Source organism: Myotis yumanensis, unplaced genomic scaffold, assembly GCF_028538775.1.
Source record: "Myotis yumanensis isolate MYYU_CA2020_CCGP unplaced genomic scaffold, mMyoYum1.0.hap1 SCAF_7, whole genome shotgun sequence".
Taxonomy (NCBI): domain Eukaryota; kingdom Metazoa; phylum Chordata; class Mammalia; order Chiroptera; family Vespertilionidae; genus Myotis; species Myotis yumanensis.
This window is the reverse complement of record NW_027223758.1, coordinates 64,762,765-64,905,169: the sequence shown is the minus strand read 5'-3', so window position 1 is coordinate 64,905,169 and position 142,405 is coordinate 64,762,765. Positions and strand designations below refer to the sequence as shown.

General features: G+C 48.8%; 2 protein-coding genes across 4 annotated transcripts; both read left to right on the top strand.

Annotated features, from left to right (window-relative positions):
- The first annotated feature begins 46,851 nt into the window (after positions 1-46,851).
- ALDH1L1 (aldehyde dehydrogenase 1 family member L1) lies at positions 46,852-97,509 on the top strand. Of its 2 annotated transcripts, none has more exons than XM_070420726.1 (23): positions 46,852-46,928; positions 60,532-60,683; positions 62,449-62,683; positions 63,492-63,657; positions 65,922-66,023; positions 66,875-66,964; positions 67,812-67,949; positions 69,861-69,986; positions 70,774-70,865; positions 73,368-73,515; positions 75,236-75,355; positions 76,535-76,662; positions 79,147-79,297; positions 79,578-79,648; positions 82,025-82,130; positions 84,570-84,657; positions 86,755-86,848; positions 88,432-88,531; positions 89,894-89,992; positions 92,411-92,576; positions 93,902-94,007; positions 95,195-95,394; positions 97,206-97,509. In XM_070420726.1, exons 2-23 carry the CDS (start codon positions 60,557-60,559, stop codon positions 97,259-97,261), a joined length of 2,709 nt encoding a protein of 902 aa, XP_070276827.1. In that variant the 5' UTR covers positions 46,852-46,928; positions 60,532-60,556; the 3' UTR covers positions 97,262-97,509. The 2 variants fall into 2 exon arrangements, with proteins under 2 accessions (XP_070276827.1, XP_070276828.1); XM_070420727.1 differs by lacking the exon at positions 46,852-46,928 and adding an exon at positions 57,200-57,216.
- A 4,475-nt stretch (positions 97,510-101,984) lies between these two features.
- Positions 101,985-139,148, top strand: SLC41A3 (solute carrier family 41 member 3). Of its 2 annotated transcripts, XM_070421577.1 has the most exons (11): positions 101,985-102,108; positions 107,523-107,809; positions 117,705-117,812; positions 120,103-120,174; positions 123,628-123,772; positions 126,724-126,870; positions 128,788-128,932; positions 131,612-131,691; positions 134,006-134,140; positions 135,840-135,988; positions 138,248-139,148. In XM_070421577.1, the coding sequence occupies exons 2-11, from the start codon at positions 107,555-107,557 to the stop codon at positions 138,455-138,457; spliced, it is 1,446 nt and encodes a 481-aa protein (XP_070277678.1). In that variant the 5' UTR covers positions 101,985-102,108; positions 107,523-107,554; the 3' UTR covers positions 138,458-139,148. The 2 variants fall into 2 exon arrangements, with proteins under 2 accessions (XP_070277678.1, XP_070277679.1); XM_070421578.1 differs by lacking the exon at positions 117,705-117,812 and having other exon boundaries at positions 107,371-107,809.
- Positions 139,149-142,405: the final 3,257 nt, after the last annotated feature.

The window sequence follows — 142,405 nt, the reverse complement described above, 5'->3', positions numbered from 1 at the left end:
TTAAGTGAGCTATAGAAAAAGCTAAGCTGTTGTTATTGTCTTCTTTTATTGTTTGCGTCTAAAAAACAATAATCTGACATCTATAATCAGAACATGTATGTATGTATGTTTATGGATATGTGTATTCATTCATGTGTATGTATATTTATGTATGCATGTGTTTGTGTGGGTGCAAATACTTGAGTGTTTACAGATAGGGAGAGTCACTGGCTATATTCTTTTTTAATTTTTTTTAAATCTCACCCAAGGATATGTTTTTATTGATTTTAGAGAGGGAGGAAGGGAGAGAGAGAGAGAGAGAGACAAAGAGAGACAGAAACATCAATGTAAGAGGGAAAATCAATTCATTGCCTCCCATATGTGCCCCAACCAGGGAGGTTTCCTCACAGGGCAGGGTATGTTGGAGGTGAAAGAAGGCAGCAGGTACGGCTGTGTGGAGACGCTGCTGAAGCACACACAGGATCCGTGCTCAGCCTCAGAGGTCAGTCACAGCCCAAGTCGGGGTGGGGGGAGGCAATAAAAGGGTAGAAAGTGAGCAGGGAGAAGGGCTGAGTTAAAAAGTGTCTCGGACTACCCTTTGTCCTTGCAGGCTTTGCTCTTCCTCTTGTCCCAGGCTCTCTTGACTGGAGTGTGGCTTAATTATTGATGTTGAGAAGTGAGTTAACTTCTTCGTTATAGATAAATTCCAATTCATAAATGCAGGAGGGCACAGCCGGCGTGGCTCCATGGGGGAAAATATTCCATGCCAATGGAAACAAAACAAAAAAAGCTGGGGTAGCGATATTTATATCTGACAAAATAGACTTCAAAACATAGGCCATAAAAGAGGCAAAGATCGCCATATAGTACTAAAGGGATTGATCCAACAAGAGGATATAACTCTTGTAAATATATATATATATATATATATATATATATCTCCAATAGGCACACCTAAATATATATAGAAAATCTTGGTGGACAGATAGCAATACAGTCATAGTTGGGGATTTTAACAGTTCACTGTCATCAATGTATAGATCTTCCAGGCCAAAAAAATCAACAAGGCAACAGCGACCTTAAATGACACACTGCATCAGATGGATTTAACTGGTATTTACAGAACATTTAATCTCAAAGCAGCAGAATATACATTCTTCTCAAGTGCACATAAAACATTCTCAAAGGCAGACCGCGTGTTAGGACACAGGTTAAGTATTAACAAATTCAAGAAGATTGAACTCATATCAAGCATCTTCTCTGACCACAATGTTATAAAGCTAGGAATCAACTACAATAAAAAACTGAAAAACATTCAAACACATGAGGGCAAAATAGAATGTTATTAAACAACAAATGGGTTAACCATGTGCTCAAGGAAGAAATAAAAATTACCTGGAAACAACTGAAAATGAACAGACAACAACCTCAAATCTATGGGACACAGCGAGAGTAGTCCTGAGAGGGAAGTTCATAGCATTACAGGCCTACCTCAAGAAGCAACAAAAATCTCAAACAATCTAACCCTATACCTGAAAGAACTAGAAAAATAAAAATAAACAATGCCCAGAATAAGTACAAGGAAGGAAATAATAAAGATTAAAAGTCTGGAAAAAAAACCTCTGTATCTATGGTCACCTAATTTTTCCCCCCTTTTATTGAATTTATTGGGGTGACACTGGTTAACAAAATTATACAGGTTTCAGATACACAGTTGTACAACACATCATCTGTATACCATTATGTGGTCGCCACCCCAAGTCAAGTCTCTGTCCATCACCATTTATTCTCACTTTGTCCCTCCCTACCCCACCGCCACCCCCCAGCAATCACCACACTATTACCAGTGTCCATGAGTTTCTCTCTCTTTTTTTCCTTTTTTGCTCAATTCCTCCACCCTTTCCAATAGCTGTCGGCCTGCTCTCTGTGTGACCACCTAATTTTTAACAAAAGTGCCAAGTCTGTTCACTGGGGAAAGAACAATCTGTTCAACAAATGGTGCTGGGACAACTGGATAGCCTCATGCAAAACAATGCAGTGGGACCCTTACATCATGCCATATGAGTTAACTATAAATGGATCAAAGACCTCAATGTAAGTGCCCAAACTATAAAACCCTTAGAAGAAAACATAGAAGTAAATCTTCATGACCTTAGATTTGGCAATAGATTTTTAAATATAAAACCAACAGTAGAAAATAATAGCAACAAAAGAAAAAAATAGATAAATTTGGACTTCATTAAAATTAAAAATATTTGTGCTTCAAGGGACACTCTCAAGAAAGTGAAAACACAACCCACAGAATGGGACAAAATATTTGCAAATCATGTATCCGATAAAGGAATTGTATGTAGACTATATAAAAACACAACTCAATAACAAAGAGACAAATCACACAATTCAGAAATGGACAAAGAATCTGAGTAAATATTTCTCCACAGAAGATGTACAAATGGCCCAACAGCACATGAATAGATGTCCAACATCATTAGTTTTCAGGGAAATGAAAATCAATACCACAATGAGATACCACTTCACACTAGAAGAGCTCTAATCTAAAAGCCAGATAATAGCCATTGTTGGCAAAGATGTGGAGAAATTGGAACCCTCATATACTGCTGATGAGAATGTCAAATGGGGCAGCCACTTTGGAAAACAGTCTGGCAGTTTAACAAAAAGTTAAGTCAAAGGGTTAAACATCGACTTACCGTTTGACTCAGCAATTCCATTTTCAAGAGACTTGAAATATGTTCACATAAAAACTTCTACACAAACGCTCATGGCAGCATTATTCATAGTAGCCAAATGGTAAAAACAATTTACATGCCAACTGAACGATGGATGGACAAAGAAGATGTGGAATGGGATTTTATTTGACCATGAAAAAGAAGGAAGTACTGATGCATTCTATTACATGATTGAACTTTGAAAATATATCAAGTGAAAGAAGCTAATCACAAAAGACCATATATTATATGATTCTTTATATGAAATGTCCAAAATTGGTAAATATATAGAGAAAGAAAGTAGATTAGTTATTGCATAGGGGCTGGGGGATGATAGATGGGGAGGAGGGTAGGTAATAGCTAAAGGGTGCGGGGTTTCTTTTTGAGGAGTTGAAAATGTTCTGCAATTGAATGTGGTGAGTGGTGCACAACTTTGTGAATATACTAAAAAGTACTAAATTTTATACTTTAAATTAGTGAATTGTGTGATACATGACTTTAACCGTTTGAGTCCCAAGCAGCGCGATCGTGCTGCTTGGTATTTCTCGACATAAAATAAAACAAGCGCTATCACACTGTTTGGGTCTTTTCGTACTCATTTAGAGAAAGCGCGGTTGCGCTGTTTGGGATTCTTCGACAGTGTTTTTTCAATACCCCCTGGGACTCAAACGAATCATATGTTTTCTCGATTGCGCTGCTGAGATTTTATGTCGAGAAAACATACATGGGTCTTTGACACTTTATTTTTATGGGAACAGTTTCATTGAATTAACGGTTAATTCTTCAATGAAACTGTTCCCATAAAAATAAAGTGTCAAAGACCCATGTGAGGAAAACAATAATAACAAAAGTAAACTAAAGACATAAAAAAAGGCCTCAATAAGCAGTGCTTTTCCTGGAAAAGGAGAGAATATTTTGAAGATAGCAATTTCTCTTAAATCGATCTACAAATTCACTTCAACCACATTCAAAATTCTAATAGAATTTTTTAGAATTTAAAAAATTGATTCTAGGAGGGAATCGAAGATGGCGGCATAGGTAAACACCGGAGACTGCCGCCGTGGACAACCACTTCAAAAATACAACTAAAAGTCAGAGCGGACATCAACCAGAACCACGGGAAGGCTGGCTGAGGAGAGTCTCTTCAACTAGAAGCAAAAACAACAGCATTCGGACGCTCAGCGGAGGCGCAGTGTGGAAAATTTAAAGGTACGGCGGTGCGGTGGTGAGGGTGCGCGCGCAAAGCGGGCTGGCGGCTGAGGGCGCGATTGTCGTTTTCAATCAGGAGCGAGTCTCAGACTCTGGGCTACAGATCCGGGCGAGTCTCTAGGGACCCAGACTCAAACGGGAGAAGCGGGACTGTCTGGCTACAGCCCCTCCGAGGTTTGCAGCGATTGCTGGGACAGAGAGGCAGAGCCCCTGGGGACGGACTGAGAGCGGCCATAGCTGCTCCCTCCCCCCGCCCTGTTGAGCCCGCCCCGCCCAAACCCTGCGCACAGCCATTTGCCGATCGCCTCAGGCAAGGGCTGGACTAGCGCTTCCCCTGAGGACTGAAGTTTTCCCACAGCTGATTTCCACAGCCAGTCGGCCTGGTGGTCAAATCCCTCTAGTGTTAACTACAACAATTAAGGCTTGGCTAGAACAAGTCTGCGCACAGAGACCACAAGGGGGTGCACCAAGAAAGCATAAAAGATGCGGAGACAAAAAATCATGACAGAAATGGAGGATATGGAGCTAAGAATCGCAATTTTGAGGGCTTGCCATAAATTTGTGCAGAGCCTCACGAAAACTAATGAGACCCTCGATGCTACGATAAAGAAATTAGAAAGTAAGCATACACGGACTGAAATAAAGAATATTATACCCAATAGCAGACCAGAGGAGCACAAGAATCAAACCAAAGATTCGACAAAAAACACCCAATTGGAAAAGCAAAATGAAAAAAGAATCCGAAAGTGTGAAGATAGTGTAAGGAGCCTCTGGGACAGCTTTAAGCGGTCTAATATCAGAGTCATTGGAGTGCCAGAAGATGAGAGACAGCAAGATATTGAAAACCTATTTCAAGAAATAATGGCAGAAAACTTCCCCCACCTGGAGAAAGAAATGGACTTACAGGTCCAAGAAGCGCAGAGAACCCCAAACAAAAGGAATCCAAAGAGGACCACACCAAGACACATCATCATTAAAATGCCAAGAGCAAAAGACAAAGAGAAAATCTTAAAAGCAGCAAGAGAAAGAGGCTCAATTACCTACAAGGGAATACCCATACGACTGTCAGCTGATTTCTCAACAGAAACTTTGCAGGCCAGAAGGGAATGGCAAGAAATATTCAAAGTGCTGAATACCAAGAACCTACAACCAAGATTACTTTATCCAGCAAAGCTATCATTCAGAATTGAAGGTCAGATAAAGAGCTTCACAGATAAGGAAAAGCTAAAGGAGTTCATCACCGCCAAACCAGTATTATATGAAATGCTGAAAGGTATCCTTTAAGAAGAGGAAGAAGAAGAAAAAGGTAAAGATACAAACTATGAACAACAAACATGCATCTATCAACAAATGAATCTAAGAATCAAGTGAATAAATAACCTGATGTACAGAATGAACTGGTGACTATAATGAATCAGGGACATAGAAAGGGAATGGACTGACTATTCTTGGGGGAAAAGGGGTGTGGGAGATGCGGGAAGTGACTGGACAAAAATCATGCACCTATGGATGAACTCAGTGGGTGGGGAGTGAGGGGGGAGGGTGGGGTGGGAGCTGGAAGGAGGGGAGTTATGGGGGGAAAAAAGAGGAACAAATGTAATAATCTGAACAATAAAGATTTATAAAAAAAAAAAAATTGATTCTAAATGTGAACAAAAGGAATAAATGTTGGAAAAGGGCCTAGTCAGTGGTTCTCAACCTTCTGGCCCTTTAAATACCGTTCCTCCGGGACTGAGCGTGGCCATAACTGCTCCCTCCGCCCGCCCTGTTGATCCCGCCCCGCCCAAAGCCTGCGCACAGCCATTTGCCGATCGCCTCAGGCAAAGGCTGGATTAGCACCTCCCCAGAAGGCAGACGTTTTCCATACAGCTGATTCCTATAGCCAGTCGGCCTGGGGGTCAAATCCCTCTAGTGTTAACTACAACAATTAAGGCTTGGCTAGAACAAGACTGCGCACAGAGACCACAAGGGGGTGCACCAAGAAAGCATAAAAGATGCGGAGACAAAAAAACATGACAGAAATGGAGGATATGGAGCTAAGAATCGCAATTTTGAGGGCTTGCCATAAATTTGTGCAGAGCCTCACGAAAACTAATGAGACCCTCGATGCTACGATAAAGAAATTAGAAAGTAAGCATACACGGACTGAAATAAAGAATATTATACCCAATAGCAGACCAGAGGAGCACAAGAATCAAACCAAAGATTCGACAAAAAACACCCAATTGGAAAAGCAAAATGAAAAAAGAATCCGAAAGTGTGAAGATAGTGTAAGGAGCCTCTGGGACAGCTTTAAGCGGTCTAATATCAGAGTCATTGGAGTGCCAGAAGATGAGAGACAGCAAGATATTGAAAACCTATTTCAAGAAATAATGGCAGAAAACTTCCCCCACCTGGAGAAAGAAATGGACTTACAGGTCCAAGAAGCGCAGAGAACCCCAAACAAAAGGAATCCAAAGAGGACCACACCAAGACACATCATCATTAAAATGCCAAGAGCAAAAGACAAAGAGAAAATCTTAAAAGCAGCAAGAGAAAGAGGCTCAATTACCTACAAGGGAATACCCATACGACTGTCAGCTGATTTCTCAACAGAAACTTTGCAGGCCAGAAGGGAATGGCAAGAAATATTCAAAGTGCTGAATACCAAGAACCTACAACCAAGATTACTTTATCCAGCAAAGCTATCATTCAGAATTGAAGGTCAGATAAAGAGCTTCACAGATAAGGAAAAGCTAAAGGAGTTCATCACCGCCAAACCAGTATTATATGAAATGCTGAAAGGTATCCTTTAAGAAGAGGAAGAAGAAGAAAAAGGTAAAGATACAAACTATGAACAACAAACATGCATCTATCAACAAATGAATCTAAGAATCAAGTGAATAAATAACCTGATGTACAGAATGAACTGGTGATTATAATAGAATCAGGGACATAGAAAGGGAATAGACTGACTATTCTTGGGGGAAAAAGGGGTGTGGGAGATGCGGGAAGTGACTGGACAAAAATCATGCACCTATGGATGAACACAGTGGGTGGGGAGTGAGGGTGGAGGGTGGGGTGGGAGCTGGAAGGAGGGGAGTTATGGGGGGAAAAAAGAGGAACAAATGTAATAATCTGAACAATAAAGATTTAATTTAAAAAAATAAATAAATAAATAAATAAATACCGTTCCTCATGTTGTGACCCAACCATAAAATTATTTTCGTTGCTACTTTATAACTGTAATGTTGCTACTGTTATGAATCGTAATGTAAATATCTGATATGCAGGATGGTCTTAGGCGACCCCTGTGAAAGGGTCGTTCAACCGCCAAAGGTTGAGAACCGCTGGCTTAGATGTTTTTGAATAAAAAAGAGAAATGGGGATTGTTTGTCTTAACAGATATAATAATTTTTTGAAAGGTCCAGGTGCAGGAAAAGGCAAATAGAAAAAATAAATGAGAACACAGAAACAAGAACCAGCCTCATGCATTCCTGGACCTTTAGTATGATAAAAGTGTCATTTCAAATCAATGAAATGGATTATTTAGTCAACAATATTGAACTCAATGACCAAAATCCCAAAACTTATATTTCTTCCAAAAGAATTAAATATTAAGATGTACAAATAAAACCTTAAAGGAATTGGAGGAAAACATAGGAAACTAATCCTGCAAACTTGGCTTAGGGAAGGCTATTCTCAGCCAGCTGAAAAGCAAAAGTTGGATGGATTTGTCCACATAAAAACTAAAATTTCCACATGGCAAAGGGCCTTTTCAACCAAGTTAAATGTTGAAATGAAAATTAGTTTAATAATTTCAGCATTTGTGAATATTTTAAGATCTGGAATATATAAAGTGGTCTTAAATTCAATAGGAAAAAGATACCCTTCAAATATTATCTTTGCCATCATGAGATTTTTTTTTTTTTTAAAAGAGAGAATTTGGAAGATGTTCAGCAGGCATGTTCTGTTTACTTCGGTACAGAATGTGCAGCTATGGGGCCCATATCTGTGCTCATGACAAGGGAGTCAGTAGAGGAGAATCTCAGCCCTCCGAGGACAGGAGCATTCTTAGATATAACTCTTTCAGATTCTTTTATTTTTTATTTATTTTTTTCTTTTGTTTCTTTTTAAATAAAACATTTCATCTTTTTTTTACTTTCAAATGCAGCTGACATACATTATTTTTATTTATTTATTTTTTAAAATTCTTACATTATTATATTATTTTCAGGTGTACAGCCCAGTGGTTAGACATTACATAACTTAATAAGTGATCATCCCAATAAATCTCACACCCATCTGACACCATATAGTGTTATTATATTATTAATTATATTCTGCTCATAACTATTTGACAGAATACCCTCAACTGATCTGGACTTATGTAGTGGCTAACCTTGATGGAAACTGACTGAAGCCATTTATTTATCTTCATTTTTCCTACTTGGCATGAATATTCATGATTGCGACCAGAGGAATGTTAATGCGTTTGATTATGGGTGCCACCTCAAACCCTGGAAAGAGCTACACAAGATAGAGTATATGCCCCACCATACCTTCCAAAACAAGACATAATCTAAATGCAGAAACCATCCGGCCCCAGCAATCTCAATTCCATCTTCCCAAATGTTGCCAGCCCCTACTTTCCCATGTACTAATGATCTTGAGCAATCTTGCTCATTCTTTTGAGAGCAGCACATAAATCCAATGTCACATTTTACAGACTGTGGATTTTATAATTTAGAGAGAGAGATGAGGGGGAGAGAGAGAGAGGGAGAGAGAGAGAGAGAATGATAAACAAAATGTTAACATGTGGCAAAATGTTAACAATAGGTAACTCTGGGTAAAGAAAAATAAATGGGTATATTTTGGACTATTCTTATTCTTGCAATTTTTCTATGAGTTTGAAATTATTTCTACATAAATGTCCATTATTATATCTTATTATTTCTGCCTGCTCTCACATCTCCCATTTAATCTCAGCTATTGTCTTATTATCATTTATATCTTGTTCCATGGATTCCCAAGTTTTCTAGAATCTTATTGAGATTGCTTCGCAAATGCTTTCTGAAATTTACAGTTTGTTTTTTGCAGGTCATTTAAACAAATATGCTCTTTCCCTGTGAAGGTAGTTCTTTGACAACTTTCTTAATTTCTTCAGTCTACAGCCTCCTCTGATCTTTGCAGAGGCTTCTTCCACCCCCCCCCCCCCCCCCCCCCCGCACCCCCATTTATCACTTAAAGGAGGAGAGAGCTATCTGGGCATGGTGCTTATAGGCACACAGAGTGAACGAGCTCTCCTTCTTCTCTCGCTGCCTCTTCAGAGGAGGGGGACCTGAGCAAAACATTTCTTGCCAACTTCCTTGTGGCCTATAGACTTTACTTCCATTGGGTCTCTGATGTCCCGAGGGTGGGGTCTTCTGATCCTGTAGACTGGCTGTCTAAGGAGTGAGCGCATGCTTGCAGCTTTCAGCAATCTGTAGCACTTCTCTTGCCAGGACAACTATAATCCAAGACGCAAGGCCCCTGTGTCCTGGCTCCCGTGGGTGTATCATTTGCCACTTCTCAGAAGGCTCCTCCACTTGCTGGCTAATGCTGGCGTTGGAGCATGGGCAGAGGGGAGCAGAAAGGGGTGAAATCGCTGTCTGTGGCACAAGTGGCTCTCACACAGAGGCTAGGAGAGGTTCTGATGGGCCATTGAGCAACAGCTCTCATTTGCAACACTGGAAACTTTGCTGTGTTGCACAAGCATTGCCTCTGCAATGTTTGGGAGATTGTGTCATGACTTGCTGGTATTGCTATCAACACTTGCATTAAATTGTGGACTCCCCCCCCCCCCCCTTGCCCCCGCTCCAATACCTAGAAAAAAAGGAAGGAAGCAAGAAAGGAAGGAAGGGGGGGGGGGGCAGGAAGGGAGGGAGGAAAGAAAGGAAGGGAGGGAGAAAGAAAGGGAAGGAAACATGGAAGGAAGGAAGGAAGGAAGGAAGGAAGGAAGGAAGGAAGGAAGGAAGGAAGGAAGGATGGAAGGAAGGAAGGATAGGAGAAAGGGAGGGAGGGAAGGAGGGAGATAAGGAAGGAAAGAAAAGGAGTAGACAGGCTGCTTGGGAACTGAACGATTGGGTGACCAGGTTATGGATCTTTTTAAAAATACTATCTGTCACCAGATTCCTCTCTTTAGGGCCATCCTGCCTCTTCCTTGCTCAAACAGCTTCTGCATTTCCCATCACTTCCAGGGTTAACATGGTGTTCGAGTCTCTTTCTGGTCAGTGATGCAGATTCTAGTTTAATACAGTGGTGGGCAACATTGTAACCCGGCCATTGGAGGGTGGTGACCATCCCCTATAAGGTGGGTGGGAAGAGAAGTGGGCATTGGTCCCGTCCTTCCACTGCAGGAGTATCTTGAATCCTGGTGAAGGAACCATGGGAGTTTTAAAGGTGACCCCTTGGAGGCCAGCGGGTGAGAGAGGGGGCAGAATGAGTGGGCCAATGCGGAATAACCAACACAAGGTGTTTTGCACCCGTATTCATATGGAAGAACAGTCAGGACAGGAGCTGCGGAAAGAAGGAGAGTTGATGCCTATGGAGTGCTGACTCTGCCAGGCGTATGTGTGTGCTTCGCATCATAAATTCCCTCAATGCTTACACGCCCTGCAAATGAGGGCTCTGTGCGACTCTATTTCACAGGGGAGGAAGTTGACGTACAGTCAGTGCTTTGTGAGGTGAGCTCACACCTGAGCAAATGAAGGCACAGAGACATTCAGTGCCTTGCCTGGGGAGATCAGCGAGGACTTGAATCTTGCCTGCATCAGAGCCTGTGCTTCTAATTGCTGCCTTGTTCAGGCCCCACCAGAAGCCAGGGGATCCCCTCCAAACGTTTTTCCCATGGCTGAGATGCCCTCATTCTTACCCTCCACTTCCACTGCCTTGATTGCCCACATTCCTTCCAGATGGACCCCCTCTCACAGGATCCCCTCATCTCTCCGTGCTTCCTACTGGCAGTCCTGAACCGCAGCCCAGGAAACCTGCCACAGCTGCCCCTGGCCTACAGCAGCAAATCGCATTCGTTTTCCTTGTCAGGGTCATGAGTTTTGCCATGTACTTGAACGAGCTGTATGTCATTAGCCTTGTTCTTCAAATCAACCCCTTACTTAAATGTATTTATTTAAAAGGAAATATCATAGCTCTCCTGTAAATGGAAAACCAGTTCTTTTCAAACAGACCTTACAATACATAGAAAATCATTAAAATTTAAAAGACTCATCCAAGTATCACCTATAATCAAAAACTGTTCTTCCTAGCACCATTTGAAAGCACACAGTTATTTGCAACTCTTTATGCGCAAATCTAAAGAGAAGATTTGTTTGTGTTGACTGACACAGTGAAGTTTTGTTTTGTTTTCAGGTCAAATCCTTTTCCCTTTTCCCTTATTGTTTTAATCTTTGGTTTCACGCTTATTAACTTTTCCCTTACCACCAAGATTACATAAGTATTCACTGAAATAGGCTTTTACGGTTTCGTTTTTCATTTGAATCTTTAACCCATCTAGAATAAGAAATAGGAGTCTGGCTTTGTCTCATTTCAAGGGGTTGGCCATTTGCCCAAACTGTTTATGAGAAAACATGCTTTCCCCACTAATCTGAAAGGTCATCTTTTCACATATTAAATATTTATATAATTTCAGGTTCACATTTAGATTTTCTATTCTTTGCCATTCCGTGTTTGCATTAGGAATTCAATGTTTAAAAGATTTTACCTTTTCTATCTGATCATCTCATTTCCCCGCCCACCTGTTTTGCTTTTCCAATATTTCTTGCTGGAAAATGGACATTTTTGACACTATTATGTCTTTCTCTGCAGGGACATGTCGGATCTCTCCTTTGACTTCAGAATTTGTATTTCTCAGGTCAGAGTTGCAGCCTCCTGTCCTGTGTGTGTGTTTCCTTGCTTGGTTTATTCCTAACTTCTTATTGAATTGTGAATGAGATCTTTTTTTCCAATATATTTTGCTGTAGTTATTTTGGGGCCTTTGGCAAGCCACAAGGTTTTGTATATTTATTTTGTAACTGGCCACTACACTGAGTTTTCTTTTCAGTTGGAAGAGCGTTTTCACCCTGTGGCTTCCTTGGGATGTTTGGCCCGGTCCCCTCTGAAGCAGTCGCCCAGCAGCCCAGGCCGACTCCGTGGCTGTCGCAGGGGCTGGTTGGCCCTCAGCTCCGGCTTGAGGAAGAGGCACTTTCCCTGCAGGAACATCCAGGGGTCCATCTCCAAGCAAAATATTTTTCCCATGAAGGAGCTTCTTTTACGTCAGCTGGTATTTTGGTCAGGAATTACAGAATGTACTTCACAACAAATTCAAAACACACTTCTTAAAACCAGGCCTTTCCCAACAAGATCAGCAACAAATGTGTTACTTTTCTCACACCTTGGACATGTAGGAAAATGTGTACTCAGGGAGCTGGCTGGGCGCCGGCCTGGGGAAGGTGCCAGGCTGCATGAATGCTCCAGGGTAGGGGCCTGACTTGTTCTTGTTTGCTGGGCTCTGAATAGCTGCTAAGAGTCCCTCCCAACACCGCAGGGTGCTGGGTCCTCCAAGCGCAGGCCAGGCCGGGAGCGGCAGCCTCCTGCAGAGGAGCGGGAGGCGGCAGTACAGGGGGCGCCCGGGTTTACCACCTGGGTGCACGGCTGTGTTTGTCCCCAGCATTTCCCATCTGCCTCCCGGGATGAAGAAGAACTGGGGTTTCACATGTTTAAAGTAATTTGCTCCAGGTTCATAGTCATTCAGGACAGAGCCTGGGTTTGAGCCCAGTTTAAATCAGCGAGTCTCAAACATTTTGGCCTCAGGATCCCTTTACATTCTTAATCAATTCATTAAAAGTTATTGAGGACTTTGATGAGCTTTTATTTGAAACTAGAGACCCAAAGCACGAAATTCGTGCAAGAGCAGGACTTCCTTCCCCTGGCTGCTGGCACTGGCTTCCCTCGGGGACCCAGGACCCAGGCTTCCGGTCCACCTGCCGCAGCCTACGGGCCGGTAGCCTGGGCCTCCCTCTTCGGGGTGATCATGGTGTGATGGCCGGGCCCCTCGCCAATCGCATCACACCCGCCTTGGCTGGCCTGGCGCCAGTGGGTGTCATAGCGTGGTCCCAGATGGTCATCTAGATGGTCGTTCTGCTGTTTGGCCAATCAATCGATTTGCATATTACACTTTTATTACATAGGATTAGAGCTGACAGGCTTTTATAAAAAATTCTCACCCGAGGATATGTTTTTATTGTTTTGAAAGAGAGCAAGGGAGAGAGAGAAACATTGATTTGGTTGCCTCTCATATGTGCCCCGACGAAGGACTGAACCTGCAATATAGGTATGTGCTCTGACCAGGAATCAAACCCACAGCCTATTGGTGTACTGGGCGATGCTCCAACTGACTAAGCCACCTGGCCAGGGTATAGAACTGAGAGACTTTTAAAGCACAAGAATACCCAGCCCACATCTCCTGGGCTGTCAGAGCTACGATGCCATGACACATCGCTCCTGAAGATGCTCTGTACTCACATGAGAGGACACAACAGGGGAATAACCTCTTAGCATTATCATGAAAGTGATTTTCACCTTGCAAACCCCCTGGGAGGGTCTTGGGCCCCGGGGCTCTCTGGATTACACTTTGAGAACCATGACTCTAAACTGCTGAGAGCTAGGCCTTTGTGAGCACAAATCAAGGTGACTTGTTTCTGGCCTGGAAGAACGGGTCCAGATGAACTAATTGTGATATAGAAATGGGTGGAGGATGGAGAAGACGGTGGTGGGGACGACAGGAACTAATCCCCCTTTGCTGGGTGGCTCCTGTCAGCACCTCCAGCAACCCCATGACGGAGAATGAGCACATTAAGCTACAAGACCCACCAGCACCACCACGGCCCACGGAGGCTGAGCAGAACGAAGTGGCTTGCCTGAGGTCATGCAGAAAGTGAATGGGTTCAGGAGCAGAAAGACTGGCCAGACAGAGGGACCTGCTGAAATGACCGTCAATGACCTTCCCAGGCTTGCTGGCCCAGGGGAGGTCCTCACCTGATGTCTTGGCCTGATGCTTGGTTGACTGAGCAGGGACTATGGGACCCAGCTTGTTCCAGCACCTTCTTCCACTATCACTGCGCCTCTAAGTGCCTGCTCTGCATGATGCAGGCTAATCCAGGGGGCAGATGTGAACTGATGGTTGGACGGATATCCAGGCCCAGGCTGGGTGAAGTCCTGTACTAGCAGTGCAGACTCACTCTTTCCTCTGGCTTTTGAAGGCGGGCCTCTGCAAGCTCCCATCCAGTTTCCCCCATCGCAGCGCTTGCCCCTTCCACACACATGGCCTTTCTTCCTGCTGCTGCCTCAGCTAGAGTTGCCCTGCCAGCCCCTTCCTCAACTCCCCAGTTCCCCCAGCTCCTCAGAGACACACACAAACCTGCATGCTCTCTGGCCCCAGCCCTGGCCAGGGCCAGTGGGACCTGGAATTAACTTGTCTTCTCCATGTTGTCCCTACTCAGCTCTGGGCACGGCCACAGCTGTCCCTGCCCAGCACCTTGGCCCAGCCATGCTGGCTGGCTCCTTCAACCATACCCCTTTCTCTACCCCACCTGCTTCCCTGCCAACCCAGAGCCAAGTCAGGCTCTGCTCCTCCTCTCCTGTTCTCTCGCTGCTGCTTCACGTGGGGTCATGATTCACTGTCCCACAAGGCTGAATTTCCCACTGGCTAGACCAAGGGTGGGGAACGTCCCGCGAAATCATTTGGTCTGGCCCTGCCAAGGCATTAAGGGTGAGTTAATTAAATGTTTGACCACATATAACAGGCTAATTTTTAAGTTGATAATTTTGTATGGCTCTTGAATGATGTTATAAATATCCAAATGGTCCTTGGCAGAAAAAAGGTTCCCCAGCCCTGAGCTAGACTCCAGCCTTGCCCGCCCTCAACTCCCCCTGCCTACTGGCCAACACAGGTAAGGCATAGGCCCTGTCCTCGGGGAAGGCAGTTTAGCTGGGGAGGACAGATCCCCCAAGAGCAAATGGGACAGCACATGCAAGGCCAAGAGCATGGGCCGGGGGCACCAGGGAGGCTTTGGAGGGAGCCTGGATGTGGGTAATGGGGAGGAGGAGATACCACCACGGAGAATGAGCACATTAAGCTACTTCATTTCTTTGACCCTCAGCCTCACCATCTGTAAAATGGGAGTGATAAAACCTACCACACAAGGGACCTATGGGGTGCTTCTGTTGCCCAAAGACACCCTGGCTGTCTCTGGCTTTCACCGCCCCACGGCCCTTTGCCAGCCACAGCCGTAAAGGTCGCTTGTGAGAGGGAGCACCCCCGTCCTACGCAGACAGCCACCAGCTGCCTGGTGAACTGCTCACGTGCTTATGCATCTGGCGGCTGGAAGCTCACAGTCGCAGCTGCAAGCAGCCTCTTTCTTCTTAGCTTTCAGTCACTAACTCTCTGGCTTTGTCCTCCCTTCCCCCGCTGGCAGGAAAGTTATGAATGGAATGTACGAATTCCAGCCCACTTGCGCACTCAAGAATGCGGCCTCCCTGACCTTCCTCGGGGGCGGGGCGCTCCCCTCCGAGCCCTCAGCCCGCGGTTAGGTCTTGGCACCTGGCATCGCGGGCACCCAGAGCCACTCAGCCTGCCACCTGCAGCTGGAGAGTCAGAGGGCAGGCCTGGGAGGACAGCGGAGCGGCCAGGGCACAGGCACCCACCAGGAGAGCAGGAAGGCGCACAGGCACACACGGCGGGATGTGCATAGGCACTCACACACACAGAGCAGGGTGCACCCACACAGCCTGTGTACACTCCCACTGCACGGAGCCACTGCAGGTGGGATACCTACAAGGGTGCGCACACATCCATACCGTGCTCTTCACAAATACACGTAACCAGGGTCTGCACGCACAGAGACATTGACACACCAGATGCTTGCACACTTGTGCACGCCTCCCTGCACACACACATTGCAGTGCTGTGTGCATACATACAGCAGGTCTTGCACACACCTCAAAGGAGCATGGATGTCCATCGCATATGTGCACAGACACCCCCCTACATACACTTCGAGGGAAGACTTGGGTGAACAGCTTCATTCTCCTCAGTGGACAGGCGGAAGGCAGAGAACCATGAAGTCTTGGGCACCGGAAGCCACCCGCGGCCCCCGGGGCTGGCCGCCCCCCCCTGCCCTGTTGGCCTTTCTCTTGGAATGGAGGGCCTCCGGGGAAAAGCTGCACAAGGCGATGCTGGGGGTATAAGGTGCTCCTTTCTCAATGGCTTGTGCTAACTCAGGTCCTGGTGTTTGTGTTAAACCAGGCATGAGGGCTTAAGCCTGCTTGGTTCTCAACCTTCCTAATGCCCCGAACCTTTAATACAGTTCCTCACGTTTTGCTGACCCCCAATTTCATTGTTACTAATTGAACATAATTAAAGCATAGTGATTAATCACAAAAACAATATGTAATTGTATATGTGTTTTCTGATGGTCTTAGGCGACCCCTGTGAAAGGGTCGTTTGATCCCCAAAGGGTAGCGACCCACAGGTTGAGAACCGCTGGCTTAAGGAGTGGGAGCTGTTGGAGAACTGGAGGGTTAATAGGGGCCCCTAAGGCTGACCCTACCCCAGCTCCTTGCTGCTTTGTCTGCCAGCCAGCCCTTGTGTCCATGCCAGCTCCAGCACCTCCATGGGCGTGCTCCCACCGGACACTGGGTTCTCCCATGGGATACAGGGTAAACAAACCTCCCACCCCGTGGGAACCGGGCATCCTGCCAACCTCTCCTCCATCCACTTCTTGATTCATCCACCCAGGAATTATTGTGAATGTTAGTGACATGCCACACACCACAGGGACACCAGTCAGTCAGGACACCGCAGCCCCTGTCCCCACCCCATGCAAACTTCCAGCCTGCGGATACACGTTGTTTGACCTTGTTATGATTTTAAAACTTCTCATTTTCTGTAAAAATCTAGATTTCTGTCTTTTCTTAAAAATGGGAGCCTCTGATATCGCCTTTCCCAACTACGCCTCCTGACTGACCTGGGCATGCACCTTGCTGCTGCTCCTGCCTTTCTCTCTCCCTCCTGCTGTTGGGACATGGCCGGGCCCTTCCCAGGAGGCTTTTGTGTTCACCCCTCCCCCTCCCCCGGATGTTTGTGGCAGGTCCCACCTGCCACCTCCAGGGGGCTGCCCCCAGCCCAGGTAGGGATGGCAGGGACAGCCCTGGTAGAGCTGGAGGCACTGGATTAAGTCCCCTGATTCAGAGCTCTGGGCATATGTGTGTTTAAGTGGGAGGGAGGCAGGGTAAGGTCAGTTGGAATCAAGAGGTGCACAAACCTTGGGCTCTTCATAAAGGCACGTGGCTTTGAAACATGGCAGATGCTGACCTCAGGGGACCCCACTGTCCACTTTTATCCATCGTGCCCTCTGAGGAAGACACTGTGCGATTGAGAACTGCCCCACAGGCTTCACTACTACGTCTGTGTGTGAGTGGGGCGTGGCGGGGGTCCCTTTCCAGAGCGCTCAAACAGGACGGGATCCTGGGTCACCTCTCCGTTTTTAGACATGCCTTTGATTACACATTCCAGCATTTCTAACTGCATTTTTGCGTTGTCCTTTGTTTTCATAATGGCATCCAACCGCTGGTTGAGTCCAGAGCCCAAGTGAGTGGCCCCAGACATTCTTCCTCAGCCCCCCTAGCCATTGCTATCTCACTCGTTTCACTTGGTTTAGGAGAGATACACGCCTGCACCAGTGCCTGCACTTCTAGTCCTCTTGCCGCTCTTTAGTTCTCATGATAATGATAACAAAGTGCACCAAATGCAACTGCACAGCCGTTGTTCCCACTGCCAGGGTGAGGCTGCCGGATGGGTCTGCTAGCCCCCTGCGATGTGGCCACGGAAGACCCCGTCCTAGGATCCTGCTTTTCAGGGGGGGTTTGTCCTTTCTTCTCAACACGTGGAGTCTGGGATCTCAATACCCCAGGGTGACAGGCCACCCTTTGAGAGAGTACCTGCCAGTGAAGTGTGGCAGTCCTGGCCTCCACAGCTGCCTGTGCGTTCTCTCCCCTCCCCCTTCCCAAAGATGCTGGGTGGATGGTGCGCACCCACAGTCACCTGGACCTGCATCTGGTCTCCAAATGTCCTTGACCCTAGGGCAGGGGCCAGGAAGAATGTCCAGGCTCAAGCCAACTCCTTCTAAATACACGGAGATGGGCACAGACCCAGAAAAAGGCTGAGTCCTGAGCTGACTGGGATTTTGGTTATGTGAACATAGGAAGTGGAGAGAGATTCATTCGAGCAATGAATTCCATTTAAAACGACCTGCACACCAATAAATACATAGATAAATAAATAAGGGGGGAAAAGCTTCTGAAATTTGATTATTCAGTCATGAGGCTGAGCATAGTTAATAGACAATTGAGTAATTTCTACTTTTTACACATGTGTTTTTCCATCTCTGGCATTCTATAATAAAAGTTTGCAATAGTTAAAAGAAGCAAAATAAAAGAAATAAAGAAAATGACCTGTATAGTCTATAATTCATCCTGACGGCATGGAATTTAATCTCTAACTTTAAAATGTGATTATCTTTTAGCTGATTTATTTATTTATTTTGCTTTACTCTTATGTTTCACATCTAATTTTGACTTCAGTGCCACCCCCTAAGGAACCCATATTTGGGGGAGTTCAGCTTGGGGGGCGGGGAGGGTGAAGGGGTGGAGAGTCTGCCCTGCCCTAGAGGGACCATGGGCTCTGGTCTTCCCAGGCCCCTTCTCCTGGGCTGTGCCTGGAGCCACTCTCTGAGATTCTGGGGTGGAGTGGCCCAGGCTGGGCCAGGCAGGAGTGAGGGAGGAGGAGGTGGCCCCGTGTTCAATAGAGGCTGAAGGGAGAGCTCAGACATTTGGGGGCCTTGATCTTGGCAGGAAAGTCTCCATGGATCCCCTCGCCTGCCCTGTCAAAGGCCAGTTACTCAAGAGGCAGCAGAAAGTCCTGGATGTACTGAATTGTGTGCTGGCCTCTGGGCTCATGTAACCCCACTCTCCATTGTGCAATGGGATGAAAGGGCCACCAGGGAGGGAAGGCACACACAAGGGCTTTGCATCATCTATACGTGGAACTGGGTCAATCAATTATACACACTTGGCACGGAGAGGGAGAGAGACAGCAAAACTGGTTCTCACTGTGCAGGCGATGTGTGCCCTGGGAGCCCAGGAGAAGAGGAGTGAGGAGGATGCCGGGTGCCTGCTAAGAGCTGAAGTGCCCCGTAAATGCTCCGCTCTTATTAACAGCTCCGTAGCCAGCACAGAAACCTGGCAGCTCTCACCCCCGTACTTGGTCTCCGCAGTGGTACCTCTGTACCAGTGTGTAAAAATAGGCATGGCTCACACCAGGTCCTCACCACTGAGCGACATAACCAGCCATCTGACCCAGGCACAGAGGGACACTCAACTGTGTTGATTTAGCTAGGCTAGACGTTCCCAATGTATGGAACGTATTAAGATGTTTCCTGTGGGACTTCAGCCCAACTTGTGTTTGGCTCTGTCCTGGTCTTGAAACGTGACTCTGGGCCACTGCCATCCTGCCAGGGGTTTCCAGCAGAACCCGACCCGCGTTCCTCTGCTGCACTCCGCTGCCCCCCTCTGGTCAGGCTGCGAGGACACCGCAGGTTCTGAGCACTGGTTTGCAGACCAGGAGACAGGAGGTGTCAAGCAGCCCTGACCCCAGGAGTGCCCTAGGAGGAGACGTTTGATCTGTCTTGGAGACAAGCTCTTCCTCCCCCTAGGGCAGTGATGGCGAACCTTTTGAGCTGGGCGTGTCAGCAATTTGAAAAACCCTAACTTAACTCTGGTGCCGTGTCACATATAGAAATGTTTTTGATATTTGCAACCATAGTAAAACAAAGATTTATACTTTTGATTTTTTAATATATATTTAAATGCCATTTAACAAAGAAAAATCAACCAAAAAAATGAGTTCGCGTGTCATAGGTTCGCCATCACTGCCCTAGGGGATGGCGCTGGATATGTCATTTACCGAACCAACCATTGAAATTTCTATGCGATTCTTCAGGGGCCTTGCAGATGCTCATGGACATTATGTAGGAAGAGGGCACATACTTCCCTGACCTCTGGATGAGGTGGGGAGGGCCAGGCCAACCTTGGGCAAGCCTTTCACCTGCGGAGAAAGCACACAGCCTGCCCTCTTTTCTTTGGTCTCTTTCTGTCTTTCTTATTCACAAGAGTCAATAGATCTGGGTGCTGGTCCCTAGTTTGTCATGCACTGTGAGACCTCAGCCAGGAGGCATTCCTCCTACGGCCTCAGTTTCTCTCTCCATAAAATGGAGCTCTTGTTCTGGGAGGCCGTTATATTCCTCCAGCTCTGACATCGCTTCGGATGCTGAGATTCAGAACAAATAAAAACCTTCCTAGCCCCCAAGAAAAGATGCACTCATGGGCCCCTTTCCCTGTGTAAAGGCTGGGGCAAGATAACGGGGCAGGAGTGCTCCAGGCCTCCATTTCTTCTTGATACTTTTATATTTTAAAAAATGTAGGTATCCTAGTAGATTTTTCCAGTTATGAAAGTACTATGAACACATAAAACAACACTGCACTTTCCAGCAATCAAGGAACTGAAAATGTAAATGACCACATATGGCATTTCTCACTCACCAGAGTGGCAAAAATGCAGAAGTCTGTGAATGACTAGTGTTGCCGAGGGTGTAGGAAAAGAGGCAATTAGACATCCCGTGCCCTGTTCTGAGCAATTGCATGTCTACGAATCTGCCCTACAGAAGGACTTGCTCAAGGATGCTGGCATGTGGTCCAAAATGCCCACTGGGGCATTCTTTGTAAGAGCAGAAATGGGAAATGAGCTGGATTCTGTCCACAGAGGGGGAGCTGGCTCACGATGCAGAAGTAAGCAGATGACTCACGCCAGCTGTGTCCATGCTCCACTGCAATATGACTACAGCCCCGCACAGCACGAGCTGGGGCCTGTTTTTCACCCTTAAAGGCCGGCCTGTGACACACACAACATGTGGGAGTGGCCTTGTGCCAGACCCTCACAGCTTCTGCCGTCACGCTGAGCCTTACATGTTATAGCAAAGACTGGTCCAGCCTGCTAAGGGGGGTGGGGGTGGGGTCCCCATGGAGGGCACCTCGCCCTAGTGGACAACCAGCACTGCTGGATGTGAGCAAGGTCTTCCTGGGCCTCCCGGGCCTTAGATAAGCCATCTGATGACTATTGCCACATGCGTGATCATTGCTGAAACCAGCGGAAGGCGCACCCAGGCTGGCAGCCCTCAGCACCATGAGAAATAACAAATCTTTGTAGTTTTCAGTCTCTAAAGTTTTGGATGATATGATGTTAATTTATGTGTCAATTTGGCTACACTATGATACCCAGTTTGGGGTCAAATACCAGTCTAGATAGGTAGTTTTAGATGAGATTAACATGTAAATTGATAGACTTTGAATAAAGCAGATGACCCTCCATAATACGTGTGGGCCTCACCCATTCTGCTGAAGGCTTTCAGACACAAGACTCAGGAGAGGAAGGAATTCTGCTTCAGACTCTGCAAATCAACTCTTCCCTGGGCCTCTGCCCTGCCAGCAGGCCCTGAAAATTTCAGACTTGTCAGTCCCTACAATTGCATGAGCCAACACCTTGAGATAAATCTCTCCATATAGTTACACATCCTATTGGTTCTGTTTCTCTGGAGAACTCTGACTAATAGATAATTTGTTATATAGCCGAAAATAATTAATACAAATGTCATGCAGCCATTAAAAATCGAGGCAGACATGTATGTACTGCTATGGAAATAGTTTTGTGATAGATTAAGGGGAAAAACATAAAGACAGTTGTAGAATAATATGCATGTCTTAAAAGAACCTTGTATATGTTATTCTCATAAATGTGTATACAGCATGTAGGAAATGCGTTAAGTAACTTCACTATACCTTGCAGTGCGTCCTCTGCTGAGGTGGTAGTAACGAAGGGAAGCTTTCGGTTTTCCACGAACTGCTACACTCTCTGGATCTGTTAGGCTGAGTGTGGATTCAAATATGGCTTTCATGATAAGACCTCCGTTGGTTCAGGTCTGGGGACATCAGCTCAGTGTGGGGTATAGAGCACAGATATGTGGCAGGTTTGGGTTCATATACTGCTTGCCACCAACTGCTCTGGGACAAGGAGTGCTGAGCTCCAGTCTGGGCCTCAGTCTGTGCTTCTGAAGTGAGGCCAATGACACCCACCCCAGAGGACTGTGGTGAGGCTGTGTCCATGAAAGGCACTTGGCACGCACCCACCATAGGGCGTGACTTTCATTTTTTTCATGAATATTCTCCATCAAAACCCCAGTGCCAGGCAGTGAGAGCCACAGAGTGATGGGTCCAGAGTCTGTGAATTCAGGTCTAGCTTCTTCACTGACCACGTGGTGGCTCAGGCCAGCAAGTCCTTTCTCTGTCCCCGCCCTGTTCGTGTGGACAGGGGGTGAGGCTAAATGAGGAGGTTATAAGAGTGGAACATGCCAGAGAAGGCAACTCCATAGAGACGGACCAAATGCCTTGTAAAACCTGTCCCTTCCACCAGCAAGTTCTCCACCAGGAGGGAGATAGAACTTAAATTAATCAGCCTGACCTGGAAGACATCCAGACCTTCTGTGCTCTGGACCCCACTCCTTACTCCCTCTCCTCTGGTCTAGGCTTCCCCATCTCAGTGCCACCTCAGTCCCTGCCCACCTGGGGTGTTGCTATCTTTAATCTCAGCTGTCTCTGCTGTCTACTCAGGCTACTCCCCCAAGAGTGGCAAATCATAAGCATAACAAAACAATGTCCTTTCAGGATGCTGGTGGTGATGATGGAGCCCTGGCTATTGTGTCAGGATGGGGTGTGGTGAGCAGAGGGCATGTGCCATGTCTACAGAGTCAGCCACAGCTCAGCCCCTGCAGAATGTGGCCATGAGACAATGGGAGCCACCTGGGCCCCTCCAAGCCACAGGCTGCTCTCCACTTGATGAGCACCTTGGGGGTTGGGCCTTAGACCTGAGCAGTGTGTTGCTGTCGCTGTTCTTGTGTATAGTCCCATTCTGCTGATGTACCCCTGAGGTCTGCTGAGGTTGGAGCTGACCTAGGAGTGAGGTGCTTTCTGCACCCAACTGGCTGCCTTTGGCTCTGTGGTAGACAGTTGCAATAAAGGCGCCAATTAGTTAGCCCCTGTGGGGTCTCTGTCATTGCTCAGCCCCTCTCATGCTGACTGCAGCAGGCCATGAGACAGCAGCAAATGTGAGGCAAGCAGATGCCTGGAAAGTTCTGATATATTGATGTTCCCCTTGGAAACTGGAGAGCATTGCGCGTAGCCGAGCCTGACTGGCCTACGGGAGACTGAGAGAAACACTCATTCAAAATGAGAGGCCTGGTCACCCTCTCCCCTGTTACCCCAGCTGATGACCAGCCAAACCCCAGAAGCAGAGCCCCTGCAGACCTACTGCTGACCACAGGTGCACAAAGAAGCCTGGATGAGGCCAGAAGAACAATCCAGGTGAGCCACATCGTGCTGTCTGTGAGCAATACGAAACCACTAAGGTTTGGGAGTTTGTTATGTAGCCACAGAGAACTGATAACACCAAAAGATATTATCAAAGATACTCATTATCAATATTCAGACAAATCTTTCAAAATCTCTTTTTTATAAAACATATTCTCATCTACCCATCACCTATCATCTGTCCATTATCTATCATCCATACTCTATCTCAATATTTAACTAGAACAGGATCCAATTACACACATTTTAGTATCACCCTCCAGCAGCTGTGATTCACCTCGGGCCCTGTGATAACTTCAGCGACAATCAGCACAGCTGCTGGCAGTCGGCATACTTCATTTTTCCCTTTGCATCCAAGGAATTCCATGGGCAGCACATCTGTCCCAGACTCCACAGGAGACAGGTGGCGTGCTTACAGAGCTGAATGGAAGAGAATGAAATGACACGGATATTTGCCAGAACAGGGCAGGGTCAGCAGCCAGCCTGGGAGCCGTTAGGCCTTATTCTGCAGAAGCTGGCAGGGCTGGACCCATGAGGGCTGGAGCCTGTCAACATAAGAAATGCCCAAACCTGTCAAGAATTTTTATAAGAGTTTATTTGAGCCCAAATGACAAAGATTGCCAGGAAGCAAGATCTCAAGTGCGCCAGAGAATGACATTTTTGCAGATTCTTTTATGCAATTGGAATTAAGGAGGGACATAAGGAAGATTACATGAAGGTCGGAGAAAGCAGACCATGATTGGATTACAGGATAGCTAAGATTATGCGCTCTCTTGAGGGTGTTCTTGCTATTTCAAAGGTGTGTTAACCTAGACACACAGAAACAAGGGACAGGTCTTAGGCAAAGATAATCTTTTGCTAAAGAAGTTATATGTCTGGGGCAAGACTGCCCACCATGACCTGCCCAGTTAGGAATTCATGATTACATCACTCTGTGGGACAATTTTGATTAGACTGATCACAGTGCCCTGTTTTTGTCCCCCACAAGCCACACACGAATTTCCTAGCAAGGACAGTGGCCCCAAAGGAAGCAACCACTATCAGAACCACAGGGAGGGGAAGAGGAAATGGGGAGACTAACCACCCTGATCTCTCTCCCCACCCCCACTCTCCAGACACCTGCTCCCTTTGGCCCAACCCAAGTGGAAGCCAGAGGGGGAGAAGCTGCATGATGGGAACTGCGTCTGGCCGTCTGGAGCTGGAAACAGGACAGAGAAGGGCAGACTGCACAGGGAGGACAAAGTGAATAACCAGAACACAGGCCCATGCAATCTCTTTCTAACGCGCTCATTTTTTCACTGTGACTCACAGGGGGGTGCCAACCTCTATCCCAGTGCTAGGTCCTGTGCCTTCCGCCTTGGCCCTGTAGCCTCCAGGCCTCCATGAGGGGAGAGGACTAGATCAGACCAGCATAGCCCTGCATGCCTGCCCTGGGGGTTTCTCCCCTCTTCCCCTGAGCAACAAACTTGAAGAAACGTCCATAAACTTGGTTTGGCCTCAGCCACCTTGGCATATTATCTCTTGGGAGCAAATAAGACAACAGCCAAGGAAATACCTGTGAACAGAAAGGACATGTATTATCTCTCTTGAGAGGTTGAGAGGGGGCTTCAGGGTTGGCTCAACCGCTGGACCTTATTCCCACTGAGTGGTTTCTCCCTGCTTCTCCCTTCCCCAGCCCCTGGCAGCCACCAATGTGTGCTGTCTCTACAGACTCACCTATTGTGGTTATTTCATATAAAAAGAAACCTACACCGTGACCTTTTGTGTCTGGTGTCCTTCAGTTACCATAATGCTTTTGCGGTTCATCCCGTTTTAGTTTGTATCAGGATTTCATTCCTTTGCCCTGGCTGTGGGATATTAAACAATTTGTCTGGCCTTTGTCCCAGGGGATGAGCTTCTAAAGCGCTGGGGATCCTGCGTGAAGAATGTCTTTGTTATTTAAATGAGGCCTCTGAATCTCCTAGAAAACTTCAAGACCAAAAGGCGTTGTGGTGGGAGGGGCTGCTGTGTTTGTGACCACTGTCCTAAGCTTAGCAAAGCTTCAAATATTTATTGAAGACTGGGTGGAAAACCACCCAGCTCTTAATAAATCAACTCAATAAAAAAGAGGGTTGGAAGTCATATTTGAAGATTTTCCTCCATCTTTTATTTTTGGAAAAAAGAAACCACTGCATTCTCAAATTTGTTATTGGCATCTGTGAAAAACCCTGGAAAATAAATTTAAAATGGAAATCCTGCTCTATTCACACTGTTATGTAACTTGATTTTTCAGACATATGTGATGGCAAGCATATTATACATAATTATTTTCCCTTTCTCTATTTTTTAAAAATGATTTTGCTGGGCATCCTCTGCTCCTTACCCCCATCCTTATAGCAGCCTTCTGAGAATACATGATAAGAAGTTTCCAGGTGTACTTTTATATTTTTGCCCATGCTGAAATAAGAATAAACTGTCCTAGACATAGACATATACATATATATACATATATATACATATACACATATATATGCTCACATAATATGCATATATGCAATCTCCTTATCATTGCTTATCTTCCAAAATGAGATCATAGTATATGTATTTCTTGGCATCTTTACTTATATATTGTAATCATTTTTCTATTGGGTTTTCATTCTTTTTATTGCTAATGTGTAAGAACTTTTTACGCTTAAATACTATTAACTATTTGTATCAGTTTCCTGGGGTAACACAGAGCAGCTTAGAACAATAGGAAGCCATTGTCTTGGTTCTGGAGGCAGTGAGTCTGAAATCAAGGTGCGGGCAGGCATGCCACCCCTGCAACCTGTGGGGCATCCTTCCTTGCCTCTTCCTAGCTTCCGGGGTTCGCCAGCAATTATTGGCATTCCATGTCTTAAAGATGCATCACTTCAATCTGCACCTTCACATGACCTTCTTCCCCTTGTGTGTGTCTGTCTCTACTTCCAAATTCTCTTTTGATGTGGACACTGGGCACATGGGGTTGGGGCCACTCTAATGACCTTATTTTAATTTGACTGCCTTTGTCAAGACCCTATTTCTAAATAAGGTCAAATTCTGTGGTAACAGGGATTAAAACTTCAACCCCTTTTCTGGGGTACACAGTCCAGCCCATAACACTTTCCGATGGTCATTTCAGTTGTGCAAATTTTAAGCTAGTGATTTCTTCCTCCTTTAATATTTGTGGGGCTTTTAAGCATAGATTAAAAAGAATTTTTTCCCACATAGTTAAATCAGATAGGTTTTACCTCTCTCTGACTTCTGAGAAGCAAAACTTTCTCCTCCAAGTTTTTAGAATTATTACTCCATCTTATTGAAATGATTTTGTTGATGTTTTCATGTTTAAAATTTAATCCATCTGCATGGACAAAAGTATCTCTTGAGTTAAACACAAACTCGAATCTCTTAAAGGCAAACAGTTCTCACCACACTGAAGAAGAAAATGCCTCCTGGCTGCCCCTTAATTAGCGAAGAATAACCACCACTCCTCCACCGCCCCTCCACCCCTGCCGCCCACTTGCATGGAATCAGTAAATCACACCGCTATCCAGGGTGGTATTTAGTCTGTGCTCTTTTTTTGCTTCCCTTTCAGGCTTAGCTGGGCAAGAAAGCAGCCACAGACCGCCCACCCCCCTCCTTCAAAGGCTGCTCCCCTAGCAACACAATGAGAGCCTTAGAAATGAGCCGTACAGAAAAGACCGGATTAAATCATTAGCAAAGGACTGTAACTGTCCTTGGTCTCCATCTGGGAGGAAAAAAAAAAAGGATGCCTCCCATTCTTACATACACGCACAAACTTATACCCATGGTTACACACATATGTTATAGTCAGATATATGGGCAAATACTGAATTTTTAAAAGTACAACTCTATTATTGTTTTGAAAGGGACAATTAATATAATGGAAATGTTGTCTCTTCCCTTTTCAATGATTTTGCCTCATTTCTCTGTCTTTTGGCATTGTCTAGACTTTTATGGACCATGTTGATTGACAGCATAGATCGTCAGTACGACATATCTGCAATTCCTAAGTGCTAAAAGCCCTGAAATCTAAAAGTTCTTCACAGGTTTGTAGCAAACTTATTGGGAAACAAAACCTGACCGGAACTAATGTCAGCTCTTTGTACTCTTTATATGCAGAATTGGGGAAGCTTATTTGGCTGCTGAGATACTAATGAGCTTGATTATGTAGGGCTGGCCCCGCCCCCACTGGGGTTGTACCCAATATAGAGTATATACTAGTACATAATGTGGCCTTGAAAAACTGATCACAAGATTGAGCTGATCCCAAGGGTCTCAGTGAAGGGTTTCTGCATCCTTAGCTCACTGAGCATGTGTCTGTTGCCTGACATGAATAAAGGTGCGTCTAGCACTTATTAATTAAACTTGACTTTAGCTACTGGCTTGTGACAGATACTTTTAAAGTTTAAATTAAATTAACTTTTAAATTCAGTTAAAAGGGTTTTTCACGCCATCCTTTTGGTCATTTTGGTTTACCGCCTCTTGGTCATTTTCCTTTTCATAAAAAAAATTCAATTGTATTTAGACTTGAGTGTTTTTGTTACTGTAGGTAGCTAGATATTAATAAAGGAAGGGAGCAAAGGGAATCAGATGTTATCTATAATAAATAAAAGCATAATATGCTAATTTGACTGGACAGTTGAACGACCTTGCAGGCATCATTCCAGACGTCCTTCCAGGTGAAGCTGTGCTGGCATGGGCCAAGGCAGAGACAGTTAGAGGAGATCAGGCAGGCAGGTGAGCAGTTAGGGGCAATCAGGCAGGCAGAGTGGTTAGGGGAGATCAGGCAGGCAGGCAAGCAGTTAGGGGCACCAAGTAGGCAGGCAGAGGCAATTAGGGGCGATCAGGCAGGCAGGCAGGCAGAGTGGTTAGGGGCGATCAGGCAGACAGGCAGGTGAGCCTTTAGGAGTCAGTGGTCCTGGATCGCGAGAGGGATGTCCGACTGCAGGGATCGGGCCTAAACTGGTAGTTGGACATCCCTGGAAGGGTCCTGGATTGTGAGAGGGTGCAGGCCAGGCTGAGAGAGCCCCCCCCCCCCTTTCCCCATGCACGAATTTCGTGCACCAGGCCTCTAGTTAAGTATAATAAAGTAAGGAGTTGAATTGGACACTGAGCCTGATTCACTAGGAGATTGCAGCATTCATAGGCTCCCCAGGGAACCTAATCTCTGAAGCAGGCAGAAAGGATCAAAATGGATCAGAAAGGATTGTTACCAGTCATGACTAGGGGAGGAATGAAAACAGCAGGAGAAATTCCTGTGCTGGGCGCATGCCCAGCTAAAGCAAAGATGACACAGGGGGAGGGGCTTCCACATGAGGCAAGTGCAGTGGGAGCCAGGATGGGGACCATCAGGGGCAGAGCCTAGCCTGGAGAAAGAATCGGATTGGATAAGGGACACAGAACCCTGACAGATCTAGGAAATGGATTGGTTATAGGGGAAGGACCCAACACAAGTTGGGGAGGAACTGGGAAATTGGCTTGACCTGGGTGAAGGTTAGTGGGTATTTTTGTGTAAGATTTGTCAAGCTGTTCACTTAAGGGATATATGTTTTCTTTCTTTTTTTTGTTAATCCTCACTGAGGATATTTTTTTTTTCATTGATTTTTTAGAGAGAGTGGAAGAGAGGAGGAGAGACACAGAGAGAGAAACATTGATGTGAGAGAAACACATCAATTGGTTGCCTCCCACATGTGACCTGGCTGGGGCCAAGGATTGAGTCTGCAACTGAGGTACGTGCTTTTGACTGGAATCGAATCCAAGACCCTTCACTCCATGGGCCAGGGCGATGCTTTCTATATTCACATTGCACATCAAAAAGTGGGGGGGCAAAAGTTCTGGGTCTAAGGAGGCCATCAGGGTGGGGGGATGGTACTTGAAGATAAGAGTCCTGGCCTCCTTTATGCCCTCTAATTATGCAAGTGCTGGTGGGGTGCGGAGAGGGGGTGGAATCTTTCCAAGAACCACAAAGGCATTTCCCCGGCTCCTTTAGATGCTGGAGCTCCCCGGCAGGAAAGTCCACATCCTGGGAGACAGCCCTTTTGAGTTCTGGACAAAACACTTTTGGCTGCAGTCCCAGACGTGTCTCTGGAACCAACAGCCTGCATTGTCTCCAAGCAGACAGGGAGAGAGTAGAGAGGGAGGCATGGAGAAGAGGAAGCAGGCACAGAAGTGTGGTTGGTAAGATGGGGACAGGACTGTGACCGGGAGAGGATGGCCGTGCACGGGTCTCTCAGTCCCCATGGACTGATGGGAGAGTGGCCGGCCCTGGCCCTCCATAGCAATCTGGGCTCTGGCAGGCAGACCAAAGCAGCAGCCGGGGGCCCTGGCTGAGCCTCTCCCGGAGCCAACCCCAAGTTTCCGGGCCTCTGTGTCCCCATTTGCCGCAGGACAAAGCTCACTGTCCTCTCCTCTTCTGGGAGGGCAGCCACCGTGAGGATTGTAGCCAGGACGGCAGGACGCGCTTGCCACACAAATGAGCTGCTCTAAGGCGTTATGATCTCAGCCCCAAGTGTGACTCTAGCTGGAAAACTGGGGGTGGGGGTGTTCTTCGTGGGAGGAAAGCTGGGGTTGGGGGTGACAACGAGTGCTCCTGGCTTAAAAGTTTCCAGGTCTGTGACAATTGGCGACTCTGTGCATCCTCTGTCTACACGGTTCAAAATGATTTTAAAGACGTTTACTTCTAAAAAACGAACTCTTCCATCCCTGCCTAGCTTGCTCTTCTGCGCCCCCTGTAGACACTTTTATGAGTTCTCTCAGTATCTGTTACATGTTTTGCCAATAGGAGATGCAAGCAATAGAATATATAGTCTACTCCATGCCTTTCTTGTTGTTCTGTGCCCTGCTTTTTTGATTTAAACGTAACAATATGTCCTAGAGATCTCTCACTGCCCACGAGTGAAGAGCCTCTTTGTTCTTTTTGGCAGCTGAACTGTGCTCCTTGTCTTTTTAACGAGGACCCTATGGAAAGGCACTTGGCTTGTGTGTGTGTCATTTGCACCCGTGCAGGTGTATCAGTAGTAATCGCTCCTGTTTCTGTCACCCCACTAGCCTTTGAGGCCCTCAGTGGCCATGTACCAACCTCAGCTACCTGGAGAGTTGTCAGGGCTGTGTGTCCTGTGGTCCCGACTTCCTGGTTTTCCCACCCTCTGTCTCCGCCTGCAGGAGAGCCCAGCTCAGGGAAGATTGGACAGGGCCTGATCCTTCCAGGATGGCCTGTTAGATGGGACCCAGTGTCAGCCTTTGTTTCCAGAAGGCCAAGCCACAGAAGGCTCTTCCAGTCCTATTTACCACCTCGGGGGCCATGCGTGTTTTCAGAGAGCCTTGGGCAGTTAGGTCCCGGGATGTGGTGAGTCTCCAGCCCCATGTGTTGCCCCTGAGACCTCGGGGAGTTGGGCTGTGTGCTAGGGGCCCAGGCCTGTGTGGAGAGAGGCAGACTAAAGGGGCTCAGGATGTGGACCTACCACAGCGCCGGCGGGCCTGTGGCCTCTCTGGGCACGTAGGGGGAGTGAGGTATGGTGCCAGCCAGCCTCAGCAAGGACTGGAGGGGGGTTAAAATGATGTCTGATGCCCAGGTCAGATCTGAGAATGGAGGTGGGGACTTGGCCTTTCCCAATGGCTTCTGGAAGGTCCATGGCTCAAGGCACAACATCAGAGGAGCTCATAGCTCACCCAGGGACCTATCCCATGAGGCACCGGATGAAGCTAGGGGAACATTGCCAACAGGAAGTGGGTGACAGGAACCAGGAGGACACACAGAAAGCAGAACACCCACGACCTACTCTGTGCCTTCCTTTAGACCTGAGGCTGAGAAATTTGTCCCAGGTTTGTGGTGAGGCCAGGACCCCTAGTTCACATGCGGGGCCAAGACCTCAGCCCACATATGAAGCCAGGACTCCTTGTCCACATGTGAGAGGTTAATCCCGAGTATAAAGCCCATTTTCTAATTGCAAAGAAATCCAGGTCCTAGACCCATGGTTGAAGCTGTATTCATATGTCAACATTAAATAAGTATTTATTAAGCCCCGTGGTATATCGTGCTATTATTCTCCAGCAGTCCATGGGAGGGCTACACTTCCATGCCCTGTTGACAGTCTTAACCAGTGAGGTGTGAGCAGTAGCATAAGCTTAAGTGCCATCATGTAGGTACATTATTGCTCTTTTCCTCTTCCATCAGACTCACATGGCCTGGTAGGGGCCGTTGCTTCAGCCCTGACTCTGGATGAAGGTGACATGAAACTGACCCAGCTAAACTGAGAGAGACATAAACATGAGTGAGAAATAAACCTTTGCTGTTCTAAATCACTAGGATTTGGGGTCATTTGTTACTGCAGTATAACAGCTTCTTCGGCTGACTAATACAAGCGTCTACCTTGTGCTGGGCAATGTGTTCTTAGTGGGGAATACAGCAGTGAACAGGCCCATAGGAGCATGTGGACTTGAGGAATACGACTCCCACCCCACCCCTTATGGAAGATTGGGGAAAACTGGGTTTAGGACAAAGATGGAGAGTCCTATTTTCAGTATACTAAGATTGAGGTGTTTATAAGATATCCATCCGAATGGAATTGTCAAATCTATAGCTAGATGTAGGAACCCGCAGTTCAGAAGAGAGGTTTGGGATGTAAATTCGGGCCTTGTTGGAACCTAGATTGCCAGTTAGGAGATAGGCACTATTAAAAAGGTGGGTAGCTCACATAGTCTGGGAAAACATGAGCATTTTAGAAATCCACACGAATACTGGTAGAGGTACAGGGGAGAGGGAAGGGGGGGTTGCTATAACACATGGAATAAAGATGCAGGCTGTTTGTTTTTCAATTGAATAAAAGACAGACCTCTGATAATTGGAGGACTTGGGGAGGTCCCGACTGAAGACATTTGAGGTCCTATTCCACATACCTTAGAGCAATGTTTCCAAAACTGGGTCAGCATATCACTGGTGGTACACAGGCTGGTGTTAGAGGAGATTACATTATATATTAGTTATTCTATACTTGTGCTATTTTTTTAGATATACCTTCTACTTACAGCACTGATACTGGGTTTTCATTTGAGTTATAATATACATATATTTTCAAAAATATATTTAAACAAAGATATAATTTGACCAAAAATGAGTGAGTCAAGTGGAGAAACACGGCCTTAAAGATAAATCATGTGACAGATGAGAAAAAGGGGACTTGATGTAATTCAGTAACCTGGCTGAGATCTCCCAGCGAGGCAGTGGTGCAGCTGGGACGCAAGCCAAGTCTGGAATGATGGTCAACTCTATCTGAGCCAGGAGGGGAAGGACTGGGGGCTGCCACCCCCACCCCCCAGGCGCCAGCACTGCTCAGCCCTCACAGCTCTGTTGGCCCCACGTCCTGGAGAGTTGGGCAGGGCAGCCCTTAGAATCTGTCAAACAGTTCATTTTCCAATGTGGCCAGCAAGCACTTTGGCCTCTCTTGGAAATGCTTCCAGCCTAACTGACTTTAATTATGAACAAAGAGCCAACTTGTATACTTGAGTCCTCTGGGTGTGCTTAAAAATCAGACTTCCAAACGGGAAAGCATGTAATAAAAATGTTGAAACACAATTTGGGAAAGATTGCGATTAGAATGGAGAGAGATATGGAAATGAAACCATGGCCAAATTGCTCAAATTGTGTTTTGTTTTGTTTTTGTCAAAATGCTGAATGACAAAATTGTTTCAGGGGTAAGACCTGCTGGGATTTTATGAAAGCCGGATGCCTTCCAAGGCCTCTATACAGATTAGGTCCTGCACTGGGAGAAGCGGGGAGATAGGGAGGCCTGAACCAGTTGGTGAACAAACACCTGACTCCAGGTGGCTGGAGACCCGGCAAGCTCATGAGCACATGCTACAGGGTCTGGGGAAATCCATTGACACACCGTAGGACACAGAACCTAGATTACGGCTTTCTCTCTGTCATTCACTTGCAGTGACATTGATCAATCAATTTCTCATCTGCAAATTGGGGTAACAATGGCTACTTTATGTGGATTTTATGTAAAGACAGCGAGATATTTATTTATGGTCTGTGACCCAGAGCCTGGCACGTGTCACTCTCCATTTCCCCAGGAGCCTCACCTCTCTGCTCCATTGGCAGGTCTTTAATTGGAAGCAACAGAAACTGTCTGGTTGACTGGAACAAGAATCAAAGAGGGGGTTGGGTAGCTCACAGAATCAAAGAAGTGAAAAATCAGCTCTTCAGAACCAGAGTGAGGTCAGACCTGGCGAGTACTCTTCCCAGGGGGCACAGGGCAACCACACAGGAGTCAGATTCCTGGGGACCCAGAGTCTCACTGGCTTGTTTCATAGGCTGATTTTTCACCATGACTGCATGCAATAGAGACCTGCAGTTTTCCAAAGCAAAATCAAGAAGTGCTATCGGAAGTGGGATTAGGTACGGGGAGTGAAGAAAAATGGGGCAAGGGGAGGCCATAAGTTCCTGCCACTGAATGTGCTGCCTCTCAGCCCCACCTTCTCTTCCGAATGGGCCACTCCCGCTATTCTTTGCCTTCTAGTTCCAGCCACTCTTCTAGGACCATTAAGGTAATGCACCTACTAGATTGTCAAAATCTTGCTAACTTTCCACGTGAACACCCATCTATACATTCTCCAAAGTGCCCTGTGATCACAGTTTCTTCATATCCACTCTCTTCCTGGCTCTTCATGACATACCTTCCAGCTGCCAAGGCAGGGGGTCCCCGACTTTCAGAAGGTTCTGCGAGACTCAGACGAGAGAGAAGAGATAGGAAGAAGCTCATCCCACTCCATAAAGCTTGTGGGACTTTACTTACTAATTTTAATAGTTTGTCTGTTTACTCTCTTAGATTGTCTATGGATCAAAATCAACATGTCTGTAACTAGTAATACTTTATCTCTTCTAATAATTATATATTCTGATTTTTTTCATTGCACTGTCCCAAAATTGTACAATAAAAACAATAGCTCATTTTTTATGTTTCTTTCGTGAACTTAATGAGCATGCCTCTCATGTTCTGCAATGAAGCATGATGTTGACAGATATGAAAAGTGCTTAAAACAGTTGATTGATATGAAAAGTGCTTGGCACACAGTAAGTACTACATGAGTGCTCTAGAGTAACCAGAGGCCCAGGGTATGAAATTTGTGCACGGGTAGGGTCCCTAGTGGCTGCTGGCTGCTGGCTGGGGCCTCCCTTCCCCCGGCTGCCTGCCACCACCCACTCACCTTCTCCACCATCCTGCCATGGGGCCGGCAGCTCCTCCATTGCCACCAGCTGCCAGCACCCACCATGTTCCACGCTGCCCCCTGGTGGTCAGCGCACATCTAACTCCCAGTTGGTTGAACTCCCGCCCGTGGGGACAATTTGCACATTAGCCTTTTATTATATAGGATTCTTGTCCCTCTGTAGTTCTGTGCTCAAAGACCTCACAAGCACAGGATATGACTTAATGAATGTTTATTGGCTTAAAATGCATGCCTGAATGGATCAGTTGAAGGAGTTCCAGCAGCTCTTATCTGGAGCCTGCTGGCCTCATGGCTAAAGGGAAAGAGCTTGGCAGAACCATGCAATGGTACTTATAGTTGAGATAAAGATAACCATCATCAACCCCCCACCCCACATGCACCTACCCTCCTTCCCATGAGCATGGCTGACCCTCCAGGGCCCTCTCCCTCTCTAAGTGTCCAGCCCAGAACTGGCCCAATAACCTCCCAGGAAGAGGCATGCAGCCTTCAAAGCCGAGTTCCTGACACAAGGCTTGGCAAGTGCCTCTGAAGATCCCTTCCATTGGAAATATAGTCTTTAATAAACAGTTGCTTTCATAACTAACATGGAGTAAACACCCCAAGATTCTTAATTTTTGGAGGTAAGACTCTAAAGCTATGAATCCTCTCTCTGGGATGAAACCCCACTTGTGAGCAGAACAGACAAATTCCTGTGCAGTATTTCTAATGGTTACTGACTCTGTGAATCTTTCCTCAAGTCCCAAGTTGAGAAGAGCCTATATTTCAGAGGTTTACATGACAAAGGGGGGGAGGAGATGGGTGAGACAAAGGCGAAGGAGGGATTTTTAGCAACAATCAATGGAGGGTGGTAAGGTGGAGAAAGAGAGAGTAAGGATAAAGGAGGCCTCCTAGACGTTTGAGAGCCCAGGGAGCTGGGGAACCCCAGAGAGGTGAAAGACACCTCTCCTCTGAAACTAAAGGGAAGGCCAGGAAGAGGGAGCAGGTGGGCTTGCTGGGCCCAGGCACCACCAGCCTCCTGTACACATGACCCTCCCAGGTGCAGTTTCGGGGGAATGAGTGTCAGAGCATAGGGCATCATTCTTCCCACAAGCATTTACTGAGCCTCTACTGTGTGCCAGGCATTGTTGTAGACATGGTCCCGCTCTCAAGGAGTTGGAACAGGGCAAAGCAGTGAGTAAAACTGCATTAATAAACATGACAATTTCAGACGCTGCTCAGAGCTGGAAGGAACTATATTGGGGTTAGGAAAGGGGACAATGGGAAGCACTTCCAGTCGGCATCTAAATGAAGGACAGGAGTCAGCTAAGTACGAGACACCAGAGGGGAGACAATGAGTACATCAGCCCCGTGAGGGTCTCACTCCAGAGACCGCGGGCTCGCCTCACTGTGTAGCTCTTCACTGCCCACCAAGGGCCTTGGACAATGTTGGCAATGTCCCATGAACACAGAAAATAGTGTGGTGAAGGGCAAAGGAGAGGAGGCGGGGATAGGTGTGTTACAGGATAGCAAGAAGCTAGGAACATTCCAGGGCAGGAGGAATAGGGAAACTGAGACAAGAAAATTGAACAAGGCCGAGCAATTTGGACAGCTTGCAGCTGGCTAATAAATAACAAGCCATTATCTTCCCCAAACCAAGGACACTTGGGAGCAAATGGTTAAAAGCCTCCCTAATGAGGGGATGCAGGAAAAAGGGGGAAAAGGGATAAAGGCAGTTTTATTTCACTCCCTTAAACAGACAAGCCAGCAGTCTCAGGGCTTGGAAAGATAAAAGTGCCAGGAACGTCTCACAAATTCCTGGAAAGCCACAACAAAGTAAAAGGGGGACCTTGAAAATTAATTTGTACCAAGATACTCGGCGGAGGAATTTAAAAATCTCTAGGCAGAAAAGTATATAAGGCAGAAACCCCTCACCCCACTTGCCCCTCTGATTAGCGGAGAAAGCCCATCCAACACTTTGAAGTGAAAAGAGAGAGAGAGAGAGAGAGAGAGAGAGAGAGAGAGAGAGAGGAAATCCTTTATTTTAATTTTCTAGTCCCTATAGAAGAGAAAGGTAAGGGAGAAAGTGGGTAGGAATCAATGAGTCTCTGAAAGTTATTATGCTTGTTTTTATAAAAACAATACATGGACATAATTAAACATCCAAGCAGCACTAAAAGCCTCTGACAAAAATTCCAGCTCTCCACACCCCACCGTCCACTTCCGTTGGCTCTGCTTCCTGTGGGGTTCGTGTTCCCTCCTTCAGGTGTTGGTCCCCAGCGCCTGCAGCAGTGCCTGCCAGAAGTAGTATTTCACAACTACAGGTTAAATACTAACTGAGTTGATCACTGTATCTAAATAATGTGCTTATCCTATTGCTCAAGGAACACGTTTTGAAATGCCCTATTGAGAGTCTGTTATGGCAAATGAGGATTTAGTCCTTTACAGTGACCTTCCGCTTCTCTGTCATCTCTCCCTCCCCACTCCCACCTGCTCCCCCAGCCTCCCAATATGGGCATAGCAAAATTTTGGTAAAATTAGTAGTCTGTAATAAAATTAATAATCTGTTATGACTATGTGATACTATGCACTGGAGAGGCCACAGTAGGAATTTTTTCTTGTCCAATCTTGTTGTTGTTGTTATTCGTAGAGTTTTAAATTTGCTTCATTTTCGCTGTAACTGATTTTGGTTTCGAAGTTTTTCAGAATGCCCCATCACACCTGCAGGTGCATAGGGACACTCTCCTCGGGTGCTTCACCAAGTGGAGGTTCTGTCCCTGCCTGTCTGGGCACGTCTGGGCCCCTCTCCATGTGGACTCCTTGTTGTCTGGCCTGTCACCCTGAGACCAACCTCTGCCCATTTCTTGTCCTGGTCCCCTTGTTGTCTTGATCCAAACCTTGCTGTTTCTTGGTTTATTTTGTTGATTTTTCTGGATCCTGTACTCCAATGGCTTCTAAGTAAAAGTGTAGTATTTGTTTGTTTTAAAAAGTACTCCTTCCACTCTCAGTTTCACTTAGAGTTGGAAATAAAATATGTGATTGAAAGTAACTTCCCTCAGAATTTTGAGGGCTATTGGTTCTTGCCTTTGAGAACACGACTGTATCTGCACCCCCATTTCTTTGTAGATGACCTGTTTGGATTTTGGTTTTCAGTGTCGCCCCATCTGTACGGACACATGCTTTTTCCATTCAGTGCAATGGCAACAAGAGTCCCTTCCATCTGGTTGTTATGGTCCTGCAATTCCTACATAGAGCAGGCGAGCTTACCTTCTGTGGGTGAGGGGGGCTCATGAGGAAGAAGGTACACAGTACCACTACTTGAGACTGTCTCAAATCATTTATTTTTCACTAGACTCTTGTTTCAGAATGTAAGAGCCTTTCTTATTTCTTGGATGATATTAATTATGATTTGGAGCTTTCTTATGTCCTTTACAGGGTCTCTAACTTCCTCGGTATGTGTGTATGCACACTTTCACCTATCAAAAAGCAAAAGATACGAGGTAGGCAAAGAGTTTAAGTCTAATATACAAAAGGCTTCTATAAATTAACAAGAAACCCCCCCCCCCCCATAAAAAGGAAAATGCAAGAAAATTACAGGCAAATGCAGAGGAGGAATTCAGATCATCAGTAAACATCCTAAAAGATGATCATTTTCCCTGCTTTGTTGCAATCCTAAAGCAATAGTGCGATTCCAGTTTTGCGGGACTGATGGACAAAAATTAAAGTCAGATAACATCCAGTGTTGGTAAGTCACCTGCTCTCTTACACTGGGGTGTAAGGAGGGGATAAAAATGTTATAATATTTTTAAAAAGCAAATTTGATCATCTCTATTAAGATCAAAACAATCTATACCATTAATGCAGCAATTCAACTTTTGGGAAACTAGCCTACAGAATGAGTTCTAGCACATAAGGATATTTGCTACAGTATTGTGGTTTGGGGTGGAGGTACTGAAACCCCATGTGATGTACATCAGGATGCTGACCACACCATGGTATGCCCACCTGCGGTCATCATGTCCATCAGTTGTGAGCTTATTAGGAAATGATGGTGCATGCACTCAATGGAGTGCTCTGGAAATATAAAGAGGAGCACTAAAAAAATTCTTAAACTCTTTTCAGTCATCAAATAGTCAGAAGTGTCAGTACTGTTATTCCTACACTGTTGTCCGGTGGTGTGGGATAAAGGAAGTGGTGATTACTGCTGGTGTCCTTGGGATGGGAATCTTCTGCATGGGAGGAAAGTGAAACTGAGATGCATATTTTTAAAAAGTATATATATTTTTATTGATTTCAGAGGAAGAGAGAGGGAAAGAGAGATAGAAACATCAATGATGAGAGAGTCATTGCTCAGTTGCCTCCTGCACACCCCACACTGGGGATTGAGCCCAAAACCTGGGCTTGTGCCCTGACCAGGAATCAAACCGTGACCTCCTGGTTCATAGGTCAACACTCAACCACTGAGCCACACTGGTAGGTGTGTGATGCATTTTTTAATGAGAAAAGGCATTGCAGAGTAACAAGCACAGTAACAATGACTTCAATTTGGTAAAATAAACAGTAATTACATCAGTTATGCCAGGGAAGACCAAAGGGGGTGAATGTGTGTGGGGGATGGGGTGGGGAGGATTATTCTTTATCTACCTTTGGATTGGTTTACATTTTATACTGAGCATATACATATATTTTGTATTAGTTTATAGCCATTTAATAATTTCTATACACGTATCTTAAGTGTTCAGTTTAATGCGTTTTGAAAATTGCATAATGTGTTGTAGCCACCACCCACAAAGCTTTAGGAAGGTTTCCTGGTGACCCTTTCCTGTCAATCCCCTTGCACCCTGTCCCAGTTAACCGCTATCTGACTTTTACCCCATGGATTGGTTTTGTCTGACCTTAGCTATCCTATAGATGGATCATACAGTGTGCACCCTTTTGAGTCTGGCTTCTTTCACTTAACATAATGTTGCCACATCTATTTGCTCCTTTTCATTGATGCTAGTAAGCCATATACTACTGTATAATTATATCACACTTTGTTTATTCTTTCTCCTGTTGATGTGCAATTGGGTTGTGTCCAGGTCTTGGCTGTGATGAATAAAGCTGCTGTGCACACTCTATAAGTCTTTGTGTGGATGTATATTTTATTGGCTTGGTTAAAGTATCTAGGAGTGAAATGGTTGGATCATAGGGTAGGTAATTATCCTATATAATAAAAGGCTAATATGCAAATCAACTGAACGGCAGAATGACCGGTTGCTATGACATGCACTAACCACCAGGGGGGCAGACGCTCAATGCAGGAGCTGCCACCTGGTGGTCAGTGTGCTCCCACAGGGGAGCGCTACTCAGCCAGAAGCTGGGCTCACGGCTGGTGAGCGCAGCGGTGGTGGTGGGAGCCTCTCCCGCCTCCTCAGCAGTGCTAAGGATGTCTGACTGACGGCTTAGGTCTAAGCCATCAGTCAGACATTCCCCAAGGGGTCCCGGACTGTGAGAGGGCACAGGCTGGGCTGAGGGACCCCCTGAGTGCACGAATTTCGTGCACTGGGCCTCTAGTTTTTAATAAAGTAAATTGAAATATAAAGCATGAAAACTAAAGCAATTAAAAATGGTAGTTGCTGGTCCAAAAATAGAAAGACATCAATTACAGGGAATATAAAAATGTGTGCTTCTTCCTAGTGCTAGTCTCAAAAGGGCCCTTGCTGCCATAACCTTCTCATGACCCTATCTTACAACTGTGGTCACCTAGGCCCCCTCCACTTCCAGAGCCACTGATTTAGGCATCCCATTTTCTGCTCACATGTTCTCTCATTCAGCCTCTGGTTCAACTGTCCCAGCATGACCACTCATTGGCCTTCAGGAACCTCTATCTAGTTCATTGACCTCTATAATTTCCCTCACCAATCAGCAATTTCCTTGTCCAGCTTAGATACAGCAGTTCACTACTGCCCTTTGCTTTTCACTGAAATCATCTGGGAAAATTTCCAGCTGTGGATGAACACAAAGCTCTCTTTACTTTTCTGTAGTACCTCCTCTTTGAGTACCTGGTGCTGCTAGAAAAGGGTCTCAAAATAGTACAGATGGGTACTAATCATGACCACCAATATCAAATGAGCCTTCAACACTGCCTTGGCTTCTCAAACTTTCACAAACCAACCACCTTCCCCCCTCCTACCTCACAAGATGATCTCACCTGATGCTTAGAGAGCGAAGGAAAGCTATGAGGTGAGATCTATCACCTTGAACCAACATGAAACAGGCAAAGGAAATCCACCATTCATCTATCCACCCATCCATCTATTCATCTACCCATCTATTCATCACTCATTCCTATGTCTACATGTCCATCTATCCACCTACCCACACATCCATATCCCCTTTTTTCCTTCATTCTTTCCTTCCTTCTTTCCTTCCTTCTTTCTTTCCTTCCTTCCTTCCTTCCTTCCTTCCTTCCTTCCTTCCTTCCTTCCATCCATCTATACATCCATCCATCTACCCATCATCCATCCACATATCCATCTAACCATCCCACCCAATCCATCCTGCCTTGCTTCCCTCTGGTTAGTGTCATTGAAGAACACTCCGTGAATCTGTTCTTAAATGCCTTCCCTTCCCACCTGTTTAGGGACCACAGACACTACTAATTTTCCCCTTTCTTCCTTGTACATTCAGTTTTTCCTTCTCAACTGAATCCTTCCCATAGACTTTTTACACTAAGTTTCTCTCATTAAAAACTCTTTTCCTTGACTCCAGGTCTTTCTCCCATCTTGGCCTTTCTCATTATCTTCCTCTTCACAGCCAAAAATGCCACAAGTGCTTGCCTCCATGTTTTTATCATCACACACTTGTTTCTTACTCCCTCCAAGATGGCTATGCTCCTGTTACTCCAGACACAGTGTTCACTGACATCACCAATACCTTTCATGTTGCCAAATATAATACACAGACTATCTTCCCCATCTTGTCCTCTCTGTAGCAGTCAAAGCTCTTGTCCCGCTGTGTCAGTCATGTGCCTTGTTACTCACTCCTCTGTTTCTCCCTTGCCCCTCACCCTGTTCCATACTGCAGGTGCCTGGCCTCAGGGAACCACATTTCTCAACTGCTGTCAAGTGAGTGCCTTCCAGGGTGTTCAAGGCCTGGGAAGCTCTGGGAAGCCCTGGGGGAGATGGGAAAGAATGAGCATCATCTGTGCTTCAGGCTGCATTTCCAGGAGAGGCTTGATGCCCTTGATCTCAGCTCTCCCTGGGCCACCCTGTTGGTCCCAGTTCCTAGGTGGTTCTCTTTTATGTTTGTTTTTCTCCCCCTGCTGGATGACTCCAATTCAGAGCTTTGCAATACAGAGCAAATGAGGGCAAGTGTTTTGAACAACCAGGCCCATGATTGACACAGGGGACCAACAGTATTGACTTCTATGGAGAGGTCAAGATGGGGGGAAAAGTGTGTGCGTTGGGTTTGGCAATATGAATGGCACTAGTGACCTCATTTTCCCTTTGTCAGACCACCTGGCCTTAGGGGTTTCAGCTTCTTGTCTGCTGCTAAGCTCTGGGTTGCCTCATTATTTCTTGTCTGCACCCTTAGTTCTTCTAATGCTTCTGTAACTATGGCTTCATAGTAAGTTCCCTCCATTAAACTTGGGTGGGCTTTCTCCTAACTGGATGGTATCTGCTCATCCACTCCTCCTGTCATTGCTGCTTGCTGCTCGGGAGTCTGACCTGGAAGAACTGCTTCTACCAGCCTCTTTATCCGTGACTGCCAGTTACCCAAACATGAGAGAGTCCTGGAAGGAGATCTGAGGAGAGAGGGAAGAGAATGAGATGGGTTTTTATTCTCCTGGCTCTCCCTCGTAGTTGGCCGTGTCCTTGCCCAAGGTCACAACTCCTCTCAAACAGCCCTCTCTCCACACTGTCCTCCTTTGGATGTGGCAAATGCTCCATGCCCCCTATGGAGACCATATGGAGCTCATGTGAAGACACATGAGAAATCTGTGACTCAGAGGAGGGCTCTCACCCAACCATGCTGGTACCCTGATCTCGGACTTCCAGCCTCCAGGACTGTAAGAAATAAATTTCTGTTGTTTATAAGCTACCCAGTGTGTATTGTGTAATAGCAGCCAGAATGGACTAAAACAATATGTAAAATAGCATGTTGGCCTTGATATTCCAGGGGGATCATCAAGGAAAGCCATCCTGAATCCCAGGTTCCCACTGGGGGAAGGTTCTAAGGGATGGGACATCAGGTGGTACCATGAGTAATTCACAAGGCAAAGTGGAAGTATGGGGTGGTCTCACTTTGCATCTGAATAGGAGGCCACAGAAGTTGAGCAAAGGGGAACACTGGCCCCAGATTTGAAAAGAAAGTTCAGGTCATGTGTCCTGCCTGTTTTGATTTCCCAAAGGTCATAGACCTTGCCAAGTTAATGTTTCCTTTGCAGGGTACACATAGCGCCATCCAGTTACTAAGTTCCCAAAGGACAAGCTGAATCATCCTTACACAACAGAAAGCAAACCCACATCTCTAGCCACCTGGTCACCCACCCATGTGGCCCTGGGCAGACTCATCCTCTAAACTGCCCCTGGATTGGAACAGTCGCCCCATCCCCTTAACCAGAACATAGGACTGTGCAAGCACACACTATCCTCCCAGCCACCTAGGGACCCACAGAAAGTTCTGGCAGAGGCTCTCTCTGTTGAGCACATCCTCAATCCACACTCAGCCACTGGTGCCTTTGAGTCAGGTCCCATGCAGGGCTCTGGGCTCCACAGATGAAGTAGTCCCTGTCCTTGCCCTCAGGAGCCTTACAGTTGAGAGAGACAGACAAGCATTTGGAAAATTATATTAGAATGTGATCTGTACTATACATATGGGAATTTCCAAGGGAGAAGGCTGGGGAAAGCTTCCCAAAAGAGATAATACATAAGCCAATCCCTGAAGCATAAGCTTAGATAGATGAAGGGAAGGAGCATTCCTGGCACAGTGAACTGAACTGGCCGAGGGGTGTTCAGTATGACTCATTCAGAGGTTTTCATAGAGTTCTAGGATACAGAAGAGCTGTCTTCTGCCACTTCTGACCACAGGCCCAATTTCTCTATCTGGTCCATGGAATAATAGATTCAAAAGCCACACACTGTCACTTCTACGCTATTTCACTTGTTGGAAGCAAGTTACTGAGTCCAGTAAATGCTCAAGGGCTCAAGGAATTGTACTCCTCCTCTTGATGGAGAGAGTGTGAAAGAGTTTAAAAATTACTACAGTTCACGCAGTGGCCACAAATTATTTACTGTCCTCCCACTTGCAAAACACACACACCCTTCCCAATACCCACCCCTGCCAACAGTCCCATCCTACTGCAGAATCTTTGCATCCAAATCAGGTTCTGATGTGAAGGAGGCTCCTTGGGTGTATTTCATTTAGTGTACCTGCTAGTTGCTCTCAATTTATAGACCCATGAGTTCCAGAGACAAGTTGTCTGTACTCTTTGACACCCCCCCCCCCCCCCCCCCCCGCCGCAGCATACACTCCTACACCCCCCTCCCCAGCATACAATGGTGGGACAGGCATAGCATAACCACTCTAGATATTCCTGTGCAAAGGTGGGCCTCTCTGGTTCCACCTTTGGGATCTTTGTTCTGCTCTCTAGTCATGCCGTTTGTTTCCATGAAATGCAGCCCATGTTTGCTTCCATGTACTCTCTGGGATTGCTTATTGCCAGTAGAATCGGGGTGGGCAGCTCCAGAAGTCTTTTTATTTTGTACTATCTCTCATTCTTTTAGTCCAAGCTCCGAACAGGCACTATTTTACCAATACAATTCTCTGAAAAAACTGTGTGTGTTTTCCGTGAATCTTATTGAGGTTCACTCCTCTGAACAACTGGCATCTCTTTGAGATTAGTTCTTCTCTACCTTGGGCTTTGGCTAAATGACAATTTCAAGATTCTTGGAGGTCCTCCTGCTTAACTGAAAACTCTGAGGTGCCACTTTTGATGTTTTAAGAACTTAACAAAGGATTTCACAGCCACCCCTTGGCTTCATCTTTAAACCATCTTTTCCTGGCATGGCCCTGGACTGCATTGTTGCCTGGAAGTTGTTAGTTAATTTAAGCATCATTTGATATTTGGAAAAGCTGGGAATTTTTTAAACCAGCAAGTTTTGGTCCCTTTTATTTAACAGTCCTTTTGGCTTATCTCTCTTTTCTCGCTTTTTAATATAAGCAGCAAGAAGAAGCTAGGAAACAACTTCAAGAATCTGCCTGAAATGTCCTTACCAGATTACCCAGTTCATTTGGCACATTTCCTCTTTCCATGTTACTGCAGGTGGCAGCGTTGCTAAACTTTCTGCTTCAACTCCCCCACTTCCCTGCTCCTTATACCCTGTAAGATTATGGGTTCTTTTTTGATTTTCTAGCACCTTTTTAGGGTGTCCAGTCTCTTAGTCATCCTTTTGGTGGTTCCTGTTGCCACCTATTATTCTGCCTTCTCTATTCTAGCTTCAGTTCTGCTCACACTACTTTCCCATTCCAGGCCCCTGACATTCAGTGATTCATTCCACAAATTTCATTGAGCACCTTTGGAACACAAGCCATTACACTAAATGTTGGGGGAATTCCTGGGGACCAAGATAGTCTTTGCCTTCATATTCTAGAGGGGGAGGCATGTCAATCAAATAATCCCAAAAGCTGGGATAAAATTACAACCGAAGGGGGTGCATGAAGGGAAGTTAGAGGCCCCTCTGTAGTCATATAATCTGTCCCGGTGATGTGTGCTTAGGGAAAGCTGCCCTGAAGATGTGACATTTAAGTAGGAACCCCTGAAATGTGAATGAGATTCCCTTGGGGAAGAGGATGAATTAGTGCGTGGGAAGTTTATAAGGCAAGAAGGTTGGTGTGTGTGAGGGAGAGCCAGGAGTCCTGGAGGCTGGAGCAGGAAGATCAGGGGACAGCTCCCGAGAATGAGCTAGAAGGCTCCGTAGAGATGGGCCACCTCAGTGTTGGGTGTTCGTCCTGGCATGTGGGCATTAAGCCATTCAACAAACATTCAGCATCTACGAGGTGCCATCACTGTGTATTGGGAACACAACAGTGAATTGATCACACCAGTTTCCTGCCCTCAAAGAGCGTAGAAGCTAGTGGTAGAGACAGGTAATAAACAAATAATGAACAAGAAAACCTCAGCTATCCAGTGAGTGCTGTGAAGGAGGTATCAGAGGGTGATGTGACAGGGAGCGGCTGAGGGACTTTAGACCGTGTGACCTAGAACAGCTTCTCTGAGGCCCTGCATCAGGTATTTGACGTGTAAGCCACGATGTGAAGGCGAGAGAGGGCAAGCCTCTGTAGTGTTTGAGAGAAGAACGTTCCAGCAGAGGCTAATGTAGAAGCCTGGAGGCTGGAGCAAGCTTGATGTGTTCAGGCACTGAAGAGGAAGGGGTCCGGGTGGCTGGAATTCAGGCAGCGAGAGCCCTGAAAAGAAGCCAGGCCAGGAAGGGCACAGAGGGGTCCAGGGCGGGTGTGAGGAAGGCATTCCGGGTGGAAGGAGGCAGCGCAGCACAGGCTGGAAGGCAGGACACATGGGCAGGTGTGTTCTCCTCTGCATTCTTTTTCCCTGGGCTGTTTTTGGTCCAGAGGGAAACCATAACCCTGCCCGAGACAGGATTGGTCAGGTCGGGAGCCAGGGCAGGGGTCGGCAGGGGTCCTGGCATCCAGACTGAGTGGAAGCAGAGCGAGGAGGGGACTTGCCGCGAAGGGCGGGCGGACACTGAGCAGGCAGAACCCCATCGGCACCAAGACGCGCAGTGACTGCATCTCGGGCGCGTGGAGGCGCAGGCGGCGGGTTTTGTTTGGTTCTACCTGTGTCCACAGCACCCGGTAGGAACGTGGCCTTTGTTTTTGAGTGACTGGGTGAAAATCGCCGGGTTTGGCAAGAGTTTCCTTTTCAAAGCCCACGCTCTGTGGATTCTGGAAGGACCCGTAGCCAGCAGACCCCGAGGGTGAGAGAAGCGCCCCGCCTGCCCCTCACGGTTAGGCGAGTCCTTCCCACCGCCGTCCAGATAGAGTTTCCGCGGCTCCGCGTCCCGCCCCCGCCCCGCCCCGCCCGGCGCCTCTCCCTCCCAGGGTTCTGGCCTTGGACGCGGCCCGGGACTGGCCGCGGCAGGTCCCACCTCTCCGCCTCCCGGGGCAGCCCCAGCGCCAGGAGCCCAGCTCTCAGAGGTCCCTTCAGGCCCGCGGCCGCTGCCCCTCCTTCCGAGCCAGGTGAGTCCCGGCGCACCCCGATCCGCCCCTTCTCCCCAGGAAATCAGGCTGCTCCGGCTCGCGGCTCCGGGGGGCTCTAGTCTCAGGGGCTCCCGCGAGGCCGACGAGCCTCACCGTGGGAATGCGGGGGCCTGGGGTCTGGGTTCGGGGTTCCCTTTGGGGCAGCGGAGCCTCCAGCCTGGTGTGGGGTCTTTAGGCTAAAGGGCCGCCGCAGGGCGCTGGGTAGGGTCCCCGGGCAGGACGTGGAGCCCCTGGGGTGGGCGTTACAGACCATGTTTACACAAGAGAAAGCAGGTTTGGAAAAGAAGAGGAGCAAGACAGGGATGGTGCGTGACAGAGGGACAACGCGCCCCCCTTTTCTAAGTGCCGTGCCCCGTGCCAGGGACGGTGAAAACTACCCTATTGTTGGTTCTGTGCAAGAGGAGCCTGGACCCCACGACTTAGTTCTTGGGGTTGCCCCGCTCCGAGCCCAGGCCCGCCCGGACCTGTTGGGGCCCCTCATTTGCCACCTGCTTAGGTGGACAGAGACGGAGTTTACAAGTAATCCCAGACCGGGACTTAACAGGTGTGGGCTCTGGCTCCCTCCCCACTCCCTCCTACTCTGTGTTCTTAGGCAAGTTTCCTAAACTCGGGATCTTAGTTTCCTGGGCTGAAATTGAGAAGGGCGATAAACAATAGTACCCTCCTCCTAGGGTTGCTTGAGAATTCCTTGAGCTTATGCACCATCTGGCCGTAGGAGGCCCTCTGTGAAAGTCGGTTATTAACCTTTGCAGCAATGTTGGGAAACAAGCCCTTATAGCAGCGGTTCTCAACCTGTGGGTCGCGACCCCTTTGGGGGTCGAACGACCCTTTCACAGGGGTCGCCTAAGACCATCGGAAAACACATATATAATTTCATGTTGTTTTTGTGATTAATCACTATGCTTAAGTTATGTTCAATTTGTAACAATGAAAATACATCCTGCATATCAGATATTTACATTACGATTCACAACAGTAGCAAAATTACAGTTATGAAGTAGCAACGAAAATAATTTTATGGTTGGGGGTCACCACAACATGAGGAACTGTATTAAAGGGCCACGGCATTAGGAAGGTTGAGAACCACTGCCTTGTAGAGACAAGGAAACTGAGGCTCGGAGATGAAAGCTATTGGCCGCAGTGAAGCCAGGATTACAGCCTCCAGTGCTCTCAGTACCCTGCTCTAGGTCCGTCCCCTGTGCCCAGGACCCTGGGAGAGGTCCCCCCCCCAGGGGACCCTGGCTGTGAGAGGACAAGTGGGCTGCCAGCCAGGTGCCGAGCTGAAGAGACTGATTGCTGGAGAGGAATCAGCTTTGGACTCTCCAAATGGCAATTAGAGGAACGGGACACCTTGTGGGGGAATGAAGGCTGCCCACCTGGCTGCTCAGCTGAGCCCTGCCCTGGTCTAGAGCTGCATTCCTTGGTGGGCCACAGGCTGCAACATAACAGGTGACCCGGAGCTGCTCTCCTGCACGCACAGCTCCGCTTGCTCTCAGGGTCTGGTAGCTGGGTCCTGGGGACCCAGTCCTGGGTGGGGTCTGGGGTAGGAGACCTGGGAAGCCGTTACATTCCTACCGCTGCCAGCGCAGCCCGCAGCGTCCCCACGCACCACCGCCTGGGCAAGGACCTTGACCGGTGTCAACTCTGAAAGGAGGCATAGGCTGGGAGGCTGCCAGGCTGCCCACGCAGGCTCCGTTGTCTCTTCTTCCCAGCTCCTCCCCCTTGCTGCACCTGATCTTTCTTCGTGGAGGGCCAGGGGCCAATGGTTAGCTGAGACCCCTTCTCACCACTCCTCAACTGTGACAACAGCCTCACCTGGTGGCTACCAGACTCTACCTGCTTCCAAAGGCATTGTTTTGTACCCCTTTGTTTTTCCACAAGGAATACATGCCCAGTGTAGGGAAAGAAAAAGAGGCCCTGGCTGGGTGACTCAGTTGTTTGGAGCATCCTCTCATACACCAAAAGGTTGAGTGGGCTGAGAGGTTGGGGGAGGGGGTGCATGTGAGGCACTGTGCAGCTGCCACACTTGGACCAGGGTCGGCTTGCTGGAGGCCAGCGAGCCCTTTCTAATGTTGCCACCTTATTCCTTCTCTTCTTGGACACCCCCACTTGATAGATCAGTTCGGTCAATGCCCATATCTAGGTTACCAATTCCATCCCCAGTTGGGGCACATAGGGGAGGCAACTGATGGATGATTCTTTCTCACATGGATATTTCTCTCTCTTTTCCTCTTTCTAAAAAAAAAAAATAATAATAAAAGCATATCCTGAGTGAGGATTGAAGAAAAGCAAAAACAAAAAAACAAACAGCATTCTGGTAAGAAAAGGATAAATGCAGTCATTCCTTCTGACCCCCCAAAACACCCCAGACCCCAAAAACTCCACTCAGTGACTTTTAACATTTCTGTTTGAATTCTTCAGGCAAGTACACAAACACAGGTGCTTGCACATATACCTTAAAAATCATAGTGATGTGTTACTTGTTTCAGTGTTTTAGCTCATAAATTTCTGGGAGTGAAACAGATTATGTTGCCATTTCTAACAGCAACATGGCTTAAATAGTGTGAATGTCTCATTATTGTAAAATACTCAAGTCTTTATTTGCTTGTCCAAACATAATTTAGAAGTGAAATTGCTGAGTCAGAAGAATTATTTTTAGGATTTGGATATTTATTGCCAAATTTTCCTCCAGAGAGTTTGGACCACTTTATCAGTGCACTGAGTTGTCTATCATATACCACTATCCGCAGTATATAAGCATGTCCATTTTCCATAGCCTTGCCAACATCAGATATTTATATTGTTGTAAATATTTTCCAATTTTATAAGAGAAAAATAGTCCCTTGTTTTATTTTACATTTTTTGATTACTTGTGATTTGAATATGTTTTTATTTGTCTATTGGCAGTTTTTATTTGGCAAATTGTTTCAGAGACATGTAAAATTTTCATGTATGAAAATTTGTCATATACTCTCTTTTACATTTCTTGTATAGTGTCAGGCTTGTAAAGCCTAAAATTTACCAGCATTTTCTAATACTTTAATGTTCTCTTCCTATATTTAATATCCATATATGTAAAAGGCTAATATGCAAATTGTCCCCATGGGAGTTTGCCCGGGAGACTGATTCTTGCTATGACATGCACTGACCAGCAGGGGGTGGTGCAGAATGAAGAAAGGCCCTGGCCAGCAGCCAGAAGGCCACAATTGGCCCTGATCACTAGCCAGGCCTAGGGCCCCTATCTGTGTATAAATTTTGTGCACCAGGCCTCTAGTTTTAACTATTTTATTTAATTAATTAATTAATTTATTTATTTTTATTGCTTAAAGCATTACAAAGGGTATTACATATGTGTCCTTTTTTCCCCCCCGCCCTTGACAATACCCCGGCTTCCCCTACCCCCCAGTGTCTTATGTCCATTGGTTATGCTCATATGCATGCATACAAGCCCTTCAGTTGATCTCTTAACCCACTCCCTCCTGCCCCCCAACCCTCCCCGGCCTTCCCGCTGCAGTTTGACAATCTGTGTGAGGCACCTCTGCCTCTGTAGCTATTATTGTTCAAAAGTTTATAATGGTCTCTATTATCCATGAATGAGTGAGATCATGTGGTATTTTTCCTTCATTGACTGGCTTATTTCACTTAGCATAATGCTCTCCAGCTCCATCCATGCCGTTGCAAATGGTAAGAGTACCTTCTTTCTTACAGCAGCATAGTATTCCATCGTGTAGATGTACCACAGTTTTCTAATCCATTCATCTACTGATGGGCATTTAGGCTGTTTCCAGATCTTAGCTATGGTGAATTGTGCTGCTATGAACATATAGGTGCATATATCCTTTCTGATTGGTGTTTCTGGTTTCTTGGGATAAATTCCTAGAAGTGGGATCACAGGGTCAAATGGGAGTTCCATTTCCAGTTTTTTGAGGAAACTCCATACTGTCTTCCATAGTGGCTGCACCAGACTACATTCCCACCAGCAGTGCACAAGTGTTCCTTTTTCTCCACATCCTCTCCAGCACTTGTTGTTTGTTGATTTGTTGATGATAGCCAGTCTGACAGGTGTGAGATGGTACCTCATTGTTGTTTTGATTTGCATTTCTCGGATGATTAGTGACTTTGAGCATGTTTTCATATGTCTCTTGGCTTTCTGAATGTCCTCTTTTGAAAGGTGTCTATTTAGATCCTTTGCCCATTTTATGATTGGATTGTTTATCTTCTTTTTCTTAAGTTGTAAGAGTTCCCTATAAATTTTGGAGATTAGGCCCTTATCAGATTTGACGTTGGCAAATATGTTTTCCCACGCAGTGGGTTTTCTTGTTGTTTTGTTGATGGTTTCTTTTGTTGTGCAGAAGCTTTTTATTTTGATGTAGTCCCATTTGTTCATTTTCTCTTTAGTTTCAACTGCCCTAGGAGCTGTATCAGTGAAGAAATTGCTTCGGCATATGTCTGAGATTTTGTTGCCCTTGGATTCTTCTAGAATTTTTATGGTTTCCTGTCGTACATTTAAGTCCTTTATCCATTTTGAGTTTATTTTTGTGTATGGTGTAAGTTGGTGGTCTAGTTTCATTTTCTTGCATATATCTGTCCAATTTTCCCAACACCATTTGTTGAAGAGACTATCTTGGCTCCATTGTATGTTCATGCCTCCTTTGTCAAATATTAATTGAGCATATTGGTTCGGGCAGATTTCTGGGGTCTCTATTCTATTCCATTGATCTATATGTCTGTTCTTGTGCCAGTACCAGGCAGTTTTGAGAACAGTGGCTTTGTAATACAGCTTGATATCTGGTATTGAGATCCCACCTACTTTGTTCTTTCTCAGGATTGCTGCAGCTAATTGGGGTCTTTTTTTATTCCAGATGAATTTTTGGAGAGTTCGTTCTAGATCTGTGAAGTATGCCGTTGGTATTTTAATGGGAAGTGCGTTGAATTTATAGATTGCTTTGGGTAGTATGGACATTTTAATGATGTTGATTCTACCAATCCATGAACACGGTATGTTCTTCCATCTGTTTATGTCTTCCTCTATCTCTTTTTTCGATGTCCTGTAGTTTTCTGAGTAGAGGTCTTTTACCTCTTTAGTTAAGTTTATTCCTAGGTATCTTAATTTTTTTGGTGCGATGGTAAATGGGATTGTTTTTCTAATCTCTCTTTCTGCAAGTTCACTATTGGTGTATAGAAATGCCTCAGATTTCTTGGCATTAATTTTGTATCCTGCTACTTTACCAAATTCATGTATTAAGTCTAGTAGTTTTTTGACGGAGTCTCTAGGGTTTTGTATGTATAATATCATGTCGTCTGCAAATAAGGACAGTTTTACTTCCTCTTTTCCAATTTGGATGCCTTTTATTTCTTCTTCTTGTCTAATTGCAATGGCTAATACTTCCAGGACTATGTTGAACAGGAGTGGTGAGAGTGGGCATCCTTGTCTTGTTCCTGTTCTTAGGGGAAATGGTGTTAGTTTTTGTCCATTGAGTATGATGTTGGCTGTGGGCCTGTCATATATGGCTTTTATTATGTTGAGGTATGATCCTTCTACTCCCACCATGCTGAGAGTTTTTATCAAAAATGGGTGTTGGATTTTGTCGAATGCGTTTTCTGCATCTATTGATATGACCATGTGGTTTTTTTCTTTCAATTTGTTTATGTGATGTATCACATTTATTGATTTGCGTATATTGTACCATCCTTGCATCCCTGGGATAAATCCTACTTGGTCATGGTGTATGATCTTTCTGATGTACTGCTGGATCCGATTTGCTAAGATTTTGTTGAGGATTTTGGCATCTATGTTCATGAGGGATATTGGCCTGTAATTCTCTTTCATTGTGTTGTCTTTACCTGGTTTTGGTATTAGGGTGATGCTGGCTTCATAGAATGAGCTTGGAAGTGTTCCTTCCTCTTGAATTTTTTGTAGTAGTCTGAGGAGGGTAGGTTTTAGTTCTTCCTTGAATGTTTGGTAAAACTCCCCTGTGAAGCCGTCTGGCCCTGGGCTTTTGTTTGCTGGAAGCTTTCTGATGACTGCTTCAATTTCTTCCATAGTTATTGGCCTTTTGAGATTTTTAGATTCTTCCTGATTGAGTTTTGGAATGTTGTATTTTTCTAGGAATTTGTCCATTTCCTCCAGGTTGTCTAGTTTGTTGGAGTAGAGCTGTCCATAGTATTTTTTAACAATCATTTGTATTTCTGTGGGGTCTGTTGTTATTTCGCCTCTATCATTTCTGATTTTGTTTATTTGGGTCCTCTCTCTTTGCTTCTTGGTGAGCCTGGCTAGAGGTTTGTCAATCTTGTTTATCCTTTCAAAGAACCAGCTCTTGGTTTCATTGATTTTCTGTATTATCTTTTTGGTCTCTATGTCATTTATTTCTGCTCTAATCTTTATTATCTCCTTCCTTCTGCTCACTCTGGGGTTTTCTTGTTGCTCTCTTTCTAATTCTTTGAGTTGTAGAGTTAGATGATTTACTACCATTTTTTCTTGCTTTTTGAGATAGGCCTGTAGAGCTATAAACTTCCCTCTCAGGACTGCTTTCATTGCGTCCCATAGGTTTTGGATTGTTGTGTTTTCATTGTCATTAGTTTCCAGGATGCTTTTAATTTCTTCTTTGATCTCATTGGTAACCCAATCAATATTTAATAACATGCTATTCAGCTTCCAAGTGTTTGAGTATTTTGGGTTGTTTTTTCTGTAGTTCATTTCTAATATTATGCCATCGTGATCTGAGAAGATGCTTGGTATGATTTCAATCTTCTTGAATTTGGGTAGACTTTGTTTGTGACCCAATAAGTGGTCTATTTTTGAATGTGTCTTATGAGCCCTTGAGTAGAATGTATATTCCATGGCTTTGGGGTGAAGTGTTCTGAAGATGTCAATTAAGTCCATCTGATCAAGTGAGTCATTTAGGGTTGCTGTTTCTTTGCTGATTGTCTAGAGGATTTATCTAGTGATGTCAGTGGTGTATTAAAGTCCCCTACTATGATTGTATTGTTGTCGATCTCTCCTTTGATATCTTCCAGGAGTTTTTTTATGTATTTGGATGCTCCTGCATTGGGTGCATAAATGTTTACCAGGGTTATATCTTCTTGTTGTATTGATCCCTTTAGTATTATGAAGTGGCCTTCCTTATCTCTGGTTATGGCCTTCACTTTGAGGTCTATTTTGTGTGATATAAGTATTGCTACCCCAGCTTTCTTTTCCTTTCCATTTGCCTGGAAGATATTTTTCCATCCCTTCACTTTCAGTCTGTGTGAGTCCCTTTTAATGAGGTGGGTCTCTTGTAGACAGCAAATGTATGGGTCATGATTTTTTATCCATTCAGCCACTCGATGTCTTTTGGTTGGAGCATTTAGTCCGTTTACGTTTAAAGTTATTATTGAAAGGTACTTGTTTGTAGCCATTTCTTTTTTTGTGTGTGGCTGTTTTCTTTCTGAGCTTTTTATTTCTTCTTTTTACACCAGTCCCTTTAGCATTTCTTGCATTGCTGGTTTGGTGGTGCTAAACTCCCTTAGACTTTTTTTGTCTGTGAAGCTTCTTATTTCCCCTTCAAATTTGAATGATAGCCTTGCTGGATAGAGTATTCTTGGAGTCCTTTGCTTTGCATCACTTTGTAGATTTCCATCCATTCTTTTCTGGCCTGATGTGTTTCTGTTGAGAAATCATTTGATAGTCTAATGGGAGATCCCTTGTATGTAACTTTCCGTCTCTCTCTTGCAGCCTTTAAGATTCTCTCTTTGTCCTGAACACTTGCCATGGTAATTATGATGTGTCTTGGTGTGGGTCTTTTCGGGTTCACCTTGTTTGGGACTCTCTGTGCTTGTGTGACTTTTTTCTTCCCCACCTCAGGGAAGTTTTCTGATATTATTTCTTCGAATAGGTTTTCTAATCCTTGTTCCTCTTTCTGTTGTTCTGGCACCCCTATTATTCATATGTTGTTTCGCTTCATGTTGTCCCAAAGCTCCCTTAGGCTCTCCTCCTGTCTTTTAATTTTTTTCTCCAATTGCAGTACAGTTTGGGAGTGTTTTGCTTCCTTGTCTTCTAATTCACTAATTCGGTCCTCCGCTTCTCCTAGTCTACTGTTGATGCTTTCAATGGTGTTTTTTATTGTAGCTATATCGCTCTTCATTTCTTCTTGGGTCTTGCATAAGTTATTGATTTTTTCATCTGTTTCTTCTTGCTTCTTGCATAAGTAGTTGATTTTTTCCTCCATCCGGTTTATGTATGCTAGGACCCTTATTCTGAATTCTATTTCTGTCATGTTGCATGCCTCTGTCTCACTTAGCTGCTTTTCTGGTGAGTCCTCCTTTTCTTTCCTTTGGGGTTTTTTTTGCCTACCCATGTTTGATCTCGCTGACATCTGTAGATGTTGAGATGTTCAGTGGCTGCTCCCTGGGTGGCAGGGGCTCCTTGGGTTGTGGTTGCTGCTCAGACGGTTGCGGTAGCAGCTGCTTTCCAGTTGGCAGCAGCTCCTCTGGTGGGTGTTGTTCACAGCTGTGTTGGCTCTTCTGGCTGGTGGGGGGAGGCTTCACGTACAGCTGCTGTTCCACAGACAGAGGTTGTGGTGATCAGGAGGCTGTGGTGATCAGGAGGCTGCGGTGATCAGGGGGCTGCTGTTGCTTGGATCTGCTGCGTTGATTTAAAGGCACAAAATACAACAGAGCAAGGCACAAAGTACCAGGCACTGAACACAAGTATATTCACAATATTAATAACCCCAAATAAAGGTGACCACCCGAATTAAGAGAATTAGGGGATAAGGGAGAAAGAAGAGAAGAAGATAAAAGAGAGAACAGAAAAGAAAAATAAGAAAAAAACAAACAAAAAAGGAGTGCAAAAATAGAATTGGGAAAAAAGAGGGGGAAAAAAAGAGAGCGAAAAAAGAGAATGAAGTAGGAGCAGGGAAGAGACTATTTGTATGAGGAGCAAACTCCAATAGAACTGCCACTAATCTCAACAAATTCCAGCAACAGATCCCTGGAGATGAATGCAAACTACAAACCACCAATAATATCAAGAGGGGTAAGGGAAAACAGAAGCACAAAAATAACCGGGGTGGGGTGGGGGAGGGAAAGGAAAAACCAGCAGAAAAAAAAAAGAAAAAGAAAAAGAACCTCACAACCAGTCCTAAAAAAGAAGAAAAAACACAAAACAAAACAAACAAACAAATAAAAAAAAAACAAAGCCCAATATATTCAACAATCAAGAAAACAATAGAAAGATAAGAGAAAAAAAATGTTTGGAAAGTGAAGAAGGATAAAGAATAGGTGTATAAGGATTTAGAGCAGTAGATTGGAAATAGGATATATAAGTAGGGTGGAATTAGACAGGGGGTAAAAAGAAGGAATTGGAAAAATCTGAAGCAGGAATAGGGTAAGAGAAACAGGACACCAAAAGGGGAAAAGTAAGAAAGAGGGTTTTAGCAAAGAGGTGAAATTGAGATAGGGAAAATTAATGCTAAAGGAACGATGAAAATAGAATGGAGAACACTAATCCCAAAAGAAAATAAAGAGAAAGTAAAATGGCACTTTAAAAAATGGTAAAATGGTAGCAGTAATAATACTGGTTAAAAATAAAAATGTGGTAATTGAAAGGGTAAAATCAGGTGATGGAAAAAGAAGAAAAAGAAAAAAAAATTGGTTTCTTAGTAAAAAGGCGAAAAAATAAAAAAAATTTAAAAAAAGAAAAAGAAAAAATTTGCAGTAGTGATGGTCTTTCGGTTCTTCTACTCTTCAGCCTGGTTCGCCTTAGTCCTGCCAGGTATTTAGGAGAGTGTTGAATTTGCCTGCATTACACTGTTCCTCCGTGTTGTAAATCACAGTCCTGATTTTAAAGCAGGCCGTATTTGTGATCCAGTCTGCCTTAATTTGTATTCCCCTAAGAGTCAGTTTGTGGCTCAGCCTCTGGGTGGCAGTGTTTTTGGGTTGGCCTCTGAGGCTATACAGCTTCTCTATCCTTTTTTAATCCTTACCCTGCTCTGTGTTGTTGGTGGGACTGAAAGTCCCTCTATAGGCCAGACCCTGGTAACTCCCAGGGACTAATCAGCTTGTTTTAATCCTTTATCTCATACAGGGTGGAATCTGGGTGTGGCTGTGCTCCTTGCCTGGGGGGCTGGGGGGAGGAATTCCACCCTCTGGAGGGAGTGGCTGCTCCAGTCCTGGGCCCAGGGGTGTCTCAGCACTCAATTCGCTGCCACTTCCTCCGGCTCCCCCTCTTTCCTCAGCCTCTCCCCAGATTCCCCTCGTCTGCACCTTCGCCCTCTCTTCAGCACAGGTGAGTGTCTGTATCCGAACTGTCCTATGAGCAGGGTTCAGTGAAAACAAAGAAACAGACAAACGCCGGCCGGCCGCGGAAAAGCTCCTCTCTTACCGGTCTGGGAAACGCTCCTCTCTTACCAGCACTGCATGATCTGAGAAACGCTCCTCTCTTATGGGCACTGCATGGTCCGGTCAGTTCCTCAGGATGCCCCCTTTAGTCTCAGTTCTCCGCAATCACAAAATCCAAATCTCAAATCTCCTGGCGCCAGCAAACCCAAGGAACTCCTTACCCCTGTCAGGGTCTGTGTCTGTCCCAAGAGACGCGGCTGTCTGCCATGCGGTCTCCCTCCGACCCTCTGGGCTCAGGTCTGGCAAACTTTCCTGCCCAGATCCCTGGTTTTTAACCTTTCCAGGGGAGGTCTGCCCTTCCCGGCTGCAAACCATCTCACCAGCTGAGTAAATTTGCCAATTCGGGGTGGGTGTTATTAGTTTCAGCTGCTTACTCCGTTTGCTCCGGGACAAGACCTGGGACGCGTCTGCCTATATCGCCACCATCTTGCTCCTCCTAGTTTTAACTATTTTAAAACCCAATTGAACTGTATTTTAGAGTAAGATGTGAACCATAGAGCTAGATTTATTTTATTTTACCTAATTAATTTAATTAATAGATAAGGTTTTTTAGAACAGTTTTTTTTAAACTTCTGTGCTCCACCTGTTAATTCCTCCTTTTCCTCCCAAACCTCTGGCAACCACAGATCTTTTCATTGTCCCTCTAGTTTTGCCCTTTTGAGACTGTCATATAGTTGTAATCATACAGTGTGTAACCTTTTAATATTGGTTTTTTTTTTCACTGAGTAATATGCATTTAAGGTTTCTCTATGTCTCTTCATGACTTGATAGATCAGGTTTTTTTTAGTACTGACAATATTCCATTGTCTGGATATACCACAGTTTATTATCTGGTCACCCATTGAAGGACATCTTGGTTGCTTCCAAGTTTTACTAATTATACACTAAAGCTACCATAAATTCCCACGTGCAGGTTTTAGTATAGACATAAAATTTCAGCTCATTTAAGTAAATGCCAAGGAGTGTGATTGCTGGATTGCATGAAAAGAGTATGTTTAGTTTTCTAATAAACTGCCAAATTATTTTCCAAAGTGGCTGTATCTTTTTGTATTCCCACCATGGCTCTACATCCTCATCAGCACTTGGTATTGATCAATGATTTGGATTTTAGTCATTTTAATAGGTGTGTAGTGGTATTTCATTATTGTTTTAATTTGTGACCCCTAATAACATATGATGTTAAGCATCTTTTCATATACTTTTTTACCATCTGTATATCTTTTTTTTTTTTTTTTTTTTGGTGAAATGTCTATTCAGGTCTTTCCTCCATCTTTAAATTGGGTAGTTTTTTTTATGTTGAGTTTTATGGGTTCTTTGTATATTTTGAATACCAGACCTTTATTAGATATGTTTTTGCAAATGGTTTTTCTCTATGGCTTCTTTTTATTCTCTTAACAGTGTCTTCTGCAGTGCTATTTCATGTTAGCAAAATAGCTGAGATGAAAAGGCACAAGGCTGCCATGCAGAGCACATGGAAGTGGGCATTGGTACAACCACTTTGGAAAACTGGCAGAATATGCTAAGGCCAAACATTTTCATATCTGTGAGCCAGGAATTCCACTCCGAGGTCCATATCCCACAGCAATGTGTACCTATGTGCAGGAAGAACCATGTGGCAAAACCTTTATATCCCTGTTGGTAATAGCTTCAAACTGGAAAACTACCCAAATGCCAGTCCACAGTAGAGTGGGTAAATAAACGCCTGTGTTTACATTCACACAATGAAATATTATGCAGCAAGCAGAATGAGCACAGTACAACAACATGGGTAATGTGAAGGGAGGATAAATCCACAGAACATTACAATGTACGATTCCATTTATATAAATGAAAAAGATATATAGGCAAAAGTATTTGATATTGTTAAAAGTTCATTTACTCTAAGTGGGGTGTAGTGTCTGGAAGAGGCTCACGGGGGGCTTCTGAAGTAATTCCTTTTCTTAGTGCTGATTATAAGGGTGTGTTCAGTTTGTGAGGATTCATTGAGCTACATACCAATGCTTTGTGCATTTTTCTGTATGTATGAGGCTTGTTACTTTCATAAAATTTTCTGTAAAATATGTATGATTTTGTGAATGGACAATTTAAAGCAGGGGTCCTCAAACTATGGCCCGTGGGCCACATGCAAATACAAATATTGTATTTGTTCCCATTTTGTTTTTTTACTTCAAAATAAGATATGTGCAGTGTGCATAGGAATTTGTTTATAGTTTTTTTTTTTTTTAAACTATAGTCCGGCCCTCCAACGGTCTGAGGGACAGTGAACTGGCCCCCTGTTTAAAAAGTTTGAGGACCCCTGATTTAAAGCAATGTACCAGGAGAATAATAGGTTTTACAGATATGCGCGTGGTGAATGAATGAGCAAACGTTGGAGACATTTGCATGATCTAGGTATGCGTCATTCCACGTATCTTCCTTCTTCTTGGCCAGTGGCACCCCTCCCCCTCCCACTTTCCACTACACCTTCAGTCCTCAGGGCCTGTCCTGCACGTGTGTCTTTCTGTGAGGTTAAGGTAATAGGCCCCCAGGCCCAGGCCCTCTTGCTGCTTCCTGGCTCATTTACAGGCTGAAAGTCATTTGAGGCACGTAACATCCTTCTCACTAACGAGCGAGCGAGGAAACTGAGGCTTGCTGTGACTTGGTCAAGGTCACAGACTGGCAGGGGTGGGCAAACTTTTTGACTCGAGGGCCACAATGGGTTCTTAAACTGGACCAGAGGGCCGGAACAAAAGCATGGATGGAGTGTTTGTGTGAACTAATATAAATTCAAAGTAAACATCATTACATAAAGGGGTATGGTCCTTTTTTTTTTTTTAGTTTTATTCATTTCAAACGGGCAGGATCCGGCCCGCGGGCCGTAGTTTGCCCACGGCTAGTACCTGAAATATGTTCAAATACACCTCAGGGAACGTGACGCCCAATGTTCCATGCCAATTTGGAGGGGTTCAAGTAGGAATCCTTAATTCTACAGTCTCTGTACATCTCCCCCACTGTAACATCTAAAATCTGCCCCTTACCTTGGGGAACCTTCCCCTCTGGTCTCCCTGCAGTGGCTCGCCACTAGGAAGCCCCAGAAAGGGGGCTGAGAGGTTGGGGGAGGGGGTGCATGTGAGGCGCTGTGCAGCTGCCACACTTGGACCAGGGTCGGCTTGCTGGAGGCCAGCAAGCCCTTTCTAATTCTGCCACCTTATTCCTTCTCCAGGTTCTTCCCATCCACCCCTGCTGCCATGAAGATCGCAGTGATTGGGCAGAGCCTGTTTGGCCAGGAAGTTTATTGCCACCTGAGGAAGGAAGGCTATGAGGTCGTAGGCGTGTTCACTGTCCCAGACAAGAATGGGAAGGCGGACCCCCTGGGTGAGTGGGTGGTCTAGGAGCAGGGAATGGGGGTGTCCAAGAAGGCAGGCAGCAGTGGATGGGAGCAGAAGCCCGCAGGATCTAGTGGTGGGGCCACGGGTGGCCCTGGAGACCTCCTCCCCACCTAGTTGTGAGGCAGGGCTTCCATCCTGCAGAAGAGCCACGGGAGCACTCCGCCTGCTCCCAGCCCTGCTGTCTGGTGACTCCATGTTTCCCTGACCCTAGCCCCCAGGCCCTGAAAGGGATGCCAGGCAGGCGTCACTGTGTCCCTGCCACTGAGCAGGGCTGACTCACAGAGTGCTAAGCCCCACCCTGGCAGTTTCTGTTCAGGGGGATGGAATGGGGCCTGAGAATTTGCATTTCTAACAGGTTCCCGGGTGATGCTGATGCCTGTGGCTCTAGGAGGAGCAATTTGAGAATCAGTGGCTGAGCTGGGAACTCAGCAGCCCAGTAAGATGCAGGGCCCTCAGCTCAGATTCACAGACTCTCCAGGGATACTCTCGGGTCTTCTCAGGCCTGACAGACATGAAATAGGGGGCCGGGCTTAGGAAAGGGGCCTGTGGGGCTGACCAAACACAAGGCTTGGTTGATAAGGAAGAGCTGAGTCTCCCCAGACAGCAGTGCAGGCCCCGTTCTTAGATCTGACCCATGACATAGCCTGAACCCAGCCCCGGCCATGAAGTGACCATTGACACCTGCTCCTGAGCCTGGACCCAGACTGGGGCTGCTACTTGACCTGACCTCAGATGTCACGCAGAAGTATTCCTTTGGTCACAGTGGGAACAGCTTGTGCAAGCACAGTCCAGCCTGCTCACACTGACCCCACCCTCCTTCAACACCTCTGGATGCCAGGGTACAGAAGTGGAGGGGCTAGAAGGTGGATCAGGTCCAGTCAGGGCCAGACATCAGGGCAAACAGAGGATCAAGTACAAGCAAGTGTCCAATGGGTGCTAAAGAGGGGCAGGCAAAGAGAACTTGGAAGTGCCGGTATAGTGACTGCAGGAAGCATTTGCCACCACTAAGGCTAGGGAAAGTTAAGGGGAGAAGTTGTGACTTATAATACTTGGAATTGTGGGGGTGGGCTGTAATTCAGACCGTGAGGAGGGTGTGCTGGCCATGGGGCTGGTAACAGGGTGGGGAGAGGGGCATGAGGGCTGGGACTTGGACCTTGGAGTGCCGACACCAGCAAGAGGGGGTTGTGTGCACTGAGGCTAGTTAGGCAGATACTGGGAAGACTGCAAAGGACTCAGCTGCTTCTCTGGGTGAAGAAGTGAGGCTGGGGTAATGCTCACAGAGAGGAAGGAGCCCTCCTCCCCTCCCCTCTCCTCCCCTCCTCTCCTCTCCTTCTCCCTCCTGCACCCGTATTGCCAGTGCTTTTGTGGTTTGCAGGTCCCAGACCCCTCCCCAGAGAGCAGGGTAGAGAAATAGTAACTTGGTGATGGGCATGGTGTGACGCCTTGGGGAGTGGTCTGAGGGCAAAAGGCCAGCCGTTGGGGGTCAGGCAGGAGTCTGGGAGAGGGAGGGGCTCAGATGTCATCTCTTGGTTGTCAGCAGAAGTCAGACCAGATAGAGCAGTCCCTGAAACCTCACTCCTGGCTGGTGCTGCCCCCTCTGTGCTGTGGGGTAGAGCCTGGCTGGGCCGTGGAGAAGGCTGAAAGGGACAGGCCTAGAGAGAAGAGGCAGGAGTTACTTTGCTGGGAAGGCAGAGGTGGCCACGTGTGGGTGGGTGCAAACAGGGGCCGGTTTCCCATTCCCTGTCCCACAGGCCTGGAGGCCGAGAAGGATGGAGTGCCAGTGTTTAAGTTCCCCCGCTGGCGGGAGAAAGGACAGGCTCTGCCGGACGTGGTGGCAAAATACCAGGCTCTGGGTGCTGAGCTCAACGTCCTGCCCTTCTGCAGCCAGTTCATCCCCATGGAGGTCATCAATGCCCCCCGCCATGGCTCCATCATCTACCACCCGAGTCTGCTCCCCCGGCATCGAGGGGCCTCGGCCATCAACTGGTAAGGCGGCAAAAACAGCCCCCTCTGCCTGAATCGTCACCCTCCCTTAGCCATGCAGGTGCCATGCAGGTGCCTAGCTGTGCTGCCAGATGGCATCCACCCACCGGATTGGTTTAAGGGTTAACCATCAGCAAGAACACTCAGGAGAACGGGGATAAGTCTCGCTGAGTACTGTGCACTCCCACAGTAAGCTTCAGCGTGGGCAGTCATGTTCCCATCTTGCCTCGGGGTCTCAGAAACAGTGTGTCAGGGGGCCTCACCCAGTAGGCTACCAGGACCACCAACCAGGTGATGTGTCCAGAGGTCTGCTCTAAGCTCCACCCACTGCCACCCTCTCAGTAGCACCCCACTTAGAAAGAGATAAAGATGGGTGATGAGAAGACAATGAACGGGTGATGTGTCTGGTAGGTGGGGTAGTTTAGATGAGTAGTCAGGGTGGGGAGACAGCTAAGCCGGGAAAAGAGAGTGGGTTTGCAGTCAGACTGGTCTGGTTGGAATTCTACAGCCACATCTCTTCACTTCTCTGGATCTGTGTCCTTGTCTGTAAAGGGTGCGATGCCTGTTACATCAGTGGGGAAGATTAAGTTACAGGAGGCATATTGGGCTTTTACCACAATGCCTGGTTGGTGTCAATAAATAGCATTTTATTTCTCCTTCTCACTCTCACCAGAACAGGCATTGATCCTCCCCGGGGCCGAGGGGGTCAAGAGGGCGTGCTGGAGGACGGCAGGGTCTATACAGGCTGCCCCCAAGTCGTCCTTCTCTGTGGTCCTTGCTGCTAGACTCAGGGTTTCATTCTGTTCCCTAGGACCCTCATTCACGGAGATAAAAAAGGGGGGTTTACCGTCTTCTGGGCAGATGACGGCCTGGACACCGGGGACCTTCTGCTCCAGCGGGAGTGTGAGATCCTCCCGGACGACACCGTGAGCACCCTGTATAACCGCTTCCTCTTCCCTGAAGGCATCAAAGGGATGGTAAGAGCTGCAAGCTGGCCTTGCCACATGTGCCTGTTTGTCCCAGGCACCCTTTCTAGGCCCAGCCTGCCCTGGAGCTGGCTGGGAATGTGTGCCCCCAATTCAAGGGGCCTGGAGGGAGAGAGCTCTCACTTCACAGTTTCAAGGAGGCATGACTAGGACATTTAATATACTATATTAGGCAGGACTCTTGCTTACAACTGCAAGAACCAAACTCAAAAAGCTTTAGCCAAAACGGGGACATTTTGGGCTCATTAAATAGAGAAGACTAAAGTCAGGGGTGGTGTCAAGCATGGCTGAATCCAGAGGCTTAAGCCATGTCACTAAGATTCTATTTCTCTCTTTTTCTTCACCCTAAATCTGCTTGTCTGTTTGGTTAGCTTCATTCTGAGGTTGACTGCCCTCAAATGGGAGGAAAAAAAGTCACTGGTACCTCAAGGCTTACACCTCTGGGCTCCAGGGGAAGAGAAATCCTCTTTCTCCTAGAAATCATGAATGAAAAATCAGAAAAGGCTGATTGGCTGATTTGGGGGTCATGTGATCACACTGAGCCAATCACTGACCAGGATGATGGGGTACTCTGATTGGCTAGCCTCAGTCACAGGCTTCCTGCTGTGGCCTGTGGGGGAAGGAAGGCTGGTCCTTGTGGACAGATTTTTCCACAAGAAAACTCAGTGTTACCAGAGGAAGAGACAAGAATGACTGATATCAGAGACACTTATGCTTGGCTCGGCAGGCAGACCCCGTGGGACCTGACTCCAAAGGGGTTGGTGTGTGTGCAGACCTGCTGGTGGTTCAGCGGGAGAAGGCCAGCCAGTGATGGCCAACATTCCTGCTTCTCACAGATTCTAGCGGCAGCAGGAGTCAGACAGGGGGAGTTCCCCCGGAGGACAGCACTTGCTGTTTGGAAGTAGCAATGAGCACAACAGTGCCATGAAAGTGCTCACTGCTGCCCAGACGTCAGCAGTCTGGTGTGCGGCCACCTTTTATTTTTCAGGTGTGTAGAACTAGATGCCTCTTTGTGTTGTTTTTTTTTGTTGTTGTTGTTTTTTAAATATATTTTTATTGATTTCAGAGAGGAAGGGAGAGGGAGAGAGAGATAGAAACATCAATGAGAGTATCATTGATTGGCTGCCTCCTGCACACCCCCTACTGGGGATCGAGCCTGCAACCCAGGCATGTGCCCTTGACTGGAATCGAACCCGGGTCCCTTCAGTCCACAGGCTGACACTCTATCCACTGAGCCAAACCAGCTAGGGCTAGATGCCTCTTTGTATTCTCTCTCATGCAAAGTAAACTTGCTGAAGATTTTGTATGAGAGACAGAGAAAGGGGTTACCTTGAACATCTCACAGGAAACAATTAAAAATATCCTTTAAGGCTGCGCTGTCCAATAGGGCAGCCACTGGTCACATGCGGCTATTAAATTAACTTAAATGAATTCTAATTAAAAACTGAGTTCCTCAGTCTCACTAGCTACATGTCAAGTGCTTAGGAACGACGCAGGGCCAATGACCCCTGTATTGGACAGTACAGATGTAGAACGTGTGCCTTGCCACCGAGCATTCCACTGGGCAGTCCTGCTTTCGACGTTTCTGACACCCCCATCCCTTCCCAGTCTTGCTGTGTCTGGGGCTCTCCACAGCCCCTTCCTCACAAGGAGCTCAGGCTTCTTGGCTGCCTTCCTCCTACCCTGAGTCCTCCTCCCACCATCTTCCTCTTCTCTTGAACAGAGAAACTACTTCCTGCTTAATCTCAGACCTCCAAAACCATCGCGAGGCTCACGACCCATTCTCCTCACCAGGCAGGGAAGGTTTTAGATAAAAACATGGAAATGTGTGTGTGTGTGTGTGTGTTCTATATAATCTTCCAAAACCTTGTGTAGTGGAGAGGGTGGGGGTTAGTGCCCATTGTACAGGTTGGAATTGGATTCAGACCAGCTCCATCTCTTCATACAGGAGATACTTCCTGGCTGCCTGTGGTGTGCCAGGCATGTGTGATTAGTGTGGGTTAGGGTCCAGACTCAGTGTGAACCCAGGGGATGGGAGTAAGGGGAAGGTCCTAATACAGTGGGGCCTTGACTTACGAGTTTAATTCGTTCCGAGACTGAGCTCTTTAAGGAGCTCGTTAACTCAAATTATTCTGTCAATTCAATGCAAAAAATCAGCCGAGAGACAGCTGGTATCTCAAAAAACTCGTTAGTTGGGACACTCATAAGTCAAGGACCCACTGTACTGGGAATGTTGACCAACCGGGTCTCCCCAGGTGCAGGCTGTGAGACTGATTGCCGAGGGCAGAGCCCCCAGAGTCCCTCAGCCTGAGGAAGGAGCCACCTACGAAGGCATCCAGAAGAAGGAAACAGCCAAGGTGAGTGCCGGGGACTCTGCCTACCCTGCAATGACTCTCACCTCTTAGCCCATAGCCAGGCTATGCTCAGACTGGGGTGAGGCGGGTATCCTGGGGAAGCTGGGGTTCTGGCTGGGCAGCCAAATTGTAATTGTTTAAGGCCAGAAGAGAGGGCTGCCAGGGTGGGCAAGCGTGAGCCACGCTGTGGATGGGGGAAGGCATGCGGCACCCAGACAGGCCAGGATCAGGGTCCTTTCTGGGTTTTTATCTGTTTCTCTTTAGGAAGAATGGGCAGGCAGGATCCCCAGAGAGAAGTGTGTATGTGTGTGTGTGTGTGTGTGTGTGTGTGTGTGTGTGTGAAATCAGCTGTAGGGCTGGCAGTCTCTAAGCTGAGGAATGAGAGGTAATTCAGTTCTTCAAAGCTGTCACAGTAGTGGAGTCTGTGGGCTGTATCGCTGCTCCTCTGCTCAGGGCTTATGGGGTGCCATATGGGATCTGTGTGAGTCCTGTAGGCCAGGAGGAGCTGTGGGCGGCAGGGCACTATGGGATGGGCCTGCACTTTGTGCCAGGGACTCCATGTAAGGCCTTGGCCATCTTAACAATGGAACAGTGTCTCCCCCAAACCATTAGTTTATGTTTACTCAACCTGCAGAAGTCGGAGGGTCAGAGAGCACCCAGAGCATGTGTACCAGGGAGACACCCACCCGGCTCAGGAACTCAGACTAGTGTCTGAGAAGCCGGACTTCCCCACTTTCTTCCCCGGGATTCACCTACTGCCAAGGGCCAACAGGCTGGAGGGGAGGGCATAGGTGTTATCCAGGTGGTCAGCAAGTGGAGAGAGACCTGCTAAGCAGCCGCGTCCTGCCCCACAGATCAACTGGGAGCAGCCAGCAGAGGCCATTCATAACTGGATCCGTGGGAACGACAAGGTGCCGGGCGCCTGGACAGAGGCTTGTGGGCAGGTGTGTTCATGCGTGACGGATTGAGCTAGGTGCACCGGTGTGCCCCACTCACTGCAAAACTGGTTGGCAAATAGCCACTGCCCTGAACTCCAACCCCACACGAGTGCCCTCAGCCACTTCAGCCCCTCTCCCAGGACCATGGGACCTGCCTACCATCTGGTGGCTAAAGGATCAGGGCCTCCAGGCCCTGCAGCAAATCTGAGGTTGAGCTGTGTTGGTTGTAAAATATTTTGACTCTCACCTCTGAGCCCATAGAGACCCCAGGCCCACCGCTGACTTGGACTTAGCCCCAGGGGGAGGGGCAGCAGGCTTAGGCCAGGGGCTGGGCGGGAGGCAAGTCAGATGGTGCTTACAGGCTCTCTTGAGGGGTCAGGGTCTGGCAAGACCATAAGCAGGGACTTTGCACCCCATGGAGGGCAATCCTGTCCTCCACAAAGTCCCAGACTGTCCTAACCCCTGATCATTGACCAACCACCCAGACTGTGTCTGGGAGTCCCCCTGCTGCCCTTACCAACACAGGACCCCTTTCAAAGTGACCAGTGCTTGGTGGCACCCCAGGGCCGGTGTCCTCACTGTGGTGTCTTGAGCAGATGTCTGTCTACCTGAGATCTGAGGCTGGGGCCAATACCAAAGGTCTTAGGGGCACGCTGGGCTTAAAGGCTCCAGAGGCTGCCAAGACCTTGCTTGTGCCCCTGGAGGCAGAGTCTTAGGCCCACATAGCACTGTCCCCTGCCCCCACTTCATCTCCCTGCCCTGCCCAGCCCTGCCTAGCCCTGCCTAGACTGCTAGCAGTGGGGGCCTCTTCTCATTTACTGCCTTCTGGTTTTCCTGTCCTGTTTCCAAACAGAAGCTGACGTTTTTCAACTCCACGCTGAACACTGCAGGGCTGGTGCCTGAGGGAGAAGCTTTGCCCATCCCGGGAGCCCACCGGCCAGGGGTGGTCACCAAAGCGGGACTGATCCTCTTCGGGAATGATGACAGAATGGTAACAGTGCTGCTGCGGGTCACATGTCCCTTGAGATTTCAAGGCCACACAGACTTCTGCCCAGGGGTTCTGGCCCTGCAGTTAGACCCCAGGCTGCTCTGGAGAAAATAAGATGGCAGGTTCTAGGAGTCCATGTGTGCCCCTGGCCACTGGGTCTGCCCACTTCCCTGTTCCAGGAAGGCTGGCCTTTTGCTCTTTTTGACCAGGTGCCCTACCCAGAGCTGGGTGTCCTGTGAGAGTGTCAGAATCAGGAGGAAGCTCTCTGCAGGGACTTCTGAACTTGGGGCCTCATATTAGTCCTGCAGAGTGTCTAAGCGCAACTGAGGTGGTCATTAAAGCATTGTACCTCAGTTTCCTTCTCTTTGAAGAGCCCTGGAGTCGTACCAGGCACAGGGCATGCTCCGATTTGTATTAGCAGACTCTGCAGCTCAGAAACAGCTAATATTATGGAGCACTTTCTGTGTGCTGGGAAACAGCTTTAAAACAATTTCCATGCATTAAATTTAATTCTCCCAACAACCCTATGAGATATGAATATTATACCCATTTTACAGAGGAGGAAACGGAAGCACAGAGATTTTTTTTAAAAAAACCTAGTTTGTGGCAGAACTGGGACTCAAACCCTTAAATCCTGGCTATGAGGCCCACCAGTTGGCCATGGTTCTCTATTAGTGCTCACTCCGTGCATTGCTGAGCAGGTCGGGGCCTTACGATGCCAGGGCAGGGGAGAAAGCGGACAGGAAAGGGACTGTGAACATGTTAGGGAATTTCAACAATCCCTGGGTGCTGCCCCTTGGCTGCATTGGTGTGTGTGTACAGGCCAATATATCATGACTGATAAATGCAGTTGGAAGACCAGGTCTGTCTTGGATCACAATCCCTAGAAGCAGTTCCTGAGATGGGAAATCTCGTGCATGTGATTTCTGGACCATTTGGGGAGCAGGCTAGGACAGAGGGTCCTGGAGCAGTCCAGCCTTAATCGAGACAGGCTCTGCAGTGTGACTTACATCAGCTGATCATGTCCCGGCATCCTCACATGACTCAGTTCTCAGCTTCTGCACCCCCGAGTTAGGGTGGGGGTCAAAGAGGCATAGCCCCTGGCCTCTCTGTGCAGGGCCATGCTTATCTGCCCACATAGGGGAGGACACGGGTACAGAAGCAGGCCACTAAGAGCCCACGCTTGCAGCAGGGCCCTGTTATGGGGGAAGGGCACCAGCTCCGTCCTCTGTGATATCCACTGGTACAGCAGAGCAAAGGGGCAGCCTTGGTGGAAACCCGTGGTTGAACCATCTCTCGGGAATTTCCAGCTGGGTATGGCTGGGCTTTAGTTCACAGAAAGCTCCAGAACATATTCAAAAGGCAGCAGGCTGGGGGTCAGGCATGGGACTTGGCACTAGATCTATTAGGGCATGTGTGGTATATGCCATTTCTATAGACTTCTTATCAAACAGAGAGGTTCATCTCTACCCAACAGTACATCTGCTCTTCTTCCTACCTCGATATGCCCCTTTGTCCCCCAGAGGGCATATATGACCTTCACCAGATGTTCTCATGGGGTTTGGGGAGCTGGGGAGTTTGGTGATGAATTGTTTTCTCAATTGGTTTTCAAAGTCGTGCTGGAATTATTCTGTCTAATGCACGGGCACTGATTTTATAGAAATAATAAAGCCATTACACATAAAAGAACAAGAGCATGGTGGGGTGGGTGACAGGGAGAGGTGAGCGTGAGCTCCAGTTTCCTCTGTGTCCTTACACAGCAGCCTCCCCACTCTGAACACCTCCTCATGCATCTGAGACTCCCTATGCCTTTCTCGCGGTGAGGGCTGGAGATGAAGCACAGCGCTCTCTGCAGACTTGCTCTCTTCCCGGCATAAGGCAACCACAGGCCCTGAGCAATCCTTTCTTGTGCAGCTGCTGGTGAAGAACATCCAGCTGGAGGATGGCAAGATGATCCCGGCCTCGCACTTCTTCAGGGGAGAAGACAGCAGCGCCCTCGAGCTGACGGAGGCAGAACTGGTCACCATGGAGGGTGTGCGGGTGAGACCACTTCAGGGCTACTGTCTGGTTGGGCAGGTCCTGCACTGCGCATGTGTTTTGTGACTCACACTCCCTGGAGTCAGGCTCTGCACACTCTCTGCAGATGTGCTGGCCCCAGGCCCAGTGTTGGTTCTGTCCTGTCTTGGGGCTTTCTATGTCCTCTTGCCCCTTCTTCCTCTGCCTCTGGAAGCCTGAGATTTGGTCAGTTATCTATGACTCTTCTAGGGACTCGTTGTCAACAGGGGACAATGAAACAGAAGCCCCTGGAATAGCTGAGTCAGGTGCCAAGCCCAAGGTCTTCCCTGGGGTCGGTCTGCCCTGGGGTTAGAGGGCCAGCTGGACAAACTGACCCTCTGGTTACAATTGAGTGGCATTCGGAGCGGCATGAGATTATGTGTTTATAAAGCTGGACTTGAGTCAAAAGCTGCTACGGCTGAGCCCATCTGTGAAATGGAAGGAATAAATCCCACCTCTGTGGATGTTGTGAGTGGTAGAGGAGAGCATGCATATGAAAAAGGTCAATTTAGTAGCACCTATTAGGATTTAAAAAAATGTTGGCAAAGAGCCTAACAGTTATCAAAACAATCAGGTACATGTAGAGTTCTAAATACTTCAGGGAGTGGGCAGTCCAGGACCTTCAGGCTCCTTGAAGCAGCTGCACCTTGGAGTGGACTGAGAGCCAAGCCTGATACCGTGCACACATCAGGGGCTGCTGTCACCCAGCTGACACCTGCTCCCAGCTCCCAGCTCCCTTGGGACCTGTGTTCTCACCACGCCTGTTTTTCAGAGTGCCTGGAAACGGATTCTCCCCAACGTCCTGGAGGTAGAAGACTCCACCGATTTCTTCAAGTCGGGTGCCGCATCAGTGGATGTGGTGAGGTAAGGCCAGGAGTGGGAGGTCCCATCCCAGTTGTCTGAGGCTGTGCCACTCATCAGCCCAAAATGTAATGGTGGGAAACCACCACCATTTGTTATATTCATGGTTAGCAGGTCAGTGATCCAGAAAGGGCCCATGAGTGCAGGCCTGGCAGGCCACCCTGAATGGCTACAGCTCAGTGGACTGGCAGGAGCTAGGATAGCTGAGTAGGGATGTACTACTGCTAGCTGGCTTCTCACTGCCATGCTGGCACCTGGGCCAGGAAGGCTGGCAGCTGCTTTGCTGGCACCACTGACCAGGCACCTGCATGTGGTGGCTTGGGGACTTGGCCTTTTCATGGTGCTGAGAGCGAGAGTGCCAGCAAACAATGCAGGTGTGGTAGCACCTTTCGTCACCCAGCCTGGAAAGTCTCCCCATCGAGTCACTGCTCCTGACTTGATTGGTCTCAGCAGTCATAAGCCTATTCAGACTCAGGGGCAGGAACAGAGACCTACCTCTTCAATGGGAAGAGAATCAGCTAATGTATGACTATTTTAAAACTGCCACAAGCTCCAATACCCCCAGTGAAAGCTAAAGTGTGCAGAAGGTGGGGGAGGACAGGCAGGTTGGGCCTGAGCAAATGAATCTAACCTCCCAAGTGTTCCCGTCAGATGTATGCTGGGGTAAAGGAATCATGATTTCAATATTTTAAAAATTGAGGTAAAAGTTCATGTACAGTGCAATGCACAGATCTTAAGACAATAGTTTGGTAGGCCTTGGTTTAACTTGTGTAACCCGCACAAGCTATATAATATATAACCTATAGATGATGTTATATCTTTCATATATAATATCAGTTATATCTTGATCAAGATAGACACCAGCCTCACCCTATGAGGTTCCCTCCTCCTCCTTTCCAGTCAGTAGCCCCATGGCCCATAGACAATCTTTCACCATAGATTAGTTTACCTATTCTTCAACTTCCTATGAATTGTCTTGCTTTCCATTTAACAGTGTATAAACAGAAGGTTCAGGATTAAAAAGAAAAAGAGCCCGGCCAGTGTGGCTCAGTGATTGAGCATCAACTCATGAACCAAGAGTTCACCAATTCGATTCCCAGTCAGGGCACATACCCAGGTTGCGGGCTTGATCCCTAAAATCAATAAAAACATATTTAAAAATAAAAAAGAGAGAAGGATGTGTAATACACTAGAACATCTCTGCTTATAACAATAGTAATTAATTTATTCAGTTTGTTTTAAGCAAAAAAGCAAAAAAAAAAAAAAGAAAGAAAGAAAGTTCAGAAGTCTACAGTAGCTTCCTTTAGGCATAGTTGACTACTCCAAAGAGTCAAATTATGTCATTAACTTGTCACCATCTGTTGCTTCATTTGGGGGCAGGGATTTTCTTCATAGTGACAAGATGGCTGCACAGTAGCTTTGGTCTCATTTCTTGCCTTTCCAGCTTTCCCACTGAAAAGGGGATTGCTCCTCCAGCAGTTTTTACATAAGTCCTTGACTTGAATTTACTGTCTCTGGTGGAGTCATGAGCCAATCACTGGCCAGAGAAAGGCATGCTGTAATTTGCCAACACTTACCTCCCTCCTCCTCATGCTGTCTTCCCTGGATACTGCAAATGTTCACTTGAGTCCAGAGTTCCAAAACATCTGATTCAGACAGTTCTACCATTTCAATAGTTATGTAGGTGGAGGGATGAATTTTTGGTTTCCTGCTCTATCATCTTTAGTCTTTGCGTAGGCTTTTATTTATCTTGGGTAGATACCTACAAGTGAAATGGAAAGTATATGTTTGAATTTTAAGCAACTGCTTTACGGAGTGGTTTCCAAAGTACCATTTCACAGTCTTACCAGCAGTGTATGAGAACTCGGTTGGTAAGGTCCGGCTTTATAATTTTAGACATTCTACTGAGTATGCAGCCATAGCTTGTGGTTTTAATTTGCACTTTCCTAATGACTAATGATATTGAGCATCTTTTCAAATGTCATCCATATTTCTTCTTTGGTGAAACATCGGATCAATCTTCTGACCATTTTTACTTAGGTTGTTTTTTTCTTAGTGTTGAGTTTTGAGAATTTTTAATATATCCTGAATAAAAGCCCTTTACCAGATATATGATTTAGAAATATTTTCTCTCAATCTGTGGCTTGCCTTTTAATCTTTAACAGTATCTTTTGAAGATTATTATTAATAGTTGGATTATCTCATTTACTCATCACAGAGTGGTAGCAGAGCTTTTATTATTCCCATATCACAGGTGAAGAAATGCAGACTCAGAAGAGTTTGTCACTTGCTCAAGGTCATAAATTAGTAAGTGGTGGAGCCAGAACTTGAAACCAGGGCCTCCTGAGTCCATGGACTGGGATCTTAACCCCAATTCTAGACTAACACTCATGCTGTGGCTGCTGGGATAAATGTCTTTGGCACCACCACCTCTGCCGCTAGAATAGTGCAGGTCTGCCACGCCTCTTCCCGTGCTCCCACTTTTAAAAATCTCCTTTCCTTCAGACTGGTGGAGGAAGTGAAAGAGCTGTGCGATGGTGTGGAATTGGAAAATGAAGACGTTTACATGGCAACCACTTTCAAGGACTTCATCCAGCTGTTAGTGAGAAAGCTGCGAGGGGATGACAAAGAGAGCGAGTGCATCATTGACTACGTGAGTTCTGGGCTTCCCCACGTGGGCATGACCCTACCGACCCCTCAGGCATCTACTGCTGTGGAACAAACAGAACACACGGGGGTAACCTGGATGTACAGGAAGGCAGGCCCCCCACGTGCCCACCTTTCAGTGTCCCAAGCTCTCCCTGGCAGCTCTGGAGAACCCGAGGATGCCAGGGAAGTGGGGCAAACTCAACAGAGGAAATTGCTGTCTAAGGCTCAGTATGTAGGATGAGTTCTGAGTCTCAAGACACGAGACTAGGATAATAGGAAGAGGCCTCTACCAAGCATTTCTCTCCCTCTTTCTCCTCTGTTGGGTTTTCCAGCTGCATCTCTACTGTGCCCACAGCCCCTCCTAGATTACCTGCCTCGACTCTGGTGCCCCTTGGTGGCCCTAGCCCAGCCGTGGGCAAACAACTACCCGCGGGCTGGATCCGGCCCGTTTGAAATGAATAAAACTAAAAAAAAAAAAAGACTGTACCCTTTTATGTAATGATGTTTACTTTGAATTTATATTAGTTCACACAAACACTCCATCCATGCTTTTGTTCCGGCCCTCCAGTCCAGTTTAAGAACCCATTGTGGCCCTCTAGTCAAAAAGTTTGCCCACCTCTGCCCTAGCTCCTGGTTCTGGTACTACCTTCTCCTCCATTTGTTGCTGTAATTTAGTGAGGGCAGTGGCTTCCTGCTGTTGCTGATGTCTGGGTTGACTCATGGCTTCTCAGCTCTTTTCCATCACCTGTGTTTCCAATTCTCTGCATTAAATTATTTTTGTTGAAATGCCAGGGAAAAAAGAAAGCAAGAGAGAAAGGAATTGGGAGTGTTTTCCCAAAAAGGAAAACAAATGTTGCTATACATTTAACTTGTATTATGGAAGAGTGATGAAGTAATTGCAAGTCTGTTTCTTAGAGAAACTATTTATTTATTTATCCTTTAATCCTCACCCAAGGATATGTTTATTGATTTTTTTAGAGAGAGGAAGGGAGAAAGAGAGAGAGAGAGACATATTGATCAGTTGCCTTCCATGTGTGCTCAGACCAGGGATCAAATCCACAACCTTTTTGGTGTACCGGGCAATGCTCCAAGCAACTGAGCCACCCAGCTAGGGTGTTTCTTAAAGACATTCTTGAAAATTATCTCTAGGTTATCTTGGTACAAACTGCTACAGCAATTAGCTTTGGGGTAGTTTGTCTGGCTGGTAGTTTGAAACAAAACCTGATGAAGAAAACACAGGCGGTCAGGATGGACCTCAGGTTGGCTATAGATTTGTGAACAAATGGCTGATGAACAGGTTTCCCAGAGGTTCCTGCATTCAGCATGGAATTGCAGATATGTGGGTAAGTGAGTGGTGGGGCTGGTGTCATGCCTGGCGGCTTACAAGGGCCTGTCCACCTACTTTCTATGTGTGAAGGCCAAGCAAACAGCCTGAGGTCACATAGCAGGTAAGTATCAGGGCTAGGACTTCAACCCAGGCAGTCTGGCCTCAGAGTCCATTCTATTCATTTCTTCTTACCACTCAGATCCTCAGACTTCTCATATAATAGACCCCTTGGGTGTGTGCTTGTGTGTGTGTGTGTGTGTGTGCACACACACATGCGTGCCAGTGGTTGTCTATCCATCTGTGTTTCCCGGTCTCCATGTGGGTTTGTGCCAGCCAATGATGCCCATTTGTGAAGAATCCACACTACAGCTAAAGCCTGTGAAACCTTTCTTTCCAGGTGGAAAAGGCAGTGAACAAGCTGACCCTCCGAATGCCCCACCAGCTCTTCATTGGGGGCACATTTGTGGATGCCGAGGGTGCCAAGACCTATGAGACCATCAACCCGACAGATGGAAGTGTGAGTGCAGGCCCAGCACCTTCTTTTTCCTCCCTCCCACTGCTCCCCCATCCATGGTGTGCCTTCCCATCTACTCCCCGGTCTGACACCGGAGGGTCCTGGCCCAGGGGACCTCTGCTTGGACACAAAAGGGCAGTCCATCACCAGTCCTCCCTACAGGAACGACATAGAGGGAGGTGTAGCGTGGGCGGGTTGGCGGGGGGTTGGGGCAGGACTCTAAAGGGCCTGCTCTAGGACTGGAATAAATTTCAAACCATTCCCTCCCCTCCACACTTCAACAGTTATCCCAGCATGGCCCCACCTTCTCCAATATTTGTAACCTAATGTCTGGAAATTCTTCCTTGAATCCTACGTTTGTCAGGATTCTTGACTATGGCCGTCTCACATCATGACCCAGGTACACACACATTCTCACACACGCACCTACTTGGGACAACACTCTTACAGGTGTCTACCGAACGTTTTCTGTCCTGCCCCATCTTACAGTATCGCTCCGGTCCCTGCAGAAAATAGGTAGCACACTCAACGTGGCTCATTGGAGGGAAGTTTAAAGACAGTGCTTCACAAAGAGATGGACAAGGTGTGGGGACACAGACAAAGGGTACAGTGCCCTCGGCAACAGCATGGAGTGCTGTTAGCACCTCAAAGCCTGTTTTGGGAGTCTTGGGATAGAGGGTGTGTGGACAGGGCTGCCCAGCAGGTGCTGTCTGTAGTGACCAGCAAGAAAGCCCTGGCCTTCGCCCTCTAGCCCTTCTCTCCCACCTGCACCCAGGCCCGTGCTGTAGACTATATGGGTACCCTTAGGGCATGCAGTGCAGATTGGGGACAGGTCTAGTCACCCCCAATATCTAGCCTATTCCACTTAAAAAATAAATCTTTTGCCTGGGACTCACTAAATGAATGTGTCTATGCTCTTGGTTTGAAATGCTCATCCTTAGTCGGCAGCCCAAGTCTGTAGCCCTGTGTTGGCTCAGTGAGAAAGTGATGAGAAGGTCCCTGGTATGTACAAACACAAACAGACCTTTCCCAGGCCTCATCTTACTCTGGTTGCACCCTCCCAGTGCCCTTCCACTGGTAGAATTTCCTCTCTGAGTGCACCCAGGTGGCTGGGGAGCAGGCAGGCGTGTCTGTGTCCACGGAGCCCAGGGAAGGCGGCTTCAGAGTTCTGCTCCACCACAGGTTATCTGCCAGGTGTCCCTGGCCCAGGTCAGCGATGTTGACAAGGCAGTGGCTGCTGCAAAAGATGCCTTTGAGAATGGATTGTGGGGGAAGATCAGTGCCCGGGACCGGGGCCGGCTCCTGTACAGGTGAGAGCCACCCACCCACTTGTCAGCTCCCATCACCTTCAGCTCAGGGCGAGGATGGATGCTCAGGTCCTGTCAAGAAGAATTGGGGATCCAGACAGGTCCCCGAGGCTCATAAAAGGCTACTCAGAGGAAGTGACTTGAGAGGCAAGAGGGATTTTGCAAGTGACCTCAGGGGAAAAAGTAGAGGGGACAGTGTGAGCAAAGATGAGGGGACAGTGTGAGCAAAGATGAGGGGACAGTGTGAGCAAAGATGAGGCGGTGCAAAAGTGAGGGAGTGGAACCACAAACTGACAAAGCTCACAGCTGGTTCTGGGCAGACCCAGACAGACAGGGTGCTCAACCGGACCAGCCCAGGGCTGGTGTGCACAGAGGCCGACAACGGCAGGGACGGGCTCATCCTCACACCCCCACCCCCTTTTGTAAAGTCAGGTTGTAAATGGCCCTCCCTCCTTAGCTCCAATCAGAAGTCTTAGAGAAGGACTTGGGATTGCTGTGGCTTGTGACCACAGGATGGAATGAGGCCTGGAAGAGAGGAGCTGCTCCCCCTAGAACCGGGTGGTCTGAGTGGGGTGGATCAGTCACCCCCAAGAAAGGTGGGGTGATGGTTCCAGCAGAAGGGAGGGTGCTGAATAGACAAACAGAGCAGTATCCAAAAGCCTGGTGAGCCGGTTTCAGGAACCTGGCTTTGATGCTCTGGGTTCTGGGGAAGCCCTCAGGCATGGAGTCTGGTGATGATGTAGTCAGTGCTGGTCATCTGGAGGGAGAGGCTCCACCCTGGCCATGCCATCGGAATGCCTTTTGTTTCCATTCCAGAGGTCAGACATGCCAAGGCAGCCCCCACAGCAGGGAAGCAGAGAGAGGGGCTTGCATGGCTTGCAAAATGGAATAGATATGGTGGGGTTGGGGCCAGGTGAGGGCTGTGGAGGCTGGGCATGCCCAGCATGCCTTTAGTTTCAAGATTTCTTGGAGCACCCATCAATTTTAGGTAGCCATTGGCTAATGACCTAGAGCCTCTGCAGGTCAGTCAGAGCTATGAAGCGTGCATGCCTGGGCTGGTGGTGGTGAGCTGCTGGCCCTGGAATAGGGACGCTGTGGTAGACGGTGCTAGCCCAGAAGAAAGTGCCTTTCCCTGGAGATGCTCTCCTTCCATCTGGCGGCACATGGGATGACCCCACCGACAACAAAGATAGTGAGGAGGTGGTGCCATGCACAGCTGTAAGTGGAGACTTCAACTGGATGGACAGACATGTCAAAGCCTGAGAACTCCTGGTGACCCGCTCCCTACCCCATGCAGCCTTCTAGTCCCCAGGGAGGAGGCATGCCCATTGTGTGCCCATTGCTGCCCTGGAATTTCCCTGAGAATTGGCTGCAGAGCACCCCTGGTTCAATGAGGGAAGTAGGACTACCATGGTTTTTATGGAATATGGAATATGTTATAGGAATAAGACATGATGCAATTGTGGGAGGAGCTAGGAAGACAGATCCAGAGGGGAGAGTTAGAGAAAGTGGGAGAGTTAGAGAAAGTCAGCTCCCCAGAATCCCAGGGAGATAAGACAGAACCTCCCTGGGAATCTGGGGAGCCAGTCACACCCAGCTGCCAGAGCGGGATCATGAGGGTCAGGATCAGGTGGAGGTGTCAGGACAGGGTTGGAGCTGTATCCTGAGTGTTATGGGCAGCCACTGGGAGGACTGGAGGTATAGGCAGGAGGACTGGACCAGGTCTGGGGGTGTTAGGGCCTTGCCAGTGGCCGTAGGCAGAAAAGAGCAGAGTGGAAACCGGTCAGCAGGCTTTGATCCTGAGCTGGTACTTCCCATTGTGCAAGACAAGGCTGCTCTAGGTTGGTGGTTTCCACCTTTCTCCATCCACCCTACCCCTTGGATACCTTCGATCCTATTATCAGGAAGGGGGCCACTATTCTAACTCCTAGGCTGTCCACAGCAGCAGACCCGCCAGAACTATGGGAGAACAACTGAATGTTGGAGTGTTCAGACTCCAGGAGGACTGTATAGACATGCCTTCCCTTGTATCCTCCCATCATCCCTCCCTCTCATCCCTGGAGATGCCAGCCTTGGGAGCATCTTCCACTGGATTAGCTGGTGCTGGAAGCCAAAGAGGCTTTCCCCTGGTGGAGGCCACCCCGAGACCGAGAGGGTGGCCTTCTGGGATGGGGACCTCCTTGTTGGAGGCAGGCAGCCTTCTCTGCAGGATCAAGTGTGAGGATTATTATAAAGTAGTCAATCGATCGATATTTTGGGGAGGAAGCAAGGGAGGGAGGAACGGAGAGCAGGACAGAGGGCATCATCTTCACACTCATCCAGCGAAGTAAATGTTACTGTTCCATCTCACAGATGAGGAACCTGAGGTCAGCACATCTGAGTGTGCAGGGCAGGGCTCCTGACTCCTTAAAGAACAGCCCTGAAAAATCAGGCCAGGCTGTGCCAGGCCTGAGACCGTCTTCCTCCCTTCCTCCATGCCTTGGCCAGGTTGGCAGATCTCATGGAGCAGCATCAGGAAGAGCTGGCCACCATTGAGGCTCTGGATGCAGGCGCTGTCTACACCCTGGCCCTGAAGACGCACGTGGGCATGTCCATCCAGACCTTCCGCTACTTTGCTGGCTGGTGTGACAAGATCCAGGTGGGGACTAGGCTCCTTCCCACCACAGGAGAGCTCACACAGGCAGGCCCGGCCCGCAGGGCAGTCCGAGGGCAGCACATTACTCTGAATGTTGTAAACAGCATTATACATAAGCTGGGAGGTTCGGGTCTCCTACCCATATGGGTAGTGGGGGTGTCAGGACACAGACAAAACCTTGCTCTTCCCTGGGCCCCAGCGGCAGGCTGTCTGCCCAAAGCAACGGGAAGAGAAACTGGGCTGGTACTTCCCACTGACAACCACCCCACCATGCTTCTTCCAGGGCTCCACCATCCCCATCAACCAGGCCAGACCCAACAGAAACCTGACCTTGACCAGGAAGGAGCCAATTGGGTGAGTCCCAGCACAGAGTGGAGAGTGGCCACACCCCAGGTGCTTTTCACGCAACACAATGTATGGGGCACTGATATCGTCTTCTGTTTATGTATTTATTGAACATCTATTTATTTGCCAACTACTATGTGCCAGACATTTCAGGTGCTGGAGATAAAAAAAAAAACAATGATAAAAATTGATGAAAATTCCTATTCTCGGGATAAAAACAGCTTCCACTTCCACATGCCTGTTCTGTGCCCGGCACTATTTTAACTACTTTATAAACCTAATTTTATGTAATCGCCACAAAAACCCTGTATCAGTCAGGGTTATGGAGGAAAACAGAGAGTAGACTCTAAAAACTGCATCTGAAAACAGTATAATAATTAATGTGCTTTAAAATGTGGGACTCCTATACAGCCCAAGGAACAGAAATACTGATGGAGAAAGAGGCAAGAACAGAGACAAGTGCTCAGTGGAAGGAAAAAGAGAAGTGTACAGTCAGCGTAGACAAGACTAGGGACTGGGGAAATGATTCAAACCCAGCGGGAGAAGGCCCTATCTCACCATCAGGTGGCCCAAAGGCCCAGGATGAGTAGGCTGTGGGAGCAGGAAAACCCTCCTTTAGTCCCCAGAGAGGGGTGAGGCTGGGGGAGGTGGCATGGACTACAAGGCAGGGGTTCCCAGGACCAGGCCAAACAGCTGAAGCTACGGGGAGAAGAGGAGAATTGCCTACCCGGTGCTGAGAAAGAGAAAAGGCCAGCTCTTTCCGATGTTCAGAAAATATTAGAAAACGTATGAGCCCATCTTGCTGCTTCCCTTAGCATCTTCCGGTGGCTCCCAGTGCCCCTAAAATGAAATCAAACTCCTGTCTTTGGCTGCCTGCTTGAAGGGGACCTGGTGCCCTTGACCCCATCCCCTCACTGGGCTCAGCCATGTTGGCCTCCTCATGGACCCTGGGCCCTTTACGCCCATGCTGCTCTCTGGGTATTCACACCAACCCTCCCTCCGTGCCCCCCCCCCCCACATCCTTCAATTTCTGGTCATTTAGGCCAGCGGTTGCCAACCTTTCAGACCTCACAGACCACCAGTGGTTCACAGACCACCGGTTGGCTACCGCTGATTTAGGCGTCTCTCGTGGTGACCTCCTCTCCAAGTATGGTCTGCAATCGCATTTTGTTCTCTGCAAGATACACATCATCCAATCTGCTGCTGCTGCTCTCCCAGGGGACACACTGAGCACCCCAAAAGCGTCTGCATACAGAGTATGGGTGGCTCCAACTAAATGCACCAACCAGCTCCCCTGGCCAGTGCCCCAGTGACCCCAGGAGTGGGCCACAGCCACCTCACGCTCCCTCAGCTTCACACTGGCCTAACCTCCCTGGGGCCAGTGGTCTCTCTTTAGTGAGAGGAAGGTGTCAGCTCCCATCATCCAGGCACAGTGGACAGAACCCTGGGACAGGCAGGAACCACCCATTGCAGTGCCCAGGGAAGTGACACACAGCAGGGCAGTGGCTGGGAGGTGCAGGCTCCACACCGAGGGAGCCAAGACCATGAGGTTTCCCTAAAGAAAGGCTACCAGGAATGGATGAGGCACAGAGGTGGTCATGGAGATGATTATGGTGACGATGAAAACAGTCGCATAGTCAGTGTGGGGCTCTTGCGTGCACTAGTTCCTACAGGGGAGAGGGGAGGGGAGGGCCACATGCCTGCTGGGACCACAAGTTTCATCAGCAAGTCCCTCAGCACAGTGGGGTGGCCTCCCCTCCCTGGAGACCCTGCCCTGCCAGAGGCTTTCTCCTCCACCGAGAGGTGGTGCAACACTGGGCTCCATGGCTTAATGCAAGGCAGGCAAACCTTATGGGGCTTCCCAGGCTGACTCCATGTTTCTCGTCTTCATGAGACTGACCCTGGCCTCATGTCAGGGAGGACCCTCTCCCACATCCTTCTGGCCCACTCTTGTGACCCTGGACCCTGCCCCACAACCCTCCTGCCTGCCATGTCACCCTGGGCCCTCTCTCTAGCTGCCAGGTCCTTACCCATGCCTGCCTGCTGTCACTGCCCCCATTGCCTGGTGCCATGCCCTACCAAACTACATCACTAGACTGGTCTCACAGCTCTGATCAGAGACCATTCAGTGTCCCATGCCATCGTGCCCTGGGAAGAGGGGTTCCTGCCAGACTGGATGCACTGCCCCGTCAGGGCCTGCAAAGGCAGACAGGAGCTGCCTCCAGCAGGACCGTTGGTGCCATATCAGGAAGCCTGGCCCCGGAGTGGATAGCAGGCCTGCGAGAGAGGAAGAAGCTGGAAGGCCCGCAGTGGGCACCCAGCCGAGGGGTGTGGGGCAGGGTCCAGGGTCACAAGAGATGAAGGCCTTCTTCTTCTGTACGGCAGGGTCTGTGGCATTGTCATCCCCTGGAACTACCCCCTGATGATGCTTTCCTGGAAGACGGCCGCCTGCCTGGCTGCTGGGAACACAGTGGTGATCAAGCCTGCCCAGGTGGGTATGGGCAGGGCCGAGGGCTGCAGAGGTTATGGGGAGGCACCTGGAAGGGAGCAGCCAGATGGTCCATTCGCCCTTCGCCCACACCAGTCCTGGTTTCCCCTCAAGGAAGGAAGGTACTGCTGATGAGAGCTGGCCTGCTGTGGGCCCCGCAAACTGCATCACTAGACTGGTCTCTCAGCTCCGATCAGAAATGGTTCAGTGTCCCGTGCCATCGTGCCCTGGGAAGAGGGGCTCCTGCCAGACTTGATACATTGCCCCATCAGGGCCTGCAAAGGCAGATGGGAGCTGCCTCCAGCAGGACCTTTGGTGCCATATCAGGAAGCCTGGCCCTGGAGTGGATAGCAGGCCTGGGAGAGAGGAGGAAGCTGGAAGGGCCAGTGCCATAAGCAGACTTCGTGTTCTTTCAGCCCTGGGGTCGCTGTGTCAGGATAACTGTTTGTTTGCAGCTGCCTGGTGAGTGGAGCCAGGTATTTCTCCACAGACACAGGAATTCTGGATTGGGGAAGTGGAAACCCTGCTTGGTACCTGTGCTCTGAGACAGCCTGCAGTGTTCTATTAGCAGGTGCCGTGGCCTCACAGCCTACAGGGGTCTATTAGAGAGCTGGTGCTGTGGTCTCACAGCCTGCAGTGGTCTCACAGCCTGCAGGGGTCTATTAGAGAGCTGGTGCTGTGGTCTCACAGCCTGCAGTGGTCTCACAGCCTGCAGGGGTCTCACAGCCTACAGTGGTCTCACAGCCTGCAGGGGTCTATTAGAGAGCTGGTGCTGTGGTCTCACAGCCTGCAGTGGTCTCACAGCCTGCAGGGGTTTATTAGAGAGCTGGTGCTGTGGTCTCACAGCCTGCAGTGGTCTCACAGCCTGCAGGGGTCTATTAGAGAGCTGGTGCTGTGGTCTCACAGCCTGCAGTGGTCTCACAGCCTGCAGGGGTCTATTAGAGAGCTGGTGCTGTGGTCTCACAGCCTGCAGTGGTCTCACAGCCTGCAGGGGTCTATTAGAGAGCTGGTGCTGTGGTCTCTCAGCCTGCAGGGGTCTCACAGCCTACAGTGGTCTCACAGCCTGCAGGGGTCTATTAGAGAGCTGGTGCTGTGGTCTCACAGCCTGCAGTGGTCTTACAGCCTGCAGTGGTCTCACAGTCTGCAGGGGTCTATTAGAGAGCTGGTGCTGTGGTCTCCTGTTTGGCTTCAGAGACTGAAGTCCTGGAGGGAAGTGGAGTGAGCAGTGGGATTTGTACATTTGCCACCCCAGCCCCTTACAGAGGGCACAGAGGTAGGATGTCAGAGGCTGCTCATGCAGGTCCGGAGGGCCTGAGCAAGGGCCCCCAGGGGTGAAGATACCCCCTCACCCCTGAGCCTCAGCCTCTGCATCTGTGCGTTGACAGTAACAGCCCCCTCCCTGCTGCCTTCAGGGGAGTCAGGAACAGAATGTGAGGTGCACCAGCAGGCTGCTCTCAACAGTGGGCCCAGGAGGTTTCTCACTTCCCCAGCTTCTTTGGGGCAATTTGGCCCCAAGGATATAAAGGTAAAAAAAATAATGATAGTAGACATTTGTAGTATTATAGTGCCTGGAGTTAGGCACTCCTTGAGCATTTTAACGTAAATAACGAATTAATACTAGTAGTCATTTACATGCATGTGCTTATTTAAGCATCACAACAACCTCCTGAGAGGACCCTCAGCCTCTCCCCTTTGTATGGGGGGCGGCTTTGTCCCTGGAAGACCCCCTCACTAGCCCACTGCCTTTGGAAACATGAAGACCTTCCCAGGGCCCACACCCCACAGATCCGGGCCCTGAGCCTGAGGCCTGGTGGTGGGTGGGGCATAGCCTTACCTAGACAGGAGAGTTACCTGGGTCACCAATTAGTTCCCTCTTCCTCTAGAAGGTCAATTGCTGCCTGGTCAAGGGCAGGACACCACCCCCAGCAGTGGAGTGGTTATCAGAGTCACAGCTGGACTCTGGAGCACCAGGCTCTCCTTGGCTGAGATGCTGTCAGAGCCCAGCATGTGGGTAACTAAGGTGGCACCATAGCCAGAGAAGGAGCCATTTTTTCTGAGGAAGCAGGAAGTGGGTATGCCCTGCAGCCCTCTGAGTATGATGCCCTGCTGGGCAGTCCTCAGACTCTGCACTCCCTGATGGCTCAGTGTAAACAGTGACACATGCAGAAAGGGGTCCAGGCCTGGCTGAGGGGCTGAAGCCCTGCCAGGAGAAGGTGCCGAAAGGTACCGGGGTTAGCAAGCCCTGTTCTTGGCTCCCAGCTGGAGCATGAGGGAAGCTGACTGGTTGGTGGTGCCACTATGATGAGGCATGAACATGGCTTCCCCCAGAGGTCTTCCTGCCATGGCTGCCCCTCCCTGCTTGTGACCTAAGCTGCTGGGAGAAGAGGGCAGAGCCCCACTTCCCAATCCCTTCTGACCCAATCTTCTTTCCTGCCTCCTTAGGTGACCCCACTCACAGCCTTGAAGTTTGCAGAGCTGACCTTGAAGGCTGGCATTCCCAAGGGCGTGATCAACATCCTCCCAGGATCTGGTAAGGGTGTGAATGGGGACATGGGCATCTGGGGGATCCAGGGCTCCAGGCAGCTGGAGATACACTTGGTCAGAACAGGGCCTGCTGCATTATGTGCCCTGGCAGGTGAGCAGCCCAGTGCAAAGCCAGTGGGAAGGGGGAGGGGTGACCCTGGAGCCTAATTGAAAAGGGGATCTGAGGGTGAATAGGAATTAGCCACATTTGGGGACAAGGTTTATGCAGGGCTTGCGGTAAAGGGGAAGGCCGTGGGATAAGGGCCAAGCTAGTTTCCAAGCATTCCAAACAGGTGGGGTAGTGAATGCCTGGGTCTGCATACCTGGGCCCTCCACACCCAGTCTCTCCATGCCTGGGGCCCTCCTGGCCAGGCTACATCCCCAAGGAAGGCCTTTTGGAGTCTGTGATGCTGGGGCACCATCACCCCCACAGCCAGGCCAGGCAATCCTTGGGTCTCTGCTGGAGACCCTGTAAAAGCTGGAAATCTGGGTGCCTGCACCCTTGGGTGTCTACCTTGATAGGTTGAAAGCTACATGTGGACTGTATGAGTTTGCTTGGGCTGTCGTAACAAAGTGCCACAGACTGGGGGCCTTAAACAATAGGCATTGAGCCCTGGCTGAGTAGCTCAGTTGGTTAGAGCCTCGCCCTGATACACCAAGGTTGTAGGTTTGATCCCTGGTCAGGGCACATACAAGAATCAATCAATGAATGTATATATGAATAAGTGGAACAACAAATCAATCTCTCTCTTTCTCTCTTTCTCTTTCAAAATCAATAAATTTAAAAATACACAGACATATCTTTCTCATAGTTCTGGAGGCTAAAAGTCTAAGATCAAAGTGTGAGAAGGGTTGGTTCCTTCTGAGGCTTCTCAGGACCTTTCCGCTGTGTGTGCCTATCTAACCTGCTCTTGTAAGGACACCAGTCGGATTGTGTTAGGCATCACAACCCTGATTGGATTGGTTGATGACCTCATTTTACCTTGATTACCTCTTTAAAAAGCCTGTCTCCAAATACAGTCACATCTGAAAAACTGGGGGTCAGGGCTTCATCACATATTCCAACAGTAGGCAAAGGTAATGGCCACCATAGCGAGGAGGTATCTTCAGACCCAAAGATGAAGCAGGCCACTCCATAGATATAACAGAATTTACTGGAGGGTAATTTACTTATGGAAAGAGTGGGTCAGAGTGGAAGGGACGACCCAGCAACTCTGCACAGACCCGTTACTGTACTTTTTATAGTATAACTCGGGCACTAAAAACTGACAGGCTAAAGCAGCTGTTCTCAACCTGTGGGTCGAGACCCCTTTGGGGGTCGAACGACCCTTTCACAGGGGTCGCCTAAGACCATCGGAAAACACATATATAATTACATATTGTTTTTGTGATTAATCACTATGCTTTAATTATGTTTAATTTGCAACAATGAAAATACATCCTGCATATCAGATATTTACATTACGATTCATAACAGTAGCAAAATTACAATTATGAAGTAGCAACAAAAATAATTTTATGGTTGGGGGTCACCACAACATGAGGAACTGTATTAAAGGGTCGCGGCATTAGGAAGGTTGGGAACCACTGGGCTAAAGGGTCGAAGGATGCAATAGCACCTGGGTCCGTACCTCCTGGTGGTCTTGTGATAGGTGATTGTTTATAATAGATGCTATTACCACTTTGATATTTATCTCAGTTGTCACGCCATTCACGGCTGTTACTAACAAAGATATTTATGGCGACATTTAAGGAACACAGATAATCGTCTAGAAAGCTTTGGTATACTTGCTAAAGACAGTGAGTTTGGTCAAAGGCCACAGCATGAAGCTTAACAATGAAATGAAATCCAGGACACAGAGATGGAGTTGATTTTGTTCACATCTACATCTATACAGTATGGATTTTGAGAAGATATAATTATGCCCTAACAGGGAGCAAGACCCAGAGAACCTCAGGAACCGTCAGTGCTAAGCACACAGAACATGGCCCAGAGTTGTGGCCTCGGGGTGGACCTGAGGGTAAAGGGGCTCATGCCTCTTCACCCCAGCACCTCGGAGACCACCCTGACTCCCTCCCCTCCCCCGCCTACTCCCACCCGCAGGCTCGTTGGTTGGCCAGAGACTCTCAGACCATCCTGATGTGCGAAAAATTGGGTTCACAGGCTCCACAGAGGTGGGAAAGCACATCATGAAAAGGTAGGTGGTGGGGGGGTGTGGGAGAGGCCGCCATGTGGCGCTGGTCCTGGCGTCTGGCACTGGACGGTGCTGTGCGTGAGCTCGATCCTGCTCCTCAGCCTCCATGTGCGCGCAGTGCCCACAGGCCAGGCTAACGTGGGCTCTGATTTCTAGTGCGTGGCACACTCTTGGTGTGGCTGGTGGTAGCTGCTCGTGGTGCTCACTTGGATGGGTGGGATGCTGGAGCTCCGGTGGCTGCGGAGCGCCTGGGATAGAGCTCTTTCCCTGGGTCAGTTCTGAAGCCCTTGACCCCACAACTCCACGAGCCTCTCTGTGCCCCTCAGCCCTGCACAAGCCCTCTGAGAGCCAGCCTGGGCCGCGACCCCCTTCTCAAGTGGGCACCATGCTTGTGCCAATCACAATGGCCTTGTGTAACGTCCACTTTTGGGTCAGGAGCCACAGCCAGTTGGCTGGTGGGTCATGTCTTTAGGGCCAGTAGAGGCTGATGTTGCAGCCTGTGATGCACCAGGCAGGGCCGGCTGTTCTGATTCATTTTGAGTGCAGCAGAGCAAGCCTTGGTATTGAAGAGAAGGACGGTGGAGAGAGCGAGGGACTGAAGGATGGACAGGCAGACAGACGGATGACAAAGCAGGGGAGGTAACTGCCAGTAGTCGTAGCAGTTCATTTACCTCTTCTGGTTCTAAAGCTGGCCAGTCTCTTCATGTAGGTGACAGTCACGTCCAAAGGCGCGTGTGAAAGTGCAGAGGGAGGACTCAGGAATGTCCGCTCTGAGAACTCCGGGGAAGAAGGGTTTGGTGGGCAGCATCCGTGGCTCTGCGGCTGCTGTCTTCCCGGGATCCTCTCCAAGCCCCCGTGGCTGGTGCCTGAAACAGGGGAGTCCTCCTTCTGCAGTCAGTCCTGAGCGAGGAGCCCCCTGCCCTGTGTGATGCCTTGTTTTCCTCTGGCCCAGTCCACTGAGGACAGTATCAGTAGGTCCGTTTCGTGTCCACTGAGGCAGCAGGCACAGGACCCCCAGCTACTCCCTGTTGGCACCATCATTAAAAGCCCGACAGTACTACAGCTGCGCCAGAAGGGAATGACTCTGTGTCTGATTTATTAGTTTGACATGGAACACCTAGTTCATGCTCAGACAAATGCCTGCCCACTCCGGCGGGCCTTAGGCTCAGGTGGATGGGGTCAGACAAAGGCACCGTGGTGACGGGAGCTTGGGTTTTACATGGGGCTGTCAGAGCAGGCACCCTAAAAAGACGGCTTGGGAGTAGAGGCCTGCAGGAAGTGAGAAATGAGCTTCAGGGACATCTGAAGAAGGAGTGACCAGAAGGGGGAGCAGTGAGAACAAGGCCTGAGGTGGGTGTGGGCTCTGTTGGAAGAGGAGGAAGCACAATGGAAGCCAGTGAGTCAGGGTGGCAGCAAGGAGTAGTTGGCCAGGGAGGAGTGGGGAAGGTGCTGGGCCTGGTCTCCCACGGAGCTCCCTCTACTCCTCTGCAAGTGAAGCATGCTTTGGAGCTGCCCTTGGCCCCCCCTTCCTCGAGCCCTGTGTACCCATCTCATGGACCCAACCCCACCTACACTGTTTCTTTCAGCTGTGCCCTGAGCAACGTGAAGAAGGTGTCCCTGGAGCTCGGTGGGAAGTCACCCCTCATCATCTTTGCTGACTGTGACCTCAGCAAGGCTGTGCAGATGGTGAGGGCTGGCCTGTGGGGCGAGGGAGCGAATAGGGAGCGATGTGGGGAGGAGGCTTTCTCTGATTCTTCAGTCAAACTTACACATTTAACCTAAACTGTGGTGTCACCACAAGCATAGACTGTGGCCGGGAGGGGTCTTGGGGACAAGAAATGACGTATACCCTCTAAAGCCAGTTTCCCAAGCTGTAAGGATAACGGGAATCAGCCTCCTGGATCAGGAAACGCGCTGGAACCAGCGCGGCAACCTTTCCTGCCCCAGAAAAGCAAGGCAGAGCCCTGGGCCCGGGCACAGCCCTGCTGACAGCGATCCACCCCAGCCTTCGGCTGTGTCCACACTTGCCCAGCTCTGCCACAGGCTCACTGGGAAGTCTCGGGCAAAATGCTTAACCTTCCTAGGCCTCTGTGGTCTCACGTGTACCATGGGAGGATAGTAGACCTTCCTCCTATGGCTGTTACAAGGATTAAACAAGCGGTTATGCCTGAAGGACTTAGAATGGTGGCCGCACGTGGCAGGGGCCGTGCATCAGTTCTTCTTACGTTAGTATGGCCCCCTGTTATTGTTATGCCTCAGTCAGTCCCCTGGCTGAACAGTAAGGCCCTGTTCAGCCAGGCGCCCAGATATGGCCCCACCCCCCTCTCAGCCCTGTTGTACCGTGGAGGGTGATGTGATACCCAGCACAGACACGGAAGGGAGCCCAGCCTCACCAGATGGGGAAACCAAGGGAGGCCAGCCCCTCAGCTCAAGATCTTGGCCCAGGATCTGGGGCCAGGCAGTCCCAGCTTTCAGGAGAGCCGCACAGCCAGCCTCTCGCCCCTCCCCTGGTCCCCCACATGGAGCTCCTCAGGTCCCAAAAGCAGGCTCCCCTGGGCCTGTGTGCACACTTATCCTGGACTCCTGCCAGGAGTTCCCTCAGGCTGGGCTGGCAACCCATCCCTTCCACGGTGGGCTGGCTGCCTGCCTTTGCCCACCCTCTGCTGCCCACTCCATGCTAACAGACTTGCCAGGCTCAACTCCAAGGGTGTGGGCTCTGACTCCCCTTGAGTCACCCCGGGGAGCCCATCCAGTGTGCAGGGTCCCCTGGCTCACTCCACTTCGCTTCCTCTTCTCCTCCACTCTCTGCAACATGGACATAGGCCTTGTCCCCCAGGGCAGGTTGCCCTTTGCCTCTCCTCTCAAGGTGACTGAGGAATGGGTACAGTGCATGTGCCCAGCGATGGCTGGGCCTGGCCACCTCAGGAGGTCAGGACACGGGCATTCCTCCCCTTTCCTGTATGAAGCGGGTACCGGGGCCCAGAGGGAGTGGAGAGCCAGCACCTCTGGGAGCAGCTGTAACCCAGCATTCTTGTCTATGTGCCGAAGGGGATGAGCTCCGTCTTCTTCAACAAAGGCGAGAACTGCATTGCAGCGGGCCGGCTCTTCGTAGAGGACTCAATACACGACCAGTTTGTGCAGAAGGTGGTAAGTTCCGCCACTGGGCCTCAGCGGTGCTAGTGCATCGGGGCAGTCACCTGGCTGCTGGGGCTGGGCCAGGTGGAGCTGGGCACCAGCCACCTGGAACAGGGGAGCTGTATCGAGTTTCACTGGATTTTATTATTTTAGAAACCCAGCAGCTGGGATTGACATAAACACAAAGGGTTTATCTTGGGCCAGGTCCCTAGCAGTGGGGCCTGAGCCAGGAATCCATGTGGCCTACCAAAGGTGAGCTCTCACATGAAGCCTGGGAGATGCCAGGGTCCAGGAGGGAAGGGGGATGGAGGACGTGGTCTCGGGTGACGTCCAGCCTTGGGGACGTCCTGCCTGACCCACAGACAGGAGATTTGGAGCACAAGTGACACCACGCAAGTGTGCCCCTGGGGTTGAGGGGCCAGGCTCTTGTCTCCTGTCAACAGTTGTTGACTGTGGCCTGTCCACCGGCTGGAGGAGGCAGCCCCTGTCAGCTCTGAGACCTGTCAGCAGCCACCTCTCACAGCCGCTGTGGAGGGGGTGCCCACAGTAAAGGGGATGGGTGGGGGCTGACAGCATCTCTTACCTTCTCACAGCATAGATATAGAAAGGAGAATCACTCTTTCCCCGGCAATGCTGTTGGAAAAGGCTGTGGGGAAGAGTGCGGGCTGGTGGCTCCGGGTCTCTGGTCCACCCGGATCCATTCAGACCTAGCAGGGCGTGGGGAGCTCTGGTTGGCTCAGCTTCAGCCAAGAGCCCCTCTGCCTTCCTGTCATGGAGAGAAAAATCGAATCCCAGTGGATACGAAAGGGGATGCTGGGGGCACAGCCTCTATGTGCAGGTTTAAACAAACTGTGTTTAGGAAGCAAGGAAAAGAGAGAGAGTAGGCTGGGGAGAGGGTGGGACTGCTGTTAGGAAGGCGCTCCTGGAGAAGATCTTGAATACTTGGGTGAAAATGGGAAAGGCGGTGAAGAAAGGGACCGATTTTCTAAAAGGGAGTGTAACAGCTTTGGGGAGTGTAACTACTCCCAAACCTAGTAGCTGGAGATGACAGCTGCTCACGCAGCCCACGCTCCTGTGGGTTGGCAGCGTGGACACCAGCCCAGGTTCGCCTGAGCTTGTCACACATCTGCGGTGAGTTGCCAGGTCAGCGGGAGCACTTGGCGACTACGTTGGGTGGCTCATCCTTGTCCTCGCGGTTCTCTCTGTTCTGCAGTTTGTGCTCGGGTGCAGGGCCCATGGCAGGACTCCCGAGAGCGAGAGTGGAGCTCACTCAGCTCCACTGGGGGAGGGCAGGGCTCGGATTCCCAAACGCAGGGAGTGAGCTGCACATCCAGGAGACGCCGCAAGGTTGCTCTTGCTGTCCTGGGGAGACAGGGGAGCAGTTGGGTGGCCAGGCAGGAGCAAGCGAGGCCTTCTCCTGACTTGGGGACTCTTCAGGACCGTCAGAGGAGCTAAGGGGCCCTGGCCGGAGGGCAGGGGTTGGGGACTGAATGCCTCCTGCATCCTATTAGGCTGGGCTGGGGGTATGGAGCCTGCACAGGAGTGAAGTGGCCCTGGCCACAGGGGAGGAGGCCAGTCGGGTTTTACCTCGAAGAGGCTACAGTTAGGGCAGAGATGTCCTTGCTCCGTCTTAGGAAACCAAGGAAGGAGCTGGGGAGCGGGTGATAATAACGGGAGGTGCTGACTCTAGCCTAGAGCCCTGACTATCCAGTGCTGCCCTTCCACACCCACATGATGGCTATGTTCACCTGAATTCCTTTTCCTACCACAGCATCCCACACCCCGATCTTTTCTGTCTCTCCCCATCCCAGCCCCAGAATCGGCAAGTACATCTGGTACACCCCTTGAGGAGACCCAGGTCATCTCTAGGTAGCAAAGCCCAGACCTACTTGTATGTTGGCTTCCTGGAGAAGGGGGCCTTCAAGTTCGATTCTGAAGCAGGCAGAAGTGGGGGTGAGCGGGGTGGACTCAAGTCTCAGGCTTCTCCATTCCACTCAGCGCCTGTCCCACCTTGTTACCAGGGCATTGCATATACTGGACTCCCAGGATAAGCCTTCCTTCAGTTTCTTAGTCCATGAAGCTGGGTGCAGGACCAGTGTAGAGACTGTGCTGCCCCCAGCCCGGCCTCCCTCACTCATAGGCACACCTGCCTCTCTTTTCCATTCACCCATATCCCTGCACAACTGTGTTTCCCAGTTCATCTGACACTGGGCTCGGGTCTCCTTGCACGTAGCATACTGGATTTCAGCCTGGGAGGCAGGCTGGGAACAAGAATATGGAATGTCCTGAGTGCCAGAAACTGGCGTGTGGACTTTCTTCCGGGGCCAATGGTTGGTCCTGAAAATGCAAACATGGGAAGGGGGTCAGTTACTGATCAAAGTCAGAAACTGCAGCCGCTGAGTGAGACCTGACTGGGAGGACTTTCCGCAGGTAGAAGAGGTGAAGAAGATGAAGATTGGCAACCCTCTAGACCGGGACACCAACCACGGGCCGCAGAATCACCAGGCCCACCTCCGGAAGCTGATAGAGTACTGCCAGCGCGGCGTGAAGGAAGGGGCCACTCTGGTCTGCGGTGGGAATCCAGTCCCTCGGCCAGGTCAGTCAGAGCACTGCAGGCGCACTTGGGCAAGCTGAGGCAGCAGGCAGCATGGCCTGTGGTTTCTTGCTCAGCTCTAACAGGAGGTATGTGAAGGCCTGGTGCCTGCACAATCAGACTCCCAGGTCTCAGGCCCCATGCAATCTCTTGGATGGGGTGGCCTTGGCTAGCTGGACACCTGCCACACCAGGTGTGGGACTGGCAAGGTGAAGGCTGGTTTAATCTATATTGTAGTGGACTCTGACTTGCCACTAACGTCACTGCATCCTTGACATTCTTTCCTCCCGTGGGTTCCATGGCCCTGGAGTGCGTGGTTTTCCTATCTTTGGCCATTACTTCTTGGCAGTTGCTCTTTGCTGGAAGCTCCCTCTTAAATGGAGGTAGATCCCCAGGTCTGTCCTGAGTTTGAAGCACTTCTCATGTTAGACACTTTTCCTAGAGCAGTGGTTGGCAAACTGCAGCTTGGCAAACCGAGGCTGGCGAGCCACATGTGGCTCTTTGGCCCCTTGCGTATGGCTCTTCCACAAAATACCGGCTCTTCCACAAAATACCGACTTCTGCGCATGGGCCATGAAGTTTCAATTGCACTGTATGTGCGTGCCTGCACGTGGTATTTTGTGGAAAGCCACACTCAAGGGGCCAAAGAGCCGCATGTGGCTTGCGAGCCGCAGTTTGCCGACCACGGCCCTAGAGGACCTCACTCTCAGCAATGGCTCGGATGCTCCCAAATATCTGTCTCCAGGCTCCTTTTCACTCAGGATTCCTGACCACCTGGACACCTCCACCTGCATGTCCCCCAGGCCCTTCAAACTCAAGGGTACCAAGTCCATCACATCATCACAGCGGCCCCAGAACCAACCTGATCCCAGACACACACACCAGTATCTCTAGAACCTTCCATTTGATTAAGTCAGCAGAGCCAGAGGGGCAGGAGCCACAGGTATGGACTGTTTGTGCTGCTTCCCCTTAGACTGCCTGCTCCAGGGGCACAGGAGCGCATGTCACCAGAAAAACCCAAGTCTTTGTCATAGTCTGGAGCTTCTGTGCTGGTCTTGGACAGACTTGAACCCCAATGTCAGCTTTATCATAGACCAACTCTTAGCCTCATTTTCCTCAGCGGCGTTTAGTTGAAAGGGTTGTGAGGCTGAAGTGAGCTCACATGTCTGGGACAGGAAAGCCATGCACAGACTGTGGCATCACCGTACAGGTATCACACGTGGCATTGCTGGAGTGGGATGTGCGTGTGGCTGGTGGGACCCAGCCTGGCGGGGAGAGGCTGCTGGAGGAGGGCTTCCCCATGCCGTGGGCCTCTGTCTCCCCCACAGGTTTCTTTTTCGAGCCAACCGTTTTCACGGACGTGGAGGACCACATGTTCATAGCCAAGGAAGAGTCCTTCGGGCCTGTCATGGTCATCTCTCGGTTTGCCGATGGGTAGGGAATCCTGCTTTTGTCTCTCAAGAGCCTGATGTCTTGCCACGTGTTACGGGTTCTCCACATGAGCTTGTGGGAACTCAGGAAGGGAACTCAGACAGGTGGGGGGCTGTGGATGCAGCCCGGCTGCCTGCCGAGGCCATGTCAACCACTGAGGTGAGGAGAGCCCCAGGGCACTGGCAGGGATTTGGGTCCCCAAGTGAGCATTCCTCAGCCTTTGGATGTCTCTCCTGGTGTGTTTGGGCTGTGTCCTCATCATCTACTGCTGTGTAATAAACCACCCCAAGACAGTGGCTTGGAATAGTGACAGTTATTTATTTCACTCGTAAATCTGCAATCTGGTTAGGGGCTGACCGCCTCTGCTCTGTCCCAGGTCCGGGACTCAGTGGCGATACCTGGAGTGGTTGTCTTTGAGTGGGCCCGGCCTCCCTGAAGGCTCTCTCCCCCATGGCAGCCTCAGGGCCTCCCACACTGAAGCTGGGTGGATGTTTCAAGGCTTCCCAAGACCCATTGATCAGCCTCAGAAATCCTAGAACCTAATTTTCACCATGTTCTTTTGGCCCAGCAACTCACCAAGGCCAGCCAGGTTGAAAGGGAGAGGGATTGGCTTCTATGGCCATATTTGAACTACCACACTTTCTTTTTATGGACTGTTATTTTTCAGAGAAGAGCCTTTGGATAGATTACAAAATGACATCTCCTCCTAATGCACTATACTTTCAAAAAATTATAAAAATTACCATCACATTCTGATTGTATTAGAATAAGGTGCTTTTCTGCCGTCTACCGAGCAAATATTGTGCTAAATCTTCAAGGGTCACCTGGCCATGGCTCCCTGGGGGATACCCAATGCATGTGCACTTCACTGTGTGGTGGGGGCCTCACCAGCCTCCTCCGGGCCCCTCTCCCCCTGTCTGTAAAGTGAGGGACTCACCCTTGGTGACCCGAAGGGTCCTTGTGGCCGACTGTGCAAATCCAACTCTGTCCTTCCTCTTCTCTTTAACTTTGTCCCCTTCTCTCTGCTGCCCTGTCTCCTCCACGTTTCTCCTCAGAAGGTCCTGAGTGGTGGGAAACTTGGAGGGGGCCAGGCTCCCCTTGGGGGAGAGGATGCAGGTCTCCCTGAATCCCATATCCAACGCTGTCTTCCAACCCTCCTTCACCAAGTTCTTTCTGGATTTTCCCTGCAGCGACATGGACACTGTGCTGTCTCGGGCCAATGCCACAGAATTTGGCCTGGCCTCTGGCGTCTTCACCAGGGACATCGGCAAAGCCCTGTACGTCAGTGACAAGCTGGAGGCAGGCACTGTGTTCATCAACACGTACAACAAGACCGACGTGGCCGCTCCCTTCGGAGGCTTCAAGCAGTCTGGATTTGGCAAAGACTTGGGTAACCTAACCCTAAACATCTGCTTTAAGCCACTTGGTGCCAGGCCCTGTCCCTGGGGGCAAGGGTGTAACATTGAAAGATGGTTGTTGACGCTCACTTCGTACTGGGAAGGGACAGTGATAATTCAGGCAGTAAACAAGATCCTTCTAGGAAGTGAGGGATGCTGGAAAGCAGACAAGTCAGAGTAATCCGGGCTAGGAGACTGGGAGGGCAACTTTAGGCAGGGACCTTGGAGGGTCTGTCTGAGACCCCAGTGGTGGGAGGAGCCATAATGACCTGAGGATGTGTGTTCCTGGAGAGGGGAGGCAGGTCCTGAGGGCATCAGCTTTGGTCTCGGAGCTGCAGAGAGAGGCTGGTGTGGGCGAGGAGGGCGGGGGAGGGCGGGAGGGAGTGGGGGGGGGGCAGGGAGTATGCCAGAAGAGAGCAAGCCCAAGGGGTAGGCAGGAGCCAGATCAAGGGACCCAGGGGCCCTGCTTCAGACAGGCCTCAGGCTTCATCCTCAGAGAGAGGAGAAGCCACAGGGCCAAGTGTGCCCAGTGGTACAGTGTGAGTCCCTAGTGTAGAGACAAGGTCATTCTAGGTGGCAAGCAGAATGCAAGCTGGGCCTGACTTGATGGGAAAGTGGAGTTCTGCTCCAGCACCTTCTCTCCCTGGGCTACCGTGTAACCTAGGGTGCGGCCCACTCCCCCATCCCGCCACTCCGGAAGCCAGCAGTTGGGGATCATAGCTCTGATGCCATGCTTAGCAGGGAGCAAAGGTATGAGAGAGCAGCACACTGTCTCTGAGAAGCCTCCAGCCCTTCCAGCCTCCCCTGCCCAGCTCAGGGTCTCCAGGGAGGTTCAGGCTGAGGCTGAAGCCAAAGGGTAGTTACAATTTTATTTTTCCTTCCCTCCCTCTTTCAAACCCTGAGGAAAGCTCCAAGGGCTCTCATGAAAGGGCCCAGCAATACCCCCCAAGCCTGACTGTCTACAAATACTATGCATGCAGAACCGGGTGCACGCGTGCACACACACGTATGCACATGCATGCTGATCACCTCTGCCCCCTCTGTCCTTGCCTCCCCTGGCCTACCTTCCTGGTGTCCTCCACAGAAATCCACGAGGACCATCATCCTCCATGGAGGCCACGGGTCCCCAGGATAGGATCTCTGTCACTTATAAGTCTGCCTCCTGCACCCCTAGACCTTCCTCCCACTGTCCCTGTGTCCTGTGCCCACAAACCAGCCCTTCCAAATAGCCTACCTGGGATGGGCCAGAGACCTCAGTGGGCCCCAGCTGGTGGTGAGAACAGCGTGGGCAGCAGCATCAGGGAAGCTTGGCTTCTGGAGCAAGCACCTTAGCAGGTGGGGGAGTTGTCAGGCAGCCACAGGCCTCTCATGCTCGGTGTGGGGCTGAAACACACCAGCCACATAGCTCAGCCAAGTTCCGGGGGTCCCAGGGACCCTGTGAGGCACCCCTTCTCCCAGTCCCAATTTGATCTGGATTAGCTGGGAGGCATCAGTGGAGAGGCTGCACACCTGGGTAATAGAAAGGCACCACGAGGGCCTCTGGGCTGCCCCCCCCCCCCCTTAGGCAGGTGGCTGGAGCTGGGGAAGTCTCCAGAACAGTGACCTCAGATTGGTTCTGTATTCTGATGCCTGTTGGGATCCCCCCCCCCCCCCCGCCCCCATATACACACTTACTGATGACGACCCCGGGTCTCGGTTTCTTACCTGAACCTGAGGCTGAGTCAGACCCCACTCACTTGCTGCAGGTTTTGTGAGATGATATGCATGCAGGAGGTACTCTGATGATGATGGCGCTGTTTTGCAGGAGAGGCAGCCCTGAATGAGTACCTGAGGGTCAAGACGGTTACCTTTGAGTACTGAAGAAAGGTCTCGTGCGAAGAAGCCTCCGTCTCTTCCACAGCTTGACCGGCCTCCCCTGGCAGCTTGATTGTCCTTCTAGCCCCCTCCTGGGTACACAGCCCTTCCACCCGAACTGGCTGGTGGAAGCCTGCTGCCTGCAACCCCTGTCCCTGTCCGGCACCCCATCTCCCCAACCCCAGTCCAATCAGAGCAACATTTGGCTACTGAGAAAGTGGCCCCAGGGCGAATAAATGTTCTGACCAGCAGCAGCCAGCACCTGTGTGACTTCCCTGCCCATCTGGGTGTGCCCTGGGGGGCCCTGAAAATCCTGGCACACAGTGAGGCTTCCGGCCCAGGAGAGCCAGTTGCTGTGGGGAGAGACACAGAATTGAGAAATGGGTGTGTGTCAGCTCCAGTCTCAGGAAGCAGGTGCTGAAGAGGAGTTAAGAGTTTGAGAGGCCTCATCCCAGACACCAAGGGGAGGAAGCAGGAAGGGTTGAAGAAGCTCAGACTCTGATGCAGCAAATCCGGCCTGTGTGGGAGCCGCCCCAGGGCAGAGAGGCCTCAGCTGATCGCTGACCAGAGGACACTGCTGGGGGCGGGGGCCCCTGGACCACCGTGGGGTTGTTGCCCCAGACTGGCATTTCAGTGCAGGGGCGATGCTGAAATGGGTGGTGGACCTGCCTTAACACAGTAACTTACATCAGACCAGACAAGTCTCACCTCTGCCTCTTTTCCGGGTCCACGTTGTTTTGCCTCAAACTCCCCTAGAGCCAGGGCATCAGCAACGGAGCCCAACGAATGCAGCTGGCCCTCAGCCGGTTCTTTCATGCTCCTCCCAGTGGGAAGCATTTGGAGGGTTCAACCCTGGCCTCCGTGCAAACAGCCCTGCACAGCAGAAGAGCAGGCAATGTCTCGAGCACAGTCCTGTCCAAACCCAAAACAAGCCAAGAAACACTGTCTCCCCCTCTTCAGACACACACACACAGAGCTTGGTTTAGGGAGGGCGCCCACGATAGTTCTACCTGAGACCTCTGGTTTAGATACACAAGACTAGGCTCTGAGTCTTCTCCCCCTTTATTTTTTTAAATCCAAAATGTGTTTATGGGATGGTTCCCCAATCATCTCGATCCGAGGTGCTTTTGTGCTGCTTCCTACTGAAGGAGCATCCCCTGTAAGCCGTGCTTTTCCTCCTGTCGTCTGACAGGGGACAGTGGGGCAAGCAACACACAGAAGGCAGTTGGTGCAGGGCTGAGCCGGGGGTGATTGTATAGCACCTGGGCATTTCACAGCCATGAGGTAGGACCTGGGCTCTGCACCAGGCGCTCTCCTGTGCGTCCTCTCCCCTTCTGGAGCGGGGTAAGGGGCTCCTCCGAGAGGAATGCTGTCATGGAGTGGGGGTGGGCCTCGTCACGGCCAGAAAAGCTCTTTCCCTCTTTGCAAATTTTCCTGAAACTATAAGTAAGTATAATTTTAAAAACCACCCAGTTTCCCCCTCCCATGTATTTCTCGCCAGTGGTGTGTCTCCTTTACTTTTACATAGAACACTTCACTTCTGACACTTCTGGTCACCAAACGTGTGAGGGTGTTTTCCCACATCAAGCGATTTCCTGCAACACCAACTAGAGCGAATGTCCTGTGATATAACTGGATTCTGACACTATCTCCCAAAGATCATGTCAGGCCCTACACCTTAGGGCTCAGTCCCACAAGACTGCTCCCACCCACTTCCGATGTCACTCTGAAGATGTCAATCAGTAGATTTTCAGATGTCAATCTGAAGATGTCAATTAGTAGGTCTCCAACTTCTACCCAATTTAGCTATAAAACAGCAGTTCTCACGACCCCCTCCTTAGGTTCAATTAATTTGCTAGAGCAGTTCACAGAACTCAAGGAAGTGTTTACTTACGTTTATCAGTTCTCTATAACCCAGTGAATATGGGAAGGATACAGATGAACAGCCAGATGAAGAGAGACACAGGGTGAGGTCTGGGCAGGTTTTGAGTACAGGCGTCCCCTCCCCATGCAGTTGGGATGCTTCACCCTCTCGGTGTGGATTTGTTTGCCAACCTGGAATCTCTCTGAACTCTGTATTATGGGATTTTATGGAGGCTTCCTCAAGTAGGTACGATTAATTATTTAACTCTGCTTTCTATTCTCTGACGACTGCCTGATGGGCACTCTAACCATTCACCAGCTGTTGTGGGGTGTTCTGAGCTGGTCCGAGGAGTGAAGTGCTCTTACAAACAGGTAAAGGGGTTTAACAATAAATATATTAAGAAGGCGAGGATGCACATCACTCTAAAAACAGCATCAAATTGAAATGCACACATACAGTAGTCAGTCTTGCCTGAAATGCCTACATGAGACCACTTTATCCTTGGAAACATAGTCCTGATGCCTCAATACATGGGGAAGGCGGGAGGAGCCATAGGACAGCTGAATCTCTGAAGCCCAGATGCCTGAGGACCTGTGCGGGTGGAACCAAATCTAGATATAAGAGAAGAAGGCTGCAAGTTTGTGTCTGTGAACCTGGAGAACCTCTTGTGTGTAACATGCAAAATTGTCTTTTGTTGAAATAATATAATGCAGTATTTCCTAAATCTTGTTAAATATCTGTGAACCCCGAGAAAGAAGACACCTACTAAGTGTTAGGGTTGCCAAAGGAGGAACGCACGAGGCCAAAAGGGGTAAAGAATTATGAATTTATTAGGTCATCTGGAAACCCAGATGGGCTGAGGCCCCAAATGGTGCCAGCACCTAAGGACGGTGAATCAGAGATTTTACAGGACTCTAGGTGAGCTTTTTCTGGGCGGAGAATTCTCTGGGCGGGTCCTGAGGGGAAAGATAATGGTCTTAGCAAGTGAATGTAGTCTGAGCAAGTGCTAAGCAAAAGGGAATGTCTGATGTGAAGTGGTCTAAAGATCAGTTCCCAGGGGTGGGGGTGTCCATTCAATTATTCGAAAAGACCTACACTAAGAAGGGCTCCTAAAAAAAAAAAAAAGAAGAAGAAGAAGGGCTCCTGGTGGTGACCCGGGATCAAATGAAAAAAAAAACAAAACCACAACAGTCTAGCAGTCATTTCTATACAGGGGCTTCTCACACAAACTGCACTTCAGGGAGAAGTCTGTAGTAACTACCCGCTTGCACTGTGTTCCTGTCATAGGAGCCAGACCCTATAAAGGAGTTCCTGGAATCCTATTTCAATCAATAGGACTGAGGCTTTCCCCCATCCAATTGGAGCTACATAGCTATATCCCCATCAGTATCTACACCAACCAATCAAAACAACCCCATTCTGACCAATCAGGACAGTGCCCTTTGAACCAATCAAATTTTGACAATTTGGAGTCCTTAACTGCATGAGGAGAAACCAATCATGGACCAGGGGTGGGGACTTCTGCCTATATAAGCCAGCTCCCCTCTGCCTCTGAGAGGTCAGTTTGCCTTTTCACTGAAGAGCTGAAACATTGGGAAGATGTCTCCTCCACAGCCACAGGGCTAGACCAGCTCAGGGCAGAATGCACCTGCAGGGCCAGGGCTGTCTATCTGGTCGGGGCTGCTCCGGGGCCACCTAACAGCCCGGCAGGGACTGTATCACAATTAAGTTGTTTGCACTGAGAGAAGTTTCCTTCTTCCCGAGTTCCCCAAATCGTGGATTCCTGTTGCCACCTGACATATCCACCCTTCGGACTTCCCTCTGGAGCAGGGGTCCTCAAACTTTTTAAACAGGGGGCCAGTTCACTGTCCCTCAGACCGTTGGAGGGCCGGACTATAGTTTAAAAAAAAACTATGAACAAATTCCTATGCACACAGCGGCGGCAAAAACACGTGGCAGGCCGGATAAATGTTTTCGGTGGGCCGCATGTGGCCTGCAGGCCATAGTTTGAGGACCCCTGCTCTGGAGGGACGAACATTCTGGCATTTTGAGCATGAGCAGGCTTTGCCTGAGCCCCCCCTCCCTCCAAAATCTCTTGATTAGAAAGGCCAGCTGTCAAAAGACCTATTTTGAGTCAATCAGGGAAAATTGAACCGGGTATTGTGGTTTTGTAGGTGTGATACTGGTATTATGGGAATATTTGAAAAAACAAACAAACACCCACACAGATCTATCATTTAGATAAACATACTCAAGTACTTAAAGGTGAACGATGTCTGTGGGGAATGCATTAAAATTACTGGGGTAGGGGTGGGGCAGGTTGCCTGGGTTGGAGCGTAGATGGATAAAAGGAGGCAAGATGCACACGTGATTGAAGCTGGCCGCTGGGTGTGGGCCATTTCATTGTTCCACGTTTGTAGGTCTGAACATTTCCATGATTAAAAAGTTACCCACAACAGCAAGACACTGATCCTGGAGTCTTGATGGCTGCAGGCCAGGCATCCGCGCCTTAGGAACGGCCTGTCTTCTTCCTACACCCTTTAAAGAAGAAACCCTCCTGCCCGCTTCCTCCCTGGAGGTTTCTTAGCAGGAGACTGTTTCCATTTTGTAAACCAGCCGCAAAAGCGAAGCTTCCCCAAAGGGCTTTGGGGGGCGGGGGGGGCATTCCCTGCAAAAAGCCTGGGGACGGCTCTGCGCGCTCAGGAGACGGTCTTTCATAGGGTGACTCCCGCCTGCAGCAGGTACCTGACCCCACACCTCCCACCGCAAAGACCCCGCGCTCCAGCCCCGAGGGCGCGGTCTGCGCGGCCCAGCCTTCCGGCGCTGGCGAGCCGCTTCCTCCCGGTCCCCGCGGACTAGGGCGGGAGGGAGGGGCGGTGGACGACCCGGCCTTTGCCGTTTCCTCCGAGAGCCCTCGTGCGGCCGCACTCGTCCTCCGCCAGCGGGTTGGGCCGGCCTTCTGCTCGCCGCTGCCCGGGAGAGGGATCGGGTAAGCGCGGCCGCGCGGGGACCGGGGCGGGGTGCCGGGCCGGGCGCGCGGAGAGTGGGGCCCACAGGGGAGCCCGGGGCGTTCCGAGGGAGGCCCACTGCGGGGAAGTGCCGGGGCTGGAGCTGGAGCTGGAGCCGGGCGCCGGGGACGTGCAGAGGGCGGAGGGAACCTAGAGTGGGGAGAGGTCCGAGGGCGATCCCGGGTAGGGTGGGGCACACCCGGGGAGTCAGGGGTTGGGGAGCGGGGATCCGATGGGAGGTCCGGGTTCGGGGAGCGCTGGATAAGAGCCTGCGGGGAGGTCCGCGATGGAGGAGGGAAAAGGGGAGAGTGAAGGGAAGGGAAGTCTGCGGCATCGCCTGGGGAAGGAACCGGATAAGGTCCTGGGCTGGGGAAAGGGGAGAGGGGACGCTGTCTAGGGTGCTCGGTAAGGGGGAGGGATACTGAGGGCGCAGGGCGGGATGGTGCGGGAGGGTGTGGAGTGGGGAGCGTGCTGGAGAGGGACCCAGAGCATGGGGGTGGGGTCTAGTCCTGTTTTTTAAGGTAGCGCCGAGGCTCGGTCCCCCATGCCGGGCACCCCAAACTTCTGGTGTCTGGGCTTAACTGTCCTGCTCCCCATACAGATTCTCCAGCTCCTCCTTTTCCCCAGCTGGTCAGAAACTACTCAGGTGGGTCCTTTTGGTGATGGGACCAGCCAGGTGTCCTGTGATGCAAATGAATTATTCCTTGCACTTGTAGACGAAAGGGGCCACATGCTAACCTGACAAACTCAGGGAAGGCCTGCGTGGCGGTCTTGCAAACTCAGAGACCTAAAGTAACTAAAAAGGATGGTCTGAAATTAAACTTTAATTAAAAGCAGTTATGGTGGGTGGTCACTTCCTAGGCCAGTATCTTCCATGACAAGGTCAACCTTTACCTTAACTGAGCCTATCTGTCTTTTGGCATCTATAATAACATACCCTTGAAATGTCTGGGTAACTTGTAACTTCCCTTTTTCTGGACCCCTTGGGGCACAACCTCATGTGCTGGGCGCCAGGACAGATACCACAAATTCCTTCATTATCATGTTAATTGTTCCTGCGTGCACCTAAGCATGTATCTATCATTTTACTTTTTATCCAATGCCAGGGGTGTCTCCGCCCCCCCTCCCCTTTGCTTTCTCCAGCCTCTCTAGTCTATCACCAATGGATTTCATGTAACCCATCTATGTCCCTTTGTCTCTTTCCTTGGATTGCAATATATAAATGCAGATGTAACCCGCCAATCTCCAGAGCGTTATCGCAATTCGTTGAGGTTCTGCTTTCCGGCATATGTCGACAGTTCGGCTCAAATAAACTCACAAAAATTCTTTACAGGTTTCAATGTTTTTATGTGAACACACTCTTCACAACTCTTATGAAGTAGGTGCAATTATCCCCATGTAACAGATGAGGCAGTGGAGCCACAGAAATGTAACTATCATAAGGCACACATCTAGGGAGGGGAGAAGCTGAGATTCGTCCTTGTGGCAGCTCCAAAGCTCTCCCACTGGACCAGGTTATGGGGCGAGGCTACAGTGTTTTGGCCAGGTTCAAACCTCGGACTAATGAAAGGACAGGGTCCTCTCATTGCCACGTGCAAGTCCCAGTTGGAGGGCAGGGCCCTCCCAGCACAATTATAGCCAACGGCTGTGGTTGTAAGCTTGAACCTATGGTCCAAACACGAGGCCCCACATGCCTTGTGCTAGAGTTCAGGTGCATACAGTTGAGTGAGGTTGGAACTCACGAGAATGCTGTAAACAACGTGATCACGCCCCTACTTTGCCTCGTGGCATCTGCTATAAAATAAAGACGGCTTGTGGGCGCTGGCGCTGTCTCCTCATCAGGGAGCAGCGTCCCACCGAGACCCAGCTTTCATTCTCTGATCTGTCTTTCCTTAATCCTTTCACCCCCCCCCCCCCCCCCCCACTCAGTTTACCTTTGGCCCAAACACCAGATCACCTGTGAAGCCCAGAGGGCTGAGGCCTCACAGCATCTTGACCCACCCCTAACCCCCAGAGTGGTCAGGAATGACTTTGCCCACCCACCTTTGTATGAGGTGCTAAGGACCACATTCCAGAATACTGGGGTGCCCAGAGGCTGGGGATCCAAGGCTGACTTTCTCCTCTCTCCCCCCACCTCCTCATTGGGTGAGGCAGTGTGCTCCTCAGTCTGTAGTCTTTCCTTTGGGGGAAGGCTGTCCTGGACTCCTTCCCCCACCCTCACCCCTCCCTGCAGGCTAAAGGAGGGTTTTCCTGCACCCACAGCCCACTCTCCTGACAGGAGTGTCCCTCACCAGCAGGCCAGTCCTTCAGGACCTGGTTTGTCCATCTGTACTCATTTTTTATCAACCTCAGTGACATTTGAACACATTCTCTTTACGAAACACTCCCACATTTCCAATGAACTGATCTCTGTAAACTGCAGCATCAGAATCACCTCTCACCAGCATCCCCGGGGATGTGAGGTCCGTCCCGTGGAACAGTGTCTCCACCCTGTGAGGAGCACAGAGCAGGTAGGAGAGACTGTCATGTGACCCAGGTGGGGCCTCTGTCCCAGTCACTCCCTCCCTGCTGAGGTCACCCCTGGCCAGACCTTTCCCTGCCCACCCACACACGTGCAGGTGAAGGTGGGCCCCAGGACGGGACAGTGTGGGATGTTTCTAGACGCCATCCTTCGGCCTGCTTTCCCCATGTAACAGTGGTTTCATGAGGAAGGAGTTTCTGTGCTGTGCCCACAGTGCTCACTTCCTGCACAGCCACACTCATTCCCTCTCTGGGACCACAAGACGCTCAGCGTTGGCGGTGCTGTCAGGTTCCCAGCACAGCTGCTGCCGCCACTCTTGGCTGTGTCTCCTGGTGCACCCATGTCAGTCACCATCGTTGTGCCTTGTGGGGTAAGGTCATGTGGGCACTGAGTAGTCACTACCTTTCACAGAGGTGGACCCACTGCCTGCCTCCCCCAGGCAGTGTGAGGCCCTTCTCTCGCCCTGGGCCTTTGGGCCATCTGATGATGAAATAGGGGCTCCGCCTGCTGGGTTTAAGTCATTCCCCCTGTCTCTAGTCTTGTCGATGCTGACTGGACGCTTCTCTTTCTTCTACTGAGCACCTGTCTCTTCTCTTACCTCTTTCTCCATCAGCATTTCCATTCCAATCAATATACATTTTGATTGATTTCAGAGAGGAAGGGAGAGGGAGAGAGAGATAGAAACATTAATAATGATAGAGAATCATTGATCGGCTGCCTCCTGCACACCCCCTACTGGGGATGGAGCCTGCAACCTGGGCATGTGCCCTGACTGGGAATTGAACTGTGACCTCCTGGTTCATAGGTTGATGCTCAACCACTGAGCCACGCCGGCTGGGTTTGCTGATTTTTTTTGTTTGTTTGTTTTGGTTGACACACTGTTGACTCTGGAAATCAGATTCTCCCTTTGTAGCGTTTCTTATTAGTGCTGTTTGTTGTAGTTATTTCTTTAGTAACTTCTCTGAACTATTCTTTAGTCTGTATTCCTTATTATATGTGGTCACTGAAGTCTCTGTTTAGTGGTCAGGTGATGATTGGTTAGGGATTTCCTTGATCACCGTGCCTGGAACCTGTAAGTCTCCGAGTCTTTGCCAAGGGGCTCTGTTTGCTGTTGGGGCACATCAGTCAGGTCATTACAACTCTGCCTTCACCTCCACTTTCTGCCTGTGCAAAGTCTCCCAATTAGCCAGGGGTGAGAATGCTAGGGCCTTTGCAGGTATTTCCTGAACATATGCTCAGCTCAATATGAGTGGCCTTTTAGATTCCCTGAAATGTGTAGGAACTTTCAAAGTCTGTGTAGGCATCTTATTCCCTAGCTTTTCCTTTTAGGTTTCTGTTAGTGTATTGTTTATCCCAGTGGTCGGCAAACTCATTAGTCAACAGAGCCAAATCTCAGTACAACAATTGAAATTTCTTTTGAGAGCCAAATTTTTTAAACTTAAACTATATAGGTAGGTACATTGTTATTAACTTAATTAGGGTACTCCTAAGCTGGCCTTTGCTAAAAACATCCTCAATCTGATTGAGGAACGTTCGCTGAGGTCAACCCCTTCCAACTCTCCCATCCACACTCGTCTTGTATACTTGTTTCAGATAGACGAGTGTGGATGGGAAAGTTGGAAGGGGTCGACCTCAGCCAATGTACCTCAAAACAATGTACCTCCCCCGCACTGCGTATCCCATGGCCCTCCTGCGCTGTGTCTCCCGTCGCCTGCCTGACCGACTGACACCCCCCCACTTCTTCTAATGCCACTTCTTCAAAATAGACTCGCCCAGGCCGAAAACTGACTTCTGCGCATGGGCCACAAAGTTTTAATCGCACTGTACGTGCGCGCCCGCACGTGGTATTTTGTGGAAGAGCCACACTCAAGGGGCCAAAGAGCCGCATGTGGCTCGCGAGCCACGGTTTGCTGACCTCTGGTTTATCCCAATATTACCTATTGTCTCAGGTAGCCACAAAGTGCCTGTAATTGTTTTCAGCAAATGTCCAATAGGGAAAAGCCTTTTTATGCTAAGTGACCTATGAGTCCAGTTTCGGGCTGTCTACCAGTGGCATCTTCCAGTGAACCACCTGGTAGGTCAAATAATGAGAATTCTTTGGGAATGAGGCTTTGAAATAGCTCTAGCCCATTTTAGTCCCTCCATCTCTTTTTAAGGTTTTTAAGGCTGCTTCAGAGGGGGAGAGCAGGGGATGGGAATAAGGCAAGTTGACACATTATGGACATTACAGTGTTGCTGTTCTTTCTGAGAGTCAACATTTTCTCTTGACTAAATCTGTGTTGCCCTAGATGGTTGGGCTCAGTGGATAGAGCATAGGCCTGTGGACTAAAGGGTCCCAGGTTCGATTCCAGTCAAAGGCACATGTCCGGGTTGCGGGCTTAGTCCCCAGTAGGGGGCGTGCAGGAGGCAGCCGATCCAATCGATGTTTCTCATCATTGATGCTTCTATCTCTCCCTCTCCTTTCCTCTCTCTGAAATCAATAAAAAATATACTTAAAAAAAAATCCGTGTTGCTGCATGCCTTTGATTAATTTTCAGAGTTCTGAAAAAGTTACTTCTCACAATTTTCCTGTTGCTTTTATGAAAGAGAATTTTGAGAAGTCCTTATACCACCGGTTTTGCTGGTTATAATTCATGTATTTTGATGCTGTCTTTTGTGTGTGTGTGTTTTTTCCTCAAACGTGTGCATATTAAATAAAAATGTGTGTAAATTGGGGTTGCAGGAGGCCGTGTGGAGCAGGCACCAAGTGAAGGGCTGTGGATTGACCGGAATGATGCCAGCCTCTGTGAGAAGGGCCTGCGGACTTACAGGGTATCAGCTCTACTGGGGGTCAGGAACTCTGCCCTACCATCCCTGCTGCTTTGTGTCTCCCAGGTGAAGGCTGCCAGGGGCTCGGCCGTGCTCACATGGATGGGACAGAGACCCGACAGCGGAGGCCGGAGGAGCTAGGGCTGCCACCCGCCCTCAGCTCAGGAAGACTCCCTGCGGCCTCAGAAGATGGACCTCTGACTGTCCCTGAGAGCCAAAGGGTGACCTCTAAACTACTGGGGACTGAACTCAGCAAGGAGACTGCCCTATCCATTGGCTTCCAGGTGACAGTGCCCTTCATGTTTGCAGGCCTGGGACTGTCTGGGGCTGGCATACTTTTGAACTATTTCCAGGTAAGTGGGAACTAAATGGGGATGATGGTGTTGGGGGACTGCCTAATGTCATCCTAAAGAGGAGGCAGCTACATGTTGGGCCCAGCTTGAGGAACATAGGGCAGGGCTTCCTCCTCTCAAATACAACTTTCCTACAAATTGGTAAAGGTTCTTTTAGTTACTGGTGACAGAGACTGACGTAACCTAGGTTAAGCAGGCTCTGGACCAGGAAGGAGAGGGCCCCATGGTGAACTATATGGGTTCCCCTTTGTGGCCAATAACTTCAGTTTAGAGACCTGTGGGACTGGGGGTGCAAGGAGTGTGTATCCCCAGGGAGCATCGATCCACATTAATCAATGCCAGACTTATTGATGGCCTCAGCGGGGTTGCCGCCTTGTAACTTAAATATGTGGATAAAAGGGGTTCAATGGGAAGTAATTTCATAGGATGATCTGATCATAAACTTCTACGTGGGCCGGTCATGGTGAGCAGTCTTGCCCCAGGCCTATAACTTTTAGTAAAAGGTTTATCTTTGCCGTCAGTAGGCCCTGACCATTGTTTCTCAGCATCTGATTGACACACCTTTGAAATAAACCGCAACCAACTTCAAGAGAGCACTTACTCTGTTAGTCTTGTAACCCCATTTGCCACCTTGCTTTCTTCCACCTTCAGGTAATGTTCCTTCAGTTCCTACTTAAATTTTTCCCCAGATGATAAGAGAAAGTTTATTTAAAAAGTTACGGAGGTAGAAGAAGTGAGCCAGCTGGGCTGTGTAGGCTCAGGAAACAAGTTACAGAAGCAAAAGAAGGGCCCTTGGAGCTTAGGATAAAGAAAGGCAAAAGTAACACTCCTGGGAGGAAGACGGGGAGGGGGAGCAAAAGGGAAAGGGGAAGGGGAAGGGGAAGGCAGGGGCATGCTCCCAAGAGGAAGAGCGCCCCTTTCCCCCCTTAATTTTAAATGAATAAAACAAGCTGTGAAACTGTTATTCTCAGGAGCATGATGTCCGCTGTGGTTCTGAAAGCCTCTTCTTTACTTAATTTGTGAGAGAGGGATTCCTGCCCTAGTGTTACGGGGTTGACTGGACCCATGACCCCAGCACTGGACAGATGAGATCACTGAGTTGATCAGTCACAGTACTCACAGCCTGGGGGAGAAGGACACTGCCTACCACTCAGGGCCATACGGGTTATGCTTGGGAGCTGAGCAAATTGCCAGGGGCTGTGGGAGGCAGGCCTGTGTAGTAACAATAGGGTGAGGTGCCCACTGGTTCTGTGGGAGGGTGAGATTAGCCTGTTTGAATAATCTCATGGGTTGGCAGGAACTAAAACCCACTTCAGGGATAATTGGGAACTGTGCCTGGTCCCCCTGATAAGAAGCATTGCTTAGCTAGGGGACCTTATCCGCTGGAGCAGAGAGGGGAGGGGAAGTTGCAGTGAGGCCATGGTTTCACCAGATGTCAAGACAGCAAATCATAATAATTCTAGGCTTGGCACCACTCAACCGTATGAAAGGCTGACTGGCTTTCTTTTTCTCTTTGTTTCTACGATTCTGTTTCTTTGTTTATTCATTTAATCATTCATTCACGCAACATGAGTATGTGTGCCATGGGCCAGCACTGTGCTGGACGATGCCAGGGTGGACACGACAGCCAGGCCCTGCTCTCATGGCCGTCAAAATCAAGTGGGGAGCCCTAGCCGTTTTGGCACAGTGGCTAGAGCAGCCGTGGGCAAACGACGGCCTGCGGGCCTGATCCGGCCCGTTTGAAATGAATAAAACTAAAAAAAAAAAAAAGACTGTACCCTTTTATGTAATGATGTTTACTTTGAATTTATATTAGTTCACACAAACACTCCATCCATGCTTTTGTTCCGGCCCTCCCGTCCAGTTTAAGAACCCATTGTGGCCCTCGAGTCAAAAAGTTTGCCCACCCCTGGGCTAGAGCATCAGCCTGTGGACCAAAGGGTCCCGGGTTCGATTCTGGACAAGGGCACATACCTTGGTTGCAGGCTCCTCCCAGCCCAGGCCCTGGTCAGGGCCTGTGCAGAAGGCAGCCAATCGATGACAGACAGTAGATGCATAAGTCCATGTTAGGTGGCAGTAAGGGCTGTGATGAAAATAGAGCTGGGTGGTAGGCTTCCGGGGAGTCCGAGAAGGACTTTCTGAGGAGGAGATGCTGGAATGAGGCTTGAGTGACCTGAAGGAGCTGTTTGGAGAAAGTTCATGAGAATAAGCTGGACAGGGGTGGGAGCGAGCGACTCAGTCCACTTTTACTTGTGGGTGGGTCTGCCTAGCCAAAGAAGCAGAAAATAAAGAACCTTTCCTGTTATTGAAAATGTAATTGACTTGATTTCTGAGGACCTAACAGGATGGGAAAGAATTCAGGCCATTTGGCTCAGAATCAGCCAAGGCTCAAGGTGACCCACAAAAGGAATAGGAGGCCGTTTGGAAGGTATACTCCTGGGAATGCCCAGTTCTCACTGAAGAATAAGAAGTGAAAGCTAGGAATGGCCATATGCATCCCAAAGCCCTCTGCCTGCCCTCAGCACCTCCTAACTGTCCTGCAATGACACACACCCTAAAAATCAAGGGGTGTTGGCATAGAGGAGTGGTTCTGATGCCACAGGCCTGGGGATCTGATTCACTGGTCTGCCCTGAGGTGGGGCTGCACATTTTAGGAGCTCCCAGGTAGTTCTGATGGCATTGTGGACTGAAAACCACGGATGCAGTCCCGCCCTCATGCTGGAGGCTGAATGGTTAGAGGCCCACAAGGACGGGGACTTGTTACAGGTCACCCAGAAACCCACCTGATGCTTGACCCAGATTCGACCGCTACCTGGTACAGCCCTGGAATCCAATTTAAGCTCTTTGGAGATTTTCCACTGTGCTACTGAACTATTTTTAAAATCACATTCTTGATAGTTGTTTTTTTTTTAAATTATGACTCAATAAACTGTGTTGACATATTTTGTTCTCATGTTTCAAGGAAAGTAATTTTTCCTCACATAACGACATCTTTTATTTCTTTTTGGTGACAGTTGATGGTTATAAAAGCAAATAATCACAATAGAATATACAGCAAATTATAAAATAAAGGTCACTTATAATTATGCCACTCAAACATAACCACTTTGAGCACCTTGGTATATATCTTTCTGAACTTTTTACTGTTTGTATGTCTGTGTGTCAGTGTATTTATCTTAATTTCTCACTTGATTTTTTAAAAATGAGAAACAATTTTGTAATGATTTATAACTTGCTTAATCAGGAATCTCTATATGAAATTGTACAAGTGATTATCTATTTCCATATCTCCTGTCCTGATGAGAATGGTTCATGGTCTTGCTGTGTGTGTTGACATTGTATTATGATGTCTGAACACATTCAAAACCATAAAGAAATTGCAGGAGTTGCCAAGGTCAGAAGAAAGTGATTGCTGTTGGGGCCTCTCCAGCGGTGTGCCTTGGGAGTGGTGTGGGCAGTGTTGCAGGCCAGCTGAGAGGGGTTTTGTTTTAAACCGGCTAGCTCCCTTAAACCAGTTAACTTCGGCACCTGTTTTCTCAGAAACACACCATTAATCTCAGCCTCCTATGGGTACGGGTGGAAGGGTCAGGGAGTGTTCAGCAGGGGAGGGCAGTGGGGGGCAGTCTGCACTGGGAGTCAAGAGCTAAGGGTCTTAGTCCTGCCTCTGATACTAACTAGGGTGAAGCTTTCAGGGCCTACGGAAGGCAGTACTTGCTGGTAAGCATCTGGAGATATTTTGAGAGTCTGGTGATTGATTTAACACGAAATGATTCCTTGTTAAAAGGCATTGAGAAGCACGGGAAACTGAAGATCTATTATTCTTTCATTCATTTGTTCATTTGCTGGTCATTTAGTGCATGTGTGTAGTTGATTCTGCTCTATGCTCTCAGCATTTCTTGACTTTCCTTCAGAGAACTTTTCCCAGGTTATAATTACATTTTCCTTTTTACGATTATCTACTACACCAGAAAGCTCAATTCATATCTATTCCACTGACAGATGCACCACATCTGTTAGACCGCTAGATCAGAGTCTGGTAAATATTAGGCCCTAAGTACTAATCTGTGGAGTAAATAAATGAATAGTTTTCTGTGCTGTGAAGATTGCAATAGTGAGTCCATCAGACTCCCTTCTCAAGAAGAGCACAGTCCAGGAAGGGACAGTAGATTCTTGTGCAGTTCATGCTTGCATTAAGTGGACTTACCTTCAGATAGATTTTTTAAAAAGTACTTTGGGAATTCTGGGGAAGGATATGTTAGGCTGTGGCCAGGAAGCTAGCGAGGCCTCAAAGATAAGAAGGTGCCTCCACTGGCCATGAGTCCAGGCAGGAATTTGTCCTGGGCCTCGTGTGGAGCTGCAGAAGGAGCCATGTGAGCCCAGGCATGGTCCATGGCAGGGTCTGCAGGAATTTTCTTCTGTGGTGTGCAGCTATGCAACAAACCATACCAAACTTCTGTTGCTGTTGGAAGCTAGTCTTTCAGTTTGATCATGAATCTGCAGGGCTTTGGGCAGGCCTCAGTGAGAATGGCTGGCGGTTCAATGCAGCCTCTGTAGGGGTGGCTTGCTAGGCACTCCAAAGTAGTTCACGTGACATGACAGTTGCAGCTGGCTGTCGACTGGAACCTCAGCTGGGGCTCTTGGCTGGAACCCCTGTATGTGGCCTCTCCATGTGATTGCTTGGGCTTCTGCATAGCATGGTGGCTGAGTTTCAAGCATGAACATCTCAAGAGATGGGGAGTAGAAGCTGTCAGTTTCTCAAGATCTGGTCCCAGAACCAGACTGGCACAGTGTCTCTTCCACTGAGTTCTGCTCCAGCAGTCACAGACTGAAGGGGAGGAGACAGAACTCTAACTCTCAATGGAAGGAATGCCAAAGACATTTAGAGATTATTATGTCTGGCTCCTGAGAGGGGTTTAAAAATATCTGTTGAATGAATGAGTGAATGAATGGTGTGAGGAAAGATGCAGTGAGAGGAATATCTGGGCCTTGAAGGAAACAGTTATTGGAGATGTTTGGCTGGAATTGGCACGGAGAGGTCGTAGGATCTAGACTTGTGAGGACTGTGAACCTCAGGCTAAAGGGATGGGACTTGTGCGTGGGATAGACAGGGGAGCCAGTTAAGTGCCCAAGGGGGCCGTGGTTTAGGAAGAGGAGGTGAGGCCTACTCCAGGGCCTGGTTTAGGTAAGGTCCTCAGTCCATAGGTGAGTGTGCACCTGACCCTCAGCTTTGGGCTTCTGCTGGCTATGGCCTTCATGCCTGCTCCAGCCTGGCACCTGTGAATGCACGGTGGACATGCCCAACAATAATAGAATTCCTGGAAGTCGTGTGGCAGCCCAGCCCTTTCTCCTGGACCGGGTTGGTCTTACCTTTGTAGCAGATGAGAATGTGTTCCTTTTGGAAGCACGTTTACAAATCTCTTGGGCCCTTGAAAGAACAGGGCTGTGATTCCTCTGAACACAGTTTCTTTGTGTGCCCATGACCCCCTGCACATCAAAGTCGTGGTGACCACATGGGTATCTGGGGGACCTGCAGACCCTCAGAGGGCTGTAGACCTGGCCCGAGGAGTGGGTCCCTCCTGCTGAGATTGTCTAGGCCCTTATCTGCCAAGAGTGGAGGCTGCCCAGGGCACACGTGCCAAGGTAGGCAGATCTCTGCGTGGCCCTTGCCAAGGCCAGTCCTCACGTGGCTCTAGCTCTGGGTCCAGCCAGAGCCAGCGTGGGCCAGAGGGCTGGATGCTGTCAAGGTCGTGCCGAGGGACAGTGAGTCTTCTTGTGGCAGGCTAGCCGAGGGAGGTCCCGGCTGACGTAGCAGCCACTCTGAAGAAAACCTTATCTGCAGAGATCAGATGGACAGCAGGAGCTGGCTTAGGCCCCAATGAGGCTGAGTCACTCGGGCCTTTTCTCCTCACTTGTTCGCTCTGACTCTGGCTGAGGGGCCACTTGGGGAACCTTCCACAGACGCAGGGCACCGGGCCTTCCTACCTGTGCGGACTTCTTAGGAAACGTATCTCGCTGAGGGCGAGGAGGACAGAGGACGGAGGGCTTCCTGGGCCTGGACGTCTTGCTCCTGGGACTGTGCTTGACAGCCTGACCATGGTGGTCACCCAGCTGAATCTGGAGTTCCGCTTTCAGGGCAAGAAGCTGCGAGGCTTCAGCTGTGAGCTCACCCGGTCCCCCCACGGGGTCTTCCCTGAGACCACCTTCACCATCACGTGCCAGATTGTGGTGCCCCTTCTGCTCTCGGGTCTGGGCATGATGACTGCCGGCCTGGTGATGAACACCATCCAAGTGCGTACCGGGCATCTGAGGGGCAGTGTGGGGCCTGGGCTTGGGCGGACTGGGGTTCCCAGGCATCACAGATAGGACAGGTGTGGGGATGCAGGGAGCCCCCGAGTAGGGCTGAGCCCTAAGCCAGGCCTTGAGGCTCAGTGGTGCTGGCAGATGGGTCCTCCAGTGCCTGAGATTTACAGCTTCTGAGCCCTCTCTGAAGATCAGCCCACATTAACCCTGGGAGCTCAAACCATTTTCCTTCCAGGGAATGCAGACTCATTAGGCAGGGACTGAGGAGTTCGAATCCTGGCTCTGCCATTTGCTCAACATCTGAGAGAACTCCTTAGTGTCCCCCACCTCAGTTTCCCCATCTGTAGATGGGACTAATAGATGACCCACCTTGCAGGACTGTGAGGATGGGTGACCAAGTACACCTTGTGTTGTGACCTGAGGGTGATGGGCACTACTCCCTCCAACCCCCAGAATCTTCGTGGGGCTCTTCCTTGGGAAGACAAGGGACAGAGGTCAGGCTGGGGGTCCAGGCCAGCCAGGGGCTATGGTGGTCTCCATTGGTAGAGGTTCACCTTTGTATATTTTGGGGGTGGGGATGGGGCAAAAGGACTCATATCTATTGGGTATGTGTCCAGGAGTGGAATTGGCAATGAAGGGTTCTAAAGGGCTGGGTGCCATGGTCATCTATGTGCAACAAAACTCACCCTGGCAGCAGGGTCTGAGACACCTGAGGGTGCGGCTCCAGGCCCCAGCAGGAAGCTGGGAGGCTGTGGTCCTGATTCACAAGTGAAGAATCATCACTTCTGATTGACTTCAGCCTCCCTAGTTCCTCGGCTAGATGTCTAAAGTGTTGCTGGAGAGGGCAGTAGCAGAATGTAAGACAGCTACAAAGATCTGGATGGCAGGATGGCGGGGAACACGAGGGGTTAATTAAGTCCCGGCTGGCAGAGCAGGAAGGATTCTTAGAACTGGTGGGTGGAGCAGGGCATGGGGGGCTGGGTGAGGAGGGTTGAGTTGAGAATCCTGAGTTTGAGGGGCTTGTGGGATATCAAGGTTCCGTCAGCGGTTGGGTCAGCAGGTGTAACACGCAGAAGGCAGATCTGAGCCGGTGACGTCGCACATCACCAGCACAGACCTCAGTGCATCAGCCAGGGTGCTCTGGCTGTAAGGAATGGAAAACTTAACTCAAAGTCACTAAATCATCTCTGATCCCTGTAAAGCAGTCTACAGATCAGGCGGCCCCGGCACTAGTTCACTCGCTGGATTACCAGTGTCGCCCAGTATTCAGGGTCCTACCGTTTTTCTTCTTTACCTTCCACGTCTGTTGACCTTGTCCCTGAATAGACCCCTCATGGTTGTGTGATGCCTCATGTGTCTAGACATGATGTCTCAAATCTCCGGGGCCACGATGTGTCCCAGCCCACCCCCAAGCAGCCACTTGCAAGAAGGGGGGACGCCTGCATGAAGGGTCACGGTCTAGCCTTCACCTCCTCTGGGCCATTTGTGTGGATGGAGGGTGGGGTGGCTCTGGAAGTTGGCTCCAGCCTTGGGAAGGAGAGGATGTGGACAGAACGGGGAACTGAAGACCAAGTGTGAAGGGAAGTCAGGATTACGTCAGGAGGCCTGCACCCGCAGGTCTCCCAAAGTGCAGGCCTCCCAAACTCTGGGTTTTCCTGTTGGCAGAAGCGGACTTTGCATGGGCTGGGGTGAATCTGGTGGGAAAGGATTGGTCAGGAGCCGAGTGTGCCACAGGGCAGTCAGGGGTCCGGTGGCCGCCTGATCTTCCCTTCGGCTTGGTTCAATCTGTCCTTGAATGGCGTTTCTCAGCTGCCGAATTGGAATCTTGAAAAAGATTGCCCCTGCGTTTTCTGGAGAAAGTGTGTTAGTTTGGTCAAATGAGCCCACAAGGCTGTCCAGTAACCTGAGGACTATGCAGAGTTGAAAGCCTGCACCCATCTTAAATCAAGGCTTATTAGACTTTGGTGAAATTTCTAACCTTGTAGCTTTCCTATATGGAAAAAGGAAATAAAAAAAAATTTGGGGGGGGGGGGGAGAATGAAATTCTTTAATTACATTTTAAAAAGTTAAAAGGTTGGGAGGAGGAAGAGCCTTCAGTGGAGGTCAAGGTGGAGAGAGTAGAGAGGTCAGCAGAGGACGGGGATGTGGTCCTAGGCGCCAGTATGGAGAGCTCAGAGGTGAGCCTGTAACACAGGAGGAGTCTAGTACATATTTGGGCAGGTGGTGTGTGTGTGTGTGTGTGTGTGTGTGTGTGTGTGTGGAAGATGCCCTGGCCCAGTCCCTTCACCTCCAGGTTGCGTTATAGATGACTCCCCAGACCCCAGAAGTGAGTGGATCCGCACAGCTTCATACAGCTCTTGTCTCAGGCAATGGGGTCCCCAGGCCTCCTATCTCCTAGCTGACAAAGTAGGTGTTTTTTTTTCAGTTCTTGCATTCTAAAACCAGGAGGAGCTTTTAGTATAGGGGTCACAGATAACTGTGGGGGCCAGGGAGCTCAAACAAATCAGTAGAATCATTACAAATTGATTGAGGAATAATCTAGTTGCATGTTAAGTAGGTTGGAATAGTTTCCACTACACAAAGAATTGTTTTCTAGTTTTCTATTTCGTTTTTTTATTTTTTTAAATTTTAAATTTTTTTAGCATCTACTCTATGCCCTCTTCCACCTTCACCCCTCCCCCCTCACACTCACCACACTGTTGTCCATATCCATGAGTTTTCCTTTTTTTCCCCTCTCATTCTTCATGTTTTTATTTCCTTATGTTTGATAGAGACCTGTATGGACGCACCTTCTCTCTCTTTAAACAAATCCAGACCCCGCCACATGATACTCCCGAGCAGTTTGTGCATGGCCTTGGTGCCTGGAGCAGCCAGCAGGCCTGGGCCGCCTGGGAGTCCTTGTCCCAGATAAAGCAGTGCCACTCTCAGCTCCGCTCTCCCAATTCATGTGGATCTCCCAGCTTTGAAATCGGTGACTCATTCCTGTTTCTGCAAACACATTGTGCACACCTAACAAAGCGTGTCCACGGGCTCGATCCAGCCTCCTCCCAATTTTCCCAGGTTCTGAGGACCAGAAAGAAAGGGACTCTTTTGAGGCCTCTACTGCTGTTCACTGAATAGTACTGAGAACATTTCACAGCTTCATCATTATTTTATATTTAGTTTAAAGCCACTTAAGTAACTATTTAGGCCCTGGCTAATGTGGCTTAGTTGGTTGAGTGTTATCCCATGCACCCAGAGGTCACAGGTTCAATTCCCAGTAAGGGCATGTGCCCAGGTAGTGGGTTCGATCCCCAGTAGGGGGAGTGCAGGAGGCAGCTGATCGATGCTTCTCATTGATGTTTCTCTCTCTCTCTCTCTCTCTCTCTCTCTCTCTCTCTCTCTCTCTCCCTCTCCCTCTCCCTCTCTCCCCTCCTCCCTCCCTCCCTCCCTTTCTCTCTAAAATCAATAAAAACATTTTTTTTAAAAGGAAACGATTTAGTCTTACTCATTTGTTTTACAGGGAGTGAGGAGTAACTTGTGAAAAGCTCTCAAGGAATGTCCGAGCTATGCCATTATGTGTGTATGGATTGAGCTTCTTGTTCTGTCCCACCAGCACTGGCCCGTGTTTGTGGAGGTTAAAGACCTGTTGACATTGGTGCCACCCTTAGTGGGCCTGAAGGGGAACCTGGAGATGACACTGGCATCACGACTCTCCACAGCTGTAAGTGGATATTTGGGTGACCTACCCCTCGGGGAGGGACATGTCTGCACCACCAGATCTCCCCGACGTAGCTTGTAGGTGGGTGGGTTGGGCTCTCCAAAAAGAAGTGTTGAGTTTTGTTCTGTCACGATGCTCTACTTGGCCACTCTTCCCAGCCCGTCATCTGGTTTAGCCGAGCTGTACTGCTGTATGCCCAGGCCCAGCCCCTGTGTGCCCTGAATTTCTTCTCTAACCCAATGTCAGGCAGGGCTCTGTGTCCCGGTGCCCAAGTCTGTGGGCTGCCTCTGCTCGGCCACCGGGACCCTGATCCCAGCTCCATGCACTCACACTGAAGCCATGATGAGCACCACAGGGCTGATGGAGGATGTCATAGAGGAGACAGGGTATTAAGTGCTGGTGATGACCTCGGGGGGGGTTTGTTCTGCAGAGGGCTTGTGACTGCCCTACAACCAGAGTTGCTTCCTGTGGGCTCTAACTCACAAGGCCCCTAGCTGTGCCCTCTTCTCACCTCTCCCGGGAGGGAGTTGAAATTCTCTTCCTCTCTCTGATGCCCATTGGATAGCCAACCCAGTATGTGAAAAAGGCCTGTGGCAAGAGGAAGTGTGGTGTGTTCAAGAAAATGAGAGAAGAGCGATGGCTTTAGGTGGAGCGCAAAGGGTGGGGCAGGGGCTGCCTGGCGCAGGACTCAGGAAAGACAGGTGAGGGGTGTGGGCCGAACAACAGCCCTCAAAGATGTATGGACAGGGTTTTTTCAGTTGTGATTACGTTAAGGGTCTTGGATGGGAGAGCATCCTGGATTACGCCAGTGTCATAATAAGAGCACTGATGTAGGGGAGGCAGAGGGAAGTTTCAGACAGAAGAGAAGGCCTCTGAGAGAAGCAGAGACCAAGGAGAAGATGTTCTGCCACTTTGAAGATGGAGGGAGAGCCATGAGCCAAAACATGTTGCTCTACCGACTGGAAAAGGCAAAGGCACAGACTCCCCTGGAGCAAGCTCTCCTGGCACCGTGATTTTAGCCCCATCAGACTCATTGCAGACCACTGGCCACCTGACCTGTAAGAGAATATGTTCTGTGCCTTAAGCCCATGTCAGGTTCCCTGTTACAGCTCTAACAAAGTATTGCAAATTTAATGGCTTGCAACAACAGAAGTTTACTCTCTTACAGTTGTATTTTAGATCTCCTTTTACTCTGTGTTTCCGAGAATGCCGCCTTCTTTAGAGCAGGCTACCTCTGGTGATTGGGGGGAGAGTCAAAATGTGTTGCCTAGAGGTATGTACCAGTAACTGGTCTTATGGATCTGGGGACTGTGTGTCCCTCTAATGGCCACTCTAGGCACTGCTCTGCCTTTTCTTACCCCAAAACGCAGTCTTACTGCCTCCGGGTATCCCACTGTTGGCACAAGTCAGCCAGGCAAGGGAAGGTCCTGCAGCTGGTCTGCTCCACCTGATTCCCTTGTTCCTATGAGCACCTGAGGTGGGTGTTCGTCTGTCTGTGGAAGAGCTGACTGAGGCTCCGGGACAGTTCTGTGATATGTCCCCAACGTCCGTCATGCTAATGACAAAAAACAACTCTCCTTATTTGTACAAACAAAAGTGATTCTATTTTGCCCCTGGGAGTTCAGGAACTTAAAGAACTCAGTACAAAGGAGCTGAGAAAACATATTTGCTTTGAAATCTTTTCTTATCTACGTATTGAATTTTGCTGGCAATTGCTATGATATTTGGACCTGACGACCATCTTTAAAGGAGGAAGTCATCTTTCTGAGCCTGTGTTTTAATACTAAGAGAAGAAGGACTTCCATGTGTTTCTGAAATGGGATGATTTGCAGAGATGAGGTTGGGAGGTTGGTGGTTCCTTGAGATGTCCACTGGCGTGGGAAGAAGGGAATTTCAGGAGAATGGGGCCAGAGAACTGGCAGAGGGCGCAGGCCAGGGTCACAGAGTCCTCCTCCCCTGTGGTGTGTGGAGGAACTTGGGAGTCAAGTGGCCCTGAAATTGTGGGTGACACGCATGCCTGTGTGTGCTTGTGTGCATGTATACATGTGTGTGCGTTTCCACACTTGGGTATGGGAGAGGTGGTTTATGATACCATCTGATCCTCAAAGGCACCTGTGTCTTTACCAATCCACTCCCCAGTTACTCTTTTGAAAGCTGGTTAATAATTTGTTCTGACGTCAATGAAGTAGTATTTGCTGATTGTTCTCCTGAGAGACTGCCTTTTTTCCAGGAAGGATTGACCTGGCTTTGGGCCTAAGCAGACTTACCCTTTTCCCTTTTCTCTCCACACTAGGCCAACACTGGACAAATTGATGACCCCCGGGAGCAACACCGAGTCATCAACAGTAACCTCGCCCTCATTCAGGTGACTTTCCCCTTTACCTGGTGGATGGGTCCCCTCCCCTCTTTGGAATCTGCAGCCAGGCTGGTAGGAAGAGTGAAGGCTCAGTGAGCCTTGTCTCTGCGCTCTGGACTGCGCTCTGGGGATGGGAGCTACTCATCCATTCACCCCATGCCCACCAGACCACATTCTTGCAGTAGCTGGGGGCTTCTTGAAAGATTTGCCTGTACTTGTTCATTTCTTTTTCTCATAGCCTGGGGTGCAAACTGCCCCCAAAGTATCCCTGAAACAGCATAGCTAGATCCGGCCTCATCACCTTCCCTTCTCTCACTCACCTGTTCTCAAGTCCCCAACTCAGTCTGGTTTGATGATTGAAAACTCACTCTGGGAGTCAACCAGCTGGGGACCCTCAGGCAAGTCACTTCACCTCCCCTGCAAGGTGGGCTGTTGTGAGCTGTGGGTCGTAGGAGAGGCATGGTGTCTAGCTTGCACGTGATAATCAATCATGCCAGCTATGCCTAGTGAATAGTCTTACCATTTAATTAAGCTGGAAACCGCGTCCCCTCAGCTTCTCTGCCCCTTATCCTTACATCCAGGTACTGAGCATCCTACCTCTGAGCTATGCAGGAATCCAGCCTTGCCCCTCCTTGCCTCGACCTCTTGGTCCCCTTGCTGACTGCAAATGTCTTCACTGTTTTCACTGCTTCAGGCTTCTTGACCTTCCACTCACCTCTGCATGGTAACCTAAGTGACCTTTCGAAAGCCTAAAGCTGATCAGACCTCTCCTTCTCTCAGCCCTTCTGTTGGTTCCCCTTGTCCAAGTGTGGGCCTGGTCCAAAAAGCATTCACGGTCTGGTCCCACCTTCCCCACCAGCCGCAGGTCCTGCATATGCGGTTATCTCTTCTTGGAATGTTCTTTCTCCCTTTGTTCACTTGGCAATGAAGCCCTTTAAAGACTCTAGTTCAGCGGTTCTCAATCTGTGGGTCGCAATCCCTTTGGGGGTCGAACGAGCCTTTCACAGGGGTCGCCTAAGACCATCGGAAAACACATATATAATTACATATTGTTTTTGTGATTAATCACTATGCTTTAATTATGTTCAATTTGTAACAAAATACATCCTGCATATCAGATATTTACATTACGATTCATAACAGTAGCAAAATTACAGTTATGAAGTAGCAACGGAAATAATTTTATGGTTGGGGGGTCACCAAAACGAGGAACTGTATTAAAGGGTCGCGGCATTAGGAAGGTTGAGAACCACTGCTCTAGTTAGTTCTCGGTTCTAACCTGACACCAGGTACAGCTCTTTGGTGCCTTGGATGTGCTGCTTGGGCTGCCCTTATTGAAATTCTGTGTTTGGATGTTTGCTTTCTCCACTTGAGGTGACTTGCATGGGCCAAGAACACACCCATGATATACTGTAAGGTAAGCATGTCAAACTCAAAGCTAACGGGCCAAATAAATGAGGCATGTGGCCCATGGGCCACGAGTTTGACATGCTTGCTGTAAGGTATATGGATAATGTACAGCCAGATTCGGCTTGTAGCTGAAGAGCTTCAAAGATTAAATGAGACACTCATGATACTCCTAACAGTGGATCTGGCAAGGAGTAAGTGATAAATACCTCCGCTACAAGTCACTGGTTTTACTTTTCTGTTTTACACCAAATCCTTGCTCATATGTATGTACATTTTCACACAATTGGACTTACAAACATTTATTAAGTCCCGCTCTGGGCCAGGCAGTGGCTTGGCACATGGCCCGAATGATAGTGAGGGTAAAATTTTGTCCCCTCTATTTTTAAAACACTAAACATCAAACGTAAGTGGTGCAACAAGTTTCACAAGAAAACTTTTTAATAATGTCAGCATATTCCAGCATCTATATATATAAAAGGCTAATATGCAAAGTGTCCCCTCAGGAGTTTGGGAGACTGGGAGTTCGATCGCTCACTATGACGTGCGCTGGCCACAAGGGGGTGGTGCAGAATGAAGGAAGGCCCTGGCCAGCAGCCAGAAGGCCCCAATCGGCCCTGATTGCCCGCCAGGCCTAGGGACCCTACCCGTGCACGAATATCATGCACCAGGCCTCTAGTATAAATATAACCAAGAGTGATATTAAAAATTTTTAACAACTAGTCGGGCCTGGAAATACCCCAGTAAGATTGAAGGACAGTCATCGAGAGCTGGCCCAGCAGGGCCAGTGCAAACCTGCCTGACCTCGGCCTGGACCCACTTCACTGTACCGGTGCCCTGTGGATGCACCTGCAGTTGTGTGGAGGCTTCTACTTGATAAATTATCCTGCAATGAAAATGCTCTTTAGCACGAATTTCTTGAGAGAACTTCCCACAAGTTCACAAGGTATGAACAGTTTAAAGCTCCACATTTCCCCCCAAAAGATTACAAAATATTTGCTTTCTTAGTATTAAATTATAGCACAAGTATTAATATTTGAAGTATTGGTTTCTTCATAACCTCACCAGCATTGAAAGTATTCTAAACTACTTTTTGTATTTACTATATATATATATATATATATATATATATATACCATAGACAATGTATGATAACAATTTTCTGAATTTTTAAGCATAAAACATATTATACTGTAGCCCTGGCTGATGTGACTCAGTGGTTAGAGCATTGGCCCATGCACCAGAGGCTCAAGGGTTCCATTCTCTGGTCAAAGGCATGTACCTGCTTTGCAGGTTTGATCCCGGGCTCTAGTTGGGGTGTGTGTGGGAGGCAACCAATCAATGTGTCTCTCTCACATCAATGTTTCTCTCTCTCCCTCCCTCCCTTCTATTCCCTCAATATCAATGGAAAAAATATCCTCAGGTGAGGATTAACAGCAACAAAAAAATCTTACGGTGTACATGTAATTCTGTAATTTGTACTTTTCTCTTAACGACTTAATGAATGAAAATCTCTTACAATAGCAAATGGTAAGCACTCAGTAAGTAGCAGCTCCAAATATTATTATCATTACATGGTTCTTTGCACATAGGTACAGTTGTTTCCCTGGAAAATGCTTGATCATTAGGTACATGGGTAATGTACATCTAAATTTTCCTCCAAAATCCCTGTACCAATTTTACCACCATCCATTTCCCTCCAGAAGTATTTTATATTATCAACCTTTCAAATTTTAAGTTTACCTAGTCTGATGGGTAAAAATAGTGTATCCCATCCATCCATAGATTCATGCATCCGTTTATTTGGTGAGCACAGATGAGGGCTGAGATTCCGCCTCTCTTCTCAAGCTGAGGATCCCAGCAGAGAATAAGACAGCGCTTATCTTTTAATAGAGGAGGACCAACAGCAGTTACAAATAAATAAGATGTCTTCAAGTTACGGTTTCATTTAAAATTTTCCTGACAGCTAGGGAGGTTGATCAGAGAAAACTGAGAGAATGAGAGAAGCAAAGGTTCAGAGGACCCTCCCTCACGTTTCTGATTTCTGCCCGACAGGTGCAGGCCACCGTCGTGGGGCTCCTGGCTGCTTTGGTTGCCCTGCTGCTGGGAGCCGCGTCTAGGGGGGAGTTGGACTTTGCGAAGGTGGAGCTGCTGTGTGCCAGCAGTGTCATCACCGCCTTCCTCGCGGCCCTTGCCCTAGGTGAGCTGTGCCCCAACCCCAGCACCTTCCTCCTCCTGCCTGGCCCCCATCCCCCACTCTCAGCTCTCTGTGCTTTCAGTTCCAAAACACTACTGGTGGGGCCTTGGGCATCCTGCCAGGTCATGACCCACCTTGTGGGGAAGCAGGCAGTGAGCCCCATCCTGGGAAGGGTGTGTGTGCTGGGGGAGCTGCTAACTCCTCTTCTTCTCTCCGCTTGTTTAAAGAACTGGTCTGTGGCTCTGTAGACATTCATCTATTCATCTGTTCATTCCTTCTTTCATTCATTCAGTCCTTAACCATTTCTCAGGCATGGCTAGGGTGTGGGCTTGTGTTGCTCTGATGTCTGCAATCAGGGGAGGAGCAAGGCTCAGTTTTTAGCTTAAATTTTATCTCTTTAGAGAGGTGTTTCCTGACTACCCCTCCCATGTACTGTTCTCCTCCCTCGCCCCTTCTTCACTGCCACCATGCTCTACTGTACCATGCCGTTTCCCTTTGGGACACGTGGGAAAATCTGAAAGGATCTTGTTTCTCTGTTCATTTTCTGTCTCACCTTCCTGCTACAATCTCAGCTCCTCAGAGCAGGAGGCCTCCATCTCCTATTTTTTCCATCTGCTGCTCCTATCACGCCGCCTGCCACAAGACGCTTCCTACGTGTCTACGGAAGGCGGAAAGCCGGAGGCACTGGCAGACGTAACCCTGACCTTGGAGCCCACACATGTTAGTGGAGAACCAGTTGGCTGTACAATCACCAAAGAATGTCACCCACTCATTGTTACTCAGTGTTTACTGAGTGTCTGCTGCTGGCCATGCACTGTTACGGTGCTGAGCATACACTCGAGAGCAAAATTCCCAGGGATCCTGTTTTGTGCTGTTTATATTCTAGTTCAGAGTGAGACATCAATATGGGAGCAGACAGGCAATTCCAATTAAGTGTCAATGCCTCATCCTTCTCTGATCAGCTCTCTAGAGTAGCCCTGTCCACAGTCACTCTTTGTTTTTAGTATCCTATTTATTTATTCAAATGCTTGTTCACTTCCTTGCATATGGTCTGTTCCTCAATCTGACAAGCATTTAAGTGTGAGTACAGAGCCCAGTGGTTACTTAAAACAGGCCCAGGCATATAACCAGCTCCCAAATATTTGCTGAATGGATGGACTTTATTCTGATTCTCTTGTGGATTGTATGTCTATGGGTATGTCGCCATGTGTGCAAATGCAACAAGGAACAAGCGATAACTTTATACATCAGATTTGTATTTACACTTCTGTCCAGCCATCTGACTGCCCACAAAACACCTTTGAGCTCAACTCTCTGTAAGTTAATGCAGTGGGTTATTTGGTGATTTTTATTCCTACCAGGCAGCTGATGGATGGAACTGCTGCATTCCTGCACTAGGGCCCATGATTGGGAGGGGGAGGTAAGAGTGCAGAAGCCTCGGAGCAAATTCACAAGTTGTGCTTCCCAGGCGGGATGTTTGCACCGGGTCACATGCCTGTGCATGTGCATGGGGTGGGACACAATTACTCAGTCTGGTCAAAGGAAAGGCAGGATGGGTATGCCAAACCTGCCATAGAGAAATAGAGAGCCCAGGAGATACTTGGCATGAAGTTTCCTCTGAAAACAATACAATCAAATGATTCAGAAGGCCTGTTCCTGTAGGGCCTTGTACAGAATGGCATAGCTCCCCATTTTACAGATGAGAAAACAGAGGCCCAGAGATGGGGTGAAGCTCAGCTGCATGGACGTAATCAGGATCACCCAAAGATGTGTGGAAGGTCAGAAAAGTTGCCGGTGTCTCACAGTGTGACCACGACATGACTATGCCATAAAGCCAGGAGGTGGTGGTGGCTCTTAATCAGTGCTCTCAAACTGACCGTGTCCCTGTGTGTAGTCCCGGTGGGATTGTCACCAGACCACCAGTTTAACCATGCACATTTGGATTCACTTAGAACTGATATTTCAAAAGAGAGAAAGTAGCTAAGACCTGGTCACAAAATAGGGCACAGACTGTGGCTTGAAAGCATGGGTCAACCCAGCTTTAAGACGACATGAAGGTGGTAACTCTAAGTATTTTTAGAATTACAGGACACTGGGTAAAGTGTTAAAACAGCAACAGCCAAGATACCGAGTGTCTTCATAAAGACCCACATGAGATACGGTTGGATTAGGGCCTAAGGAGCAGATGGGGGCTAGAAGTCCAAGTGTGACATTCACCTCAGAAGAGGAAGGAGTACCTGGAGAGGTGGTGTGCCCCTCAGGTCTCCAGCTACGGCGCAGGTCCTCAGTGCTGCACCCTAAAATCCATCAGCCCTCACTCAGGGGCCACCTGCTGACTCCACCCAGTGGCGGCTCTTCAGGGCCCCTGAGATGGGCCTGTTCCCCAGAGACAAGGACCTTCCCACGTGCCTTTGGCTTGAGGACCCCTGCCATCCCTGCCCGCTCCCAGCACTGCACTGCAGTCTGCATGTGCCCCTCCTCTCCCTCTGTCCTGCCGCAGGGGCCGCCCTGCTCCGCCACCCTCCCATTTCCCTCTGAGCTGCTCACTTGACTGATTCCACCTGGGCATCTCCAGGGACCCCAGCAGGCATGGGAGGCGATGCTTGGTCCCTGGGGCTCCCCTGCTCAGAGCAGTTGGCGCCTTTTCCCTGCAGTGAGGGCCTGAGCTTCCCGTCTCTAGTCCAAGTGGTTTGGAAGCCCGAGAACCACCTGCTGCTACCTCCCCAATGGGCTTGAGTGTGTCATCCGAGCTCCCGGCTGCTCCTTGGCATCATGCCAGAGCGCCACAAAGCGGAGTCTGACACTCCCAGCCAGGGTGGCCTGGTGTGTGCTGATAGAGGGAAGGGAGCCCCCTAACAGCCTCCTGACCCCCTCCTCATCCTGTGCTGCTAACTGAGCCTCCTCAGGGTCAGTCCATTCCCTGAGCCTTCGTCTCCCCTCTCTCCTCTCTGCAGGGCTGCTGATGGTCTGTATAGTGATTGGTGCTCGAAAGCTCGGGGTCAACCCAGACAACATCGCCACACCCATTGCAGCGAGCCTGGGAGACCTTATCACGCTGTCCATTCTGGCCTTCATTAGCAGCTTCTTCTATAAATACAAAGGTAGGGGGTCTCAAGGAGGAGGGGCCCGCCAGCAAGGCTGAGCGGGAAGGTTTGCATGTAGCTACAACATCCAAATCGGGCACCGCAGGAAGGAACCTACGGGCTCTGGGGTGGAGTCGGCGATCCTCCTTTTATAGAAACAAAGCCTGAAGCCACTGAACAGATCAAGGTGCTCTCCAGCAAGTTCCCCGGCTCTCCCAACCGTGTGAGCGGACACACAGGTTGTCAATTACCACCTTAGACCAGGGCATGCGAGGAGGCCAGGGCGGTCCGGGGCTGGTCTGGCCACCTCAGCGCAGTGACAGTGCCTCCTTGGGGAAGGCAGTCACGCTGGGCACATGTCACCTGCCCGAGAAGTGTCCCGAGTAGGAAGGCCCGCCACGGGCAGCAGCAGCATATGCTCTCCCCGCAGGTGCCAGCCAGGGGAAGCCGGCCTGGCAACCTGCTCAGCAGCTGAGGGAGGAGTTCGCACGTCTTGTGGCAACAGGCCCTCACTCCACCAGAGGTCCCCCAGGGCTGCAGGAAAACAGAGTCTGCTCAGGCCCTGGGCAGTGTGGCCAGGCAGCGTCACCCAGGCCCAGGGGTTTTCCCTTCCGGGTGTCCACAGCTGACCACTCCTTTCTGAGTGTCACACTTTTTACTTTCCGCCTGGCACAGTCTCGCTAAGATGGCTGCACACGGCTGTTTGCATCTAGTAGGTGTCGATTCCGGGCACAGTCAGGACCGTGGGTGGCTTGGGGGCAGGCAGCGTAAATGAACGGAGTGGGTGGTGATGAGACGGTGGGGAGGCCGGGGCATGTGGGGCAGTTGGTGGGAGGAGATGCCCCGGACAAAGGAGCAGCACAGCTGAGCTCCGGTTTATCATTGCCTCCTGGGAACATGCACCCAAGCGTTTGAGATAGCACCCCGTGTTCACGTGTTGGCAATGGAAGCAGAGCAACAAAAACACTTCCGCTGTCAGGTGTTCAGGCACAGGGAGCCTTTCTCGGCTCTGGGCTGGCTCCTGGCTATGCTGGGAACTGCCTACCACCAACACTATTTAATGACTTGGGAGATTCTCAACGTTCATGTACATGATAATGAAGAGTTAATAATAAGATGACCTCATTTTATTTTTAAGCCAAACTGAATTAAGAATAAGAAGATTTGTGTATGGGTTGATCCTGTTTGATTTGCAAAATTAACACGGGTCACAGGTGTCCCCAGACCCGTCTGCTTCACCCCTGCTGTACTCTCCTGAAGTAGTGGGTTTCAACACATGACTCATCATTGTTGCGTTGTCCATCTCTCCAGTTGGACTGAATTTATCTTGGGTGCACTGGGCAGGGGTGGGGAGTGGGTCGCTGGCCTGGCACATAGCAGACACATCTTCCCTGACAAGGTGTGAGCCATGGACTAGCTCCCCTGCGGTGTAGTCGGGAAGACCAGCCACGTGAAGGGTCATGGAAGCGTTCACCACAGGGCTGTGGGAATAGGAGGTGGGACTGCTGCCGAGGCTTCTGAGGAGTTCCAGAGACTAGACGCAAAGGTGTCCTGCTAGCAGGCGCCCCTGCAGGCTGCTGTCTCCTGGACCGTTTGACACTTGCTTCGATCTCACTGGGTGGGAGGAGGCAGGGGAGGGTATTTATGTCAGGAAAATAGCAAAACCCGAGAAATGAAAGTGAAGGAGGCAGGACCTGAGGACAGAGAGGAGCTTTTCCAGTTGCTTAACAGGATGAGAAAATGCTTGGGGAGGTGTGGTAGGACAGTCACCTGAAACTGATGAGGACGGGAGTGCCTCCTCACACCTCTAGAGCCTTTAGTTTCCAGCCCGCCTCTTATCTCTGCAACCCAGGCCACTGCCCACCACGCCATGCTGTGCTCTGGCTCCGGCCACATGGCTGCATGCATCCCCTTTTTTCTTCTTTCTCTTCCCAGACAGTCGGTTTCTGACTCCCGTGGTCTGCATCGGCTTCATGGCCCTGACCCCAGTGTGGGTCCTCATTGCAAAGCAGAACCCACCCATCATGAAGATCCTAAAGTTTGGGTGGTTCCCAATCATCCTGGCAATGGTGATCAGCAGGTGAGCATGAGTGAGGGTCTCTCCCCCTCTCCCCTTCCCCGTGCCACCCCCTGACTTGGTCTTCAAAAGAGTGGCCTGAGAGCCAAGGACCCCCGAGGAGGGGGCGCTCACTGCCCTGTGACCATGGTGGGCGTGGTGCAGCGGCGGCTCCTTCACTAATTTCCATGGCTGGTTGAGTCAGACCTCTTTACTCTTTGCCTCTCTTTTTCTTACCAAGAACCCTACACTTGTTTGTTGTTGTTTTTTTTTTTTATTGCTTAAAGTATTACAAAGGGTATTACATATGTGTCCTTTTTTTTTCCCCCCGCCCTTGACAATCCCCTGGCCTCCCCTACCCCCCAGTGTCTTATGTCCATTGGTTATGCTTATATGCATGCATACAAGTCCTTCGGTTGATCTCTTACCCCCCTCCCTCCTGCCCCCCAACCCTCCCCGGCCTTCCTGCTGCAGTTTGACAATCTGTTTGAGGCAGCTCTGCCTCTGTATCTATTATTGTTCATAAGTTTATAATGGTCTTTATTATCCATGAATGAGTGAGATCATGTGGTATTTTTCCTTCATTGACTGGCTTATTTCACTTAGCATAATGCTCTCCAGTTCCATCCATGCCGTTGCAAATGGTAAGAGTTCCTTCTTTTTTACAGCAGCATAGTATTCCATCGTGTAGATGTACCACAGTTTTCTAATCCATTCATCTACTGATGGGCACTTAGGCTGTTTCCAGATCTTAGCTATGGTGAATCGTGCTGCTATGAACATATGGGTGCATATATCCTTTCTGATTGGTGTTTCTGGTTTCTTGGGATATATTCCTAGAAGTGGGATCACAGGGTCAAATGGGAGTTCCATTCTTAGTTTTTTGAGGAAACTCCATACTGTCTTCCATAGTGGCTGCACCAGTCTGCATTCCCACCAGCAGTGCACAAGTGTTCCTTTTTCTCCACATCCTCTCCAGCACTTGTCGTTTGTTGATTTGTTGATGATAGCCAGTCTGACAGGTGTGAGATGGTACCTCATTGTTGTTTTGATTTGCATCTCTCGGATGATTAGTGACTTTGGGCATGTTTTCATATGTCTGTTGGCTTTCTGAATGTCCTCTTTTGAAAGGTTTCTATTTAGATCCTTTGCCCATTTTTTGATTGGATTGTTTATCTTCCTTTTGTTAAATTGTATGAGTTCCCTATAAATTTTGGAGATTAGGCCCTTATCAGATATGACATTGGCAAATATGTTTTCCCACGCAGTGGGTTTTCTTGTTGTTTTGTTGATGGTTTCTTTTGCTGTGCAGAAGCTTTTTATTTTGATGTAGTCCCATTTGTTCATTTTCTCTTTAGTTTCAACTGCCCTAGGAGCTGTATCAGTGAAGAAATTGCTTCGGCATATGTCTGAGATTTTATTGCCTTTGGATTCTTCTAGAATTTTTATGGTTTCCCATCGTACATTTAAGTCCTTTATCCATTTTGAGTTTATTTTTGTGTATGGTGTAAGTTGGTGGTCTAGTTTCATTTTCTTGCATATATCTGTCCAATTTTCCCAACACCATTTATTGAAGAAACTATCTTGGCTCCATTGTATGTTTTTGCCTCCTTTGTCAAATATTAATTGAGCATATTGGTTCGGGCTGATTTCTAGGCTCTCTATTCTATTCCATCGATCTATATGTCTGTTCTTGTGCCAGTACCAGGCGGTTTTGAGAATAGTGGCTTTGTAATACAGCTTGATATCTGGTATTGAGATCCCACCTACTTTGAAGAACCCTACACTTGTTTGTTCTGAGAGGCAGCCCTGTTTACATTTGCCAGGGCACCAGAGAGCCAGGAAGAGCCGAACCTGGAAACATCAGATGAGTGCGGAGTGCCATGGCTCCCTGCCCCGTCCAGGCGCTGTGGGACCCCGCCTCTCCCATTCCCCTGCTGCCTCAGCTCTCCCTGGCCTGGCCCCTGCTTAAGCTGCAGGGAGTCTCTCATCTGGCCTCAGGGCAATGGCTCTGCAAACCCCATTTCCACAGCATGGCTGCCTGTGGGACCTAGAGGGCTGAGGGATTGGTGCCTCTAGAGCTGGGCCTTTAGCTGATAGGTCTTCTACTGTCTAGCTCCATTCTCAAGGGCCCTTTCCGCTAGCAGACCCTGCGGGGGCCACCCAAGTGCTTTCTGATGTGGTTTCCTAACTTTGACTCTCAGAGAAGAGAGGCTGTAGTGTAGGTATCTTTGCTCCTGGGTTCCTTACACAAAATGATCACACTTCTTCAGGGCCCTTGGGTGGGGCAGCCTTGGCTAAGCTACAGGGGCTGGTGGGAGAGAGGTCTCGCTGCAGCACCTTCCAAGAACAAGGGGCCGGAGATGACACTCGTGCAGGTTCGTTTTCTGCTGAGGAATGGCTCAGTTGCAGGTCCGGGGCTGTCACAAGACAGAGCCCAGCGAGCAGAGAGGCCTCAGAAAGGAGCTTATTGTTTGTTTTCAGTGGGCAGACACTTCGAGAACAGCGAAGACTAGACTAGAGACGAAAATGCATGTGGGAGGTGCAGGGCACACTGTGGAGACAGCCTGGCTGCAACAGATACCTTGTAGAGGGCTAAGGAAAGTGTTTGCTAAGCTGAAAAGACAGCCTGATAAGGCAGTTTGCAAGGCCGCTTACAAGCGTAAACTCTAGTCATTTAACTGCCGTCTTCTCTCTCCCCAGTTTCGGAGGGCTCATCTTGAACAAAACCATTTCTAAAGAGCCATACAAAGGCATGGCCATATTCACACCCATCATCTGTGGTAGGTATTGGCAATCCCTGTCACCTGGGCACCCTGGGCTGGGTTGGCCCCGCAGCCCCAAGTGGTGGGGGCTGGCAGCTGTGATGTCAGAGGTCCAGCCCCGGGCCCTCAGAAGCAGAGCAGGAAGCTGGCAGGCAGAGGCTACCAAGGCTGGTTTTCCTAACAGAAGAAGACCTCAGGGGAGAAGCCATGCCCATTGCGCCACCCGATCACACCCTGCTCCTCACAGGCCACTGAGACCTGAGCTTTCACACAGGCTAAATTCCATGCCTTGAAGGCACCCTGGATCCAACCCTGGGTTCTCACACCTTCAGAACTGGAGCGTTGGCCTTCAGAACTGGAGTGTTGGCCTCTCATGGTTTTTCTTTTATTTTAACTTAGATCCACTGGTGACATTACACATAAAAATCTGGATTTCTGTTTTCTTGGAAAGTGAAGCTGTAACAATACAGTGGGGCCTTGACTTACGAGTTTAATTCGTTCCATGACGGAGCTCGTAACTCAAATTACTTGTATGTCAAATCAAAAAGTGAACGAGTGAGACATGTGATGCTGGGCTGATGTTATGGCGTTCACTGTGACGTTCGCTGCGCCAACTAGTGGTGGGGTATCTGAAGCTGGCTCATAACCCGAATTTTAGCTGGCAACTCAAAGCAAAAAATTGGCCGAGAGACAGCTCATATCTTGAAAAACTCGTTAGTCGGGACACTCATAAGTCAAGGCCCCACTGTACTGGGTTTACATTGTGGGTAGGGCCAGAATCAGCTGCCACTGAGACAGGACCTGTGTTGTCCAGTTTGCCTCAATCCCCTCCATTCCCTGTTGTCTTTTACCCAACCCTACACGGATTCACCTTCTAGGCTTAGGCCCTGTGGGTATTTTCGTGAGGAGCCCTCTTTTAACCAAAGCTTGGTATGTGTCTGGTTTCTGATAAAGCTCTGTGATGGGAGCAACCAGCCATGATGACTTTTTCCACAGCTTGCTTGATGCTCAGGCTGTGGCTTTCTGGGACTTCAGAAACAGGCTGCAGGGTCCTTGGGCCAGCCTCCCCGCAAGATGCACATTTCCGTGGGAACTCAGGCCTGTGTTCCTTGAATGTCAGTAGCCACCCGTAGGTCTGCACCTCGACAGAGTCCAACAGGGTCTATTCCCAGCACAAGGGCTGGCCATTATATATGAGGACAGCAACAGCCAAGTCAGGCCCAGAAAGCCATAAGCCTGGGAAGATAGCGGTGGATGGCACCAACTCGGATACCTATAGGGGCCAAGCAAGCAGTTTGACTGAGTTAAGCAGGTAAGACAACAGCTAGGCAGTGAGGAGTGATGGGGAGCAGGGCCCATGTTCCCGGACTGAAGGGAATAGGGCCTGCTCTGCTCTGGCCACTTGCTACCTGGTAGGAACTAAGGTCTGGAGTTGCCTGAGCTGACTTGTTAGGAGAAGCTGGGAATCTGGATTAAAGGCCCAATTTGTAAATGCTGCCAATTAATTTGGGTTATTTTTAAAATCATGTGTGGGCCAGGCAAAGTAGATCTGTAGCCACCCTCTGCCCACTGACCATTGTTGGCATCGTCTGGAAGCCCGAGGTAGTTGGTCTTTGCCCCTGGAGATCACGGGGACAGGTGAGGTCCAGTCGGAGATTGTTCCCTGTGGAGCTGAGGAAATAGGATGGGGCGACCCGATTCCACCTCAAAAGGTGACGGTCACCCTCGTGGGCCCTGTTCTCTGCCAGCCCGAAATTCAGCCCCACTGACCCTCCTCCCTCTTTTAGCATGGCCCGTGTCACTGGGCCCTCTGCCCCTGGAATCCCCAGCCCAGCCATCATATGATCATCTCCCCTCCCTTACTGCTCTTACCATTGTTCTCTTTCCTGTCCTTCCTACCTGAGGTGAGAAAGTTCCCTTTTGTTTTCTCAGGCATTCCAGTCTGTTCTCTGGTTCCTGTCACTTCCTATGGCTTTAGTGGCTTATCAAGAGACCTCTCATTGACCTCTCTATTGACTTTCCTCCCTCTTTCACTCTCCCTCCTTCCCTTTCACACTCCCTCTACCCAATAAATATGTATCGGGGACCTACTTTGCAACACTTCCTTCACCTTAAGAGCTGTCAAGGTGATACAGGTACTACCTTGATACCTCATTCATGAGGTCCAGGCCACCCTCGTTTGGTGCTAAACGAGATCTGAGGTCAAATGGGAAAGGAAAAGAGATCAGGTGTTGAATCGGAAGACTTCCTGGAGAAAGGGACGTTAGCATAAGGAACAGAACTCAGAGACTGGCATAAAGAAGGGGAAACCAGGTTCTTTTTCTCCTCACAGGTGTTGGTGGCAATCTGGTAGCCATTCAGACCAGCCGCATCTCCACCTACCTGCACATGTGGAGCACACCTGGGGTCCTACCCCTCTGGATGAAAAAATTCTGGCCTAACCCATGTTCCACTTTCTGCACTTCAGGTGGGTCTTAGGTTTTTCAGAGGCCATGGGGCCGTTGCTTTAAACAAGTAAAAATCAAAAGCTGCTGCAAACAGCTTGGATGGGGCTGCAAATTGGATGGGGCAGGGTCTCAGGGAATCCCGAGTGGAGCAAACAGTGTGCTCCAGGCTGATTGAGACTCAGATATGGCTGCCAGTCAGCCCTGCGACAGGGGAGGTCCCAGCACAGGAACCATGACTCTTGTGAGCACCCCTGTGTGGGAGAAAGCCGCCCCTGAGTTCCTGCCTCAATGCCAGGCAGTCCAGTTCCTCTTCGTATGTGTCTGGGCCCCCCAGAGTCACTCGGTGCTGGAACTCAGAGGTATGGCATCACCCTCCAGCAGCCTCTGTGTCTCTCAGCCACAATCCCCACTGGTTTTTACAGCCTAAAGTTACTAGGACTTCTCTTCCCAGCTCTGGTAGCCGGGGCTGGGGGTTGAGACCCCTTGCTCTTGGGGGAGGAGGGATTGGGGAGCGGGAGGACAGGACTCTGCAGAGACGATCTCCTATCTCCCTCCCGATTAAAAACACAGCACACATGGGCGCCGGTCCAGTGGGTTCTGCGCCTCCACCCCTCCTGCCAGTCTTGGTGTACTTTCTTCTTTACTTCTCTAGTTGTAGGACTTCCATTCAGCCAACTCTCAGGTGGTTCTGAATGACGGTGGTTCTGTATTTTAGTTGTAATTCTGATGTGGTTGTGGGAGGCCAGAGTACAAGCATTTACCTACACTGCCATCTTGGTTCTCCTGAATTCTTTATGTAGCTTTCTATAAATTTTCTTGAGTTTTACGTCACTTTCCAATAATAATTATTTTGCCTCCTCCTTTTTAAGTTTTTTTTTAAAAAGAATCTAACCATATCTGATTTTTCATCATGAATAGATTTTGTTGCTTTTCTATGGTTTCATTCTCTCTACATATTATTTTATAGTAGATTTTCCAGTTTCCAAGCTACATATGACTTTCCTTCCTTTTCCTTATTAAGTTGATAAAATACATTATATCAACTCATAAGCAAATGGAGGCTTACTTTTCATTGACACCCTTTGTGTGTGAGTCGTCCCTCATAGTCACATGTTATAGTTTTAAAGGGAAGGGCAGGGTAAATCACACTGCTTGCAGTCTCAGACTCATGGAGCACTGGCTCCTGAAAAGAGTGGGAATCACTCAGACCTCATCAATGTGCTGAAGGCCCCATGAGGGCACTGCCCTCCCCGATCGCTAAGGATCACTAGTTTTTCAACACTCCCGAGCTTTCCACCTTAAGCCTCTCCCCCAGATTCAGATCTCAGCCTAAATGTCATCTCCTTGAGAGAGCTTCCAATTTCTGTAGCTCATTCCCACTAATAGACACTCATTCTCTACCATATTACCCTGACCATACCTTGAAAATACTCTACCATATTTTCTTCCTAGTACTTGTCACAATTTGAAATGACCTTTCCTATTTGTTTCTGCTATTCGAGTCCAATTTTTCTATCTTCTCTAAAATGCCAGCTCCATGAATGAATGGATAGGGCTATATTCCCCATCTGCAGAAATATGCCTGCCACATAGTCCACCAGGGCTGTGTGAACTACTCTTTGGCACCTTCAGGAAGTAGCTGAATGAATGTGGATGCCCCACTAGAGACTGTCACGTGTCAAGCAGGTCACACAACCTCATTGGTTCTGTTTCTTCCAGAAATTAATTCCATGTCAGCCCGAGTTCTGCTCTTTCTGGTGATTCCAGGCCATCTGATCTTCTTCTATGTTATCTACCTGGTGGAAGGCCCTTCGGTTCCAAACAGCAAGATCTTTGTGGCGTTCTATCTGCTAGCAGGCCTGATCCAGGTAAGGACGGTGGTAGCAGCAGCAAAGGAGCATTCAGTGGTGGTTCCCTGTCCTGGGAGAGATGCTGAGAAGGTGGAGTTGGGGGTCCTGGACTTGCAGGGCACAGTCCCCATCTTCCAAGAGTCAGGTTAACTTGTTCAAGCTCAAGGGCATGATCTAGACCAGCCGTGGGCAAACTACGGCCCGCGGGCCGGATCCGGCCCATTTGAAATGAATAAAACTAAAAAAAAAAAGACCGTACCCTTTTATGTAATGATGTTTACTTTGAATTTATATTAGTTCACACAAACACTCCATCCATGCTTTTGTTCCGGCCCTCCGGTCCAGTTTAAGAACCCACTGTGGCCCTCGAGTCAAAAAGTTTGCCCACCCCTGATCTAGACCCAGAGGCCATCCCTCACTCCTCACTAGACACTGCATGCTGCACCCTCCACATGGCACACTGCAAAGGCCACCCTCCACATGGCACACTTGTTACTCCACCCTTCACAAGGCACAGTCCATACTGTATACAACTCACCCACACTCCTCACCAGTGGATCAGAGGAGCCATCCTGAAAATGCCGCATGTTGCCCTGAAGCAAGCCAATGAACAGGTCCAGCTGATGAGCTGGGCCTTATGCATCACTCATTAGAGACAGGATGGGCAGCGACCAGACCCCTGCGGGGGTGTTGCTAAAAGGCACTTGTGGACTTTAGTCAGAGCTGGATGATGATAAGGATATCAAAGACTTTCTGCCAAGACTATAGCTGGCTGATGTCCTGCTGGGCCTGGGGACTCTGCAGGGATTACTATGGGCACTGGTGGGCAATTATATATATCCTATCTAATAAAAGAGAAACATGGTAATTAGCCGTACGACCGCTACCATTCCCATGGGCTAATCACTGAGATATGCAAATTAACTGCCAACTAAGATGGCGGTTAACCGCCAACAAAGATGGTGGCTAATTTCCATACTGCAGGCAGGATGGGACAGCGCCATCCTGCCTGCCCCTCTGCCATCCGGGCCTGCTATCTGTGACCTGGATGGCGGGCGACCTGTGTGCGACCCAACCCAGGGCTGGCGGGCATGACCGCAGTGGTCCGCCCGCAGTCGCCGCCCCCCAACCTGCTCTCTCGCGGGCAGATCAGGTCTGGCGGGGCGGTGGTCTGCCCACAGTCACACCCCCAACCCGCTCTCCCGCAGCAGATTGGGCCTGGTGGGGGTCCGCCCACAATCACCACCCCCCAATCCGCTCTCCCGCCAGGACATCGGGGCTGGCTGCAATTCACCACCAGTCACGCCCCCAACCGGCCCTCCAGTGTTTGACCCAGGCTTCCGGGGACAGTGTGGCTGTCACCCCAGCTTCCTCATCACAGCTGAGGAAAGGGCAAATAGCAATATTAAAATATTTCCTCTAATTAATTCCCTTTCAATGTGCACGAATTTTGTGCACCGGGCCACTAGTATATATATATTAATATATATTATTGATTTTTTACAGAGAGGAAGAGAGAGGGATAGAGAGTCAAAAACATCAATGAGAGAGAGACATCGATCAGCTGCCTCCTGCACACCCCTCATAGGGGATGTGCCTGAAACCAAGGTACATGCCCTTGACCGGAATTGAACCTGGGACCCTTCAGTCCACAGGCCAACACTCTCCCCACTGAGCTAAACCAGTCAGAGCACTGGTGGGCAGTTTTTAAGGGGCTAGCATTTTCAGATCTTGAGTTATGGCATTTGCAGTCTCAGCATGTGCCTGACCCTGAAGCAATCTGAGAAACTGTCCTGAGCAACAGCAGGAAAGGAGCTGTGGTCAGCCTGCAGCTAGGGACTGAGAAGCCCTGAGACCTGACCAGTGCTGTGTGGACCCCTTGGCACTTCCAGGAAAAGCCAACCATACAAAGCTGCCCATGAGTGGGCCTCCAGAAAACCCATATTGAAGTCCCAGCAAGATTTGTGTCTAAGGTTCCAAGGATGTTGAGTGGAGCTGGTACATCAGAGAAAGTCAAGGCTAGTGATCAGCAACAGGTCTGTCTGGCACTTCAATATGCCAGGAGTGGGGTCCAACCACAGGGAGGGATGCTAGGCAAGAGTGGAAGAGGGTGGGCTCTTTGGCCCCTGCACCAGCTCATAGCTTGGCGCCAGAGCCCAAGAGAAGCTTGTGGAAGGGAACTACCTGGGGTTGACATGTCCACCTTGGCGTCTGCCCTTGAAATCTGCTAGTGTTTCTGACTTGTCGTTGTCTTTTTGCTGCTTGTTATTATGACAGGTGACAATCCTGCTGTACCTGGCAGAAGTGATGACTCGGCTGACGTGGCACCAGTCGCTGGATCCTGACAGCCACTGTATCCCCTACCTCACAGGGGTAGGGGACCTCCTAGGGACTGGGCTCCTAGCCCTGTGCTTTCTTATCAGCTGGTTATTGAGGAGCGAAGCAGAGCTGGACGGCATTTCAGAACTAGCATCGGGACCTTCCTAATGAGACCAGCAGCTCCAGTTAGTCAATAGAATGCTCCCTCCCACCAATGGGGTACAGAATGCAGCTCCTCCCTGGCTGGGTCCTTAGGTCTCCCCACCTCGACAGTGGCCCTTTGTCCATCTGCTAAGGAGACTCACATACATCTTGACCCTCATGTTGGACCCTGAGGCCACGATGGAGCCTAAAATCAGAAGTACTGTCTGTGAGTGTGAGTGTGTGAATGTGTCTGCATGTGCCCACGTGCTAGATAAGTGTGTGAAGGAGTGCACGTATGTGTGGAGAGCAGGGTGCACAGGCCCGAAGATTCTGAAGGAAGAGGCATGGCAGTGCACTGTGGGGATGTTTGGCCCTGTTTCAATCCAGTGCAGCCCAGACTGGGGTAGAGCAGGAAGAAGATCCATTGGGTGCCCAAGTCTCGGGACTCCCCGAGTCCTGGCTTAACTGCTGTCTTCACTGGGTGCAGCTCCACAGGCCACTCTGCTGATGTGCCCTGCAAATGTGTGCAGCCCTTCCTAGGACAGGGCCCCATCCGCTCCCAGCATTTACTTTGCCACTGCTTTCTTTCCTTTTTCCTTTTTTTCTCTCTTTTCCCTTCCTTCCTTTCTTTTTTTTTTTCTTTTTTTTAAACAAACACCTCTGTTTAAATTTTAATAATCAGAAAAGTGTAAAATAAAGCATAGAATATATTGCATTTGGCATTTTGTGTTTGTAAAGATATTAATGCGACCATGCGATTTGTGGTCTATAAGTCACAAAAACCTCTGGCATTTCTCTAGTGCAATGTTTGTCACACTGTAGTCTCCAGCCTAGAAGCATCAGACATCCCCAGAGAAGGTGTTAGAAATGCTAATTACTAATCCCCCCCGCCCCTCCCCCCCCCCCCCCCCCCCCCCCCCCCCCGCCCCGCCTGACAGAATGTCCGAGGCAGAGCCCAGCAGTGTGGGGTTTAAACCAGCCCTCAGGGGTTCTGATGTACTCTGGAGAACCACTGCTCCAGAATTCCAAGTTACTGCAAACACGAAATAATGCCTTATGTGAACCTGTCTTATTGCAGATACAGCAAAAATGATCTTTGTACCATCCTAACGTACAGACTAATTATACACAGAATATGTAATAGTTAAGTACTACACTTACTGGAAAAACAGAGGTGGGAATATATAATTAATTCTGAAGGTGTAGAAAACTTTCATAGAGAAAAAATAACATTAGACAAAAACACAAATAAATTATATGCGTTTTCCATTTCTTCCTTGAATTCCTGTGAACCAATACAACATATGTGGTCAAAGAGTAATGGTATAGGACTCAGAAAATCCTTCTACTACTTCCTAATGGCATACCTTGTGTGAGTTACTTATAAAGAAGCAAATTAAATTATTGATTCAAAAATGTATGAAATCCTTATGTTCTTGCCGTAATTTTACATAAGGTATTTTCAGGACATGAAAAGGAACAGCAAAGAAGCCTGTTCCTCAGAAGTATACATCTAGTTGAGCAGATAAGACATTTACTAGAATGAAACACAGAGAAAGATACAAAATGATGAAGGTATAGTGACTTCATTGCAATGAACTATTTTCATGAAATATCAGCTGTGTTAAGTTTATAAGTAAGGCTATTAGAAACTCTTTTTAAAAATATTTTTTTATTGATTTCAGAGAGGAAGGGAGAGGGAGATAGAAACATCAATAATGAGAGAGAATCATGCCCCCAACGGGGGGATTGAGCCCACAACCCAGGCATATGCCCTTGGTTAGAATTGAACATGGGACCCTTCAGTCTACAGGGCAATGCTCTATCCACTGAGCCAAACAGCTAGGGCTTAGAAACTGTAATTTTATCTGACTTTTTATTGTCTGAAAGCAGTGTTTCCTCAATATTTGCCAATATTAATGTGTGTTTAGCTCACTAGATGGCATCTTTTCTCTTTCAGAATCAGAAATTTGAAAGCCAATTTTTATTTGTAAAAAAAAGGGTTTATCTTTGAAAAGAATGGGAATGAAACAGATTTGTTTTTAGGAAGTTTTTTTTTAACAAACACCAGAATTTGTGCATCCAAATATATTGTCCTTGTAAGAAATCAACTTGAAAAAATATACTCTGTAGACCTTAGAAGCTGCAATTATTTCAAAGTTTGAAATTTTAAAAAATTTCCTTTGGAGGCTGAGAATCATACAAAAATATGTTTCATTCTACACAGGGTGTCCTAAAAACTGTATAAACTATGTCTATAGATTCTATTACATTTGAAAGTGAAATGCATTTTAATAAACACTACCTTTATAATTATTCAAAATTTGTATACATTTTTTGGGGACACTCTGTATTTATAACATATTTTTTGCTATTATCTAAGTTTTACATCAAGTTTTTCTTAAAAAGTTTTTCAAACTTTAACTGGTATTTTATAGATTTTCAATGACAGTCACAGATTTTCTCTATGAATCATTTTTACTTAAAGGAAACAGAAAAGAATATATCAAATTAGAGGAGGTAGGATGACAACATAAAGTATTGGAAAAAGCATGGAATTTAGAAACAATCTAATCCCAGGACAAATCACAATATGACCTTGGGCAATTTTTTAGCTGACATGTGCTTCACTTCTCTCATCTATTAAAGAGTGATGCTAATTCTATCAAATAGTTGTGAATTCTTATTTTTTTAAATAAAATGGCAAAGGAAAATTTGAAACATTTCATAAAATCGTCTGTGTCGCCCTAGCTGGTTTCGCTCAGTGGATAGAGCATCGGCCTGCAGACTGAAGGGTCCCAGGTTCAATTCTGTCAAGGACACATGCGTAGATTGTGGGCTCCATCCCAGGTAGGGGGTGCGCAGGAGGCAGCCAATCAATGATTCTCATCATTGATGTTTTTATCTTTCCCTCTCCCTCTCTGAAATCAAGGGGGGGAAATATATATATATATGGGAATATATATATATATATATATATATATTTTTTTTTTAAATCCTTATCTGAGGACACATTTTTATTGATTTTAGAGAGAGAGAGGAAGGGGGGGTGGGGAGAGAGAAATATCCATTAGTTGCTTCCCGAATGTGCCCCTACAGGGGATCGAAACATGGAGAGAGAAACATGGATCGGTTGCCTCCCATACATACAGAGGTGCCCTGACTGGGAATTGAGCCCTCCAGCCTTTATCGTGTATGGGTCCAGGCTCCATCCAACCCAGCCTCCAGGCCAGGGCAGCTCTGAAGTCTTTTTTTTTTTTTTTTTAATATATTTTATTGATTTTTTACAGAGAGGAAGGGAGAGGGATAGAGAGTTAGAAACATCGATCAGCTGCCTCCTGCACATCCCCCATCGGGGATGTGCCCGCAACCCAGGTACATGCCCTTGACCGGAATCGAACCTGGGACCTTTCAGTCCGCAGGCCAACGCTCTATCCACTGAGCCAAACCGGTTTCGGCCGAAGTCTTAAAGTGACTAGTAGGAGTCCTCCATAGTGAAGGCTCTAAGGCAGAGGTTCTCAACCTTCCTAATGCCGCGACCCTTTAATACAGTTCCTCATGTTGTGGTGACCCGCAATTTCATTGTTACGAATTGAACATAATTAAAGCATAGTGATTAATCACAAAAACAATATGTAATTATATATGTGTTTTCCGATGGTCTTAGGCGACCCCTGTGAAAGGGTCGTTTGACCCCCAAAGGGGTCATGATCCACAGGTTGAGAACCGCTGCTCTAAGGATTGATAACTTCAACGCAATCCACATGGTTTTTTAAAGATAAAGAACATACATCAGTTTATTATCTCTTCCTCCAACTACTCTGTCTCCAAGGCCACTGATAGGCTCAACCATCATTCTCTGGTTACTTCATTTATATATCTCATACCAGCTCAGCAAAATTATAAGATTCTTGATTGTAGAATCTATTGCTGAATTATTTTTGTTTTGAACTCTGTATAAATATTGCTGCT

Coding starts and splice junctions, on each gene's coding strand:
- SLC41A3 (XM_070421577.1), top strand. CDS start 107,555: ATGGATGGGACAGAGACCCGACAGCGGAGGCCGGAGGAGCTAGGGCTG. Junction 123,773..126,723: donor CCTCGCGGCCCTTGCCCTAG/GTGAGCTGTGCC, acceptor TCCTCTCTGCAG/GGCTGCTGATGGTCTGTATA. Junction 135,989..138,247: donor TGCTAGCAGGCCTGATCCAG/GTAAGGACGGTG, acceptor TTATTATGACAG/GTGACAATCCTGCTGTACCT.
- ALDH1L1 (XM_070420726.1), top strand. CDS start 60,557: ATGAAGATCGCAGTGATTGGGCAGAGCCTGTTTGGCCAGGAAGTTTAT. Junction 60,684..62,448: donor TGGGAAGGCGGACCCCCTGG/GTGAGTGGGTGG, acceptor CCTGTCCCACAG/GCCTGGAGGCCGAGAAGGAT. Junction 69,987..70,773: donor TCACCATGGAGGGTGTGCGG/GTGAGACCACTT, acceptor CCTGTTTTTCAG/AGTGCCTGGAAACGGATTCT.